Genomic DNA, 108,768 nt, shown 5'->3' with positions numbered 1-108,768 from the left:
ACCCGTTACCCTTTGGAAGTAGAAATTTGAAAAAAAGTAGCTTAAATGCTTGAACTCGGTCTTTAACTATGAAGAGTATTGATTGCAATTGTATGGATGACGTTAGTAAGGACCAGTTTTAAAAAAAGTAACAAGTACAGTTTTAAAGGTGAAATAGCACAAATTAATCACACTGTAGTATACTAGTCAAAAATAACGGACCCTTAATCCCAAAAATATGAAATATTAATCGTGTGCGAATGTAACAGCCCATATTTACCACAGTCTGGTTGATAAGACTACAGCAGAAATCCCAGTAGACGACAGTATGCGGTGCTGTGAAGGTAATCATGGCATGTCCACACTGCGCGCCGCGCGGTCGGCTCTCGACAAAAGTGAGATATATGTTAAATACGACATTTTTTATTTTTCAGTGCTGGAGTATGAATTTATGGTATTTTGTCGACTGTTGTCTGTGGCTCGGGCCGCCGGGGACACTTTATGGTGCTTTACCCAGAGCTACTAACGCGGCCTCGCTGGTTTGAAACGTAGCAAGAGAACCAACACATGGCTGGTTAGGGTGTTGCTGATGTAGAAAAAAATGTGACAAAAAAATTACTTCCTCGTCCATCTGTATCCGCTAATACCACATCCTTAAAATAAGTATTATAAGCTCCTGGGTGTCAGTCGTCACCAAAAACTTCTAACTCCAGTACATACTTCAAAATTTGTTGCAAATTAGCAAACATCCAATATATTTTAAGCTCCTGGGTGTCAGGTCACCTAAGACATTACTAGCTCCTTGTTCAGAATTATAATATTTTTTAATTGAAGTTAAAAAATATTATAATTCTTTATTTGAAGAATTATTGTAGCAGCCGTAGTTACAACATCCATAGTAATAACTGCTCCTGGTTGCGAGCAGTTATTACTATGGATCGGAGATTACAACATTACCCCCCACATACAAACTCACAAACGCTTCCTCTTTATAATACTAGTGTAGGATTTTCACAATCTAACATTTTCTTGAAACAAGTAGATTACTACTTGTTTCAAGAAAATGTTAGATTGTGAAGAAACATCATAGAGCACTTAAAATGCGATAGCCAGCCCTAAAATATTAGTTAATGTAACGTCCATGTGACATCAGCTCCTGGGTCCACCTCTAGACGTCGCCAGCTCGCGCTCGGCGCCGGTGGTCGCGCGCCGCTGCCCCAGCAACTAGTTGCAGGCAGCCCTCGCCGCGTCGGTAGCGCTTGTAATGTGCGCATTTGCTCCGCACCCAACGGTTATGCTCCCGTTGAAATTTCTGGGTAAAAGCAGCTTATCACGGGCTCCCTTCATTATATTTGCGTGATTGATTTACAACATCATCTATTGAATTACACACATTCAAATTTTCGCATTATTAGTACAATAGGATACCTACCTATTATGAGAATAAAGGAGGAGGGGGGGGGGGGGAATTAGTTTCTGTATAGTAATCCAAACGCAAGTGGCATCGAAATGTAGTTTATAAGATTGTGAAAAATAATTTAAAAGGTGCCTGTGAAGGTCTAATTTCTGAGTGACGCTTTAATCGAACCCAGGACGTCCAGACAGCGCGGCGCTCGAGCGCGTCGGCCACCACACCACGGCGGGCGGTCTATAAAATGCCAATATAATCAAAATGCCAGATAGTAAATTTTCCGTCTTAAAAAGATTTTTTTCTGTACTTAGGTATTTATTACAATAAATATATAATTGAAATGTCCATGTTCTCCATCAGCTCATCAGCTTTTTAAATATACCTATGCATTTCTAAAAAATCAATATTGCATTACAAATTGGAAATGCTGCCAGCCTTTTAGGCACGTTGCAGCAGGGCGCCGCTCTTTTTAGGCTGTAAGTACCTACAGTTAAGGATTTTTTAATTTACTTTATTTTTAAGAGCAATTTAAATGACAATAATGTGAAGCAATCAGACCACCTGCGTATCATCGAGAAGGAAGGGGCGCGCGGCGCGGGGGGCTCCTCTTTACACCGGAAAGGACGTAGGCTTCACTCTGACGTCATATTTTTAATTAACCTGTTCTGCTGGCCTACCATCAACTTTTACAGGACGATTCCAATGCAACTCAGTTCAATTTAGGCACCTAAAATGAATCGCATTCATACTAAACATTAAGTCGACGGTACGAATTTGCGATGCAGTTCAGTTTAGGTCGTAAAGTGGATCGCGTTACGAGATGATGGTAAGCCCCCTGGAGTTATGAGTTATTCCTTTTAGTTGAGATTTTACTTCTTAAAAGAATCAAAATCAAATCATTATTTACAATGAATGGAAGTAGTTATAATGGTGGAAACAAAGAATAAACTGGATCTGAACCTTTGTTTATCTGTAAGTAGTTGTAACAAAGCTGCAGGGTTTGTATTTACAAGCTATTATTTAACTTGCAATGTACTCGTATATCCCTGTCTGTATGTCTCGGGTGGAATCTTGCAACTCAATTTTGAAACAGAGAAGCAGACATGTCCATTTGATTGAGCCGAAATTTTGTACACACGTTTAGTTTGGATAACAATGTATTATTATGATAAGCATGACCTGATGGCGCACCCAGACACGGCTCCAGATTCAACAGAACTTCTCTTTTTTGTATACATTAAAGGCAATAAGATCTCTGACAACAATAAAAGCTTGTGTCAAAAATGACATTTTTGTAAAAAAACTTATTTAGTGTGTAACGCCACGCATCATGACCTCTTTAGTCATATCGCGTGCGCGCCGGCATGATTTTTATTTCTTTCATTCTAAATTCAAAATTTGAAATTATTGTTCCACTTGATGTTTTGAAATCACATTTTGACTCATTCATTACCATAACGATATCGGCACGTACTACACGTACGCTGTAATAATAATAAAATATACCTATATAATAAATTATAGCCCTTGAAGGGTCTGTATTTTACTTATCAATGATACTATTATACAACTGTCTGCCTTTGCCTATTTCTACTCCAACCTACCCTGAGAGTACACTGCCACCTAACAAGTTGAACGCGCAAATCTCTGAAACCGCAATAATTACAAAATTACCATATTATTAGGGGTAGGTATTGCGGGGTCATGTCATCTGGACACGTGAAATAAACTTGATAAATATCCTGTCTTTATAATATGCCTGTTTGAATGTTTTTACACGTTCACGCAAAATCTACGACATCAGTGTGCCAGGTACGAAATACATTTGAATTACGTCACCCTAACTCGGTTAGACCCAAGATGACCCATTTGTGGGTCAAGGACCTCATCAACGTGTCCAAAACTCACAATTATAAATTCCAATATTATTATGAGGCGTAAAATCCAACCGTACCAACTAGGTTTACAATCGGGACGAATAAAGGCCGCCCGGCTAAGGTCACCTCAAAAACATTATATTCCCTCAATCTTTTCTATAATACACCTTCCAACGGTCGTCTATAATGAAAATAGTTTTATAATTACATCAACAACCAGCAATGTATCCTAACAATTTTAAAAGTGTTGGGAACGAATTAGTTCCAATAATGGAATCCCGTCGCCCGGAAACGAATAAAAAACGCGGCAAAACTTTTCAAACTTGGAACTCAATGGAACGTCATTTTTTACGTCCGTTCGGCTTGTCGCAGTGAAAAATGATATAATTTATATCGGTACCGGCTGGTAGCAGGCCGCTACCCGTTTTGTGTGCGCGTGATAAAATATAAATAAAAAATAAATTTTATAATATTTTTTCTCTTCTACTAATTTAAAATGTTTCCTTATCAACGCGCGGCGCGCTTCGACAAAAGGCGTAGTGATGTGGTGCTTGTTACATTTTTATCGATATTGATTTTTCAAGTTTAGATGTTTATGGCAAGTAATCATAAAAAAGTCGATCATACCCAAGTATCCCTGCTTCCATACTCCATGCTAGTATTATAAAGAAAATATTTGTATTTTTTGTTTATAAGTAATAAACTCAAAAACTACTGGACCAATTTTGATGAAATTTGACACAAAGACAGGCGAAGCTTTCAAGAGTAACATAGGTTTCTTTTTATTACGGTTTTACCCGAACAAAGCTGGGATGAATATCTAATTAGTTTATTAAATGTAATAAGTAATTACTTTTTACATTTTAAAAAGTAAACTACTTTTAGTAATAATTACAATTACTTAGCACGTTTTAGTAGAATTGAAATGAAATAAAAACTTATCTGAACTAAATAATGTTAACAATGCGGTAAATTACTGTATTGCATTTACGCGCATTCATTACAATAAATACTTACATCAGACAACACAGAGTTGGGACAACATACGGTTGAAGAGTTTATAATATTAATCTAACGCACTTATCGCTCAAATTAAATCATTAACCACTTTTTATGAACAACCGCTCAATTTTTTGCACATTAATTAATACTATAACCACGTGAAGATGTTATCTATCGATAATTTAAACTACACTACCGCACACATACAGCGACATTCTCACGCACAAGTAAATCAAAGCGTGCGTTCATACAACCACGAATAAAATATTCAAATTTGGGAGCTGATTCCGTTTATGGCTACTTAATTTGGGTGATTCGATTTAAATATTTAAAAAAGGAACATCAGAAAAAACGAACGACCATAGACATTCCACCGCTTTGAACACGCGGTGGACTCGGTTAAGTTTTTTTCTTGTTTATGTGTAAGTGTAGCAGATTTCTGTAATTTATGGTTTATGGCCATGCCAACTTTACTTCGATCAATTGATTGTTATAGATAGCTTTATTTATATACGGATTTATGACTGTTGGCAAGTTATGGTTTTTAATTTATTTAAATTACGCCTTTAGCAGATATTTGCATTTTATACACGTTATTAAACTTAAATTCATTGTTATTGTTATTTGTCATAAAATTTACATAAATGCATCTTGAACCAAGAGGAATATTATTATTGCAAACTGGTTTGGAGCCGCGGATCCGTATTCGCATAATTTCTATGAACGTCCATTAATGTAAATGATGAAACTATCAAAAATGGTTTTTGGTATTTTCATTGTTTCCCTTTCACCTGGAATCTCTAATGTGTACTATGCATAAAGCTGATTCTGATTATAGACTGGTTCCGTTTTCCCCTTATAAGTAGCGGAAATACACATGCCAATAGTTTATACACTTGCATGCCAGCTACTTGCACGGTTTACTAGCGTGCGTTAAGTACACACCTCCGCCCTTACCGTATATCCCACTTATGTAATCCAAGTTCAATTTAAACTGCAGCGAAAATATTATAGGTATTCATCACTAAAACATAAAACTTTATTTGAAATATTTTCTCTACATTAACTGCGCTACTGTCTGAAAATAATCGAGCGCACTCGAGAAAACATTGCGAATTGGTACGCAGCTGAAAACGATCGTGTATCAATATAATCCCTCGGAATGAGCTCGGAGTTTACGAGCGCGCGGTCGTAAAACATCGGGACGGTGCGCGCCGGACAAATCTATGAGACGTATCAATTGCACGCGCTTAAGGTGAAGCTGTGGTGGAAAATAGCAGACAATAAGATAAACTTATCAGAGCTTTAAATTAAATGGTTATAAAAATATAGTTATTTAGGTTTTCCTACAGGGATCCAGAGAATGAAAAGATGAAGGATTCACGAGAATTTCATAACGCAGCAATGAGTAGGTGAGAAGTTCTCGTTGCGTCTTAGCGCTTAGATAGTGTCGAACTAAATTTGATAATAAATTGGGATGTTGAACTGTTTGTGGCTAACAGTGTATAGTATGACCTGGCTAATGATCCTAGCTCACTACATCACTGTAGACATTCAACTTTGTCACACAAATCAATAAAAGAGTCAATTTTACTAATTGAGACAATAACATCAGTAAAAATTAATGAAGTAATAAAGGCAAACAAGACAAAGTTCTTGGCCAATCTCATAACTGGTAGTGCGAGTAAGCGTTCCAATTAAAATATCTATTAAGGAACGTAACTGCAATATTAAAGTGTCATAATAAGTTAAGTCATTATTGTAAAGAAACAATAACTACGTCAATAAATGTATGCACCTTAAGATGACTGCCCGCGCACGACGACGCTGAGCGAATGAACAAAAAAGCGCACGGCACGAGACATTCATCTGACATTCAACGCTGGGAGGGGCTTACCGCACCCCGCCTCTCAAAACGAGCCTTCCCATTGGCTCATTTAAAAATCGATTCCATTTTATAAATATGTAACCACTTCCATGGTACCAATTTCAAAAAGTTCTATTCCAGTTTCTCCCATCACTAAACTCGCCCGTGTCTCGACGTCATTAGATTCGAAATTCGATCGTTTGACGTTTAGTGTTGCGACGTTCTTTATCGATGGACACTCAATTGTTTTACCGACATGTCTTTGTAGTCTCTTTTGTTTTATTTAAAGGAGAATAGGTCCAAGAGCTGTATTTTTTGTCTCCGCATGGAACAATTCTTGACAACGAATATTTTTTTCTTACGTCGCGCCTGTCGGAATAAACAATGAAACGCGTAGGTGGGTGAAATTGAATCGGTAATAAATAATGGTGTACTTATGATTTATGAAACAGGGGAGAAGCAAGGATCGGAACGCAGATTATGATCGGGCTTATTTCATAGTTAGGTACCTATAAGTAGTTGTTGTGTTTTATTCATGTACCTAGTTGTACCTAGATATAAAGTCATTTAATGTTATAAATTAACTTTTGCCAGTAAACCGAGGTTGCCATAATAGAAAAAAAATTATAAATACACAAAAAAAAATCTTTTGCCTAACGATATTAGATTTAATTAACTGATTCGGTATTGGAATAGTAACTTATGCATTACGTGTTAAGTGAAATATTATTCATTATAATCAGTATTTAAAATACCTAGTATGTTCCTGAGTATGTTTGAATTGAAAACGAAGAAATAATATATTGTCCTGTCCTGACACATGAATTATTTAAGTTGTATAGCGAGAAAAGTCACGGAAAATTAGTGTACTTGTGTAATGAAAAAGCAAAATAATTCAAGACTACTTCTGCTGGCGAGCTATATAATAAGGAAAAATGATAAAATTCATCAGATTCGGATCCGAATGGAGCGGGGAAATTGTTTTCAATTACCGCTTTCACTAGGGTTTTCACCGGTTAGTTTTCATATTTATTATTGTTTTTTCATAATTACAACTTTAACTGCATTGTTACGATGTTCCCTTGTCGTTTATCGTTTATATGTATTTGTTTGTGCGATCGGAAATTATGCAAACTGAGAATCACTTCCGCTGTACCTTTATAGTCGATTTTGGTGAAAATTATAAAATCTTAATTTCATAATTTTCACCAAAATCGGTTCAATGATAACAAACACCCATAAGTTAGGTACACTGACGCAGTAGCTCTCCTAACCATTGCGATTTCATTGTCATACCTCCATCCTAATAAAATAAGTACGTGGGTATTCAGTAGTACATAGTAATTATGAGCGATCAAAATGAAATAAATAAATAATCCGGACAAATCACACAGATTGAGCAAAGTAGTCCCAAAGTAAGTTCGAGACTTTTGTTTGACAATAGTATATTCCATAACAAATACATATATAGATAAACATCCAAGACCCGTCCCAATAAGAAAAATATCATTTTCCATCATGACCCGACCGGGGATCGAACCCGGGACCTCTCAGAGGCAAGCACTTTACCACTGCGCCACCGAGGTCGTCAGCAATAACTACTTAAAAGTCATAAATTTATGAAGAGAAAAACTGAAAATGCCATGAATTGTTCTATGTCGATATAACTTCCTTATTTAAGCAAAAATGCGATGCATCTTGGTGGAGCCATTCGATTTATATAAGTATATCTAAACTAGCGGCTCGCTCCGGCTTCGGGTAAAACCATACATAATCTCTATCTAATGCGTATTATTTCGCTGTAAGTTGGCGACCCTAGCCTCAACATAAATCCTGTGTTCTCTCCACCATTTAGTTAAATGTCCGCTCGCGGCGTTCCATTTTCATAATGGCCGCCGTTGACCAGGCTTTCAGATGTCCTCGCGAAATTAAACGAGGCTTCTTTTGTAATTGCAATTTTATCAAAATGGCTGTTACAATTATTACTATTGTCGTCAGAAATTCTGTCTTTATTACAAGAAATAGTACCTACATTATATTCTGTTGTCAATATTGAATAAATTATTTTAATGTTGAAATTGACAAAATGTAAGTGCACAAGCTTCATATTCAATCAAGTAATGTTGTGACCCCAAGCAATATGTTATATGAGAAGTAGCAGTACGTTGTTGTTTAAGATATTGGGTATTTAGGAGTCGGTGTACTTGCTTAAGTACTTTTTGTTGGTTTTAATTTAATAATTCAACTCAATCCCACTGTCCCACAACATTCTAAAAGCGAAAGCTTAGATATGAGTGAAGTCGGTTTCTCAAGTACGCTAAACCTACTGAACTTCGATTTCGACGAAATTAGGTTATATAAAAGTAGGTATTCTATGTATTCTGTATACTCTTATATATATCTATACTTTTTATTCCCGAATTCTCAGAGCCCTGGGGCGCAGCTAGATCCATACATACTTACAAATAAATAAAATTGAAGTGTCTGTGTGTAATTTCAAAATAACAGCATTTTTTTAATTGCATGGTATTAATAACCCGTTTGTATAAAACTTCGCCATTTAAAGTGAGATACATAGAATTTAATGTTTGGATTTGTGGATAGAAAAAAAATAATAATTCATAAAATGGATTTTGAATATACTTATTCTTATTCTCAAAATTAAGCTAGGCACGCGTACCTACTTAATATGACAGATGTTTATTAATTAAATACTACTTAAATCTTTTCTATAAGCGAAATAAGGGCAAGTCAAACAGATTTCAAGATTCACCGCAGTATACCGCGGGGAGTTCCAAATTGCGCTATTAGTGCCGTAGCTGTGATGTTGATGATGGGGTGGATCTCTTGCATCTAATGAAATAACACCCGCTGTCCGCAACGAGGGTAAAATGAACCACGAAATGGCAAACAAACGCGAATGTTATGAATATTAAGTTTCACCCCTCGCGAGGGGCAGTGATGTGATTGGCAATCGATATCGGCGGAACTTCACTTAGATCGTGACTAGGAAATTCTTGTAGGAAATATTTGTTTGTCAACAGCTTGTATATAGAATTGACACGTTCCACGTTACTTCACGGAGTTTAACACTCTCGGAGTTTAGTAACTGCGTACCTACCTACTCAATTTATTTTTTAATGATTACTTGTTTTTGTTGTCAACAGCTTGTATATAGAATTGACACGTTCCACGTTACTTCACGGAGTTTAACACTCTTGGAGTTTAGTAACTGCGTACCTACCTACTCAATTTATTTTTTAATGATTACTTGTTTTTGTTGTCAACAGCTTGTATATAGAATTGACACGTTACTTCACGGAGTTTAACACTCTTGGAGTTTAGTAACTGCGTACCTACCTACTCAATTTATTTTTTAATGATTACTTGTTTTTGTTGTCAACAGCTTGTATATAGAATTGACACGTTCCACGTTACTTCACGGAGTTTAACACTCTTGGAGTTTAGTAACTGCGTACCTACCTACTCAATTTATTTTTTAATGATTACTTGTTTTTGTTGTCAACAGCTTGTATATAGAATTGACACGTTCCACGTTACTTCACGGAGTTTAACACTCTTGGAGTTTAGTAACTGCGTACCTACCTACTCAATTTATTTTTTAATGATTACTTGTTTTTGTTGTCAACAGCTTGTATATAGAATTGACACGTTCCACGTTACTTCACGGAGTTTAACACTCTTGGAGTTTAGTAACTGCGTACCTACCTACTCAATTTATTTTTTAATGATTACGAATATCAGATATACAATTCCTAATCTGATAACATTTACCCTAATTCTAATAAGAATTGGTAAGATGTTGTAATGTTTTAATTTATTTATTTCTTAACTGCAATTAGAATGATGGACGCTACGAAGCAGAATTGACAACATGGACAAGAAGTATGACTGTAAGAGATCCCTACATGGGATAAGTTAAATCTGTCGATGTACCTACATGGATCTTGTAATCTTTTTAATTTAAGTATGTAAGTAGGTCCTTATTTTTCGTGCTTCTAACAAACAAACATTATGACCAACTCCACTGCCAAGTTGGCCAGAAACTTCTGGAGACATCGATATCGATACACGTCCCCTCCCTACGGCTGCCGCGCTCGACACTGGCAATTTTCACCGCGGGTCGCGTCCGCGCGCCATGTGTCGAGATTGCGATTGAATCGAGTACTCGATTACACGCTCGCGTGGCAGGGGCACTAATCGAGAGTTGCTTCTGTCTATGTTTGTTTCTTACTCTAATGCGAACATTAAATTTATCCCTTAATGGTGACCGCGGCTCCACTCACTAAAAGTTACTACCTATTTAATGTTACCTACACGTCTATGCATGTCATGAAATGAAATAATCAGCGGGAATCAAACCCACTTCCCTATTTAATCTAATAATAATTTGCCCATACTGGCCGATTAGACAGGGTCGTGGGTTCCAATCCCGCTTGAGTCCTAATTTTTTTTCATCCCATTATTTAACAATATATATAAGCTGGCACTACAACTAGAACCCCTCTCAAAAATATCGAGTTTCTAAGTTCATTGGTTTTGCAACGTCCAATTTACTACAGCAATTAATTAAATATCTAGGTACAATACTACGAGTACCTAAGCAAATGCCTCCGATCCTATTTTATCAATTTGTGGCGAAAATTAAAAAAAATGTCGTGAAATAATTATCTGTTAGTTAGAATTTTAAGCTTGTCCATATCTTCCTCCTAATGTACTGGGAATTTCCTATACATTTATCATTTATATTATTTAGATGTTATTGTATGATATTTAATTTTATATCGCACATAAATCACAAAACCGGCAAAGGCCCGAAGGTCGCTCGCATTAAGGCAGGCAATAAAAAAGTTAACAAACAAAAATCATAACCAGAATGCCAAATCACGTGTAACAACGTTCCAGAACTGAATAAATCCTAATTTGGAACGTGCTTCCGTCGCCCGAACTCTCCACCAGTCATCTTGAACTCTAGAACTACCATCCTAAAAGCAATCTTACTAAGAAAGTCAAAGAGAAAGAGGTCTTAGAATGTAGTTAAACTGGTCGATGTCACAAAGCGTTTCCGTTTCATTGTGCGCGCGATCGAGAGTTGGATAAATTCAAATAAAGAATGTTTGATTCACACTCGGTTAATGAACAGGGGTAAGCAACATTTCTGTTGATTTTTTTTTTATTTTCAATATTTTTGGATGGTTACTTTATAAGTGTTTATATATGTATCGTATAATGCTCTAAATTTGGATGCATGCCTTACATTCTGAAAATAAATAGGTATCATTGGTAATTTTTTTTTTAGAATAAAAGGATGAAGTTTCAACCATGATACTTAATGTGCCAATCAGATTGATTTTGTCAGACACAATCAATTATATGATCATAGAAACTCTGAATCTAGGCCTAGGTAGCAAATCTTTCTGGTTCTAAATGTTTATTTATTCCTTTAAAAAATATTTATTTTTAAATTTATATCGAAATGCACCGAAACAGTTAACAACCCCAAAGTCGTACCTAGTATTTTTTTCGCCGGCTACCGTGCGCGGCGGCCAGCCTTTAATATCAAAAAGATTTATTGCTGGCCGGTAAAAAATTGTAGCGTTTAAATTATATTTAGTAAAAAAATATAAAAAAGCAGCTAAAATATTACCTTCAATTTGTACAATTAAATGACATAGGACCTCGTTGGTAGATTTTAAAAAAGGATTCTAACACGATTGAAATATAGCTTAAAGTATTTTAATTATGGTGTTATGGTGTTTGATTAAAAGATGTGCGCTCACTAAAATTAGTTTATTTTTGTGCTACGATTACATTAATATTTTAGAAAAATTAATGTGTGTTCTCGTTGGTCTGTGGCGGCGGCACTCCGATTTTTGTCAAAAAGTTCCTGAAAAAAAGTAGAACAAAAGTTAACTATATGGCATTGAGCAGTCCCAACATGAGACTACAAGACGTGAGATACCTGACGACCATTACTAAGACTCCGCTGTTCGTCGGTCTGTCACCACGCTGTATTTCCTGAACCGTGATAGTTAGACAATACAATTTTCACAAATTGTGAATTTCTGTTGCTGTCTGTGTTTTTACTGTCGAAATCGAAATCGAAATCGAGATCGAGATCGAGATCGAAATCGAAATCGAAATCGAAATCGTAATCGAAATCATATTTATTCATAAATTAGGCCTTCACACTTTTTCACGTCATATTCTAAATTAAATGATATTTACCAAAGCTACAAACTACTAGCATTTCGGAACGACCACTGCAGAGAAGAAACGCCGAAAGAAACTCAAACAGTGTTGGTCCCTATTGCGCCAGAAGGGCTTACCATTTTTTTCAATATAAATTTATGTATAATTTTTTTATCAGTAATATAACAATGTAAGTACATCATAAAGTACATGGTCAAAAGGTATACTGAAACATATTACGATTGTGATCAAAAGGAAAAAAAATAAAAATTAAAAATAATTAATCGGTAAGTCCGACTTTAAAATAATTAATCGATACTGTGATATTGTAAATTTTATGAATGACTCATTTCGGAAATGATTCCTTCCTCGTTGATCGTAACGACAGCGCGGCCGCAGCTCGCAGCGGTCAATACGTTCTGAGAACCACCAGCTACGAGAGTGAGTACCTGACGATGTTGTCGAGCGCGGGCGCGGCGCACAGGTTGTTGTGTCCGAGCCCGCAGCCGCGCTCGAACGACTGCAGCACGAGCGGCGCCGCGCGCGGATGCTGCGCGCGTGACTTCTCCAGCGTTTCGTGCAGCTGCCAGAATACGCACGCAGGTGAAGAACAGAGCAGTGAATCGTGAAATTCAATTAGTAAATATGTCAAATAACTGCCCCTATGTTTGCTGTGCCCTCGCAGGACGTCACTTGTGCTTATCTTCTGTCTATGTACCTAACATTTCAAACTTGTGTTTTGCAATAAATGAATCTGAACGTATTTCTGAATAGACACTTTAACACTACAAAGTTTCCCTAAAATTTCTAGATGTTTAATAAAATCGTGAATAGGCTATTCCCCCAACGTCATTGCAACAAAAAACGCAACAAAATTTACTAATATAGCTAATTACCCTAATTTATCAGTTTGATTTATCATTTTTCAGAACATTGTGAAAACTTTATTGTGATAAAACCGTGTCAATCAAAAAAGCACCTTAACAGAGAGCTCGTAGGGCACAACTTTGTCCCCCTTGGCGTGCAGGATGAGGATGGGCAGCGCAGGCACGGCCGTCAGGTACTGGTCCGTCGTGAACGAGTACTCCGACGAGTCGTTGAATGGCTTCACGAAGGTCTCCTTGTAGTACGGCAGCCAGGACACCAACTGGAACAATCAACATCTGTTTAAGGTCCAAAGGCCTCACCTAGCAGCACACTAACGCCGTCAACACATTTTTATCAATCTCTTTTATTTCCCAGCAAATAATAAAAACATTATCTTGACAATTGTGCCATGGCCTTAAATTAGTTTCTTTCGGCATTTCTTCTCAGCAGTGGTGGTTCCGAAATGCTCGAGTTTGTAGCTTTTTGAGATAATAAAAGTATTATATCCTACTAAAGTATGTTAATGTTTGTGTACGTGTATGTTTGTTACTCTTTCATGCGAAATCTATGCATATCATAGTCTAATCTACTGAATGGATTATTAAATTTGGTACACGGGTAGAATATAACCTGGAATAACATACAGGGTACTTTTTATCCCGAAAGTCAAGGGTTAATCGGCCCCAAAGCGCTGTCAATGAGAACAATATAGATCACCTTAGAGAACGGATGCTTCTCAATCTCCTCCATGAGGTTGTTGAAGGGCGCCTCCAGCACCAGCGCCGCCGGCTGCGGCAGCACCGGCACGCCCTGCTCCTCGCACAGTCTCGCCATGTTGGCCACTAAGTTTGATGCTATCGCTGTTCCTGATAACAAAGTAGCTGTTTAAAAAATATCAAAATCTATATTATCCTATTTCCTCTGACTTATAATGTATGAATCGAAGTAATTGCATTACTTCAATTCATACATAATCTGACAGCAAATTAGTATGACTACGAATCGGGAAGAAAATTAAGGTTCACATTCAAAATTCATTATTCAACTTGTGACGTCAAAAATGTATTTCAATCGAAGTCTGAGGTTCACTCTTAGGTATAGATATTGATTTATAATATGAAGGGTACATACCAAGCGAGTGTCCCCATATGATGACAGGGGGCCTATTCTCCGGGTCCAGGGAGTCGATGAGCCACGCGTACACGCACAGCGCGTCCTCCACCACACCGCGCTCCGTCGGCCGCACCGGCGTCGAGTCGCCGTAACCTTATGACATCAATAATTTTGTCAATTATTCATAGGCGTAGCTAGGTACGGCCAGAGACTTGCCCCCAAAGAGTTCGCTGGTAAACTGAAATTCTTTAAGAATTTTTGTTATGTATCTGTTAAGATTTACACCACCACTTTGCGTCCGAATAAATATTCAGTCTTCATTTAGCCGTTGTTTCATTGACACTTCCCTATCAAATATGTAAGAATTAAATGGATCACATAGAGCTGCGGAGAGTAGCAAACCTCTGTAGTCGAAGGTGATGACGTGGAAGTTAAGCCTCTGGAACACCTTGTACATCTGCAGGCGATGGGGCGACGCGCGGTGGTTGGAGTTACCTGCAATACGATGTTATCAATGTTACACTATTGAAGCAAATGCTGATTGAGAGGTCAAGACTTCCGACTGAGATCGAAAGGACCCTAGCTGGAAGTCTAGTCATGCCATATAAGTTTAAGTTTATACAGGAACGCTCGGAAGAGAAAGAGTTATCAAACATTGGCCTCAAAAGTGGGTGCCAGCAAAAGTGGATGGGTCTTAGAATAGGATCACTCTCACAGTAGATGACTTACGAGGCGACTAAGCGAGCATACCAATAACTTTGGTTGACGCCTGACGCCAACCCTCCCATAGCCAGACGGCCGGTTGTAAAATCTGATCTTCAAAATTGTGAGGTTTATATCTGGTTCCAGGCTTCTCACCGTCACAGTCCTGAATGCAAGCTGAACATGTGGAGATGAGAAAGAGAGAGAGAGAGAGTTACCAACCGTGGCAGTACAGCACTATAGGATTCCTGGTCCGCTGCAGCTGGATCTGGAGGGTGGGGTCGATGGTGGTGTAGTCTCTGATAACGAACATGTCGCGGAACAGGCAGCACGGCACGATGTGCCACACTCCTGGGAAAGGTTATGATTAATTACAAGCTTAGGTGGAATATTGCAGCTTAATTTTGAAGCAAATATCTTCGATCGATTAAGCACACATTTAGTGTGGATGACAATGTGTTGTTATAATAACCATGATCTGAACTCCTCAACGTCTAATAGCACTGACATGAAATTTTACACTTGTCTTTAGTTGTAATGGTGATGCATTTTTGTGATGCGGAAGACCTGATGGACCTGATGATGAATAAGGATCCGCTCCGCTTTTTTGCCACGCGTTGCGTGTAATAAGATGTCCTTGACAAAAATAAAAGCTTATCAATTACATCAAAAATGACAGGTTTATATAAGTTTTTTACAAGTCGGTTTAAATAAGTTTTTTTACAATCAGACCTGATCGCCAGTATCGAGGTTTGGCCGAAGCCATCATCCAAATCGCAATACAACGAGCTCACCGATTTTGATGGGGCATTGGTCCGCCTTGGAAGTGAACTGGATGCTGAAGTTGCGGCCGCCAATCACGTTGCAGCTGGCCGGATTCTCGTAGTCCAAATTACGGGGATAATTTACTGGACAAACAACCATTTAGTTCAACTTCACTTCTGAAACTACTATGAGTCAATACTCCCAAGAACATTTTGATGTAAGGTACTTCTATATCTACTTGTGGTATATCTCTTTCTTAGGTACGTACCTATACGTATAGACCAGGGCCTGATAAACTCTTAGGCTAATTAGCTACAGCCTAGGGCGCGAGGATCAGCTGGTGCTGAATCTGTACACATGCACTTTGATCTTGCATCATTGTACCCTAAATATGTCAACTAGACAGACCAAACAATAAAATAAAATGCAAATAGAACCGGCCGGAACCGGCATTTGAGATGGCGCATCATCATAATTAGCCTAGGGCGGTCAGAACTCTTGATGAGTCACTGATTTAGACTATGTCAACGTTGAAAGAGATAACAATACTTTGTACTGGCTCCAGTGCAAAATTAACTATCAATCGACATACACGTACTGCAGTTGGAGAAAACCATCTTCCTCTGCACACACTTGCTGTATTTGAACACGAGCGGCAGCACAGCCACCTGTACCACGAACAGGCTAGCGGTCACCGACGCACCGGTCATCAAAATAGTCCTGCCGATAACAGTCCCCTTCAATAATTTTATTAGCTAATGTCGGGTAGTATATTTTGCTATTTGAAAATATCAGGCGAAATTGTTTACAGAGTTTAGAAATCACCGCCCTACAAACCAGCCATCTACATCATGAATAGTATAATTATAGATTGCGTTATTTCAAACTAATCCCGTTATTACTTATATTTACCTCACATTATTAAACAGTGGAAGAAATAACATCCCAACTATGTAGTAATTCCCTTACAGCACTGACTCGTAAGGCATTGAGTACTTACCCAATCATTTTCTACTACTATTTTTGGCTCCTTATACTTAAATGTAGCGTTTTTATGCATTATTATTTTGTTTAGCAATTTTTTTGAACATTTTCAATTTTTATACAAAATAGGCATTTCGTAGACTATGGGGAGATTTTTCTAAATGACATTTTACGTCACGACAAGCACAGATTGATGTAAAGGGAACAAAATATAGTGCAGTATGATTGTACTACCACAGAGGAATAATTCTCGTGGTTTTGTCTATGACATAGCATAAGATACTTTTTACTTGCAAATACCAATGGAATAAAAACCGCGCGGTGGACCTCACCGTAAAACCCACCCCGGCAGAGGCCAACCACCACATATATAAGAACATTAATGTTCTTATATCTGTGTCTTCTAACACAAATATTATTTTTAATATTTCTAGAAAACCTGACAAAGTTGGGAATGAAATAAAAACAAATTCTAATAAAAATAATGGAATTTATTCAACTTAAAACAATAAATTACAGAGAGTATAAAAGCAGCATAAATTAATTATTAAATAATATAATATTATCACAATCTAACTGGGGCCTTTGGACGAATTAGACTTGATTACAATAAAACACAGAAAAACCAGTAAAAAGCGTTTCAAATTCATGGTTACATGGGCGTGTGGTTCCGTCCTAGAATAGCACCACATTATATCCTCCCGTGGATGTCGTACGAGGCGACTGAGGGACACATCGCGTAGGCAACTGATAGGGAAAAATAGCAACAGAGAGTATTGGTCAGGTGTTATATGATAGCCCTGAACGCAATTGGACATGCGAGAGATGAAAGAGATTTAATAAAGATATCAAGTGAAAAAGTAACATTATTACGAAATTAGAGGAATTTATAAATCGACGTAACGTTGAAAGAATAGTCGAAGTCATATACGGCAAAGAAATTACTATTGAAGGTTAGAAGCCATTTTGATATCACAATAACATCACAAACACAACGCCACGCGGTATGTATGAGACCCTATCATCAAGATATATATTACATTAAAACGACCTTGTACTCTTAAATATTTGCCAAATTTGGCAAATATTTAAGAGTACAAGGTCGTTTTGCGATAAAATAAGGCACATTTGATTTCTATGAAATCGCTACCTTTAACTATACAACCGAATGCAGAAAGTGTACAAAGAAAGTGTGAAATCATTTATGATAATAATCATTTCTCTACATTTACATCGAAACGATTAAATATTTTACAAGTAAATGTAGAATTTTCCGTAGCGGTTGTCAAAGCTCTGAAATTTTAATCTGCATTATTGTCTATAATGGAACGGATACTAGTGGAACGACCCCTAAAATTGGACAACTATATCGACGTAAGCTCGACACGAGTTTGTGACGAAGCGAAGCTCATTGCGCAGCTCATCTGTGGCTGTTCACAAAATCTCTGAAATAAAGACAATAAATCAATTAACTTTATGCTTCTTAACTGCATGGTTAATTTTGCAGTACGGAAATGCGCCTGATCATTTCATATATCGATTACGCATAAACTAGGTAACGTAGGCTTTGCTATTTAACTTTATTTTTGGCGTTTGTTACGCCATTATTACCAATACTTAGGTTTATTCAATAACTATAAACAAACGATCAATTACACATGTAAATTACATATAACTAGTTGCACCCCGGGGCTTCGCACCCGTGGCAAAATCGAGATAAAAAGTACCCCGTTGTTGTAATAGGTTATATTCTATCAGTGTATGTACTAAATTTCACAATTCCTCCAGAAGATTTTGCGTGAAAGAGTGACAAAAATACACACATAAATCCTCACAAACTTTCGCATTTACACTGTTAGTAGTATTAGTAGAAATGTAAAATCCTAATGTAAATGTTTCAATCGATTTTAAAATTGTTCTCATGAAAGATATAGTGCTGAAAAAACGACTGTTCTACGGTGTATTAAAATTCTGATGCAAACTGACTCACCCTACGACTTGCGGCAGATCTTGAGCGTTACAGATGTACTTGTGCCCCAGGTTCTGGTCGCGGGAGTACGAGTGCAGAGTGACGGCGGCGCCGGCGCCGGCGCGCGACGCCACCAGCGTGCGGTACAGCTGGGGATTATAAACTTGTAAGACAATCGTGTTACCATACCAATATTTATTATAAATTGTTTGTAATAAACAGAAATTTGGCACAGATACAGACGAACCTTCCGGAGTTATAACGGAACCCTTACAGGATCACCTTGTTGTCCGTTTGTCCGCCTGTCAAGGACCTTTTTCTCGGGAATGCGTACACGTATATAGATGAAATTTACATGAAATATCGAGGTCGATGGACCCAAGAAGCTGTGAAAAAAATGAAATATATAACCATTGTTGAAAATTTTGCAATTTCAGAGGAAACTCAAAAACCTAGAATGATGAAATTTAGCATGAACAATGTAGATAAATATCAATAACTTATATACAAAAATTTGCTATTTAAAACTATCAGGCGTCGTATCTTCTTTCGTAAGAGGGAACGCTATGAAACGTATAACCTAAAACTATCGCAGGCTATGCTCACCCGTTCTCCAACGACATAAGGCACAACTTGGTCATCCTTAGCGTGCAGGATGAGTATGGGAAGACTGTTCACTCTGGACAGGTGGCAGTCGGAGCGGAACGAGAAGCGCTCCGATTGGCGGAACGGAGCTATGAACGCGTAGTCGTAGTACGGCAGCCATTTTGCTAACTGGGGATAAATTAATACATACATTTCAACTATGAATTAAGTTTTTGGAAGTGTCACTTTTGACACAAGCTTTTATTGTTGTCAGAGAAATCTTACTGCATTCAATGTGTGACAAAAAACATGTCGGTGCAGTAAACCGTGGATAGTAGTTTAGTAGTGATCATAATCATTCATTGTCATCCAAACTAAACGTGTGTACAACATTTCTGAAGACAAAGATTCATTCAAATAGTCTGATAAGAACAGTAACTGAATACCGTGCGAAGTGGCGGAGAAAAGTAGGAAAGCGGATCCTGGGCTCCAACGCTCAATGGCTGCGGAAAACACAGGGAAACGCTCAGATGAGAGAGAAATACTAACCATGGTGAGAGGGTAGTTGGCGACCTCATCGGCCATGTTGTTGAAAGGCGCCTCCAGTATGAGTCCGCGAGGCTGCGGCAGCGGGGCGCGGCGGTCCTGAAGCTCGGCGGACAGGGAGTCCAGGTTGCCGAGTAGATTTGATGATATGCCCGTGCCTGTACCATTTGTAATATAGAAATAGAAATATGTTTCTTCGTAGCATCAAATAAGTACACAGAATAATAGGAAATTAACATATTCTATTTACAAGCTTTTATTTAACTTGTATAACTGTACATCGGGAAATATTCGTAGTTAGATAAGTACAACAATAGGACATCAAGCCACCCAAATTCATTGCAAATTGCAACCGTGTCACAAAGATCATATCAGTATGAATGAACAATGCGTAGTTTGTGTACGAGTGCTTTTATTTGCCGCAATCAAAAACCAGCAATATATTCCGAATCAGCCAAAGTTGGGCAAACTGTTTCGCGTTAATGTATAGCCGGCATTGGTACATAAAGTTTGCTACGAATAACAAGTGGATCTGACAACTAGCGGTGTCGACGCAAACGTAGGCAAGCGGATCTTGGGCTCCGATGCTCAACGGCTAAGGAAGAAATCGGGAATACGCCCAAATCAGAGAGAGAAAGAGATAAACTACAAAGACAGTGACCATATAATATATAATTTTTACCCTCCGAAGTTCTGTACTTAGAAAGGTTTGAAAGCTAAAATTGAAAACAAAGCAATCAAGTACATTACCCAGCGAGTGTCCCCAGACGAACAACGGCGGCGCCACATCATCACCGTCCCTGTAGCTGTCGAGAGTGTCGTGCAGCCAGCCGTACACCGCCAGCGAGTCCTCCACCACGCCTTGTTCGCTCGGAGTCAGGTTGGTGGAGTCTCCGTAACCTTTATACACATTTTACGCCTTTTCAAGGCATATGACATGACTTTTACAACTAAGTACCGCCATCTGTGGCGGTTGACACTTATCACTATCGAGTCGATTCGCAGTTAACCAATTACAATTAACAACAAATTCGCAACGACAACCACATCGCAATGTGATTGGCTCGATGCGTCTCACTTCGAAACGACTCGAGAGAGAATAGTATCGTCGTATTTCATGGTAGAAGGTAAATGATTGAAGTTTTTGACGTCTATCATTTAAAAACTTCCAAAATTTTTTTGGGTTAGTTTGTAATGCGTTCTCCGTTTTTTTTAATATAATTTGAATAACATTCCTGTGAAAGACCAAGACGGTTACAACAATCTCGAAGTAATTTAAACTCTAACTCGTCTCGAGGGTTTTTGAATTTTCGATATTTACGCCTTAATTTGTCTTTTTCAGCAAATCGTCTAATAAGGGCGGTATTATACCAAGGGGGATATTTAGATGATCTAAGTTGATATTTAGAAACAAGTTTTTCAATTACATTATTTATCTCAGTATAAAATATATTAGTCATTTCATCCACATGAACGGTATTTGAGAATTTTAGGGGCCAATCAATCCTTCTTAGCTCCTCCCTAACCGTAGGATAATTAGCACGGTAAAAGTTGAAATTGATTTGCGATTTCCTTGACAATAACTATATAGTAAAGTCAAGTGAAATATCGAGAGCAGGATGATGAGGACCTATATTAATTAAAGGACATAATGGCTTTTGCAGTGAAGAACTTTCAACGTTAGTTAATACTAAATCTAGCGTTCTATTCAAATCATTGCGAGTGTAATTTAACTGGTTTAGTTGATTCAAGCCAATAAAGTCAACAAGAGTATATCCAAGCGAATTATCATATTTTTTTGGTACCGTTGAACTAGTGTTATCGCCTGATGACCAAGAAATGTCTTTCAGATTAAAGTCGCCTGCTATTAGTACACAGTCCAATACAGAAGATACATTATCACGGAAACATTCAAAAATATTTTGCTTGGGATAAGGCATGTAAAAACAACAGATACCCAGTCTTTTAATATTTTGATTTTGTTCTTTAACATCTAACACTACCCATATGTCTTCGTTTAGTTTCCCAAGTATGAATACGAGATGACGTGTATTTCTTCATGACAGCAATGAGCACACCACCGCCACCCCCACTAGGTGATCTGTCCCTTCTAAAAACATTATAAAGCTGATCGATAAACTCCATGTCGTGTATTTCTGGTAACAGCCAAGTTTCAGTGAATATTATTACGTCGTTTAATTGTGATTAAAAATTTCTTGTCTTATTTTGTCTGTTTTAGTGCGCATTCCTCCATGATTTTGGTAGCAGATGTTGAATTTTGACGCTTGTATCCGCTAAGGCATTTCGAACTTATATTGAAAGTTAGCACATCCTGTTCAACTCGTCCACTGTCCGGATGTGCACAGCTGGGCTCGTTTCATCTTTCCGAACATATATTCGCCCATCACGCACCCATACAAACTTGTAATGCAACTCTTTTTCCTTGAGTCGCGCAGCTGCATGAAGCTGCTCATTTGACGGGCTCAGACGCTCGGAAACATAAACCCGAGGTCCTCCGCAACCTAAGTGGTGTGATTCCAGTTTTTCCTTAGTATTAGCCTTGTTGAACTTCGGTCGAACTTTAAAGTTTAAACTGTCGAAAATTAAAGTTTATTTTTCAAGAGGACCCTGGGCTTTGAGGCATCACAACCGCGAATGTAACTATGAACACGCATAGATGTACGACGTAACTATTCTTTAAATTGTTCCAATTTGAATTAATTAATTCTCCGTAAGAAAGTCATAACACTTCATAAACATTACAATAACTCAATATAAAAAGAGAAAACAAATTTTATGAACAGAACAATGAAACAAGGAAGCATCTCACCTCGATAGTCGAACGCTATTGTATGGTAATCCATTTTTTGGAAAAGTCTGTACAATAATATTCTGTGCGAGGCGGCGCGCGAGTTGGAGTTGCCTGGAACAAGGGGTGCAGATCAGCTTTCACGTAAGTAGGTACTAAAGTTGTCGAAAATTCGACAGTTTCACTATCAATTGTCCTGGAAAATAATTCATTCATCATCATTTTATTATTGCTCATCTAGCCTATAGTGCATTGCATATCGTTTCGGTCGATATGGCCTATCGAACCCACATCGAGGCAATATTATCGAATGAGTGCTAAGTTACAAAAAATATATTTCAGAAATTAGAGTTTCGATAGTATTTTGAATATCGATAATCTAATGCATTTCATTTAAAGTGATACATAATTGCACATTAGCGCCACCAACACATATTTACCAATTCCTTTTGTTCATTAGCGATAACCAAAAAATCCTCTTTCCAAATTATTCTACACTAGATAAAGAAATGTATTGCAAAGTATTATAGTTTTGCATTACATAATGTAGTCAAACTTTTACAAGCAGTAGCAGCCAATTTTTTATAACATAAACATTTAGACTATTTATAGCTGGATTATGAATGAACCTCACCATGACAGTATAATATCACAGGCGTCTTGGAGTTGGCGAGTTCCTTGTCCAGAATCTTGTTGAGTTCCTCCTTGTCCACTAGTTTGAACTTGTCTTGTAATCTCTCGTATACCGTTTTTGGTAAGATGTGCCATATTCCTGCGGATTAGATAATAAACTCTTCTATTAATGTGGAATGTAACACAATGATCTCCTGGGCGACGTTAATGGAGTGATTTGCCAATGTCTCGTGAAATGAAGACACTAGCTGATAAATAATCAATTTCATTTCCTCACGATGTTATTCTTCACCGGAAGCAAATGGTGATTGATGAAAACTACATCTAAATCAGATTGGTGTACAAACTCATGTCTGTTGAATACGGTTGCTTGGTGGCGCCACAAGAAAAGATAAAACACACAATTCCCCAGAATGTATTTACTTTGTAAGCAACAACTGTGACATATTCGAAATTTATATATGTATTACGGTGAAAACCAAACTATGGCGCGTTTGACTTTCTAATATCGCCATCTATGATTTGAACGAAGAATTACAACAAAATAAACAAAATCATATTTTCGCAAAATAACAATAAAGATTTTCAACATGTCTCACAAGTAAGATATGAACAAATGTTTCATTTATTTTCAAATATCGACAATATGTACTGTGAAGCATATTTACATGTAAAAGAAAATACAGACTTAACATACATTGCAAGTTACAACAGAAGCTAATAAACAGTTGGCTGGAAGAAATTGAATTTGCGATAAGTCCGCATTTGTTCTCATTTTTGTTGGAATACCTAGTTTGTAAGTTATGATTCCTCTATAATGGTGCTATGCAGAGTTCATCTATCTATCAACGTAATTAGACACTGACCAATCCTGACCGGACAGCCGTCGACCCGGGAGCTGTACTGGATGCGGATGTTGCGCGCGCCCTCCACGCCGCAGCTCGCCGGCTCCTCGTAGTCTATTTTCAGCGGCCATTGCACTGCATTACATTACTGTTTCATTATTTGCTTATTACGGGTATTATACGCGCTCGTACCTTTTATTAGTGCGCGTTTAATACTTGTATGAAGCAATGAATAATGAAATGCGAAAGTTTAAGATTAGTTATTACTGTACAGGCGCAATCTAGCCGCACACTAGCCCCACCATCACTTTTCACCAATTTATTTACTTAAAAAGTAAAAAGTCTTTTTTATTTGGAAAATAATTTATCAAGACCATTTTTTTATGTTTAGGTAAGAAATAAAAGAAATTAATAAAATATGTGACTTTGGCGGTAAAATACATTTCTCATAATAAAGAAGAGGGCAAACGTTGTGACGGACAAGGAGGTCAAAAGGATGGCAAGATGTCCATGTCTATCTAGACATGGAAGGATAACTCAAACAACAAGAATAAATTACAATGAAATGCATCTCTCATCCTGGCCTGTTGTCGGGTTTAGTATAACAATAAAGATATGTCACAAGATATATTTTACAAAACTTTTTTTTATTCTCTTAAATTAAACTTAACCCAAGAGCAAATTACCTTAGCCCTAACAGACGACCACTTTGAGAGCCGCTGGTCTAAAACTAACTTACAAACCAGCTAGTGTGAAGGTGGCCTTACCAAAGTTAAGAAAGACGATGGTCCGCCGGAAGGTCTCGCAGTACTTGAAGATGAGAGGCACCACCGCCACGTGGATCACAAACAGCCCCGCGGATATCGACGCGCCCAGCAGCAGCACCCTGCGATGATCAAATTTATTTCATTACTAGCGACCTGTCTCGGCTTTGTTCGGGTAAATTACTAGCATTTGTCCGCGTGAATTTTCTACGGCAACAGTTAGGTACCCTATGTTCTTCTTCGTACTTCAAACTACATCTATGCAAAATTTCAAAAAGATTGGTTGAATAGGTAAAGTGTAACGGTGAAAGTGTAACAAACTCACTTTCTTGATTTTACCTTGGAGACTCGTAAGGTATAATACAAAAGTTGGCATTTTATTAATTTCATAGTTCAACATGACAAATGTTTAGTGTCGATAAATGTTATAATTCACTATTGCTACTTTTTCATTGACGGCAAGGGCATAGTTTTGAAATATTTATATGCTTTTTTATAAGTTTACTAGCCTGTCCTGGCGGTTTTCATAACTTACTACCAAAAGGTAGCATTGTCACAAAGCCAAATTTCATCAAAATCCATAGTTGTAGAGTTTATTTTATCTTTACCAAAATATAAGTATTCTCTTGACATTACTATGAATAAATCTTACATGGATTTGGAAAAAAATAAATCTTTCAAGCTTATTGAGACTGTGGCAAGTTATCAACACCTTGGAATGTTGAATTTTTATTGTTTCATTGTTATGGGCTGCAAATGTTAACTAGGTATGTATTTTGTTTTTCATTGTGAAATTGTGACTGGGACGAAAATAATCATTTATTTTCATTATGCTACAAGCTTTTATTTAACTTGCAATGTATTATGTAACTATGTTCAGCTAGAATTTTGCAAATCAATTTGGAAGTATTTTGATTTCTTTATCTGATTGAGATGAAATTTTGTATACACAATTAGTTTGATTATTGATTGTATTTTTATGACATTTATTAATCAACTTAATCTGCACAGCAGTTAACTTGTATATGGAGCGACTAATGGGAGAAAGTATTTCTTAAACAGAAATATTTTTATTATTTTTCTTTCAATTCTAATTGGTCTCGTTATATGTATACTATTTAAGGGAATAGACTCTTCACAGAGTTACCAATATCCTTATTAACCAAAGCATGTTCAGACCTTATTAGAGAAAATAAACGCTTAAATAAAATTACTTAATATTAATAAAAATACTTACGCAGTAACGTGTAAGATCACAGATAATATAATTCCTGTTTTGTCTACCATTATTTCAAATGCTGCGATATAATGAGAAAACAACAACGCAAAATAAGGCTATTTCTATAAAACAGATGCTTTAAATATCGTAAAAACTAATAATGCATAAATCAATGGAATATTTATACAGGAAAACACACAACGAATGTAATTAAATACGGGCAAAAAAATACTACACAAAACAGTGACGCAGTGAGATCAGAACCAAACTAACATAATTTATTTTTTTACGTAACACATCCAATAGATGTATAATCAAGGTGAAATAATATTTTATGAATAAAAATATTAGGTACGTTAATGATGATTAAATTCAAAATGAGCAAGCAAAAAATTAAACCTTCGAACTTTTGACATTTAACGAGGAAGGTGCAAGTTGATGTCAAGATGACATACCACTGACAAATCGTATCTTTCTTTTTTCTTTTTTTCTTTGTGGCAATCAAACTTCTTCAATAGAGCTTATTTATGCCAGTGTCGATTTACATTGTTATTGGAATCTTAAATATCTTTCTCTGCCATTCTTGCTTAGAACTTACCGTACTGATATATGGTACTACCAGATGGCGCGTATTGATGAAAGACTGTGAGACGTTGGTGGTGTCTTTTTAGCCAGGTGTTTTAGCTAATGGTGCAGTAATGTAAACTTACTTAATAACCACAGAACCACAGTTACTAACTATAAACTCGAATATGTATGACTGGTTGTGCTTTGAAAATGTTCAAGTCGTATCGTTCTATCCTTGAATTGTCGCCACAGTACTCTTGATAATTTTTATTTTATGAACTTCAAACATAAAAGGGGATGAATACGAATGTGGTTGGATGGAGAGGAAGACGAAGACCAGATAACCAGAAAAGATGGAAGGAGATCCTGCGGAAAGATAATGAAAGTATTCAATGTAAATGAAAGTGTGACAGGAAACAGTTGTGGAAGGAAAATAAAATATGCGCCAACTCTATTTAAAATGCGATTTGGTAAGGTGCAAAAAGAAGTACTGACTGCGTCTGACAACTGTCAGTGCTGTAGTGTACTCAATAAATTAAGACATAGGCTAGCAAGTCTGGTAATAATTATTTAATTTAGGTACATTTTAGCCCATACGAGTGTTCTATCTAGTCGTATCATTTGAAAATCCATGATGATTGATTTGACATTTCATATGACGTATACCTGTATTTGACGTATGTAGGTACTTATATATTTTTATATTATCTATGTATGGCACTGATCGCAGTACTATTATTTCTGGTTACCTACGAATAAAATTAGCTTAAACGTACTTAGCTGTCTACAAAAGCTATGGAATTAGTAGGTACTCCGTACAACGGAATACCTACTATTTCCATGACAAAAACTAAAAGTTTTATTGGAACTTTATTTAATCCATATAAAAGTAATTGATTATACAATAACAGGTATTATATAAACTAACTTAACAGCTTAGCTAACAATATACTGTAATATTATTTTATTTTTATGTCCTGTTAATTTTACACGACTAAATATTCGTATTTCCTCTCCTGTTTCCTTATCGTGCATAAACATCCTCGGGTCTGTGTACCCTCTGATCTCTATTCTCTCAGTGGTGACGATTTCATTAGGTATTGAACCAGCTTTCATTATATCAGCCACGGCTGGGGCATAAAAATGATATTTTCCATACAGATTCTCATAATCTGTGATGATGCTCCCGATAAGCTTAGCTGAATATTCGATTTCGACAAATATCGCAGTTTTATTTGCTATCAATTTACTAACAATTGTCTGACCAGGTTTTATTTTGACTGTACCTTTGACATTCTTCACGCCAAGAGGCTCCTTGATGCTTTGGATGGTGCTGTCTCTCCATTTGTTTATGAAACAATGCCTGTTCGTTGGAAAATCTATGCAGGGTCTGTAGAAAATGTCTTCGTTTGGAAATCCTTTTTCAGACCAAAACGTGAATACAGTGAATTCCACGTCTTCTGTTAGAGATTTATTATATTTTACGACGTCTGTACTATTGTTGATATACTCAGCAGTCTTCAGAACAGTCTCTTCATGTACTACGTCTAAAACTGTAGCTCTCTTTATATACATATGCCTCTGGACTTGAGGCCAATGGTATTTTTCGTAAAGATTATAATACGGTGTTGGATCTTTAAAAAAAATATCGTTTGGTGCCTTCCCGAGTTCTACTTTCACGCCGAAGTTAAGATTGTCTTTCGTTATATTGAACAGTGTTATATCCCTGTCTGTTATCAACCTGTTATGAAATCCGGTATAATTCACCAACACGTATTGTTTATTCGATGCCATAGTTATGTTAATTTTTATCTGCGTTTTGCAAGGCAGAATTAAAAATAACAGTGATATTTTTAGCAACAAAACAATGACTTCGGCCATTGTATTAAGTTGTTCTTTTATCCTTAGTAAAACATTTTTATTTTCAATGAAAAGAAATAACAAAATCGTTACCTTAAATAGGTTTCAATTCAAACGATAATTTTATCAATTGTTTTAACAAAATACACGATAAATAAAACTAACACGTAAAACTGTTTAAGCCATCAATTAAATCTGTAAGACCATATCGATATCTCGACCTAATACGCGCTAAGGTCAAGAGTCAAGATTAAATATTATTGATTCATAATAACTTGTTGTTTATGAATTAATGTTAACATGCAAAGGTTGGACTAAGACAGAATCTCATACCTACTGTTCAATAGCAACCAAGCTTTCACGCAAAATAAATTATTGGGTTCTAAGATCATAAAATTCACATAGCAGGCATCTGCTTCCAAATCTTTAAAATTAGACCTTGCCAGCTCAACATGTTCTGAAATTATAAAACCTTTGCATTTCTTAAGATGATAGGGCCCGGCCGTTTGAGCGTGAAGTAAAGCGTGAAATACTAAAAAAAAAATCGTTTTTATTATATTAGGGGATAGTCGACGCCTGACAATTGATGAAAAACGTTTTTGCTCATATAAAAATTTAAGTGTCAGTTTTCTGCGTTTTATTCTGAACTCAAGCACGTTTTTTGCCCAACGATCCATAATGACTAATTCCATGTGTGTAGGTATAATTTTTGAAATGGTATTTAAGAAAAATCTATGGATAAAATAAAAGCCACTACTTAATTGAAAAAGAAATAAGTACATGGCGGTACATTCATAAAATAATTACATTAGGTATGAGCATAACAAACCAGTTGGCTAACTTCAACAAATGTCCAAAATCATTTATCCCGACAGGAATCTAATCAACGACCTAACACTCTTCTTCTCAAAGTAGGTGAAGGAGATGCTTTATAAAGTATTGAACCAGTTTCACTTGAGCTCTTACTTCATGCAGAGTTTGATTAACGAAAGGTCTCGTAATGGTGGCGGATCATTAAATAAAATAGTATCGTTTAGGACAATTGACAGTCGTATATGTCGGCGGCCTTTGGTAATGAAGGCCGATGGCACAACCATTGATTTAGCTTAGGATAATCTCAGATTAGTTCGTCAATTGACTCTGTCTTTTCTTTTCGAGTGTGTTATTGTAACACTGGCGTCGGACAGTGGCAAGTAGTAACATACACACTAGTGCTTGTCATCCATGTGAAGGTTTCCTCACGATGTTTTCCTTCACCGGCAGCAAGTGGTCTATGAAAATTACTAATACACGAGTCAGACCAGATACAATCTATTACCTACTTGAAATCTGCATATTTAAGGGATGTTTGTTTAATTATGATGAATACGGTACCGTCAGTTCATCATACTAAACTATTTTGTGCTACCTATTTTTGCAATTAATTAAATTAAGTATTCAAGAAATGTAGTACGATGTTTAACCAAACCAAATAGTTACCAGAATCGTAAGGTAATCAAATCATCTAAACTACTAAAGAACCTTTGTGTTTTTATTTATAAGTTATTTATAAGTATTTATAAGTATTCTATACACAATCCGAATAAAAAAAATAATTAGGTTGCCTGCTTTCGATGGATGCAGTCTTATCGGACTATCAGACTAACTATAGTGGTTTAGTATAGACTAAACTTAACAAAGACAATTAAGATCACCCAAAACTTTATGGTGACACTGGTCTTGTTCTCCTTTATGCTGTGACATTGTCACCGTCGCCGGTGCATTGAATCTTCATATGTTTCAAGCACGAAACTAAACAATAGCCTTCATTGGTGGACGGCCGCTAAACCAATACAACATTAGGTACCTGTAGCTAGGGAGACCTTGGGTCACGGCACTAAGCATGATCCTCCATCTACAAGCTTACAATTCAGTTGATAAGAATTTTTGAACACGCTGGTTTACGACGAATTAAACCATGCAGCCCGAACTACAATGCGTTTGCGAAAACCTATAAACTTCTATAAACCTAGTCTTTTAAGGCGTCAATAAAAATATTTTAAAACAGAAAAAAGGTTTCTCTTTTTGTATGGGCGAGTGCAAGATGTAAGCCATTTACTGAATCAGGATCAAGGAGGAAAGTATTTACAGTCGTTGTCAAAGGAGTAATTTTAGGAAATATTGAAGTCTAGAACCTAATAAGTCCACAAAACTATACATTCTAGTCCTAAGTCGTGATTGAGCACTAAGTCTGCCCTTGGCGGTCCCGGCTCTTCTCAAAACCAATCATCGCAACAATGATCTCGATCGCAGGTGTCGTCACAATCATCAACACACAATACCACAACCTGACAACACTAACAGCTCTTCATAGCCCATATACTTATAGAAGTAAAGACCGTTTTGGCATAGCAGAATCAGGTGAAGATGAAAGCTGAAGGTGGTCTGTGGAAGGTATTGTTACTTTAGTATAAATAGTTGAAGAGCTTTGGACAGTATCATTCAATGTTTTCATCTCATTCGGATTAGTAAAAGCTCTTGCTTTTAGTGTAGGATATTTTGTTTTCTTTAATTACTTTTTCTAATTAAAAAGTAATTAACATTTATAACAAGATTAGGTAAACTAATAAAAGAAGAAAGTTGATTTCCCAAACGAACAGAAAATTTTTATAATCATGAAGGTAATTTAAATATGAAACCTTTAAATAATTTAATTTTGTTCTAAAATTTTTAAGAAAAAATAAATTAAAAAATCGCAACATGATAAATCAATAAAGGAAACAATGAAAAACTGGACAAAATCCATTTCAAAGAGATGTAGAAATGTGAATCGGAGATTTTTTAAATTTAAAATCATTTATTCACTAGGCACAATTTTGTTTCAGTGTTTTTTGCCGTTGGCGCTTTGCCTGTCGTTGGCCTTAGCCGAACCACCACTCGGGTAAGTTTACTGTTTGCTGCTTACCTATCCCAAATGAGGTACATCTAATAAATACAACTCTTTAAACACAGAAAAAACAATCTAAAACTAGAGCAATCTGAAACCAAACAATTATAATAGAACTAGACATATAAATTCAACTTATTTACAGCGACGGTTACCCTGCCGCTCGATCAGGCCATCACCACCACGACCACAGCAACCACGGCTTCGAAATCCAAAGATCTCTCTCTCAAGAATACGGCCCTCCCTCTACCAAGAGTTTTGGATCAGCTCGCAACTCTCTATCGCAGGAGTATGGTCCTCCAAATGCCAGAAGCGGACTAGGCTCACGAAATGCTCTCTCAACGTCGTACGGACCGCCCAGCGCTCGCAGCATCTCCCAAGAATACGGACCACCCAATGCAAGATCTGCTAACGCACGCAATAGCCTGTCCCAAGAGTACGGAGTACCTAATGCACGTTCCATTTCTCAAGATTACTCTGCTCCATCAGCACAAGGTCCTTCCCAAGAATACGGCGTCCCAAATGCTCATTCAGCGAACACCCGAAGCGGCCTATCTCAAGAATACGGCCCTCCTGGTCTACGCAACGTCGACTCCTACTCCCAAACTCCATCTACTCAGTACGGTGCCCCAGATTTCCGTTCTAATCCATCACGAGGATATATCCCTTCGCAGCGGAGTTTCGGTTCGCCTTCCCAGAAATATGGCGCTCCCAGTCAGTTTCGCTCCTCTCCTTCTCAACAATACGGCGCCCCTTCAGCCAGAACCAATGATATCTCAAGTTATTCCCCGAGTTCATTCAAATCATTCGGGGCCCGTAGTTCCGCGCGACCGTCCCAGTCTTATGGCGCTCCGTCCTCTCGCTCTCTCTCCACGCAATACGGTGTGCCTGCTGCAAGGGGTTCTGACTCTTATTCCCAGGGCTTTGGGTCGCCTTCCCAATCGTATGGTGCACCGTCTGCTCGCGGTCTGTCTGACACTTACGGTGCTCCCGGCGCGAGAGGTCTATCTCAGGAGTATGGCGCGCCATCTAGAGCAGCTGACTTAACTACCGATGCTTTCGCATCTTCATTCGGATCTACAAGGTGAGAAGATATGTAATTAGACTGATCATTGAAATTAAACGTAATATAAAATTTAAAGTTTAAAAAATCTGGACTTAATTTTTACTATAAGCCGACTTAACCAACAAAATCTATTATTTTACTTTACAATATTTTATTCTACCCAATCTAAATCTCACTTGAATCCCACGAATCCTTGGGAAAAAATAACTTACATAGTAAAATTATCACCACCTCCGTTATCAGATCATCTCCCTCTGACAAGTACGGCGCCCCTTCAGTCCGAGACTCCATGCCGTCCGAGGAGTATGGAGTCCCGAACCAATACAGCTCTCTCTCCAGCCAGGGCTACGGATACGCCAGGAATGCTTTGGATGAGCTGCTAAACCAGGTCTGTCAGGATTTTGTAGATAAAAATAGATTCCTTTCAATTTATATAAGTAAACGCAGGAGAACAAATTGGCAAAGTAAATTCTAACAGACCCATGAAAATATCTATTGGTAGTGCTATGAAATTTCTATTAATTACCAATACATTCTAGAAGACTAAATAGACTATATTCTTACCAGTTTCCTGCACAACCACTACAGAACATTATTTGACATGCGAAAACAATCAAGCCTAAAAGCTGGCATTGCGTTTAAAAATGAACTTATCTATATATTTTTTACTAAAGTCTCTGTTAATATTTGGTCTACTGTCATTCCAGGAGCCAGCGAACTACGACTTCGGCTACAAAGTGAACGACTACATATCTGGATCTGACTTCGGCCACACGGAGACCAGACAGGACAACCGCGCGGAAGGGTCCTACTTTGTGGTCCTACCCGACGGGACCAAGCAGGTGGGTTTTTATTTATAGAGCTTTTATGGAACATTAGATACCATATTTGCAAATGCAGCAGCGTCTTAGATTGAAGTGTAGTAAGTAGTAAATAAATAATATGGACAAATGACACATATTGAGTTAGCCCCAAAGTACCTAAGTTCAATACAGTGTTATGGGATACTAACTCATATTTTATTAATATATACATACGAAGATACATATCCACAACCCAGGTCATTGGCCAGGTTTGATGATGCACCTAGGATCAGTTCCCAACGAGGGAACTCCTCAACTGCAAGTACATTATTTTTGTCACGACCTCTCTGAAGACAACAAAAGCTCGTGACAATTGTTTTAGTTCATCTATCTATCTACTTTTTAAATAAGATGCCTTCATTCTCATCTCCAGGTGGTGGAATACGAAGCAGACGAGCGCGGCTTCAAGCCCAGGATCTCAGTGGAGCCAGTCCGTGCCAGGGGGTATGACGACAACGCAGCTGACACAGCCAGGAGCGCCGAGGGTCCTTATTAGTGTCTCTCCCATCAGTGGGACGCAGCGAACCAATCACATTACTGTGTGGTTGTCGCAGTGTCACAATACTATATTGTGATTGGTTCACTGCGTCTCGTTTCAAAAACTCACGACGATTCTGAATGGCAAAGTCGCACTACGAACAGGCTGTGACGCGAAGACCGAGGGTGAAAATTAGCTTCGATGGTTCGGTTGTGATTTTACAATCGGTCGACTGCACGACGCCAACCTTTGGAATGCTATTGCCTATCAGTTGCCTAGGCTTTACGTCCCTTAGTCGCCTCATACTATAACCGCGGTTGGATTTGGTGTCTCAACGTTCAGGTGTGCCGCATGAAAATTCCGCGGCGGTACGTGTAACTATTAGTTTGGCCACGTTGTTGTTGTCAGCGTCTGTGGGGCCGCTTTCAGGGACCTCTTGTTCGAAATATGTTCCTTCCCATAGTTGGCTTGCATTTCTTATATATAAAAGTATACTTTTATCATAGTTTCCTGTGATAAAGATTCTAAGATGTTGTAAAGTCAAAAAGTCAGTTATCAAATTATTTAGTTCTTTTATTGAATTTTCTTACGCTTAGTTATTGTTCTATTGTATGTATATATGTAATTTATATAATTTGTGTTTCTATATTATAGAATTTATTTATTTGTACTTTCATAGTTTACTCTAAATACGACCTGGCAACGGTTAAGGACGCACCGAGGTGATGTCTACAAAATTAAGATTGATGTAATTTTGAAAATCGAATGAACAATTTACAATGAAAATGGACTCGAATTGAAAATTCTCAATTATTTATTGTTTTCTAGCAAATGAAAAATACAAAAAAATGTACTTAGATTAAGTGAGTGTAGCGTTTAAGTAAAGCAATGTATATTTTTAATTGCAAATAAATATTTGTTGAAATTATTTACCTTATTATTTACTAGCGCTCCGTCCCGACTTCGCTCGGGTAAAACCATAATAAAATAATAAAAAAACATACTTACACTTAAACCTCCTCAGGAATCAGGCTATAATCAGGCCGCATCATCATCATCATCATATCGAACTTGTTATTGCTAACACTGGTGTCAGATTTTATTTAAGTCGCCTAAAGGCATCTGACATGACTTTTTACGACTACTTACCGCCATTCAGTGGCAGGTAGTCGCATACACACTAATTAACTAAACTGTCCACCAATGTGCAGGTTGCCTCACGATGTTTTCCTTCACCAGAAGTATGTATTTGGGTAGTGATTATGACAACTGCTTTACGTATGAGTCATATTGGTATACAAAGTGATGAGACATGACACGAATAGGATTTGAACATGGGACCTTTCGAATATGACGTTGTGCTAACCTGCTAGCTGCTGCGAAAATTGCGTCAGTTTGTATGTACTATATGCTCTTCTACCCAGATTGTTTGTGCCCCTCTTCAAATCTCACTAATATTATAAAGGCGAAAGTTTGTATGTCTGTTGCTTTTTACACTCGTGTGTCTGTCTACTGTCCATCCGTCTGTCTGTCACAGCCTTTCACAATAATAAAATGAAATCAATACATGTAATAAAATTTAAGAAAGGCCAAATTTGTACATTGGATATATTTTTTTAATTCTTCATGGAATATACTTAGTTACTGATATAGATGACGAAAATATAGTTTTGGAATTTTTTGTTTGTTTGTTTGTCGGTCTGTCTGTCTGTCGGTCTGTCTGTCTGTCTGAAATCTACTGGACCGATTTGCTTGAAATTTGGTATGTAGATACCTTATATACCGGGTTAACATGTTAGATACGTTTCATCCCGGTAAATGGTCAGATTCCCGTGGGACACCTAATTGAAAAACTAATTATGAATCAAAAATGCCTCAGAATCCCGGGTTAACATCTTATAGACATTTCATCCCGGAAAATGAGGAGGATCCTGTAGGAAAATTAGATACATTTCATCCCGGTAAATGGTCAGGTTCCCGTAGGATAATTGAAAAACTAATTATGAATCAAAAATTCCTCGGAATCCCGGGCTAACATCTTATAGATATTTCATCCCGGAAAATGAGGGGGTCCTGTAGGAAAATTAAAATAACAATCCACGGAGCCGATTTACTTTAAAATTTGTAGAAAGGTGTAAACAGAATATAAACAAATTGTTTTTATCGATCAAAGTCTGATATACCTAGATATAATGGACGCAGTATGTATCAATATATCAGTATAAAACTCTTCCGTTACTGAGTGACTGACTGACTGACAGATAACGTACACCCGAAACTGCTGGGGGGGAAGCTGAAATTTGGCATGTAGGTGAGTGTAGGTGAGCACTGAGAGAGGATTTTTGGAAATTCTACTCCGAAGGGGGTGAAAGGGGTGAAATCTGTAAATATGAAAATTCTACACCGTTGAAGTTAACGACTTGAAAATTTGGATTTTGGTTGTTTACAACAAAGTAATGAATACGTGTTTCAGATTTTTCTGACAATTAACCCTCAACCCCTTCGTAAGGGGGGTGAAAATTGTATGGGACTTAATACAATTTTCAAAATAAAAAGCTGAAAATTGGCACACTTACTTTTTGTAGTAAATAACAGTAATAGTAAATACAAAAAATGTTTAATTTACGTTTGTGGTTAATAAAAAACCGGGACGTAAAACGTCATGGACAATGGGACGGCACGCGTTGCAGAAAGCGGGAGTGGGAGTCGGAGCGGGAAATGGGAAGGAGACACGTAGTGGGAAACAGGACGGGACACATTGCAAAAAAACATGATAGAAATATGTAGGAAACGGTACGGGATATCTAAGTATTATGTTAAGTACATAGCAGGAAGCGGGATTGGACAAGTTTGCGGGACGAGACACGCAGCGGGAAACAGAAAATTGAACTAAAGATGAGAAAAAATGCGAATTTGAATCATATATGTTTACCAGTCTTACAGAGTACGCGATAAAAAAATTACTGAGATTGCTATGAAATTCACGCGGGCGAAGCCGCGGGCAAAATCTAGTACATAAATACAACTCAAGAACTAGTTTCTATAGTGTATAGTGCTAAACTTGTCGACCGACACCCCATGTTTCAGTCAAGGTTTGGACATAGAAACCCTGGCGCTTACGGAAGTCGGGCCAGATACAAGGTAAAGTCGTGATGCAGAACTAGTGGTAGGAAGCCGGTTGTGACTCATGTCGCTTCATAAGTAAAGCATCCTTGTATAAGATCAGAGAAAACTGTAGAGCTAACTAGTCGAGTAAATGTTAAATATTGTTAAATATAACGATTAATATAGATGAGTAAAAATACGCACAATGAAATCCTAACGAATAGGTACCTATTATAAATGCAAAGCTTGTTATGTGTTCACGCTTTATCTACTCAACCAATCTTCTTTAAATTAAGCATATATAGTTTGGGGCATACATATAAGTAGGGGAAAGGGTGTCATAGGTTACCTTTCATGCCAGAAAAATTAATGCGCCCGTGGGGAATAGGTACACGAGGGCGGAGCCGCAGGTGAAATCTAGTCAATGAACAATAAGCAATATCTAATTTACGTATAGGTATGTTTTCAGCAGGACTGCGATGAAGAATTTAAAGCTTATTACCAAATGTAATAATTTTATGTTATTAAAACCCTGTAGGTTTTATATAAATCATTATTCAAATAAATTTTTATTATATGTTGTAGGTATCCGCTTTGCAATTTTCATTAGTGGATTTCGTGGGAAGCGTCTCCATTCCTTTCTCAGTGCGCTGCTCGCGCGAGTACCTTGAAAGCTCATCTTTTATGTGTCTAATGAGCTTCAATATTTCAACCCCCTACTTGAGCTGCTCGTGTTTTGTCACCAGGTATAAAAGCTAACAGAATTAGGACAGTTGTGTCACTCACAAGTTGTGCTTCTACTCAGCAATTTATTTCTACACCATGAAGGTAACTGTTTTGTATAATGTTTCAGCATTCAGTGCTAAGTATTCTATCTTTTATATCATTCCTCTATTTAAAATACGCTTTCAGAGATTAAGTTTAGTAGAGACAGCATCTCTCTTAATCCTTTATGTATACATTTTTTAAATATGAAGGCTATGAGAACACGACAAAAAGAGTTTCTTGTGAATAATAAAGATCTTGTAGTGATTAAAAAATAATGGCCGTGTAATAATCCGAATTCTCTCCCTCATCATACATATCATAATAATACATTGTCATACAAACGAAACGTACGTACGTACATACAAACAGCTCGGTCGGTTGAAGATGTCTGCTTCAAAATTAGTTGCAAGAAACCACACGAACAAACGTAGGTAGTACCTATATTGCAACAAAGTATAGCAAGTTAAGCGCTTTCAAGTAACTAATAAACAGTTATTTATTTTTAATGTTCATCCATTTGTAATAGACAATCAATTATTCCTTTGATCTTAGCTATTTACATAAGAATCTCTTACACACAAAGTCATAGCTTGAATGTTGTTCACAGGTCATCATAGCCACAACCTTGTTAGTGGTTCTGGCTCTGGCAGAGCCTCCACCGGCGCCGTCTCACAGGTAACACATTTTAACAACATTTTCCTTCTTAATAGCATTCCTCATTTTATGTTTTCAATTCTTCAAATTAGTCCCGTGATCTACCTAATCATAATCTCTTTGATTTCCATTAATGTTCGGGATCGTCATGATAAAGACGGGACTGTATACATGTAAACATATGTAACGTATTTCTAGCTACCTGCCGCCCTCGTCCCGCAGCCAGCAGGGCTACTCGCAAGGCCCTCCCTCGGGCTACGCAGCGACCGCCGGCCCCCAGATTGTGGCAGCCAGGACCTTGGGCCAGGGCCGCGGTGCTCACGACCATGGGCCGCATGGCGCGGCTGCTCAGGGCAATGATTTTGCGAGGTTTGTTTTGAATTTCAAATTTGACGCTTTTGGTACAACTTAAAGAATGTAAAGTAAAATATTTTGCACAGTCAGCTGCAAAAGTCCACACATACTTTTGAACCTTATTCCCTAGCTCTAGCCGACCCTACATTGAGTTTAAAAAGTAGACTTAATGGTGGAACCAGATAGTGAGTTTATAATGGAGAAAGAAGTGAGTAGATTTTATGGTCTGATAAGGATCTGGACGTCCGACTTCTAAATTAACCAGTTGGAATATGGAGCGACTTAAAAAACTGGGCTGTGAATCGAAGTACTTCTGATCCGCTTAGCTATCCAAGTATATGACATCGTAGGTAAACCTAACTCAATTTAATAATCATAGGAGTGGTCTCCACGCTCACGGAAGTCTTGGAGCCCGTGGCCGCAACTCTCAGAGCGGGTACCCCAGCGGAGACCAGGGGTATGATCAGAACGCCTCTCCCTTCGGCAGGAATGCTCTAGATGACGCCAATCCTGTAAGTGCATTAAAGTCTTCTATCCCTATTACATCTGGGGCATCGAAATCTTTCTGCTTTGCCTCTGGACTAAATGGTCACTGACATCATTTAATCTGGCTAATTCCTTCCACCATCTTCAGTTCTCTGTATTGAAATCGCCTAATTTAAAATGTCACATACATAAATAATATATGTCAGATTTATTAGCAGCTTGTAACTAGTTACTTAAAATTGACTTCATTCATATGTCACCATCCGAACTTTCTTTTACCTAACCAATTATTTTTCTTCGTATACCAATCTATAACATTGAACCAAAACACTAAGTAATGTTCTCTATTACATAACTAACATACCTAATATATAAATACAGAATAAGTATAAGTACTATATTATATTTCCCAGAATACAAACATTAATATCTATAACACGTAAATTTGAAATACATTAGTACTTATACTCGATTCTGTATGACAGGAACCTGCAAATTACAACTTTGGATACATGGTGAATGATTATCAAGAAGGCACAGATTTCGGTCATCATGAAGAGAGACAGGAAGAGAAAGCTTTGGGAGAATACCATGTAGTACTCCCTGATGGCAGAAAACAGGTTGGTGAAATGAGAGGACTAAGGTGTGACCCTTGCGGTACACCCGTGCGACATTCCCTGATGAAATTCTCAGCTTCATTTTCTATGCTCTCAGGCATCTTCAACTATTTTAACTTTATTTGCGTGTCAAAGGCATTGACAATGAAAATAGGAATATATCTTTTTCCAAAAACATGCTGGCTTTATATGTGGTTAATAAATCACATCATATTTTTAACAAGATTAATCATAGTTTTAACAAGATGATCATTAACATGGAAATAATGTAAACTGAAAAAAAAAACCAATCACCTTTCTAATATTTTATCAGTTTTAGGTATCTCACATGAGGAGAGCTCCTTTCAAACACAAACACTCTGTCTTCGATGGAATTCTAAAATGTACCTATTGTTTGTTTCCAGACTGTGAGCTACGAAGCCGACGAGCGAGGCTTCAAGCCTCACATCTCCTACGAAGATGCAGATTCCGACAGCTTCGGCCGCTCAGGGTACGATTCCAACGCCAACAACTTGCGACAAAATGGAGGTAGTCACCATGGCAACAGCTTCGGTAACCATGGCAACGCGCGTAATGGCGGGTACTGACTCGTCGTGAGCCCTATGTACATTGTTATAAGCATCATTTTGCAATGTATTTAAAGTAGTTTATTTATTTTTTCTTTGGCAATCGGCACTGGCAAGTACAAATTAATGTAAGTTGCATTGGTGAAATATGCAAAAATGTTACAAAAACTTGGTACCTACGGATTTAAGTAATAAAGATTTCTTAATTAAAGTATATTTTATTTATTGACCAAATAATGCGGCGCAAGTACCTACTTAATTTCCTAACCTATTTTACAAAAAAATTGTTAACTACGTCACAAAAAATTATTAGGTATATAATTTTAACGCCTAGGTGTCTATCATGTGTTAGCTTAGTCGTGAGTATTATCTATGGTCATGTTAGTATAATACCAGACATAATACCACCTCTTCGTGCGTGGATAGATAAGTCGATGTGCAAATAGTATAGTTTGGGCTCTAATTGATGGCAAATATACCAATGCGTACGATAAGGTACCTATTTTTTCTAAAAATAAATAAGTATCTGACAGAAACCTAATTTTACTTTTCGTAAGTAGGTACTAATACTTTCTCTTCTTCGGGTTATGGAGTAAAAGAACTAAAAGTTCGCATAATGATATAAGTTAAGAGTTACGAGAGACAGACAAGAAAAAGCTTAACGGGCTCCGACGCTCAACGGCGAGAGGGACAGATACACCTGAGTTGTAATCAACTTGGTGTAAGTAGGTATATTTTGGATGCCTCGTTACAACGAGACGTCATCAAATAACAAATATTGACATTATTTGAACCGTAAAATCGTCAAATATTAGCTGAGATTCGAGACCTTGATTCGGTTTTGATAGTTATTAATTATATTGTTAAAATGTGTTCTGACGCTTGTAAATTCGAATGTTGTCGGTCCAAATACCATAGAAAGGATTCTCTTAAAGTAGCTTTCTAGTCTGTTTTCCTACTTTCTATTTCACTCGTAATGGTCGCCGGCATCTTTTTACATGTCATATAACGGATATCATGTCTTCTTTGACAACATTCAATCATTAGTTTGGTTTGCCCCGTCTGCCGAGAGAGGAGATAGACAGAAAGATACTCTTTATTGCACTTACAGAATAATTCGAACATAAATTAACGCAAATGCAATTTCCAGTCAATCTATGCTTCCATAGAAGCGATTTGAACCCTTTTCGGATAACCCAACACTTTGAGCTAGAAGGAAGACATCTACTCCACATAGTGGTCTACGTCACAGAGCCTTCAATCAACGTAATTCCACTATTCGCTTTACGCATTGCCCAATTAAATTATCAATCAGATCGTCCAATATTGACTGAGACATATCCTTGCTTTGTTTGAATTTTTTATGATCTTCTGGACATATAAAAGCAAAATCGGTCCAAAGTTGATCATCATTCGAGTGTGGGTTCATAGATCTCAAGCCGTCAAACATGAAGGTAATTACAATATCCTTCCTTACATATTATAAAACAAAGTCATCTGCCGCATGTGTCTGTTCGCGATAAACTCAAAAGCACGGATTTTCATGCAGTTTTCACCAACAGATAATGTGATTCTTGAGGAAAGTTTAGGTGTATTATGATTTTATCCGAACAAAGCCGGAGCGGGCCGCTAGGGTGATTATCTATAACAATTTTTAAATTCGGACACAATACCACTAACAATTGACTATGAGACACGAGTTAGGGGAAATGTGGAAGTCGTGATTAAATATTTACTATTCATCACACTACTATATATTACTATTCATCACACAAAGAAAATCATCCAGAATTATCTCAAATGAAAATGTGCCCGGTTGCTTTCTATGTTGCAAAATTTTGAAGATTCGACTATGATTTTACGACGGGCAGCCACCTGCCCGACGCTAACCCTCGATATATATTGGTCCTATCGATCCAGAACACATTTTCACCTATGTATTTGTATTCCAGGTTCTCGCTATTCTAATCCTAGCCGTGAGCTCAGCGTCGGCCCGGGGCTCCGGACCTTACCTCCCCAGCGGCTGGCGGCCAGACGGGCCCGCCTTCTTTCTGCCTGGTGAAGGAACAACGGTAAGAAGCTGTTCTAATGCTGTGAGAGGGCGCCACTATACGTAGTATATGTATGTCGGTCGTCATTGTGACGTTAGTCCACGATTTGGCCACGGTATATTGTCCTGTTTACTTTAAATCACAAATGACCAACTTTAGCAATACATTATCTATTTTCTAGAAAAGGCAACTGTGATGATACTGCTAACTGGGATTCAGGGATAAGCCATCAGGTCAAGTGAAAAATTATTTCATCACTTCTACTTATGATGCAATGAATGAAGCAAACAACACAGCATTATCATTTTGGCGATAGTCATTAGAACTAATAAAATGAAATTAGGTCAGCCATATCGCCATTACATAGTTAATTAATCCCAAAATGAAATACATCTTTGCAGAAAACATCTGACAATCCTCTGAAAGAAACTCTCTTCCAAGAAACAGAGGCTTCCGGCTCAGATTTCCTCCGAGAGTACGGACCCCCGAAGGTCCAAGAGGTGTCGCAAGATATAACTCAGCAGGGTTTACCTGATGTGGCTACGGAACAGTCCTTCGTTGTTATTGGAGCTAAGATCACTCAAGAAGTCGAAGATGAAGTCAAAACTGGAGAAGTGACAGAAACAGAGGCGGTCGTTGTTGCTGAAGGTAAGATGATGATACATAGTCCTCTTTTAAGTAGGTCCTTTTAAAAATTATGTCAAAATCAAGGAAATAAGTGTTACCTACAAGGGTGTATTATGTAACTTGTAGAACGAATAGTTGACATCTGTGACATATGACTTATTTACAAATGGTCAATGGTCAATTTAAATTATTTTTTCTGCCATTGCAGAACAAACTAAAAATGAAGAAGTGACAACCGAAGCACAAATTAACGTTGAAGAGGGAACTACAGAACAGTCCAACGAAGAATTAATTCAAGGAAGAGCCATTAAACTGGAGATAGAAGCTTCCGTTGCCGACACCACCGAAGATTTCGTTGAAGCTGCTGTTGTGACAGAAAGTGGTTTAATAAAACAAGAAATCAGTGAGGCAGAGGCGAAAGTAGAAAAAAATATCGTAAGCAATGTTGTGAAAGATGTAGCGGAAGCGCTAACTGACGTCGAACAGAATGTGAACATTCTTGAGGAAGTTAAGAATGTTGCGCAAGGAATAGTCAAGATCGAAAGCGAGATTGCTCAGGTAATCTTGGACTTTAGTTCAACTAATTACTTCTAATAAAGTTGAAATAAATTAAAATGTTATTTCGTTTTTTTCAGGAACAAGCTGTCGAAGGTTCTGGAGTTAGAAGCGTACAGATAACCGAGTAAGATTTAAATGTACCTGTTACTACCCAAAGGATCTTGTTGATAGTGATGATACTAGGCGTGAATTTAACTATCCAATACCTATGTCCCTTGTAGCGTCACTCACTATCACTACATAGTGTAAAACAAAGTCGCTTCCCGTCCCCAACGCAACAGATTTTGATGCGGTTTTTTTAAATAGATGTTAGGTAATTTATTATGGTTTTTCCCGAGGGAAGCCGGGACGGGCCGCTAGTAAACTATATATCGCTACTTCAGAATACGATCTCTGGTTCCTGCATGCATAAGCTCTAGTAGAACTTACTCATTGTTTCAGTTCCATAGAGCATGCACCGGAAGGTTTCTTGGAGTACGGGCCCCCAGGCTTCAGGGAATATGGACCACCTAAAGGAGATGAGGTTTTAAGATCATCTGCTGTACAAGTAAGTTCTTAGATCTAGTTACATACGTAACCATAATATATTTTTTTTATCAAGTGGGCTATATATATTTTTCTTTTGTTTTTTTTTTTCTTGATCTATGACATGACTTTGTATGTACTAACACTGCTGGCTGCTATCAAGCTACTGCGACTAAAAAATCATTTATTTGCAGGAAGAATCCGAATCTCAAAAGGTAGAAAGCAACGAGACAAGAAGAAGACGATTCTCCCCAAAATTTAAGTAAGTTCTTACTTCTTCTTTTCGAGTTTGATAATTGCTAATACCTGTGTCAGATTTTGTTAAAGTTGCATAAATGTATCTGACATGTCTTATATAACTACCTACTGCGTCTAGTAACAAGTAATCGCATACACACTAGTGAACTTTAACCGTCAACCAGGGCAGGTTTCCTCGCGATATTTTACTTCACCGGAAGCACGTGGCGGTCTATGAAAACTACAGCACATGATTACAAACTCATGTAGAACGAGTACTAGGTACTCGAATCTAGGACCTTTAGATCTCAGGCGGACGGTCTTAATCACTTGACCACTTTCCCTTCAAATCCAAGTTCTTACTACAAAAATATTAGGTTTCGCTCTTTAATTACATCGCGGCAGACGATGATTTGACAGCTCTACACATTGGTGCAGTATATATATATATATGGTTTCAACCCTCTTTTTAGGTCTACCAAGAAACATTAGCAAAATGATGACGTTGGAATGAAAAGAAGGACTACTGAAAACTACGTATGGCAAACTTTGAGTATTGTGATGCGTATGGTATCAAGGAAATGTCCAAAAGACATTTTAGGCATGAACTGTAGTAACATAAGATATTCTATGTAAACTTGGTTGGAGCAAATGTTAAACTATTTAAAATTAATAAACTATAGATCAGTATATAAAAGTCTTTTGCCCTTAATCCTCCACTCACATAATTTCCTGTTTATAAGAGAAAAAAAACTAAAGAGTGTGCGCCTGAACAAAGTACAACAGCAATAAGCATTTGATGGGTGTTTTCGTACCTTTCCAAGGCATTTCGTAAAATTAAATATAAATTGTACTAGTCTTAGAATACGCGATAAAAGAATAACTGAAATTTTTCATCGATTCCTTTTAAGAACTGAAATACACGCGTGCGAAGCCGCGGGCAAAAGCTAGTTAAATATAAAACCGCCTCTAACCGGTTCTAGTGTGCCGGTGTAGGAAAGCAAAATTTTCAGATACATAAACGGGTGGATTCTTGCAACACTTTTTGAAGCAGTTCAACCTATTGAGTTGAAATTTAGTACCTACACACGTTTATTTTGGATTATTATGAGAAGCATGACCACCTCAACGGTTAACTGTATGGACATGATTTTATGAACACAAATACAAGCTTGTGTCAAAAATAAAATCTTTGTATATCTTATTTTTATCACAGCATTGCAAGCATATAGTAGGTACTCTGTGATCGCAAGTTCCCAAAGTTATACAAAGTAAATTAGTAAAGGCTCAGTTTATAAAAAAAAGTATCAAAACAGATTGACACTGACAGCGTCAATCTGTTATTTTTGACTTTCAGTTTATGGTGTTACCAGTAAAAAAAAGTGAGTCAATATAATTTCATAGAAGTTTTATGATTGACTTATAAGCTTTTTCCCACGGCTTTGCATTGAATGAAAGGTATGTCCTGAAAACGTAAGAAAATGAGCAAATATATTTATTTTCGCATTTGTAATTAATTATATAAGTTTGTCCAATCCCTGGAATAAAATTAATTACATATCTACCGCTTTTAAATTTATTTTTATTAAAAGTGGTTTGTAAGTAAGTAACATAAAAAGCTGATTATTTTACAAGCTTTAACACGCATAATTTCTCACTTCACAAAGTGTCTAATATTGCTTTCACTAAACCTAATATCTTGTAGAAAAATAAAATAAATATTAAAAAAGCATAATAAGTAATTGAATAAACTGCAACTATAACTTTAAGCTATTAATAGCCTTATAATAATTTATTAAACTACAAAGACAGGAATCTGTTTGCAATTGAGTTTTTTAATACAAACAATAAAATAATTTTAGAACAGAATTTATTTTGTATGTGTGGCCAAATTTATGTAATGGTAGTAGTTGAATCACCATGACATAATAGTAGAACTGTTACCTCCTATGTTGGCAACACTCATATAAGCAAAAGTCAGTTCTCGGCGTGATCAACTCGGTGTGTCTTGTTTCTGTTTCTTTTGTTTACGTTTTATTATTTATTTTATCGTTTTTTTACGTGACTTTTGAAAATCGTAGTTGCTTGACACAGATATTGAGTGCAGTGCAGTGATTAACGTAAAGAGTTAAATTATTCAGCATTATCATTTGATTAAGTCATCGATTTGGTTTTGTTATTTTGTGAATAATTTGTTTTCGTTTTGGATTGTGTGTACCTATGGACTTTATCTGAAAGACTATTAATTTGTGTATTTATATTCAGGTCAGTATCAGAATATATTTATTGTGTGTATTTATAAAGTTACTGTTGTAAAAAAAGTATACAAAGTACACGCTGTCTTGCCTTTTTGGACGATGTTGCGAAATTTTTTTTGCGTCGTCTGGAGATTGGCCTCGATGCAAGTTTTAAAATCTTGATGCAACTTGCGGTATATGGCCGCACCGTTGAAATAGCGATGACTGAATTATTCATTATTTTGTAATTTCATTGCTGCTGTGAACAGATGTTCCAATTAGAAGGATTTGAGGAAGAAATCGTTTCCAAATGCATGCAATCATTCATATAAATTATACTAGTTGTTCGCCGCGAACTTAGACCTCGCGAACACAATAATTTTTTTGATGAGTTTTTACAAAATTTTGAATATTTTAGAAACAAGTTAACCAATTTTGTTGCCCCTAAAATAAAAAAAATCTATTTACAGATCCAACATACTTTTTAAATTTCATCAAAATCAGCAGTTCTAAAGTTATAGCATTTCAAATAAACATACATACATACACACATAAATGTGTATTTTTGCCCTAAGTTGATTTGTAGATCTAGCTCGCTTCACTCGCTGAGTCAATTACTCCAGTACAAATTAATAATGGTCATGTAGTAAAATTTTTCTTGGTTTTGCTAAAATTTCATAAATTGTAATGAAAAGCTAAGAAGAAAAGTTAAGAATGATGAAAAGTAAAATTCTAAAGTAACAAATCGTAAAAATAGTATCAGTAAAACACACATTCATTTGAATTGTGAATGAAGTTTTTCTGTTCAATTAACAATCCTTATCTTAAACACTGTTTATCTAACACTTACTCAATGGGAAGTTGTTTTGCTAGAAATAATTAGCACTTAACATGCGAGTAGCCATGCTTTCTATTTCCTGTACTGTTACATTTTCCTTGTTACAATTCCTTTACAAATAACAATATATTGGTAACTAAATTTAGGAGTTGCTTGTAAATTCTGTATAAACTTCTTGAAAGGTGTGCAATGCTCCTGTGATGCCTCTGGTATTGGAGTTGTTTCTGGGCAGCAGTGATCCAATGCTATCTGGTGACATAATTGTTTGTTTACCATTTCAGATTTTTTCCAAGTCTCTCTGCATTGATGACTTCCAACAAAAAAGCCTAGGGTCTGCTTAAAAATAAAATTTAAATGGCTATGATTTTATGACCAGCCTTGTGACGAAAATCATGACAGGAATGCTGTTGTTGGGTGTAAATTTTTTCCAAGTTGCCTAATGTCATCTGATATAAAAGCTAATAAGTTCTCTAAATATGTGCCATTACCATGTTGGTTTAACAAACACAGTTCAAGATAAAACCCGCAAGGTGATGTAACTTGAGATCAAAGAACTGTAAAAGTGGGATTTTATGCTCAAATTGATGCAGGGTAAAAAGTAAAGACACTTTTTATTATAGTTTCTTGGTAGTCTTTCAAATAAAAAAAAATAGATCAAAATCTAAATGCCAGGAAAGACATAAGATACAAAGACACCTTAAACTTATAATCCCCCCTCCATCTGTCGCCGGGGATTATTATTATTACTTTTTTAAAGGACGCTTGTGCGAGCACAAGATAGGTGATTAGTCTTCCCATACTGGGATCATTTCACCCAGGTCGTCGGGGGTTAAAAAGGAGAGAATGTGTGGACGCAATGATGTGCTACATGTTTTATGTTTCATGGCAGCCCAGACAGCATGACAGACCTGTTTGGGGCTTGTCTTGGTGTTCGGACCCAGACGGCTGGCAGGGACGGACCAACCAGAAAATAAAAACTAGCTAGTTTAATTTTGCTCGCGGTTTCGCCCGCGTAAATTTACCACGCGTACAATTATTTTTTTGAATGAGATGCGGAATGACACTATGTCCTTTACCATTCCTCAAAATACATGTATGCAAAATTTCAAGAAGATTGCGTGCGAGAAGAGGGAACAAATAAACAAACTACCATCGCATTTATAATAAAGGTAACAAAAAAACGAACTTATTTCGCATTTATAATATTAGAGGATAAAAAAATATCTAAGTCGCGGCGTCTTTACGTTTCCGCCATGTGTGGATGCGGCACGCCAGGATGCGATTTGTTTAATTATAAACCTGGAAACGGTTTTCGGAACGAAACGAAATGGGAAGCGTTAAAATAACATTCGGGTAAATGTTGGTTTATTTCTGGAGTTGGTTTTTGCAAGAATTGGGTGTCGGATAATACCGTACCTTAGGCCTTAACCTACCCAAAATCATTCATATCAAATTAGCCACTATTACCTTTGCTTAGAGTTCCACGCCCGGCAACTTAACATATATATAAGCAAGAAGCAAGCCATGGGTTTTGTCCATCGACAATCAAGAACAGACAAGTACAGTACAAACTTCGGTGGAGTTTCAGATCTTCAGATAATTACAAATCGATATTGTGAGTAGTAACTACTCTTTATTACTATAGTAATTTAGGATATCTTTAGGATAGTATCGACAACGTGTGGTTCCGCCCTAGAATAGGACCACTTCTCTATATGCTCTGGTCAGCAAATAAGTCCGAATGTTACCTCATTCCAATTATTTTTTACGCTGACTGCGGGCTTCGAGGCACATTCACAGCCCCGAATAAAGTTAGGAACACGGAAAGACGAAAGAATCCTAGGCTTATATCTAATCCTTACATATTATAAAACAAAGTCCTTAGCCGCGTCTGTCTGTCTGTTTATTCGCGATAAAGTAAAAAACTACGGCACGGATTTTCATGCAGTTTTCTTCAATAGATAGTGTGATTCCTGAGGAAGGTATATAATTTATTACCTGAGCGAAATCGGAACTGCAGTCTAGTATGTGTTAAATGTAATTTACCCACCTAAACTAAGATAATTTACGATTCTAAAACTATTGTCATTTCGACAATGAAATCACGAGTCTCCCACAGTCTAGTGACACAGTCCAGTGAAGCAATGTGTTATAATGCGCGTTGCCCAAATGTGTCGGCTTATATTATTGCTTCAACTATTTTAGAGATTCCCAGACTGCCTCCAGGCCTTTCTTGTCAAACATATTTATTCTAATTCTATTGAAATGAAAGCTGAAGCATGCATACTCATCCAGTTCTTAATTTGAATTGTATTGGGCTCTCCCTCCCTTGTCATAAACTATGTTTTGTCCTTTATGTCAATGTCAAATCGTGTAATTGTAAAGTGCGATTCGGATAACATACTTTAAACTATAGTCTGATTGAACTTATTTATGAATAAGAGGATTGGTATGATATTAACATGTATCTTTTAATGACGTCTGGAATAGACGTCATTAAAAGATACATGTTAATATATATATATACAAAACATTTTATCAGTCATTTTAATTCAGTTGAAGTAATCTTACTATTGCAAGCTTAATTACTCTATCACTAACAGCACTGATCTACTGATCTATCCCCAAAACGTGCCCTCAATTGGGCGCTGACTTTACTGATATGCTGGCTTTACTCTATAGCTGAACTCAGACAGCCGCCGATGTGAATGAACGTACATTGCATGGTTTGTATACGTGAGCTATTTTTAAACACAAGGAAAAACCAGCAATGTACGTGGAAGTCTCCAAAGTATGGCGAACTTTTTGCCGATAGTGCACAGCCGGCACTAGACATGATGTCACCTACTGATATAGCAGCTCCAGTGTCCAAGTGCTCAGACTATGTTATTCATGTACTAACATAGCAATGCTCTGTTCATTATTCAAGAAATGTTATCGTGCTATCATGAGTAACTTGACTTATAAAGGTATATTTATTGGTAGGTATATTTCAAGCTTTTATTTAACCTGCAATATATTTAGTGTGTATGTTCACACACACACATACACACTAAATACATTGCAGGTTAAATAAAAGCTTGAGATATACCTATTCAACCGATAGAAAACGGCCCCAGACGAGGGAACTCCTCAACTGCACGGACATGTTTTTTTTGTCACGCATTGAATGCAATAAGATCTCTCTGGCGACAAATAAACGCATGTGTCAAAAATGACATTTTTTGACACAAGCTTTTATAGTTACATATAGAAAATTTGTAACGCATTTTACTATTTGGGCTCTTGCAATTTATTTGAATTCCCACTTGGCAATTTTGTATGTAGTCTAAATTATTTGAATCAGTGGAAAAGTAATTATTATCCGTACAAATGCCATAATAAATGTGCGCTTGTATATGATACCTATACAGATGCATGTAAATAAATAAATCATTCACGAAAATAATTTAAATGGTGCCAGAATATGCTTTGAAATAGAATCTTGGACCAAATCCACGAGCTCATTAGAAAGTGACGCCCAATCACACAATGGCGGGTAATTTAGACAATTTATACATTACACACGCTGTGTCGATATTCTATCTTCACAATGAAATTATGATGGAAAGCAATACCCAAAGACTCCATAATAAATGACACTCTTCACAAATTGTATAGCACGACCACATTAACTCTCTAGACCTGGTTGGATTTTGAAATCCTCTCCACTCCATCTCCAGCCATGAGGAATACGACTATGAAAAAGAAGAAGATAAATGACGTTTGACGACCTCGGTGGCGCAGTGGTAAAGTGCTCGCCTCTGAACCGAGAGGTCCCGGATTCGATCCCCGGTCGGGTCAAGATGGAAAATGTTCTGCTTCTGATTGACCCGGATCTTGGATGTTTATCTATATGTGTATTTGTTATAAAACATAGTATCGTTGAGTTAGTATCCCATAACACAAGTCTCGAACTTACTTTAGGGCTAGCTCAATCTGTGTGATTTGTCTTAATATATTTATTCTCAGCGAGGTGATCGCACCAAAAGAAACCTTATCAGTGTCTGATAACAGCTGATAACAGATGCTGTATCTAGGGCCAGGTAAACAATATGATAACTGTGTGTTTTACCTATTTTGCGTTCTAGATGTTACGACAGAATACAAAAAATGAAGTCTGGCATCTTTTCCATTATCGGTTTCTATGTGTGGCATCGGTGCTGTGAGCTTAAGCTTTTTATTGTCCTCTCAATAGAAACATTCCTTTCCTTCTACTCATGAGATCCATCCTATCCCATATCGTCCCTTACACATTCCATTCCTTTTTTGCTTCGTTTATATATGTTTTATCACTCACATAACGAGTACTTAAACTTGAACTGCCATCTTATTCATAAACAACTATTCCATTTTAGGTTTCTTTATTTCTCATTCATAACATTTACGGTTTTTCTTACGTCGATTTAGAGACTCATCTAATTCATAATATTACTTTTTCGCTCCATATCCTTCTTCAGTCTCATCTCTGCTCTCGGTTACGTTCGGGGGCTGTGGCTGTGACGCCCCAAAGCCCGGGTGCGGCGTAAATAATAACCTTATAATTTTGAAGATGCGTCCATGATTTCACAATCGGCTGCCTACTTGACGTGAACCCTCTTAGCGAATGTTATGAAAAAATATCCTGAAGTCAATTCACTCCTTAGCTCACGCTTTACATTTATGAAAGCATATTTCCTATCCTTCTTCGTCGGGAATTACGAAAAATGTAGCATTCCGGGGGCTTGTCTCGAGTCCACAGAACAGGTCCGTCCACATTATTCACCTTAAAAACCAAATGCATAAATTAACAATTTAATCTCATTCAGCCTTATGCTGATAGCAATTAAGCATACATTTCAAAATCCCGTTCAGCCGGTTCTGTCGACAAAATATTATCTAACTTGTACACTATGCGCGAAATCCAATATTTATGAATTAGAACTCAATGGTTTAGAAAATAAAGTGTGGTTTAGGTTAGCTCATCGACATTGAGTGGACTCTAAGAATGAAAGTGAAGTACCAACTCAGTAGGTACAAGAATAATGAAAGTCATTGAAAGTATCTAATTTGCTTGGTAATAGAAGACAATGGCTGTCCTACGGGCAGATTTGAATATTCGTCATTGCATATTTTCACTGCGCGCTATTGGATACGTTGTTACGTTGTAAATATATCAGTTTATTAGCTTTTGCCTGCGACTTCGCTCGCGTTAATTTTCCAGGATGAACGGTACCCTATGTCCATCTCCATACTTCTTCAAAATGATATTGAGGTTTCTAATATATATTTTGTTAAACTAAATAGTTTGCGCGAGAGACACTTCCAAATTGGTAAAATGTGTCCTCCCCTGTAATTATACGTCATAAATCGTAAACCGCAATTTACCTTTCATTTAATCAACGCAAATATAAAAATATACAAAAATCGATCAACTAGAACTTTTATGTTATGTTACTTGCTGCTACGGAACCCTTCATGGGCGAGTCCGACTCGCACTTGGCCGCTTTATATTTATATGTATAGTGAGTGTTAAATTCCCAGATTATTGGGTAAGTGTTTCGTGTGTCTGTATATAGCTGTATATTTTGTTTTATTTGAATTTTGGCAATTAACAATGTAACAACGTACCGAAGACAGTCTTAAGTGTACTCGGTCCTACAAAGCGCGACAAAAAATCGCGAAACTTTTGCATTGAAACTAGTGTCTTCACCCGCGGTATACAAAAGTTGCCTTTATTATTTCTGATAGTCCTAATCAAAGATATCCAAATATTCAAAGATACAGCAATAATAAGAGTATAGATTGAAATCAATACTCGTCTTGTTGCTATCGTCGCTTTATTCCATAAGTGGATAACGTAATAATTAAGCCAACGAAGTGAATCCCATCCCAAGCAAGGCAAAAATAGTATCTGTAAGTTGACGCAAACAGAAAGAAAGGATAACAAATTCAAAACTTATTTTTTCTTATTTTTATTAACGGTTTAATATTTGTATTCTTCTTCCACTTAGTTACCATTGCAATAAATTTCTAAACGAACGAGAAAACTACTGGCAAGAAACAGATCCTTATGATGTTTGTAAACCTACGGACAGGATGGTAGGACTAGTGACCTCAAATTTGTTTTGAGACCCAAATTACACCAGATATAACCCAGTTTATCCGATTCACGGAGAGGAAGCGGTCCATTTTCCTACATTTGATACAAGAACAGTTAAGATAGGAGTGATTGGGGTTTAGAGCCCGTTTATAGTAATTTTATAGCTGGATTAATGGTTTTAGAGAAAAGTAATTTCGTGTCCTTCCGTGTCATAAGCAAATGTAATTACTTCTTTTATGGCTCCCGGTAACATTCTTGACATTGATTCTGATGTAAATGTTGAAAAATTAAAGAATTCAACTATCCCAATTTAGAATGCAGATATGTATTTCTTACAGGGAAAATAAAACTTTATATTATAATGTTTAAAAGTGGAATCAAATACGGGAGGCTTTTTCCAACAGTGGGACATAAATAGCTAGCCCTACGTTCTAGCCTAGGACTAGAAATCAATAGAACAGGTTATCCCAGCTATTCATCATCGAGTGTAGTAATTATTGCCAATTGCATAACTCCATTGACTGCATCCTATTCCCTGATTGGAGATAAATGGATAATCGACAATCTGTGACTCAGAGTACTGATTATCCACGGTAATAAAATTTTAATTGTATTCTCCCAAGTTTTAGCTGTGGTTATGGAACCTGCTCCTAAAATGGTTTTGTTGAATTGAACAGTTTCCTCATGGTCCATGCAGTGTTTGTTAACGGTGTTTCCATTTACAAACACCACATACTCGAGGAAACTCTATTCAAATTTAGTTAGATTAATTCCCTAAGGTCAAGTAAAGGCTTTTACTATTATAATTATTATCTACCATCCAAATTCGACAAGAGTCATACAATTTGTAATTTAATGTTGTGTAATGTGGCTCTGTTAATGGTTTCTGGTAGAATATTGAATTTAAGGTACTTAATTTACATACAGATAATGAAACTCTTACCATTAATTAACCCGGTGAACGCGAAGTAAGTAGTCAAAAACAACAGAGGAGAGACACGTAAGTAGCAATGTTATCCTTACATATAAAAAGAAGGCCCTCTGTCACGTCTGTCTGTATGAACTTGATAAACTCAAAACGACCGGACCGAATTTTTGTACAGGTACACCAATAGATACCTACACCTGAAACTTCCTGAGGAATCTGCACGATTCCTGAGGAAGTTTCAGATGTATAATTTATTATGGTTATGATTAGTTAATTTAAGTAAAGTTTATAGTAATACATGCAAGGAACCTGTTCCCCAAATAAGGCTTGGTCCTGCGCGATCGAGTTAAACCTTTAATTTTGAATACAAAACTTCTTTTGGGTTCGGTGCTCCCCTAATTTAGTTACTGACAAACGGAGTCACCATTGCCTTTAATGTATTTTAATGCGCGGTTGATTCATATACTCCGAGAAAAGCGTGCAAATATATTTTTTCGAGAGCGATCCAATGTCTTATTTTTCCATCGACTTGGAATAGATGTGATGATAGTTCAGGAGAAAAACAAAACGTCTCCAGTTTATTTAAAGATTTAGTATTTAGTATTATAGATGTTCCACGTAGATTTAGTGATAAAATACTAATGTCTGCGGTTCTGGGTGTGTTTTCCGTTTCTGTGTTTGATTTCGCAGTGGTAAAGTTCTTGCCACTGAACCCAGAGGTCCCGGGTTCGATCCCCGGTAGGGTCATGATGGAAAATGATATTTTTCTGATTGACCCGGGTCTTGGATGTTTATCTATATATGTATTTGTTATAAAATATAGTATCGTTGAGTTAGTATCCCATAACACAAGTCTCGAACTTACTTTGGGGCTACCTCAATCTGTGTGATTTGTCCTAATATTTATTTGTGTTTATGTGCATCCATCGGAGGCGCAAAATAAGCTTATTGTTTAGTATGGGCCGTTAAGTGTTGGTCAATTGTACATAATAAAACGTGCTTGAGCTAAATCGATTTCATCTGTCATCAAACATGAAATGACCGTTCCATGTGACATAATCTATGATTGTTGATCTCTTTTGATCAAGCCTATTGAATTTCCACCCATGCTGACCATGGGACCTACGTCCTCCCACATCGGGTTCCATAAAGAACCTCATTACGACACCTGCATTCGTTTGCGCAAACATTCTATGCTAATCGCCTCCCTCAAGAAACCATAATTTCCTCATACCATTGCAGAAACACTATTATTTTGTAGTCATTGCTTCCCGTTTTGTTGAACATCTCATAAAGATGATTTCCCGGAATTATCACACGAGCGGGAAATACCTAATTTTAATGCGCGTATGAAGTTGCGATTAGATAAATCATATGATTAGACCAAAGAATAGTTTTTAGCATCTGCCGGGTCAATCAGTCCAATTTGTTTGGTTCGCACATACTCGGTTTAAATTGCTCCTACGCTGATTTCACTGTTCTAATTCCATTTATGTCGGCAGCTGTCTGTTAGTCTCGAAGAAAATGGTTTTAAAATTTTAAATGCTCCTAAGAACATCTCTTTAACAGTTAAGATGTATTGCTTCTTAAATGATTAATCTAATAGTAATAATTTTATATCACTCCATGACTAAAATTGCATGTTTATTGCCCAATAAACTTCATTTGTAAACGTATATTTGACATCGACATGCAAAGAAGAGGAAGAATAGACGTCGAATATACAACGACATGTAATAAAAGCTATTTAACCACTTTCAGTTAATAAGCTCAGCCCACATAATACGCAACCAATTAAAGGCAATTCGCCTAACCATACGAATAACACACTTCTAAAGTTACGGAATCATTTGCTCAACATTGACCCACAAAACCCACGTGTGAGCTCATACCTTACGTCCTACGATCAACTGATTAATTTCATGCATCGGGACAATGCATGCCTCTGTTCGAATTATCATTGTTATATTTGAAATATCTTGATAGCACGGCATTGGCAAAATTTAAGCAAAGACTTATGCTGTTTCGCCAAAAAAAAAATTCATTTGTATTGTAAGAGACATTGCATTACATTTGAATTCTTCGATATAATGTTTTTTAAGGATAACATTGGTTTGTAATTCAGAATTCATAATAGCTAAGCGATAGGTGTAATCGACAGAAATAGATCCGTGTATTATCTGCTCTTATTAAGAGGCAAGAAAAGATTCTAGGTATTCAAATCCAATATTTATGCTAATGTACTGTTGTTTACTATCAGTTATAGGCCGATCTATAGATGCAATATACCATTTACATTTGCAGCCAAGATTGCCGTTTCGACATTTTATTTGTTAACGACCTTGGTGTAAATTTTGTGGTTTTGTTCGAATGTGTATGTGGGTATTTAAGTTTACCTTGTTTCACATCAGTAGCCTCTCATATGATAAGAATCACAATCTTATGAATAAAAAGCGATATGGGAAATTTCAGGAACCCTTCGAAATCACTAAGATCGGTGCAAAGAAGCAACACAGAAAATCCAAAGACACTGTTATTTAAAACTGACACTAAAATAAAGATGTGTTATCTAAAAATTTTCCGGATCTAATAAAGCCGGTAAATAATGTAGTATTACTATTATTATACCTAAGTATTGCTAAATATCTTGTTCCATACAGAGAAACATTTTAGTTTTCCAAATACTGAAATGGAAAACTACAGAAATACCAAGAAGTTGACGAGGTGACTATATTTGAACAAAATGCCCATTTGGGTTGTCAACAGCGTCCGCATACAAACCGCTAAGGTTTTTTCAATGCCGCGCGACTAACGCAGAAATTGTAATGCCGGTCACGTATTGGAGGGTCCAGTCATGAAAGAGAAGCGTTTATTATCCTATTTACTTCTATGGTTTATCTCCTCAATAACATACTGGTCATCACACCACGCAAATGCGTCATCTGGGTTTGACTCCCAGCGTATACTAATATTTGTACCTTCACATTATTTGTCCCACGATACAAACTTAGTGATTGGTTTTCGCTTTGAGTGCCATCCATTTATTGTTTGTATTATAAGCCTTACTAAATTTACTGTTGATTCCTTACATCAGGTGTAGTGTATCTTTATACTCTTCTGAATATGATAGCTTACGACAAGATCAACTAAAAGAAATATTGTACACAATTGGTAAAGCAGTCTAATCTAGGAAAGTTACTGATAACAATATCTGATTTCCAGAAAACTTGAACATATCGGAGAGAATATGAGACATCATGTATCCTCTAGTGAATCGTAATGGTAGCGGTTAGACATTTTAAGGTTTCGTAGGAATTTTTTGTAGATAATGCTTTTCTTATTTGCTATTGAAAATTGAGACAGTCTCAGGCCATTTAAAAGAACTTTTAAAATATGTAATCAGATCTGGCATCGTATATTAAATAAATGTTATATAGAGATGAAGACAACGTGATTTTGCCAATAAACGCTGCAACTCATGACTTAAACAATTTGGTACGAAAATTTTACTGAGTCTGCAAACTGTCTCGAGGACAATAGAAAATGTTTACATTTAAAACACCATTTAAATTGCTAATAACAAACGGTATTATGCTGGTCGAACAACTGAACTGACAAGTTTCAGTTGTGGCTCCTATTGAAACGTTGACAATATTATGTTTCAAAGACTTTCTAATGGTGCTTTGTATTTTGGTGACAAATGTTAGCTACGCCGGAGAATATAATGGCCATAATGATTTTGGTCGAAGAATTTTGTAAAATATGAGATGTTGTCCTAACTGCATGTATCCAGTAAAATGTATGATGATTTTTAGTCTGAGATGTGTCAAAATCGATGTCAGATATTGATCAAATTAATCATACATAGTGTAAAATAGATAATTTATTTATGTCTAACAACGGAGCTTTCTTTATGATTTTTCAACAAAACAGAATTGATAATATATGCCGATAACTGGTGCAAATTTATGCTGTTTTGTGTTATGTTCAATGATTGAGCCTTTTTGTAGTTACACACGTGCAAGCACCATTATTACACAAGTCATGTTAACATGACGAAGTTTCACACTTTCGTTATGTAGTGAACTATTTCATTTGAATTGCATGCTTCATTTGAATAAATAATATTAGCCTGTTTTGAATATCACAGGTCGTAGAGAAAGGGGGGTCACTATGGCTACGCGTGTCGTCTTTTGACTTCTTTCTTCCTTTTTGACGAAACACTGGTTCTTACATCCACTATTCATTAGGCATTAAATTAGTATAGCCAACATTATAATGATGTCTTAGGCAGGTTTCGTTGCAGTGCTGTCGTACTGCGAAGCTGTGGTAAAGATGGCACTTGTTTCATTAAATGGGTTGAATAATTAAATCAAATAAGGAAATAGTTGCTATTCCAAATTATAATTTTGTATGGTTAATCTGGTAAATCTGAACACATTGAATGTGCTGTTTCAACGTCCATGGATGGAATATCATCTTGTAATACTATATCACAATCTTTATTTGAAGTGATACCAGTCACAAGCTGATCGTGTATTCCCACGTCAAGGCTAAACACTATGTCATTATTTCCAACATCATTAGCTGCCAGTGATTACGACCGCTAATTATCGCTCGCTTGTGGTGGTCACACGACTTTGTAGCACGAATCTGATTCTTTGGAACCGGTGAGCTGATTCTTTGGATTCTAATTTGCTGGCAGCTCCCACAGCTTTATGGAGGAATAATGGAGTATGGCAACTAGCGATTTGTTCTGCTGCAATAAAATTCAATATGAGATATATCTTGATGGCGTTCATTTTCATGAACTCGTATAGGAATTATCTTAGGCTTACTGCTACGCTTCACTGTCTTGTGATTTCCGGAAGCCTGAAGGATTCATTTAAATTTAATATCTTTCCTGAAATAAACTTTTCTTAGAATACAATTTTTACAAAATACAAATGTTGTTTTTCCTGCAGAGAATCCTTGTCGTTACTGTCTGTACGCGATAAAATCAAACCGGACGGATTTTTGCACGCTTTAAATTTAATTTTAAATTGAAGGTTTAAATGAATAAAGTTATTATAATCTTACACAAGCGAAGCCGGGACGGATAGCTAGTTCTTTTGAAAATTGGGTCTCCCAATAACCTCAAAAGGCGTTTTATTTTAGAATTCGGGGCAAGCGATAGACATTCGACGCGCAATGAATTTATTCGCCATAAACATCTGACGCGTGTCGTGTGATTGTCCTAATGGACGCAGATGTTATCGTGGCCAAGAAGGACTTTGGTACTAGCAATTTATGCAGATATTCATTACTACAATTGAGCTTTGAGCAAGGAGCCTCTGCTCCTGCTTCCAGGTATTAAGAAAAATTGTAGATTACTATGGAGAAAAGTTTTAATAAAACCATGTTGAAACCCATTCACGTTTAAGTCAGAATGTCAGGTCTTCTATAAAGGCATCATCTGGCGTCAGTAGCTATGTTTCACTTTAATCACGTTCTTTGTGCACATTCACTAGTAATAATGACCCAAGTTTTCTTACATATGTAAGTTGGTTTCCCATTTCAACACACCAACTTGCCTAAATTGATTGGAAATTTCTCTTTATCACCGAGCAAAAAACGTTGGTAAGAAACGTTGACTGTACCACTAACACATTATTGTAACCAAAACTAGCACTTCCTGCGATGAAATCCTATGATAATTCTGACTGTCAACTGTTAGTGCCACTGGGTCATACTTACCGTTAATATACTACACATGGTTTGATGCCACTGTCTTCCTGTATGAATACTTGATAATCCTGCCCAACTGTACTTTATACATCTCTTTTTCTGAAAAAGCAAAACTTATGTATATATGACAAAGACTCAAATGGTCCATACAAATTTAGCCGATACGACACGTTAATATGAAGAAGTATTTAATGGCGACACAGAAATCAAGTTATTACGTATTTGTATCTCGATATCGTATGAAATAAAGTAGTTTTCATTTGCGGTCTTTGTAACGTTTGACTCCTTCAATAGCGTCCACTCCAATTAATTAATCTGAATTTCACTGATATTGCATAGATATAAACGACACACTCGTGTGACGCCTTTGTTATTTCATAAATATCAAATCTTTTGATGGATCATCACAACACAACATTTTACGTCTTTCTAAAAGCAGCGGCTCGCGTGGCCTGTTTATGTCAATTTGTGAACGATTTCATGTCGAAACACTTGTAACAACGGCCCATAGTAAATCATGCAAGTAAATTTCTACACGGATAGGAGTATAATAATGATATGGTAGATGCAGATAAACTTGATTTCGTGTATGTTGTCAATGGTAATGATGAATTGCCTGCCGAAAGCGATGACGAGTTGATTGATGTAATAACAATAAATGATCGTGGAACACACGATGACCTGCGGGTCAGAGAGTGGTGGCTTTTTGCATATAAGCAGATAATTTTTCCCGATGACGCAATGTCCCGTGACTGGAAACAAATTTCGGTTTGTCTCTATTTGTTAAATCCAATCCATCCAATCTTTATAGATTTTTATGAAAAATCTCTTTCATTGGTATTTTAAAATACGGATTTAATTATGCATTTTATTGTTAGTAGTAATTGAAAAGAAAATAACGATCATTAATCGCCGCGTGGAGAACGTAATTAATTATGAAGTGTTTGAGTTTTAAGATTTTGAATAAGATAATTGAATCGCGCGCAGAAATCTACAAGATGACTAATGAATTGTCGTTGAAGACAAGCATTAATTTAATTTTAATTGACAAGTAGAGTAATAAAAATCTCAGAAGACGATAATATTCACTCAAAAAACTTAATAGCGTTCCTTTCACTTCCTTAATGACTATAAGCAGAGAGGAGTTTGTGCGACCTTCTGATATCAAGAGATTGCTATGAAATATTGCCCAGGAAATCTCTGATCTGAGATTTTTAAACATAAACATATATGAGAAAACATGCCAATACAGGTGTAATCCAAATCAAAACAGATGTCGGAGTGGAAAGTGACTAGTTTGTGTTTAAGCAACCCTAAAGAACATGTTAAATTAGCAGACAAGTTACCTCGACATTGACCATAGCTTTAAAATAAATGGCGAGGTCATTAAACTAAACTATTATCTGAAACCACACATGTTTTGAATAGATGATTCAACATTTTCTTTCATTAACACTCTGACCTTCATCTTTCAAGAAACAAGTGTAAATATTGTATTTTTTAAACATCCCGAATTTAACACTCCGCAATTAGAATCTATTTTGGGAGCAGTTAATTCTGTTTGCGTGTTGTGATGAAACGTAGAAGCTTGGCATCTCGCCTCTGACATAATTTGATTGCTATTATTACATCTATATTTTAATCAGCTTCAATGAGCATTTCTAAACCATTTAACTTCCCAAGTCCTTCATAATGAGTGTCTACCTCTACTTACTGCTTGTGAGAAACTTGCATCTGAAAGTAAGTACAAACTAAAACATTACTTTGACCGAGACTCAGAATATAAATAGCTGATCCATTTGCAGATTAATTATTACTGGTAAATGTTCATTTAGTTTCTATGTAACTAAAACTACAATGAACTAAGAGCCAATTTCAATTTCTTTACATAAACTCTGTTGAAGCACTAAAGAACAATAGCATTTACATACAATACAAACAAATTAAAACATTGTCACGCACACCTCGACATGTTAATCCTCCTACATCCGTAACCGAACCCCAATTCTCCTGTATTTCACCACCGGCTGACACAGTAACGTCACGGAAATCCATTAGAAAACATTAAGCTCCGTGTTCACTTTTAGTTTAGAAATCATAGTTTATCTTATCCTTGTCATCTTGCCGACCTTAACTATTGTTTTCAATATTTTAATCTCTAACATTTTTCATTAAAAACTTTGGACTTGTCTTGACGACATGGCTGTGAAATTAATTTATGTCGTACTTATTACTTTTTATTAAAATTTATGTTGGGCTACAAAAGCCTCCGTACGTAATTCAAATAGTAAAGCACTATGGTATCTTTCTAATTTTGTTTTACAATGGGTATGTCCACAATAGAAATAATTCCAAAGAACAGTTACATAACAGCTACTGGCTTATATCACGATTACTTCCTTTCGTTTCGCCTTGTTCGTTAAGCCGCGTCCGCATTGTGAATTTGAATTTGAAATTTTGTTGCAGTATGATGATCCTTGAAGGAGCGACGCGATTGGCTGATCAAACGCAACGATGACGTAACCACTGCTCTTATTGGCGCAGAGACGTCAACTTTGCCGGGATTGGTCGAAAATGTCCGGTCTGCAGGCTAGAAACGAAGAATCCATCAATGGAGTTGACGTCAGGGAGCAGGGAAGTGCTTTGAGGTCAGTTTTCAATGAATTCTTACCTTATGAGGTAGTGGCGTTTGAATTGTGGTGTGACACTTACAGTTATATACAAAAATGCATTGAATTTATAAAAGTAGCTTTAAAAATTGTATGTTTTTAAATATCTTTACGAAAGAGTAAAGGTTAAATAGACAAAAAACCCAGTTTGTAAAGGTGAACGAACTACACACCACGTTAATAACTAATGATGACAAACATTGGTAAAGATCGTGTAGTGAATGAAATTCTGTCTGAATAATAAGGTCACAGACCCGGAGGTCATCAACAAATTTTCTCAAGAAACTTCCATTTTGTCAATGTTTCTAATGAAGAAGCTACAGGTTTCATCCCCTCAAAATACGGATCCATTGACCCAGTTTCGAGTACCACATAATATTCCTGTTTTCTGTTACTATAACAGTCCTTAATTGAAGCTAGTTGAGAGTTCATCCAACCTCCCATACTGGCTGTCACTGGCTAAAACGCTGGAATTAGATCAAAGTACTTCGCTTTATTTATTGGATTTTAACGACAATGACTGTTATGATTTGTTTATTTCGCTACTTTATGATTATGATGCCGTTAAGAAGATCGATGGAGTCGTTAATAATGGGAAAGTGGAAAGGATAAAATATAGAAGATATAAGTTCATAGCTATTAGCTGAATTGATAACAAGTTAAATTGAAAAAGACGATAAAATCGAAAACATCTTTACTTGAACTGATTGACCTGATGATTTACTTCAACTGATTATAAACATAATAGCGATTTTTCTAGTTAACCAGATGTTGCCCGGGGCTTCGCTCCCGTGGGAATTTTGACATAAAATATATAAAGCCTACAGCTATCTTGGATAATGTACGTTAGAGTTTTTGAAATCGGTTCGGTAGTTTCGGAGATTACCCGCCTCAAACTCACAAACGCTTACCTCTTTATAATAATAGTATAGATAGACATCTACAAGTTATCAACTTTGAAAGTGGACAGTCTTTCTTGGCCTTGTGTTCCTTAAAAGAAGAATGACGACAATTTTCTAAAATCGCAGAACTATAAATTCAAAAATTCAATTTTGACTTTATAATGTACGTGTATAAATAATGGCTCGTGGTGCAGTGGACTGTAAATTATTAATGCTTTTCGAATCTGGTTAAATAAATATACTGGTTAAATAGAGATTACTTCGGAGCACTTTTTATTGGCACGAAAGACAAAGAGAAAGAGAGAAGAGGAACATTTTTAAATGTGAGCGCTAATGTTGCTATAGTAAAAAAATATAATTTAGTGTCGGGATTTCCAACAGTACCTGAAATAGTAGCTGATGTTTTCGCTAAAATGGAAACTTTCAACGGGACTTTTGACCCACAAGAAAATAATTTCGATGGCAAGTTTAGTTAAATAATCGAATTTGCACCATAAAATTGAAGGCGTAAGGTGCGTTTACATTAATTGCAACATTCAGAGGGTGAGCATTAGAGCGAAAAATTGATCGTTGTCTACAAGATGTTACAAGAATCCGATGACTGCACAATTTTCGGAATTTTCGATCTGGCAATAAATGTGTTGTTTATTGTCATCGTAAAATCGTACATTTGACATTAAGAAAATGCGTAAGAAAGGACTTCATGGTCTCGCAAATATTTATGTTTTATAATGCACAAAAAATACTTATAATAAACCTGATAATTATCAATGTTATAAACGAGAATTGATCACAAGCGAGAATTGATAAATCAAAGAGTGGCTATACAAATAGCCACTCTTCCATTTATCAATTCTTATTATTATTTATATTACCCGTCGTACATACAAGTATATACAAGTTAGAACTGAAGTGAGAGTGGTAATGAATGAGTGGTGCCTATGCGTTGTTTAAAGTATGTGTTTAAAGATTAAAGATTTTATTTTAAAAAAAGATAGGAAGTGTCCAGTCAATTAGGACTTCTAATTAAATATTTTCCGATCCCTTCTAACTTAGGAGGGATGTGTGATGATGTCACGAAAACGAAGCTTAGAATTAGAATGCCCCAAAATAAAAAATCAAAACTTACAACCAGGAGGGCCTACACGAGCGGGTCACAGTAGTCTAATGATGGTGTCGAATCCACAGTAGAAAATGTAATAGATATACAGACGCTATAAAATTTTGTTCTCGTTGTGTAAGTAAAAAATAATACTTGAAAATTACATCTCGGGTCGACGACATCACGATACTATCGAGGATTATCAACCAATTAACCGGTGATAACACTTGTAATGTGTCCCACTTTATGTTCAAAAGTGATAGTAATTACAGCATTATCATGTAATAAATTTTGTTAACAGCTCATCTATCGATTTTCTTATCATCTGAGAGAGCAAACGGATATTTTGCTCTTAATTTAGTAGTGTTAGCCGCGTACATAGCCTCAACTTTTTGCCCATACTGTAGTGTATTGCACAATATAATTTGCAGTAGACCTTGTAAGCGGCCGCCTACTATTTTCCTCATTATTGCTACAAAAACTAATGACATGTGAACCATAGACGAGTGGCACTGAACCAAGAACAGTGACATAACGACACGTAGTGTTACGTTAAACTTTAATATGACTTGTGTGAATTGCACTGTGTTTAACTCCATAAATCGACATCATTTTCTTATTTTTTCATGACTATTTTCTGATTACTTTCACTTTCAATATTGTTGTATTTTGTCTAGCTTTCTAAAGGAATTCTGCAGAGGATATCAGATATTTATTACTGTGATAGATATTTAGAAATAAATAATGTTCTTTCAAAAATGTAAATGTATCTGACCAAAATTAATGACAATTAATCTCGTTTCAAGTCATATAAGGTTGTCTAAAAGTAAAGACAAAACATACTTCGGTATTTTATAATGATAGTTATTCAATCAATGTATCGACATTTATAAAAACCAACCAGTCAATTAAATGGCAGTCCTCAGGCGATGCCTATGAAGGAGAAAACAATAAGAATAGATTTCCCAAACGATTTGTAGACGCATCAATATTTTAGAAAATTATACTTTCACGAAAATTGCTTCGATTGTCTGTCACCGTCACTTATCTTTCTATTGATTGAGAAATGATCGATCTATGGTCAAGCATAGTTTTACTACTAGGAAGCAAGACGAGAAATAGCGTTGTGGACTTACTTCGGGAAAAAATCTAGGAGGAAAAGTTTATAGCTATCTATTCTAAAGTGATTAATCATAATAAAACGTTGGAAATCTCACATTACTAATATATACACATCCATACACTCTTTGGTTGAAAAAGGCCATTTTGATGAAGGATCCTAATGTGCAAGATGTGGCACATATTTTTTTCAGGTTTCCGATACATCAAACTACGATCGTTGATAAAAATATCAATAACAAAGACAACAAATCATCGACATAATCTCTGAAGATTTACGCGTCTCAGATCGAGGGTGAGTCATTTCTGAGTCTGCTCTATAAAATTAGATACTAGGACTACATAAAATAAGCATAAAACACACAGATCTCGGTCCTTCGGCGGGTGTCACGGTTGTTGCGTCTTGTCAAAGATCTAAAATATGAGATACACACTATTTATTGTGATTCAGATTACTATGCTACTTACTTATTTCATATTTAACTTTGCCTTAAAATCTTTTTTGATTCAGAAGTCACAAAGATCATTCATCTTCATTTCGTATATCAGTTTGATCGACTAATAAATACTAATAATACTAATATTATTAACTTAAGTTAGAGTAATTAATCTTTTAAATGTTTTCGAGAGGAATTCATCATCAAATGTTAGTCCCGTAGTGCAAAATGTTTAAAGATTAGTGCTTTGTTAGTGATTAATTTCGTAAACACAACTTCGTTGAACACTTACACCAGACCGTTTAACCAAACGAATTCACGAGTCAGAAAATAGAATCCATCTCTCACCTCAAAACTATCAACAGCACCAATCAGAACGACGCGTCGTGCCATCTAATCTTTGATCAAAACCAGGAACACGCAGTGGTCAGTTCGATGACCCCGTGGCTGCGGTTTTAATTGTTACTGCACGCGACAGAAATGTTTATTTGATGATCCAGTTTCCTAATTCTGTGTCGTCTCTGTTTCTAGTCTATTTTCTTTCACTTTGACTCCTTCGACGTTTACGTTTTGTTTTTATTGTTTGGCTATTTTATTATGTAGTTTGTCGTGAACTAGCTGGACGGTTTGTGAATATTTATAGGAATTCTTTTATACATTACTTTGGCTCTCTGTCCGAATTATATTCTCAGTTAAATTCGTTTCGAAAGACACAGGCTAAAATAATACTTGCTTTATGGAAGTAACTAGCTGCGCCCCGAGGCTTCGCTCCCGTGGGAATTTCGGGATAAAAAGTGCCATACGTGTTTTCCACGTTATTTTCTGCCCGTGTACTAAATTTCATAACAATCGGTCCAGTAGATAATGCGTGAAGAGGTAACAAACAAACTTACTTTCGGATTTATAATATTAGTTAGGATATACATAAATTATGACGTATATAAATCAGGCTCATAGTGATAATAGAGCGATGAACTCTGAAGTGAGATCGCCAAATGTAAGAATTAATCTAACGATGACATTAAACATAATAGTTATAATCCTACAGCGTGTGAGTCTGTCACTACCCGCTCGGCAGCGATCACATGTGAAACACATGACTGTTCTGTCTGTTACAATAATATCATTGATATTTATAATAAACTGCGCTCGGGGCTTCGCTCTCGTAGGTATTTTGGGATAAAAAGTACCCTATGTGTTATTCCGGGTTATATTCTACCCGTGTGCCAAATATCATAATAATCGGTCTAGTGGATTTAGCGTGAAAAAGTAACGAACATACATACAGATACATCGTCACAAACTTTCGCATTTCTAGTATTAGTAGAATATTTTACTACATCCCAAACTACGGTTGCAAACAAAGCTGTTAAAACATTTCGATTTTATAACTGTCATTTCGTAACATTTGTTTACAAAATAGCAACCAGGCTGTCGTCCTTCATGACATCATGAACCCAGCTCAGTTTGAGTTTTGCCCCTTCTGCCTTAATAAGACAAAATCGATTGCTTGTTGGCTGCATATAAACTGATAACTCTACTCATAGATCAATTGTCAACCCTACAAATTGGGAAACGAAACTAGATGCGGGTAAATTAACGGTGTCGATTACCAAAGCGGCATGAACTGAATATAGATTATTTAACATTGCGATTTGTGGTCGTAAACGAAGCTAACTAAAAACCTAATGTGATTAGGCTAAGTATGAATCTATGAACTATGAATACGCACATGCAGTTGACTATAAATAAATCCAATAAGCATCATAAGCTGATGGAAGGCTAAGAAGCCAGAGGAGTGGATGTGTATGAAATCACGTAGGCCAGGTTAATGTCTTGGAAAATAACAGATGAATATTGATTTTGTACACAATAACTGAAATCGGTGTAACTAAACGACCTGTATGAAGAAGTTTTCTATTATACGATGTGAAAAAAGTAAGAAGTGTGCTCTTTATTGCAAAAACTTCAATCAAATTAGTTTCACTAAAATGTCGATGAGGCTTTCAATGTTGACTTGACAGTCTGGTGCAAGTAACATTGTCGTCTATTCACCCAAGAAATTACATGAAAATATTTTTACGAAATTGTTTGAATCCCTATAATCACCACTAGAGTAAATACTACAAAATTATATATCAATCATGTTGTTCCCTGTTAGTGTGGTGGTTGAGATATATACAACTAAGTTAAGTTAATTAATTACTGCAGAGACGGTTCCAGCTCGCTGTTTGTCTGTTTGTTTCGTTTTATTTCATCCATTTCCGTTCCAAGTAGTTGTTGTGTAGTCTTTGATAGATATAGTGCTATGATGTTCCCTCTCAAAAACTTTACGAACGTTGTGTGGCAAATGAAATGTATCATTCCTAGTATAATGCAAGAATGCGTTTTTAATGAATTACATCATCTGTGTCGCTCAAGGAAACGTTTTTAAATAAACCCATGCAAAGTCGGTGTGGCCACTGGTGTCCAAAAGGTTGATTCAAAAATGTTTATTACGTTCCATAAATAGGCTGAAACAAATGTTTACCAGAACAGAAATCGGCATGATGTTAACAATTTCCGAATCACGGCGAAAGTGAAGTCTAGCGTGAAGTGTTTGTTTTGCGTCTAGATTTGTTTGCTTCGGATGTGAATCGTGATATGGTGAGCACAGAAATTAAACTATGTAAGTCAGTACAGTAAGTCTTCGTCACTTCATCTCATCGGTGATCTTCGCTCGCGACCGTTGAGCGTTTGTAGCCATCAAGTTGGTAACCGAAAGAAAGGAAGACTACCGTTGAGATGAAGAAGAAGGTAATTCTAATAAGGCTGATTTACACCAAGCTGGCAAATTCTTATATTATTGACAGCCAGAGTGGGGACTGTGTAGGGGACCTCTTAAATCAATCAATCAGCCATTTGATCTAAAGAAATTATTTCAATTAAATGAGATCAATTTAACTTCAGATTAATTCTAAATAATAGATTTGAAACGAATAAATCAGTTCTTAGACATAGAAAATGTATACGGTAGAAAGTTTCGATTATAATCGATTCGATTTATGTAGATTTCTGAGTTCTTGATTGGAAGTCACAACATATACGATGTTCATGGAATAAAATCCGCCATACTTGCATGTTGCGACATCTTTCCGCACTCCCGTCAACTTGCCACACTGATCGGCAGATCACTTTACATCACAATCATCATTCGTTCCAGTCATTCAACATGCTTGGTTTTGTTGTATTTGCCTAAATGTTACAAAATCTGATATTTACGAAATAGTTTGATTTCTATCTAGTTTTCAGTAGTTCAGGTGAACTGGCCTTTAGTGCTGGTGAAAATGAAGATGTCATCTTAATATTACTTACTTTGATGGCCAGACCAGGCCATATTCAGAGACCCAAAGAGGATCATGGCCTTCCGATTAAATTTCTTCACTCTGTTTGGCGCCACTTCTTGCCAGTCGGCTATTTGGTAGGCTTCCAGGTCTCTCACTATTTCATTTAATAAATGTGCTTTACATAGGTTGCAAATGGAACGATCGAATCGACGAAGATGAGGAAGATCTAAAATTAGTCTTATTTAAAACCAAGTAGTTGGTTATACTACTTGTTATAGTTGTCAGCCCTGAGCTTCTCTGGATGCAGTACTTACTTATAGTCATTGTAGAATTCTATTTCTGTGCTATTTATTCGTTCTTTAGTACAATCAATCGCTTAATAATAACAAGAGCTTAACCTCAAAATGGTAAATATCAGATATCGATTTAATTTTTATAAGTTCTTTAAAAAACCTAGGTATTTATTTGCAGTACATATAATAAATATATTCGGAGCGGTGTAGACACCTAATATTTATCTCTCGAATTAGACAATTTCACACGCTTACAGGAACCGCAAGCGAAATCACGCACGTTATTAGATTTGTAACCACAAAGCTAATTTCTAAATGATACATATCCATACTATTATATAAAGAGGTAAGCGTTTGTGAGTTGTATGTTTGAGGCGGATAATCTTCGTAACTACTGAATCGATTTCAGAAATTCTTTCACTATTAGAAAGGTACATTATCCAAGATTGACCGCATCGGGCAACATCGGGGCCGCATACCATCACATCTAGTCTCATATACATTTGATTTTAGTATTGTTTAACAAAATTTATAAAATTTGGTTTGTCTTGCTTATTCTTCCCATCTTGCCAAAGTGTCATTTCTGGACAAGCCACGTTTGCCTCGCTTCTTTATTATTAGGGTTGTCATATGATTTTTTTGTTTTTAGGTGTCTGCATAACTAAAAATTTGTTACGGTAGGCGCATCGTGCAGTACGTGCAGCTCAAAAATTAGATCCGAAATCTTCACTTCGACCCAGAACCTGTGATGCTGACTCATGATTGCCAGAATTACTTTCGTCAATAGCACACACGACACTATCCCGCCTACATGTCCTTTCGAAACTTTTCACCTAAATCCATTAGCACCAAGGAGAGAAGTTCGCGCGACCTACACACCTAGTTTGCATTAGATGAGTCAATTTCGTGCTATCTTATCATCGGGGCCGCATACCATCACCGCTGGATAAGGAATAGATCTTGCGATTGTCATACTACAGACGTTTTTGTTCTCGATGAAAACTGTAAATGTAATAATAAATTGTCATTTGTAATATTTATATGTACAACTAGTTGAATTGTAAATTGTCAGGTCAGTGTCATAATGATGTGTCATTACCAGGACGTGAAAATTTCATTAAGATACCTAATATTTATTTCTTGGATAATATTACTATATTAAAGTAATACTAGTTCTGTAATTGCTGAGTGGAAAACATGTATCAACCATAAATCTTATTTCAGAACGATGACATGAAGTACGTCAGCTCTTTCGTCCTTGATCAAAAAACCTATATAAAAAATTTCTCATCCATATTAAAAATCGTCTTCAATTTCGTTAATTTTGCGAAACGCCAGCCATTGTTTGGTAACAAGTTTCCAAATCTAGACATCTGTGGCTCGTAACGGTGCTCGCCGAAATCCGGACCGTTACAGAATATGCCCGTGTGTAGTAGCAAGGATCACGTACGATCCTCGCTACTACGGTTGAAGATAATGATCTAGTGCTGCTGTTTGTTCCCCTTTTGAATTGCAAATGAAAAGTTGAGTAAAGTAATATTATATCCTCTACCGTATATTCGGTTGTTAAAATTTCTTTAACAGCAGAAGCGTTATGGATTTGGCAATATACATATTGCAGTGAGCAATGCAGGCGGGGTTGACGAACTTCATTAGAGCACCGGTCATCGCGTGGGAACATGAATATAAATGAGTCATTAGTTAGCGGGATAAATGTTTGGTGCAGCATCTGTGGCGATGTCTAGAAAGGGCGTTCCAAATTTCTAAACTCATCGACATATTTTAGAACAAATTCAATGAATTTTCAGGTCTCATAGAACACACACACGTATTAAAAGCCCTGAAAAATCAATGCTACTGTTACAAATGTTAGTAAATATTTCCTGTGATCATTAGATAAATTTCGTAATAGATAACTGTACATATCATATCAGAATCCAGCCAGCTTGAATTTGCGACGAAGATACATGGCTACAAATGTCTTACTATAAGATTTGTTTATTTAAAAAAGTAGCGACTTTTTATATGTGTTTATGAATGAAATATCCAATCTATGTCAAACATACAATCTGTGTAAATCAATATCATTAAATGCTTTGACCGCGAGCCCAGCGGAGCTTAAATGCTGAAACCTCTTATTACTGTAACGCACACGGATCGGGTTACGCAGGGAGATATCTTGAGGCCGGCTAGGATTTCGCTGAGAAGGGACTGTGCAATATTCTGCTTGCATTCTCGTTTTAAAAATGAGCATCAATTAGTTTGTAGATTTCCAAATTAACAATTAAATTGATTGTAGACTTCAAAGTTAACAATTATATTGATTTTAAAATTAACAATTATAATTTGATCAAAAACATCGAAGAAACTTGTCAAAAGTCAGATTTCTTGAGAAACTGAACTTAAATGCAAACTTAAAATTGTGAATAGTTTAAGCAATATTGGCTTAAAACATTGTAGGACGTCTATTTTGAAAATTATTAAAAAAATAACTAGTTTGTATTATCTTTTCATTCAGTTAGACAGTTAAGAGGTATGTAGATGCTAATGCACTAATGTACTCGCATCGGGTCACGCAGGGAGATATCTTAGGGCCGACTACATCTTCGCTGATATTTGTGTAATATCTATTGCGTTCTAGGTAATCCTTTCCACATTTATTATATCGTAAAATAAGCTTCATATAGTGCGTCGGTTAACTGCTTTACTTCGCTCGGTCGAGCAATTTACAAATAAATATCAAGAATAATTCCGTAATCATTCATAAATTCATCGTGTTCTCGCCTCATGTATACAAAAGTAATTATATCAATTTAAAAGATCGATAAATCACCAGAAACCTAATCAGGTTTTTAGTATCTGTTAAATATTCTATTTTCAACGCTCAATGAGATATCCAATCAATTCAACACTAACATCTCAAGTACAATCAATGAACACCAGTGGCGACATTACGTCCGATGCGCCATTGTCTCTTACAAAGAATCCGTAAAGTTACCAAAGGAATTTAACACTGTCACGTATTTTTCATAGCTAGTGAGTACATCTGCGATCGTTGCAATTAATGTGTTAATTGTGTGTGCACACTTTCCAAGAATCATAATCGTTAACACGCATTTACGGAAGTCGATGCGCTGTATTGTCCGTTTAAGTGGCATCTATTTGTTCAGATATTGCCGACATTGCTTGCAAAATCTTGATTGTCCGTAAGAGTAACGCAAAGATATGCCTATGCTCAGCAGTAGGCGGAAAAGGCCTGAAATGATGATGATGAAGAGAAATTATTCGCAGTAAGTATTTGTATTTTACCTATCGCCATTTAGTGGTGTTTCTACAGAAGGACATAAGTCAATGCAGGCCGAATATATCGTGTCAAAACTGACACTACTAGCTGATGTGAATAATTACTTAAAACTAAATTTATACCTCCTCCAAATCGTAAGTGAAGAAGCGGCGCTACAAACTCGAGTGCACCGTTTTCTCCAAAGGCAACCACTATAATCAAACTAATGATCTCTTTGCCATAAAAACAACATTGTACACTGGTCTTGGCTGTATTACTTTCAAATAATATTATTGTTCGTACAATTAAGTTACTACAAACAAACTTAGACGCACTGCCCCGGATCTTTAAATCCTCTTATGCTAATGAGCCCGAATCACCAATTCTAGAGGTCACTCCCTGGCCTCCTTCACTTGATGTTGCTAATGGAGTGGTGTTATGTAACTCATTAAGTTATAGATGATTCACGGCATGAATGGTGGCTTACGCAATCGTTGATCGAGATAAGTGCGAGTTAATTCTTTTAATGTGGGTTTGGATTGTAAAATATATGATTTCTATTGATGTAGATTTAGTTTAGTGTCGTTTCATGTTTCTTGTGGAGCTGTGATTTCATGCGGGTCTTAAATCTTGTTGATTAGATATGTACATTCAAGACCAAGCTTCTGTTGAATATTATTAAGTTCTTTTGGTAGTGAATACTTTTAATATCTCTCTATTACTCGCTTACTAGTTAATAGTCCAGTAAGAAACATTCTGATTGATCTGCTCACCATACTTACGTGATTTCCTAAATAGAGGATAGTTACTCACGTATGGTGCCATACCGATTCAATACATAACAATAACTGTCAAGAAATATAGTTTTGTAATATGAATGATGCTCTGTCGCTATTGCAACAGATAAAGAAGCGTGATCTAAATTCTGCATCGCGCAGACTTGGATACTGCAGTTGGAGACAAACTCTGAAATTCTCATATTTATAAAACGACTAACACGTGCGTTTCTATTTCGAATACCCAACAAAAATAAGCAGAAACACATCGGAATAGTCCTTATGCGTACGGGGATAAGGCATAAGCAATTAATATTTATTCCGTCTGTCAGTAACCGTAATTTGAAGCTGGTGATTTGTAAAAGTTGAACTGTGTTTAGTCAAAGTCCAAATTACGGCGCACAGTCTAGAAATAGATGATATTTATTCATGACTGACGGGGACGCAAAATAAACCAAACACGATGGTTATAAATGCTGTTACCTAGATCCACCCTCTATTCATTCGAAAAATATCTTAAATGTAGTTCTCCTAGTGTGATTGAAACTCCTCACGATGTTTTTCTTCACCGGAAGCAAGTGGCGTTCACCGATTTGTATTCTTGTTTGCAATAAATAAACTCAAAAACTACTGGACTGATTTAACCATTGGAGTATCACCAAATCCTCGCAGAATTGCTTACACTGTAAGCTGCAAACAATAAATCTTGCTGAAACGCTACAACTGTGATGGTCGTCAGGTGACGTCACAGGAAATGCAGCTATTTGCGTTGGCGCCAGTTTGTTTTGTTGACTCGCTACCCGGCCCTTTGCTCTTGGTGAACCCTAAGTTATGAAAGTTATTGTTCTTTACACTCGGGTGATTTCGAGTTTTGTATTTTAATGTTCGAGCTTCAAGTCAGTGATGTTCTTGTCGGTGGAGTGTGTGAATATTCTTACTGAAGAATCCAATTTCAACCTCTATTAACTAGAAATTCATTTAAAATTTAAATTGTAACTCACCGCCAAGAGAGAGCCTCAATCTGAAATAATGCTTCAATTCAAGAAGACGCAGCAGAAGTCTGTAGCAGAAGGGGCATACCCAAAAAGAGAGACTTTTATCCTAAAATTCCTACGATAGAAAGATATAGAGAGCTCTGGAACAAATGTTTCATCAAACTTTATTTCTTCTTTCCAGGGTGGCGACCAACACTCCTCACCTGGTGAGCCTGGGGACCGGCCGCCTTAGCACTGCCGTCACGTTACACCCCATCAAACAGGGTAAGTCCTAAACTTTCGTCGTTGTCTAGAATTTGAGATACAATTACATAATGTTTCGGCGAAGAATTGAATGGTCGCTTAGAACTGACAACTTTATCCAGCAGCAGAAAACAAGGGTCTGTTTAAAGAAAATATCTTTGAAAGTACAGAAATATATACTTATTGTAAACCTTTTAGCCAACCAAGCTTCATATACATGAGTTCTGTCGATATCGGTGAAGCTACTACCCATTCAAAGTAATTTAGCCATGTCTGTGTTATATTTAAGATAACATTTTGTATAAAACGTTTGGTCAATTACTCATTATTATACTGTGGTTATATAAATAATAATTTTTCCAACTATATTGGTATGTGTTCCAGGCCGCGTGACGATAGGCTCGGATCCGACATGCGACATGTACGTGGTCGGCACGGGCGTGGCGAGCGTCCACTGCCGCGTGGAGAACTCGCACGGCGTGGTCACCCTGTACCCGGTGAGCGGCTGCACGCTGCTGGACGGGCTGCCGGTCGACAAGCCCACCAGACTCTCGCAGGGTTAGTATTGTATCAGCTCAGGGCTAATGTGTGCTCATCCTATACTCCTTGATCTCTCTCTCTCTCTCTCTCATCTCCGCAAGTTCTCGTTCGGAGCTGAGATGCCCGGAAGCTCGAAAATTGCCATTCAATTTCCTGGCCTGTCATTAGCCTGTCTGACTTCAACCCTTTTTCAGAATGCTATTGTTGCCTTTCAATTTCCTAGGCTATGTCCCCTAGCCACCTGGTACGACATAAATTCTATCCTTCTATTCTAGTGGTCCTATTCGAGGACGGAACCGCACGCCATAGAATATGACCTAGAATTCTGAAAATTATTGTTGATGACATGTACCATAGTACCTTTGAGTTAATAAATCCATTGGATTCCTGTATGGTCTTTATTCCGGTGATGAAACTTGAAGGAAGACATCGTGAGTAATTTTGTAGAATGCTCTATTCACAAGTATAGGCCATAAGTAATGTCAAATACCTACTTAGGCTACTTTATATACCAGCCATCAGTATAAATTGAAACTCTAGTGAATCATCTACATGTATCTAACGATTTAACTAAATTTTTCCACGATTAAGATACTACTTTACAGAACTGAAAAATCCATCCTATCGTCATAATAATTTTCCATCACCAGGCAGCATGCTGACCATCGGGCGCTCCAACTACCTCCGCTTCAACCACCCGGCCGAGGCCAAGCTGATGAAGTCAGTGCTGCCCTCCGCGCACGTCTCCATGGCGCCTGTACAGTTCACACCCAACGACCAGTGCTCGCAACCTGGTGAGTTTTTCCCCTCTCCTCGTCCAAAGAAACCATCTGGAGTGACATAGGCAATTTCATTTTAGATTTACCCGAGCGAAGCCGGGACAGACCTCTAGTGTATTATAAAAATACTTGTATTTTTTGCAAAAAGCTACAACCTACTAGAATTTCGGAACGAACACTGACGAGAAGAAATGCCGAAGGAAAGTCATATAAATTGTATTAGTTTTAACGCTAGTTAATAATAATAAATGTTGTAAGATTGTAAATTTTTCTTCACAGTTTACATGAACCATCACTCCGAGCCAACCAGCCAGTGTTACCAAACGAACTTCCAGAAAATGTACAAAGACCACACTCTCTCACAGCTCGACCAGGAATTAGACATGACGCTCAAAGACCTCTCCAAAAAGAAACCACCAGTCGCCCCCAGGAAACCCTACCTCGACTCGAGAGAATCAGACTCCAATTCCGACCAGGAAACCAAGCCCAAAATGTCCAGTATTATGGCCAAAGTCTCAAAGTTCGAATACTACGCTAAGCAACAGAAAGTTGGTCGAAGCCAATTCTACACCTCGAATGAAAACGAAATATCTCCCAAAGTATTTAGCTCGAATTCCCTAACAGTCAACACCCCAGCCAAAGATGTGTTAGGTGGGAAAAACGTACCCAATTATATTAACAAAACGCAAAAAGTTGTTGTGAACGAAAATAATTTGGATCCTAAAAACTGCTCGTATGCAAACGTGGCTATACGCAATAAGAAAATCGATGACATAGTGCGAAATTTCGACGACTCTAAAAGCGATTTTCGTTTGCCAAAAAAAGTGAATAACGACCAACAGAATGACAATATTTACGGCAGAATCAACAGATGCGATCAAAACGATAAGAACAATGTGGAAAATGCCAAAAACAATGCAGAATCGGCGAAAAATAACACGGACGCTAAGAATTTGGACATCGTTCTAGAACAATCTATAAACGACGCGTATGGGAAGATATGTGAGCGCGGGGTGGGCAAATGCATCAGGCTGCCTTCGCCGGCGTTTGATAGGAACCCTCAATATTCGCCGGTGTACGCCGCGCCGTATGACAGGAGCTTGGACGCCGAAAGCAAGCGAGTGAAAGTAAGTTATTATAAATATAAATAAATAATATAAATATAAATATATTAGGACAAATCACACAGATTGAGCTAGCCCCAAAGTAAGTTCGAGACTTGTGTTATGGGATACTAACTCAACGATACTATATTTTATAATAAATACATATATAGATAAACTTCCAAGACCCGGGCCAATCAGAAAAAGATCATTTTCCATCATGACCCGACCGGGGATCGAACCCGGGACCTCTCGGTTCAGTGGCAAGAATCTTACCACTGCGCCACCGAGGTCGTCTACTCTGTTCTATTTCTCTTTCTCGGGTTTTTTGATAGGGTCGTGGTCATTACTTATTTACTTACCCATTAAAAATGTCAAGCTTGCTAAGTTTAACGCTGACCTTGAAAGCTCTAACGTTATGAAGCTGTGGACTGTTGATTTGAGAAATCCTGAATTCTATTATAGGTAATAAAATAAGCTTTGCTATTAAAACGTTAAATGTTTTTATAGCAAAGCTTGTGCGCTGTGTATTTTAAATGCGCTATGGATATTTTATTTCAACTATCCCATACCCACACGTAAAACTTTACTTATCTTCTGTGGTCGGGGGTTAAAAATTATTATATGCTACCAAATTTGAGAATTATGGAAATCCCCACACGTCGGAATCGAGACGTCTCGACGTACAAATGCTACTTTATTATGTTATCTGTTTAACTTATTCTTGTCTTCCGCTGAATTGTCCTACACGTGATCCTACATTTTATCTAATTACGCACATGTCTTATCAATAACAAATATAATTATTTTTTCTAAGCTTGGGTTACATTTATTTGTTTTGTTATATAAGTATACTTACGTGAATATTTTGGTTCAAATCAAATCAATAGTGATCGATATTTTTTCTTAACGCATTCAATGACAAAGCAGGTTCAATTATAATATATATTAGACAATATATATGTTAGATGGGGTGTGGTCTCAGTGATAGCGATGTAGTGTTTTTGCTTGCGCTTTAATTGATAATCTGACAGAGGGAAACAATGAACTAATGGAAAATTAATACAATTCATCGTGTCATTCCAAGTCAAAAATTGCGATAAGTCCTCCGTTGTACATGTATTTTACTTGTATAATTTCCTAGCACCCCGTCCCGACATCGCTTGGGTAAAAACATAACAAATTATACACCTAAACCTTCCTCAGAAACCACACTATCAATTGGTGGAAACCGCAAGAAAATCCGTCCGGTAGTCTTTTATCGCGAACAAACAGACAGATAGACAGACGCGGCAGAGGACTTTGTTTTATAATATGTAAGGCTGTAAGGATGTTCTTGTTTTCATTCATTAAAGTTATTACAAGCAAACAAAAAATATAGTTCACCAATAATTCGCTTTCTATTCTTTATAGACAGATGGTAGTTGTGGGCGTAGCATTAAGGGAATAACCGCTTTACGCTGACACGTAAACCTCAACTTTTCCCTAGCCTTCGCAACGCCTGAAAGCGCACGATATCTAAGATGTGGTTACGTCTGAATTAATGAACGATAGCGATAACACGATATCGCTTCAGTCTGCGACAACTACTGTTTGTTTCACACTATACGAACGTCTTTTGCATGTCATTATAAAAAAAATAAGATACTGGCTATATACAAAAGTGTATACTGTAAATTGAATTAAAACGTGTATATATTGAAACTGGCTGCAAAGTGCCGCTAATTAAAATGTTGTGTCAAGTATTTTTTGAAATATGTTCCAATTATTTTAATGATACTGGCAGTTTAATTGTGGTCCTATAGTTTTTTTACCGTTATTTGATATGTATAGTCAGTGTCGAAAGTATCGACTTACAACTTTCGATTCGTTCGAAAACGAATGTGGTTTAGAGTACTTTGTGGTGTGACAGTCTGTGGTAACTGACGATTAGCGAACAAATCGTGTTGCAAGTGCAAATTTATTTAAATGTTTCAACAAATAGTAATGTTGTCAAGCGTACCATTCATTATAATCGTGTGTTACGTGCTTAATTCGATAGCAAACATGACGTCAAAACCAGGAAAGAGACAGAAGAAAACGTCGCAAAAGAATTTGTTAAAAACATTCGCGACTAATCTAAAGAAAAACACATTAGCATTGAAAGCTTTGAAATCGACAATCGATAAGAAACACAAACGAGACACAGATGCAGGCTACGAAATAATCGATTTAACGAAATCCATAAACGACAAACTCGAAATAGTTCATAAGTTACGAAACGATATAAAGATTTACAAAACTATAAATACTATATTGACAAACTATTACATCAAGGAGACTAAGAATCACGAAAATAGCATAGATAGCAAAATAATAAAATTGGAAAAACAGATAAAACATTCCTATGACAGTTTGAAAGATGACATATCCAAGATGGCGGACAACATGGGTGTTGCCAGTGAAAAGAATTTCGTTAAAAATTCTTCGTCAATCGAAAATAGTAACGTTTTCGTTGTGGGCAACGATGTAAAATGCAGTCAATATAATCAGATTTATATGCGAAATGAAATTTACAACCATATTATTAAGAAAATTGATAAAATATTTTGCGGCATGGTAAGTTTTGGTAACAAAAAATTCGTAATCTCTAAAATCTCGTAAAAAAAACATTGCAGGGCAATTAACTAATCTACTGATATCGTGGAAATCCGTATATTATCATATTTATGTTTATCCGCATATATTTTAACAGTTTTAGTTTATGATTCACATCTTACATTAATTTGTTTTCCTTTTCGCGCTTTTCCGTTTATAGGAACCTCTTCTTTGTGTGATTTTTATGTGAGTAAAGTAAAATTGAGCATTATCGTACATGTAAGTAATAAGTTTTTCACAAAAATTTCATTGTTGACCCTAAATACAGAAGGATAGTTATAAGTTTAACGTGTCTGTGTATCTGTATGTCTGTCCGTGGCATCCTAGCAGACAAACGGCTGAACCGATGTCACCTATTCTTTTTAATTTGAAGAAGAAATTAATCTAGAGTGCCCTTAGCTATGTTTTCAAAATGTGCGTTCAGCCATTTGGAAACTTAAGAGATACGACTAAGCGACTAAGGAACTGATAGGCAACATTATAGGCAGTTCCAAAGAGGGATGACGTCAGACAGGTTGGTTGTGAAATCGTAACCTAATCTATAGTGGTTTGGAATAACCTCTGGGCTTTGGGACGTCACAGCTCCGAATGTAGGCGAGAACACGCGAAGATGACAGAGATTTATGAAAGTGTATTATTGCAGGCGTACCAGGAGAGGATAAAGGAGGAAGAGCAGAAGGAGGCGGAGACGGCGCGACTCGAGGAGATCCTCAACATGTGCGCGGAGTACGAACGGCAGATCGCGTCTGGTCAGTTCTCAATGTAGACAGATATAACTATTCTCCTATATTGGAATGGAATCTTTGGCTGAGAGTCGTCGCCATAATGTGAAATATGTTGACGGCCACTGTGGAATGTACTGACACACACGGCGACCACTACGTCACATACGTAGTGGTCACCACGCCCGTCCACTATTTATAGGTGAAGGTCCTGGGTTCGATTCCCATCGCCGGCAAATATTTATAACTGTTATATATACCCGCATACAAGCTTGGTGCTTAGTATGGGCCGTTGAGTATTGTCCATTTATTTTTATCTTTTTTCACAAAACATAAAGACTTGACACTAGCTGATAAACCATCAACTAAATCATATATTTCGTCACAATGTTTTCCTTAATAACGGTGATCCTATAGGGTTCCGTTTTTATCTTATCGACGTACGGAGCCCTAAAATCGTGCAGAAGCTATCATAAGAGGTTACGTTTCCTGTATTATGTGTGTGCGCCTCGCAGGCCATCCGATGTCGCCGACGGAGAAGCGTCCCCACAACAAGATCATCACCAACGGCTCGCTGCCGCGCAGCGTCGCGCTCAACAACCCCAACTTTGTGCAAACCAGCGAGGGATACTACAAGTGAGTACATCAAATTCAAATCTTCATTTACATCCTCAATGTATGTAACAGGTCTTTCAAGTATATTAGTGAAACAAAATAGGCATCTCACTTACGCCGGCTGCACATTATCGCCTCGGACAGATGCCGCGACGCGAATGCGCGAACATTGCGTAGTTTGTATGAAAGCTTTTATTTAACGAAATGAAAAACCAGCAATGTCAATCCGCCAAAGTTTGGCGAACTGTATCGCGGCAATGTATAGCCGGCATCATACCTACGTGTCGCATTATCGGCTGTGACGACCGATTCCAAACTCGACCGCAGCCGACGCATCACTAGCACTCTAGACACTCTCTGGTCAGGTGATGCTTGTGTGTGTCGTATTCAATGCTTTAAATAAATACGTATGGATAAATCACATAGATCAAGTTAGCCCTAAGCAAAATTCAAAACTAGTGTTATTAGATACTAACTCAACGACACTATATTTTACAAAAATTACATATACAAATATAGATAAATATCCAAAACCCAGGTCAATCTGAAAAATATAATTTTCCCTCTTAACCTGACCGGGGATCGAACCTGGGACCTTCAGTGTAGCAGTCCGGCATGACGACTATTACGACACAGAAGTCGTGTGGTTCTAAAGTTAAGAAAAACAAACCATTGTTAAGTAAAACGTAACGTATATTTATTTATTCTTTCCAGATTCGATACTAGTCACAACCGTAACAACTCCCTCAGCCAGTCTCTGCCCATACAGAGAAACCTATCTAGCTACGAGAATTTCGAGCCCCATTCGCCTCACGAACCAACTACCCCCGAAGTGACCACACGACACCAAAGCAACTACGAAAACATCGGCCGAATGGACGAAATAGGCATTCCCGTCTTCGAATCACCCATGAAAGAGTTATCTAGTCCTATTATGATAAGAAAAATACATAACCAAAGTAATGATCGAAATAAAACGTCCCCTGTAGGTAGCCCTTACGAAAACATGTACTATAATAGAAATAATTACACGCTTAAACCGAAATCTCCTAACACACAAAGCCCTAGGACTAGAATTAAAACTACGTTTGCTCATAAGAATCTACCATCGCCTCAGTATTTCATATTCCCCACGCCCCCGCCTAAAGATAATGATAACAAACCTGATTTTACTAAAGAAAATAATAAAGATAGTCCTAAAGAGAATAATAATGACGATTCGAAGACTAAATTCGGTGGTATTGAGAAACAATTGAGTTTAGAAGAAGAAATACCAATGATAGATGACACTGATGTAACTAATGACATAGAATTTAGATATAGTAAAGTAATAGACAAACAAGATGATTCACCGAAACTAGAACCAAATCCGGTCGCAGAAGAAAAAGAATACAGTCTGACAAAAAATCAGAGTTTCGATGACGTGAAAAAAGAATTGATGGCAGACATACCAGAGTTGGAGGAATTCGAGAATGATTTGAAGGAAAAAAAGGAAGAGAAATTAATTAAACACATCACAGAAGAAGTAAGAAAGATCGATGTCGAAGCTGATTCTATTGAAAGCACGGTTTTGGATGACAACGTCGACGAGCTGAAGAGTAAATACGATGGTTTGAAGGAAGAACGGAAGAAACTGGTGACTGAAATCCACGATATCAAATGTAAGATGTCCGAAATCAGAACTCAAGAGGACGATATACTCAGAGAGGTAAGAATCCGTATTTTATTAATTGTAAGAGTTAAATCTACGTGACATTTATAAATGACTATATACAAATAGTATCGTCAATTGTATTATACGAAAAATATACAAGATTTGTATACTTGCAACCCTATGACAACTGTTTAGGGACTGGAATTTTTTTCGTTCCCTCATGATGTTTGTCTTCACCCGAAGCAAATGGACCAGTATTAAAACTACTTTTTCTTGTCGAATCGAAATGGCTATTATATTATTTTCGACCAATTGTGGTTACGCTTATGGCTATTAGTCAGATTAATATACAATCTCATGTTACACGAGCAAGATTCGAACCTGAGACCTTTCGATCTGTGTTGTCGAGTGTCTTAACCATTGGACCACCATAACCTATAATCATATCAAACTAATTCAACAGCTTGAAATGGAAAAAGCTTTGATCAAAGGCGAGTACGATTCAGAAATAGCGATACTGAACATCGAACAGAAGAAGAGGATGGAGTTGACGGAGAAAGCGAGGAAGATAGAGGAAGAGATCAAGCTGATGAAAGAGAAGCAGGAGGCGCGGCAGAGCGAGATGCGAGATAGAGTTGAAATTGCTACCACTAAGGTTGAGAGGTGGGTACAGTCTTGGTATTATTGAAACTACTATAAAATACATGAAACAAACTCACGTGGCTCGAGTATAATTGGGAGAGTCGGTCTGTTTCGCTTTCACGAAATGACTATAATGAGGTGTGAAAGTTTATATGAAGATCATGTAAAAGACGACTATTGGTCCTAGAAATTAGTAATATGGCATGGGTAAATAGAAGTTAGAAGTAACTATTCTACGCTATGGAAGTAAATAAATAAATAAACATATTAGGACAAACCACACAGATTGAACTAGCCCCAAAGTAAGTTCGAAACTTGTGTTATGGAATGCTAACTCAACGGTACTATATTTTATAACAAATACATACGAGTATATAGATAAACATCCAAGACCCGGGTCAATCTGAAAAAGATCGTTTTCCATCATGACCCGACCGGGTATCGAACCCGGGACCTCTCGGTTCAGTGGCAAGAAAGAAGGAAGTCGCGTTAAAACAGTGTTTACGAAAACTGCAATGAAAATATATAAGTCAATTATGTTAATGTATTCAGGTTGGAAAAAGATCTGAAAGACAACGCGGCGACGTTAGAAGAGCTGCAAAACGCGCAGGACATACTCGACAACGAGACCAAGATATTTGAGGATCTGGAGTTTCAGCATTTGGAGGAGGAGTCTGAACTGTGAGTCTTTATAAAAAAATCTTTATTTAACTCCACCACTTGTACAGTTGTATAAGGATCACACTAGCTGACAAGTATTGTTCACCATTATTCAAAGGCCTAATGTTATTAATTTCATATCAGGGCATATCAAAATAATGTAAAAATATTTAAACTACATTGATCTAATTAAATAATTCGACGGGAATTTATGAGCCGCTCGAAAAGATGAAATATTGTGCCTCTATTGGTATAATTTACTAGTGTATATGCTAGTTATAACACGCTAAAATAGAAGTAAAGAAGTAAAAGAAATATTGAAGATAGATTCTTATCGGATATTTTCTAAAAGATCTAACATACATACAAATCAAATTTAATTTTTCGTAACCCATCTTGAACGTTGAACAAAATTATTAACATCAGCATTACATATACATTCCTTTTACAGGTTGGCAAACCGCGAAGATCTCCAAAACGAAATAATGGTATTATCTAAGAAAATCGAGGCTCAGAAATCAAGAATCCTCATATTGAAATCTGAAGCTAACAGTAATCTCACATCAGCCTTAGACGAAACTAAAATATTACGCGCAGAATACACTAGACTTTTAAACCGAGTCGAAGAGCTTACGGGCAAAGTCCAAACGATAGAGAAAGAGCTAAAACCAATAGTTGCAAAGTTAAACTTCATAGAAAGAACGCAATCGCCAGATAGTGCATTCTTTACTGATATGACGAGAGCAAAGTCAGGCGAATTCGGTTACTCCCCGCAAACGTCTGACAGTGACGATTTAGATCTAAATAAAATATCCGAAGATCACACGAAACAGATCAAAGACAAGTTCAACTCTATAGATCGAATGTCGCAGTCTATGATTGTCGATATCGAGAGGAGAGTCGGAGATGTTGTCGATGACAGAACCAGCGAAAGTCCGTCTAAGTCTTCAACTTCTTCAAAGGAGAAGAAAGGATTTTGGGAGAGGAACTTCGATTCGCTAAAAAGGAAGAAGAAGCAGAAATCGCCAGAGAAAGTAGATATCATGTCGCAGAGTCTAAACGAAAATATGTTTTACAATAACGAAAATATAGAAAATGATCTGGATAGGTTTAGCAGTTTGCGAAATTCTAAAAAGAAGAAAGATAATAATGTTGGCCCAGTCAAAAGTAATTCCTCATCCAAAATTCCAACTTTCGCTGCTTTAGGTAAAATAATAAAAAAAGATTCATTCGGTAAAAGATCTAGAGATAACACTATTAAGAATGACGAAGTAAATGAAAATAACATTAAAAACCGTTACGTTAAAAATCCTAAACCTGTGTCAGCTGAAAATAAATACGTCAAAGCAAAATCGTTATCTCCAGACAAAATAAATAAAGATGAAGAGACGATAACAGAAGAAACCGCAGACGAAATTAACGCTCACAAATTGAACGTGACATTCGATGTTATACGACAAAATTCGATAGACGAAAAACCTGGTAAAATTATGCACAGAAAAAGTTGTGGAGACGAACCCAATGTGAAAAGTTTAGAGTTTAAAAAGATTGCGGATTCTGGTAAGATTCCTTCGCAAGACGATATCGATAGGATATCCAAAGTGACGATCGACGCGCCGATATTGTCGAGTGATACGGACATGAATTCTTTGGGGAAACGGACTCTGGACAGTCTGATGGAGATCGAAAGGAAGAGAATGGAGATGTTGGAAGAGCAAGGTGAGACAGATCTAGTTAAATAAAACATTGTAAAACTGAAATCAGTTGCATCAACTTAGAAATATGTTTACATAGTAATTTATCTCTCACTCACCTCTCTAATGTGAGCCTTTTGCCGTTTGCTTCCTCATTTCGTCTCCACTTCGGCATCCCTACTTTTTAAACGATTGGTACGCATAGCGTCCATATTAACCAAGTTGTAACTTCCAGGTTGCCAAGTAATAGAGAACGAACGCGAAAAGATCTCCGAACTGAAGAGGCGTGTCCAAGACGAAACCAAAAAGTTATGGGATCAGAAGTATCGCGCCGAACAATCTAGGTCCGTGGACAGCGACAGCCTGCCCTACGACGGGATGGGTGACCGCAGCATCGTGGAGGACAGCTTCGATGACTCTTTCATGATGAACTCAACCATTTTTGAAGAGAAGTAAGTTTTCTTACAAGCTTTTATTTAATTTGCAATGTACAAAAGTATATGTATAAGGTGGCCTCAAATTAATGCAAGTTTTTAATTTAATAGAAAACCGAAACATTTACTGAGATCAAAAACTGTTGTAGATTTGACGAATTTGTGTAAATTATTATTATTTTAGTTATTATTTATTTTATTTTTTTTACATATCCCATAATCAATAAAACATGTAGACTAAGCGTTTTCTTTCAACACCAATATTTTTTCTCACTACTCATGTTTTTTTGCAAAGAATAGTTTGCTTTCTTATTTTCGTTATTTTTGATTGTTTTTATTTTATTCAAAATTCTTTGTTCAACTTAGGATTATATAAGTACATCACATATTGACGTCAAAAAATATACTTAAACTATGTCTACTGCAGACTTCCAAAGCGCAGGTGAAGAAGAAGCGGCGCAACAAACTTCACACATTGAATCATACTTAAGTACATTTGTGTCGTGTCTCGGGTTAAAACAAATTTCACAGAACAACACACTATTACTTCGGAGGCTGACCCGCTGTGATTCAGTAATCAATTTGATAAGATAACCAGCCAGTTGTGTCGCGAATTTCATGGACGACGCGCGCTAGTCTGGCTTACTTTATGTATTTATTTAATAAGGTGTGCAAAACTGACTAACGATGTGTGTGTGTTTATATGTAGTAGTGATACTGGTGGTGTGTGGACTGTAAATTGTTGACATTTTCCGTTGAGAAATATTTTCATAACTTCTGGATTTGCTTTTGTGTTTTGATAAATAAATATAGCTATAAGTGTGAAAGAGAAAGAAATATCAATATGTGGTCTATATTTTATTAAATTACTAATATTTAATATAGCTTGCAATTCTTCATATGAGCCCAACGTACTTGGCGACTAAAGGTTAAGAAGTCTGGACAGCCAATAGGCAACAACAGAATTCGCAAAGAGGGGTGACGTTAGACAAACGGATGGTCGTAAAGTCACAGATCATAAACATTTAAATATTTATCATTTTATGTGGATTTCGGCGTAGTAGTGTCACAATCGAGACTGAAACCGGGAGCACGCTAGAATGAAAAGGAGAGAACTAATAGGTAATATCTGGTTGGTTCCTGATATTAGCCACATAAATCAATAGCTTTGTACGATAAATGTTTCTCCAAAAATTAGACATTACTGGGTAGGTTACGAAAATTTACATGTATCGCAATTTTCGCTGCATCTAAAGTGAATCATTTTATGACGTGTATTTGAACAGGTGGCATCCCAAATAATGTTTTCCCACGTCATCTTTTGTACAATATTTTATTGATATTAAATCCATAAAGAAAGCAGCTTGAGCATTGCATACGAAATAACATCGGCGTATCCAATATACGATCTAAATTCATAGGCTGACATCAAACCGAAACATGTGTGTCATTTAAACAAATCAAAGTAATCGGACTTAATTGAGATATCGTGTTCTCGTTCCTGCGTCCGACCGAGATACGTGAAATATACCTACGTGCTGGAGATAGATACTGTTCAATATGTCGTTTACTTTTTTTCTTAGCCGCATTGAAAATGTATATTAAAATAACAATGTATAACTGACGTAATATCCGTTTTATGTCGTAAAATTGGTATGAGCGACAGACACTATATTGTCCAGTTTCTAACGTGGCTCAGAAACATACTATGTTAGGGTAGATATACAAGTCATCTGCTCAGTGACCCAGTTGGATTCTGAAGCAAGGAACTTTGTCCATATACTCGTACGTAGTAAATTGTAGTACATGCATGTACACATTATTTTGTAGTTTAATCATCTGATTACATGGGATTACCTATAGATAAGATAGAACTATTGATTCATCACAAATCTGATATGTAATGTAGGTACTTGTACATGGCGGATTTTTCCATTAATCGTAAAAAAAATACTAGATTAGTGTTGTCGGAATACCAATTTGATCATCGTAACCTAAAATTCCACTGCTTGCAGAAGGATGTCACGGAAAAGTGTTGCCTTTTGTGTGACAGAATTGCCATATACCTACTACATGGCTCATCAACAGTGGTGCCCCGTCGTTTTTTTATATTGAGGACCTGATTAAAACAATGAGTGATTTACGTGGTTACTTACTGGTCAAATTGATGTCTTTACAATAAGTAAACGACATGCTATTATACCTTTTCGAATCCTAAAATCATTACACTCCTTTTCCCATGCAGTCATATAAATCCACATAAGGCGAACACGAGCATTCCTCGAAAGCTAGCCACAACAATAGGAGACGTGCCGTATCGAGCGCAGGAATCGGGTCGCGATTCAATATGCAAGTATGCTGTTACTGCCAGGGATTAGCCCAGCCTTGTGGGGTAATGACTTAAAAACAGGTTGAAGAAAATTTTGAGCCAGTTTTGAGTGAGTATTAGAATTTCAGACTGGTCGTACTTGACTCGTACTTGATCTGGGAATACTGTCGCTGCCTCTCAGCTGTTTCTGAGTTTTTTCCACGAGTCGATTTCCAAAACAAACTCAATTTCTAACAAGGAGAACGAATAGAATTCTGGTTGGGGTTTAGCCTGAACAATGTTTTTGAATAACTTAGAACAAGAACAATTTACGTTATAATTTGTCAGAATTTATTGAACTTAAACAGCTGGAACACGGAAATACGCGGCCAGCTTGAAAATATAAGTTGTTGTACAAAAGTTTACCGACAAATTGTTTCATGTAAGTTAATCAGGTATCAAATTCTATGATTTAACGTCACTTTTGACAATAGAAATTCCGTGCTCCACAAGATGCATCCTGTACGTGATTGGCTCAATGCTTACTATAAACTTCCTCCGTAGTAATACAGTCCACACATGTATATTACGACTAATAAAGCAATCGTATACGCCTGTTACAGCGATCATTTATTTAAGTGTTCTACCGTTCAGCATACATGCTGGTTGCATCGATTGTAAACTGATAAATTAAGCCCTCTTTCACCACTTACTGATAAAGTATCTGACAGCCAATATGTAACTTATCGAACAGAGAGCGTTAAAAATGGTGTTTCACAGATATTGGAAAGAGCTAACTGGCAAATAACTTCAGAAGATTTATCTAGCAGCTAGTATATCTGTCAGATTACAATATCATATTGTATCAGAGCCCCATGTGTTGAGCAATCGTCTCTTGTGTTGAAACGGCAATGGAAATGCTATAAGTAAATTTGATCATTCGATTATTGTGTTAGATTACACTAAAACGGTTTATCAGCGTGATGTGACATAGACCCTCACTAATATAAAACAAAAAAGTTCTTGTATTTGTATACTTACTCGAGTATAGTCGCCTGGATCTAAAGATCTTTAACTAAAATATAAGTTACGACGTTTCGTCTGCAGCATTAGGTCTCAATGATGTTGTGTTGTGAAGCGATTTAACAATGTGTGCCATTTAATGGAAGTGACATTGTGATAGTGTACAATAATGACAACAAAACGAACCAAAAAGCATAACCTGCTGTGTTGGTAAGTTCCCTACACACTAATGTAAGTGAAAATTAATTATTTGGAGTTATAAGAGATGCTATTTTGCAAAGTTTTATTTAACTTTAAATGTAACATATAAGTATGAATGTCACTTTGTTCAGGTGGAATGCAACTCCATTTTGAAGCAAAATATCTTCAACCGATACATTGTTGCGATATGCGTGGCTCGATGGTCCACCCAGTGTCGGATCTCGGCGTGGGAACTCCTCAACAGTTTACAGCACAATCATGATTTTTTGTCAATGACGACAGTAAAAGCTTGTGTCAAAAATGACATTTTTGTAAAAATCTCATTTTGTTCGTGATTAATTGTCGGGGTATTTTGATGTAAATTTTTCTTATCTGATTTTCCTGGTTTTCTTTTAATGACTTCGAACGAATGAGTCACAAATCTGTCGCAGGTTTTATGACATGGAAATTTCACGAAATGGTGGAAACTAGATATCTCTCAACCAGAAGATGACCTCTTATTACGACATCGTAAAATTTGCTGCTTCCAAGGAGTTGTGTACCAAATGGAGAAATACCTTTTATATATATTGTTGTGTTGGGCTGACTATTGCCCAAATCTTATTTGCCTACAACAAGTGTCTTTTTAAATTGTCATTTTGCAAACTTGATGACGATCAAGTTTATAATTAGATATCCGAAATTAATAATAGAAAATATATATTTTATGTATATATTTATTATAGAAACAAAGAAATAATAAATAAATAAATATATTAAGACAAATCACACAGATTGAGCTAGACCCAAAGTAAATTCGAGACTTGTGTTATGGGATACTATCAACGATACTATATTTTATAACAAATACATATATAGATAAACATCCAAGACCCGGGCCAGTCAGAAAAAGATCATTTTCCATCATGACCCGACCGGGGACCGAACCCGGGACTTCTCAGTTCAGAGGCAAGCAAGTTGGAATAAAATGTTTTAAACTTCTAAAAACGAAACTGCGGGTGCATATCCTGTAGGTAACTCTCCGTATTATTCCCTCTCCTGTCGTTTCAAACTATAATAGACATAAATAAATACGCAAATGTTAATATTACTTAGCACCTATGTATTCCCTCAAAATTTATTTCGTACTAGCTAGTTTTATTATATGTATTCATAAACGACTATAATATATAACGAAAATTATAATTTGTTTATGTAACAATTCACAAACTCCATTCGTTTCCCGCTCTTTGGTCCAAAACGCCCACCCTACAGTGTTAAACTGTGGAATTTGTGATGCATGAATGAACTATATTTAGCTCGCTTTACGCGCGTTATTAAAATAATTGTTGGCAATTTATTTGATTGACGCCGGAATGTTATTTTTCTACTTTGTTATTGGGCGAAAATATTTTTGTTCGCGTGTGATTAGTGTGTTGTTTAGTTGGCGATGAATCATAATCGAAATTCACAGAGATGAACTATGTCCAGAATCATAGGGTAAGGGAATAATGTAGGGTAGGATGTAGGATGTGAATTAATGTAGGGTTAATATTTAGCTAGATGTATGCACTGCACATAATATACAAAATGGTATTCCACTACAATGTGCCTATTTGTTTGTTGCAGTTCCGCTCTCGCGTCGTCTTCCATCGAAGAGGTGAGTAATAACAACAAAAAACTTTGTTTTTAATGAAACTGAAACCGAAATGGAAGGTGTCCAGCGCTCAGCGGATGTTTTGTTTCTGTATAATATCTCCGTTACATATTTTCGCGTGGTCCTGTGTTCTTCCGCGGATATGACGCTCCGAAACCCAGACGCTACGTAAAAGTAAACCTTTAAAATGTTGACGGCAACCTTTGGGAAAGTTGTGGCCTATTAGCTCTAAAGGATTTGTATCTCTTAATCGCCTTGTACGACATCCACGAGAGGATACATCCAAATGCGGTAAAAAATATTTACTATAAAAAATAACGATACCCATACGCAATACGATACATATATACTCATTTTATAGAAATTATATGCAAGCCGTACCGCACCGCATTTTCACTTTGAGTTCCTATCGTCGCAAACGTAAATACAGAACAAAGGAAACACTGAATCACAACTTAAACAAAGTTTTTTAACATACACATTCATTACGTGCGTTTAACTGATTTTACCAGAACCGCAGATATAGTATATCTGTAAAAACAAGTAATGTAGGTTGAAATATTTACTTTCTCTGGAAACCAAGCCTCCTCAAATCGGACCTCCGAGTGATTACACATTATGGACCACTTTTTGTAAACAGACCAAGAAAATTTAGAATTTTTATTATCATTTGCTACGAGAAGGGAAGATGAACAACCTTGTATGTTACTTTTATATAAATAAATCCTTCTGTCTCGTCTGTCTGTCGTTATGAACGCAATAAAACTACCAAACGGATTTTTGTACGGTTTTCACCAATAGATATTGTGATTCCTGAGGAAGGTTTAGTTGTATCATTTATTATGGGTTTTCCCGAGCGAAGACGGGACGGGTCGCTAGTCATACATATTTTGTAATATAAAAGTAAACGATATGGACATTTGACATACTGAAACTGTTATTTGTTGATCTCACTCAAATGTACATCGAAAATATATAATGTCTAAAATGCAGCGATGAAAATGTGCTCAGAGTTGATATTATCTATAGAGCGCGCGTATGATTCGTAGTAAACAGAATCAGATAAACAAATGGTCAGTGCATAGGAATTTTGATTTTCAATAAACAAGTCTTGAGAAAATTGTGAAAAGCATTAAAATAGCGAATGTTTATCCAGGACCCTAGACTGTTTAATGTAATCTAGTTTAGACGATATGGATTTCGAAATTACGAGACATTTTACATTATGGGACACTAGATATTTTGAAACTCTGTAATATTTACAGGCTTTTATTAAGTTTCATCTGTCCCGTTCCTGTGTTTTCTTCTTTTGCAATGCAATTGTAATCTTTTGCAAGTAAAATTTTACATACTTCCGCTTACAGAGTTTAAATTTTCCATATCGTTTTCCGTCACAATTTCCAGGTTCGGCACCTAATTTGTTCACAATATAGTAGATTTTTTGTCACGCGTTAAATGCTACAAGATCTCTTTGATGAAAATAAAAGCTTGTGCCAAGAATGACTTTTGTAAAAAAGTTTTAGTTAGTCTTTTTAGTGCAGTGTGTTGTTTTGTCTATACAATAGAACAATGGCTATCAAGGTACAGGCAGAACGCTCTATTGACGAAACAAAAGCAACACTAACTCTGGGCCATGGCGCCTGTCCCTTGCCGTGCCGGTGTATCCTATTATTGTACCAGAAATATCACAGTTCCATCTAATTTCGAGGTAAGGGACATTTCTCGCCAGGAAAATATTCTCCGGAAAATATTTCGCATTTATGCATGTTTTGGGATGACGCGTTTTGTACATTTTAGCAGATATTTGAGGATGGTCTGAACTTTGAAGGTTATTGGTGCCAGGTCGGCTCGTAAACTTAAACGAATCCACGACTTCCCCACAAGAAATAAAATTTTCAACGTGTGAAAGTTGAAAGTCGGTCATATCATAACCCACGTTTGTTATATTAAACCTTTCCCAAAATATTCTTCTACTTTTCGAATTAAAGCAGTAACTGCTTTAGAAATATCGTGTAGAATAATAAATAATATTCGGATTTTTAAATGTGACATATGGTGTCAGATTTTTTAAACTAAAACATGGGAAACCATTCAAAAATCAACTTGTCGCCAACTGCCCAACTGACATCAACGCTCCATCAACTGCCAGCTGTTTGATCGCCACTATCATTTAATAGCCGCTTAAAATGTTTGCTTTAGATTTGCATGACCATGATAAATATTGGATGAATTATTCCAGCGATATTTCTTCCAAGAATGTCAGTAATGCCACACGATTGATATAAATGTCGTACTAACACTAAAATGACGTTAATTCTATAAAAAGTCCTTAATGATTTTATAAACGCACTTTATATCGAAGTTTATATATTTATTTCGCGCAAACACTGTAGTATTTTCCATGATAAAGATTAAATTCTAAAAAGCTCATATTTCTAAAGATTAATTTCAAAATATTTCGATATAGTGTATTTTTTGCGACTAACAAATACCTTAGTATTCGTTATGAAATGAAGTATGTAAAGCCTGTGAAACTATTGGATATTTTACCCTAGCTTAGCTAGTGTATTATTTATCTGGGATCGGCCAGTTTAATATAAATAACATAACGTGTGATTTACGTTGAATATTCAGAAGCAGTTTACTTATAGTGACACATAATTCATTCATGAATACTCCTGAAACTACTATGATATTAATATTTCAACGATAAAACAATATACCAAGACAGGATGTCTCAATTTAGAAGACCGCTGTGTGCAGCACCCCTTTATCGAGACTGCATCGGTAAGCCCCATCCTGTCACGCTAAAATAGGAAGGAAAAATGCTTTTAGGATGGCGTTCAAATAAATCATCCTAAAAGCATCCTTTTAGAGTTCCGTATCTGGAGTGTTAGGATCGCTTCGTTGTCCGTCGAAAAAAGGAGTGTTTATTATAATCGATTGGAGTATCAAAATTAAGGGTTTAACATGTTTACAAAAATATATACAATTCCATTATTTGAAACGGAATTAAGATTTGAAACGGATTGAGAATGCTAAACCAAAATAACAATATAGTACAAAACTGACTTAATGCTAATAAATCAGTTTTGTACCATATTGTTATTTTGGTAAATATAGTTCTAAATAAATAGATACTATAACATAAACTACTAGACTAATTTTATCTAAACTTTATTAAAACATTCACATTCAGTATTCCCGGAACACATTCTTGTAATTTAAAAAATCATTAATATTCATTAAGTGTGTGACTTCAAAAGAATTGTGTTCCGTAGCTACTGCGACTGGACGCATCTTGAACACATTCAATATTTCCTTTTCAGATGGCGCTATATTTGTAAACAGTAAACTGAATCAGTATGGTTTTGGATGTTCTAGTCACAGAGAAATTTATAATATTTCCGTCTTTACTAATTTAGTTGTATTATTCTTAAAATTTTTATTAAAATTGTATTTCAGTATTGCATGCCGAAAGGTAAAATGTAGCGGTACTATACTCTATCTATATAAAATCACTGTGTTACCTACATTTGCAATAAATAATTTGATTTGATTTGATTTTATTGAAAGTTATAAATAGGGAAGTAAAATCTATGGCTGGGAACAGAGTAAAATGTAAGATATATATAAAAAAAATATTGCATATAATGTTGATGTACGTTGTATTAATATTCTTATTAGCAATTATGTTTATATAGTCATAGGAAAATCCGAAATGTACATATCTGGACGATCCTCAGGTAGATTTATATCGGGAAAGGTGTGTGAGTAGCCGAGCATGTATGTTCGTCTGCTGCCTACCCTCTTCTTAACTGAATATTCCCACCATCGCCGCATGTGATGCTGTGACAGAAGATTCCAGTCTGTCCGTGACACTTAACACACGCGCACGTATGGTTGTCCGTGATACCCACCACGTGGCCACGCATGTCTGTTCCGTGAGCAGCAACTGCGTGTCGTTCCTTGATTCCTAAATCTGGATCCGTGATCTGGTCATATCAGTCCGCGACTGGGAACTATACCTAAGTGAATTGCCAGGACGTGAGGACTCCAAAGGCTGAACCATCACCTGCAGCACTCAGTCCTTGCGTCAAGGTAAGGCTCTCATAATTCCCGTATCTGAGGATCTGAGGCTTCGCCACCATTTTGAATCCTATTGAAATTTTACAGTCCACTAATTGTTACATGTTTAGTTGGCACCAAGCCTAAAATACCCTCTAATACCTAAGCATATATCTTTCTAAGGTATGTAAAATTTTTTATCCCAAAATATACACAGGGGCGGAGACCTGGAGCGCCGCTAGCAGATACTTATATCTAAATTTCTAAATCTTGCATAAAAATACCAATAAACCATTTAGTATCTTATCATTCGTATCTTTTCTCTGGAATCCGTTTAATACTACATAAACTGATATGAATGTTTGTTCTGTGATTATTGCAGAGGCAATGTACGTTAAAATAACATTAACTCGCGGATATAAACACCCCTGGCGATGGCGGCACATGCCCTATGCGCCGTGAGCCCACGAATAAATCCCAAAAACAAAGACATTTTTTCATACGAGCTTTTATTGTTTTAATCTAAAACCATATTTCTTGTCAAGACAGATCAAATCAAGTTGAATTTGATGGGTTGCGTTGTTTTATAAAAGGTCAGGATAATATTCTCGCTTCATTGTCAGATCAGTATGGCCATGAAAAATCTATCTCTAGATTACTCCATAATATTTGCGACATTTCATCTAAATTTTACATTTTTCAGAAGTCTTACTGAAGTGGTATGTTAACATTAAGATTTTATTGAGTACATACAGACACAAATGTGCAATGAAATAATCATTTTGGTTTAAAAAAAAACGCTAATTGTTAGGTGCGACCGGTATTGCCAGTTCTTTATTTTCGCTCAGGAAAGCAGCAGCCGTACAAAAATCACTTACTGCGTCCTTGGGCCATAAACAACTAAAACAAAGAAATATAAAATTCATAAACAAAGTAAACATTTAAAGATGTGTTGTTAACATTATGCGGACACCTACGTTTCTCTTGAACAGAAATAGACCATTCGGAATTAGTCCCGTGTATTGTAGTGGAGAAAATTTGTCAGTATATTTTGTGTTCGGAAACGCAACGCTCATCTCAAGGGCGGCTCGTTCGTAATTCGAATTTGACGTGTTCATTTTTCTTTTTTTTAACGAATTTTATTCGGCCTATTTATTTTTTTTATGAAAACTTCAAATAAGATTATGTTTATTAACTGTACTTGACAAGTGATTTTTTCATCGAGAGGTTGCTTGGTGTGGTACCTATAGACAGGCCTATTATACCTGGTATTAAGAACTTATTAAACTGTATAAAAACTTTTATATATCGCTTCTAACATATTTTAATAACTATTTATCTAAATTTCTCATAATAAAATTTTAATAATTAAAGCTTTACCCTTACCTACGTCAGCTCTGGATTAACATTTTAAAGATTTAGCAAAATGGTACTTCTCTACTCGAATTGATATCACACTTTCGCATTTACAATACTACAGAAATATCTAAATTAAAATTAAAGTACTTATTAAAAAGCCCACCCATTTGTATTCTCCTTGCCGCCAGCACAACTGTTGCGATCCGTCAAAACATTAATGTTGCCAAATGAACAGTTTTCATATTTTATTACAACATTATTAGTATTAAATTACGACGTGAAGAGTAACATCTATACATTTTGTGAACATTAATAAGTGTAATCCCTAGAATTGAATAATATATTATCTCTTACTTTGTATGTGTCGTACAATCTTAGTTGCACCTGGGCTGGGCATTTGGGACAAATCTGTATTTTACTGAATTTGAAATTATGGCCAGCGGTGCGATAAATCTGTTTAATAGTTCATCATTTTGTTTTTTGTCAGAAAATGTGAAAAACTGGCCGTATTTCTAACAGATATGTGGTAATAACGCGATGGGAAGAAAAATCCATACTGATATTATATATGCAAAAATAAAGTATTTTATCACGCTTTCACGGCTTAGACATCTGAGCATATTTTAGATAAATTTGGGATAAGCCATATATGACCATAAATAATATAATATACGTATATTACACATATAATATTAGATATACATAAGCTGCCGCGGATGAAGCCGCGAGCAACATCTAGTGCGTAATATTTTAAAAACACCCTCTAACAAAAAAAACATTGTAAACACTTATGCGTAGTACACGCGTTCGCGGGTATTTGCGCAACGCGTTAAGATTTCTCTGTAAATCCATATCATATGACACAAACTGCTGTCATAAATACATCATCGGACTCTCCTTGTCTTATAATAAGACGATAGATATACGACCAATTTGCCGGTCACAAGAAAAGCGAGGTTGCTCCAAATTATGTATCCATGTACACGACATAAACAGTGACGCGTCAGATATAGCTGCAGTCAAAACCAGTTGTCGCAAGGTCCCAAAGTGTGAAATCAATAAATATACAACACATTATATTTTGTCTGCGTTTGTAAATCGTATACAATATGATTGTGATAAGATAAAAACGTGATTCAATGATAAAGTTGGTATCTTCCTAATCATTCCTTATCCTTCACACATAAAACAAAGTTCTCTACCGCAGTATTTCTGTCTGTTCGCGATAATCTCGAAAACTACTGCACGGATTTTCATGAGGTTTTCACCGATAGATAGATGATTCCTGAGGAAGGTTTACGTGTATAATTTAATATGTTTTACTCGAGCGAAGTGATAAAGATAGGGCCATAGGATCTTTGTGCAATAAAACAACACAACCCAATCAAGTCATCCTACAAAAACTCGCGAATATAAACACAATTAGCTTGATGCTTTTGCTTAGTCTCTGATTTTATAAGAAGGGAAGTCCCTACGCTCATTAGTAGTATAAAGAGGTACCTACGCACATCTTGCCAATACCTACACACGAATCAGGATTGAACGTGATTGAAATTAACAGCAGAAAGTTTTATTTCTGTATCCCTTTGTAGTCATACTATAGATTCCAGGCTACTCATTCATGCATCAAACATCACGTGCAGTGTAGCCTATATTCTAGTTTAGGATACATCCCACGTTTAAGATCTACGCGTAATACCCCATCTGTCTTGTTCCTGTACAAACCACCGCAAAGCTACAAAAATACACATCATAAAGTCTAAAATTTATCGCTGCCATATTAACACTAACATGATCGGTGATCAATATTAAATATATATACACATACATTGCGGTTTGAGAATTCTGTTAAACGCCGCAGTGTAAACATTAAACAGAATCTAGAAGCGTAGCGGAAGAATTTACATCTTCAAGTATCCGTAAATCATGTATTCTGTCGCACTGTCAAACTGGTTTTATTGTCTACTTTGGACAAGAGGAGAGGCCAAACAAACTAAATATGGACTTAAAATGCAGTGAAATATCTGACTGTTATTATAATAGTCCACAAGAAGATATGCAGCGTTTGTTTTAGTATAGTTAGTATTTAATTTTTTTTAATCATCATCGGCAGCCTTTATATCCGTCTGCTGGTAGGGTATGTATAATATATAACATTATACTTAGTATCACTATTTTAGTCATTATTACATAATATCATTATTACATTATTGACTGAAAAGTCATAACACCAATATATACATAACCAATATGGACATAGGACAAAACTGGTTATTGTGAAGAAGGAGTTCTTCACAATAACCAGTTTTGTCCTCCATTTCAGCATTTCCAGATTTTCCAGGTACCGAATAAGCCTTCGATAGTCAAAGTAATAGAAACTAAAATAATTAAGAAAATTCTTACGAACCGTTGAACGGTTCGTATGAGAAAAGGCCCTAAATTGTGAAATCGCGAAATAAATTACCCTAAAGTGATTTGCATTATAAATATTTTATGTCCGATGTTTTGCGATTATTGCAAAATATTCGCGTGGGTGGCTCTCGAATAGATCGCCGACTGAGCGTCTGCCGTGGGGAAGATCAAGGGCGCATGAGTTATCGCCTAAAAATATGTAATTTTCGCGTTTTCAAACGATTTTTATAGCGTTATCGGTGACGGAACGCATTTTGTCTTCAGAAATTTTACGATATAATGTTTGTAAAAGTGATTTGTGTACAATTTTCTCGAGATTACGTTACATAGAAAGTCACATAAAAACCTGGAATGCAAAGACACAGTCTCACACGAAACTAAAACTCACAGACTTCAAATGTCTTACATTCTGACAAAACCATCATAAAATATATCCCAGGTTAAACCAATGCTAACGCTAACCAAACAACCTCTCAGTCAAAAGTGCATCGAACAGAGAATGATCCAGTGTAGAGTGACGATACAATTTCAATAGAACGTCTGCGAACTATGTCCATGTGGCTGACGCTGATCAAGAGTTCACATTGGGGTCTCAATTGCGCGCCGAAGAAAGTTTTAGTGAGTGGAGTATTTTACTAAACGTGGCGTGTAACTTTGTATAAGGCTCAACTTCTGTATAAGGCTGCCCTCACGCTGTGCAGCGAAAATCACAACGTTGCTGTTTCACCTAGAATTAAACCACTCCATATCCTCTTGGGGATGTCTTATGGGACTAAGGGCTGCTGATACGCATAAACCTTTCCGAAGGTTGACATCATGCAGACGACGGGTTGTGAAATTACACACGAATCTTGAAAACTTTTAAGGTATATTTATCGCGCTAAATCCGGATTTTACGGTGTCGATGCGAATGAACTACATAATATTATCAGTGGAGATCCACTTAATTTACGATCTCATTTAATGTTAGGCGATTATTGTCTGCTTAGTGCATTGGAGAACATGGTATTCGGTAGATATTTGATAGACGATCTACTGCTATCATCTTTTCGACATGACTTCCACTACCGACGTAATCGTGGCAAGTAGTCGCATATGCACGTGAACAATATTATCAACCAGTGAGCAGGTTTCCTCACTATGTTTTCCTTCACCGGAAGCAGATGGTGGCGCGAGTAGGATTTGAATCTGGGACCTTTCGATAACCATCTTGACTGTTCGGACGCGTTATCTATTGCAATAAAAGCTTGTACTTATAAAAACGCTTGATTGTTCGCCCTCAGCTGCAGGTGGGTCCCCGCGCAGAGTCCACGGAGGATGACAAGCGCAGCGACGACAGCCGGCCGCTCAGCCGCGGCTCTGACTTTAGCCGCGATAATATTCGTAAGCACACTTTTTCTTATTGGGTTAGGACATGTCGCCGCCTTACTAGAAACGGGACCCTATTACTAGACTACACCTATGCTGTCCGTCCGTCTGTCACCAGCCTGTACCTCGTACCTCACTTTTGCCATTATAACAGCAAATACAAATAAAAAACTAATTTTGTTCTTTCCTATACAACAAACATGATGTTTTTGCCGATAGATAATGGTACGGACGGAACCGTAGGGTTCCGTGCGCGAGGCTAGCTAGTAGATTGCCGATTTTATTTTCCTACTAATATTATAAATGCGAAAGTTTGTGAGCATGTATTCTTAATAAACATACATGCTCACAAACTTTCGCACCGTCTCTTTCACGCAAAATCCTCTAGACGGATTGTGTGGAATAATACATAGGGTACTTTTTATCCCGAAATTCCCACGGGAGCAAAGCCCCAGGACGCAGCTAGGTTTACACTAGTTGTGTCTTCCAGTGTCGCTCAGCCACGCGCCGCGCCGCAGCCGCCGCGGCATCGCGCCCTACAGCGAGCTCCAGCGGCCGCTCACGCGGTACTTGCCCGTTGATAGAGATGACTTCGACCTGCGACGCCACGTCGAGTCTGCTGGTAACACTCCTCTTTGTTTGTAGCATCTTCTTTACATCCTTACATATAAATAAATAATAATAATAAATAAATGAGGACAAACCACACAAATTGAGCTAGCCCCAAAGTAAGTTCGAGACTTGTGTTATGGGATACTAACTCAACGATACTATATTTTATAACAAATACATATATAGATAAACATCCAAGACCCGGGCCAATCAGAAAAATTATTTAATGAAGTATATATCCTTACATATTATTTAATATGTATACATAATATGTCCCCGCATTGGTAGTGAGTAGTAATGATAACAATCACGGCAGGCCACCAGCTGGAGGTGTGCCCCTACGTGAGCGTGAGCGCGACGTCGTGTCGCGGGTACCTGCACAAGCTGGGCGCCACCTTCCACACTTGGTCCAAGCGGTCAGTACTGTTTTTGTTTTTTGCCCACGTAATAATTTTACCTAATGCCGGCTACACTGTAGCCGAAATCCGCCAAAGTTTGCCAAACTTTGCATGGCATTACATTGCTGGTTTTGCACTGCGGTAAATAAAAGCACTCATACTAACTACGCAATTAATTCGCGTCGGCATGTCTCTTGAGTTCGGCGACAGTGTGGAGCTGGCACAATACTCGCCACGATAATGCACACCCATCGGGGTGATAAACTCTAGCTCAAGCGGAAGAGAAAAAGTGATTCATACTAACGATATTGATTTCCCTCCCTGGTAACCACTCGGCTTGGGCCCGTGCTATCAGTATACCCTTCAACCGAGAAAAGAAAAGTAATACATTTTTATTTTTATTTCATAAAATTGCTAGACGAAATATTAACTTATTTTAATTTGTTAATAAGGCCGGCATCAACTATACTGGGGATATCCTCATAAGTACAGTACGGTAACATCAAAATAATTTCGTTGAATTTGTCTGCAAAAATGTATGCATATTCATCATACATTGATTTACATCATCATATCCATCCTCGGATATCCTCAGTAACAGTTAATGGAAATCTACATAGATTAACCCTGTTATTTATAAAAAAGTTAAAACATACTTTATGTTTTGTCTCTCACTGTCAATGGCAAATATTTTATATAAGTGTGGTTGAATATTCTAACTTTTGTCGTATTCAGTTTTGTACAATAATGTACTATTGTATTTATTGAGTTTTATTATATAAACACTTAGAATAAAACCTCGTTAGCAGGTGACGTCGTATAAAGCACTTCCATACAGTATCACTGGAAAGAAAGTACGATTCAGAACTCATCTGTCCCGCCCTCGATTCCGTCTCGGGCATCAACATACACCCCCGAAATAAGAAAGTAACAAATGTTACGTTACGTTCCTGTCTTGTGATTTTCGTAATAATTGGAATCCATGTCGTGTGCAGGTGGTTCGTTTTCGACAGAGAAACGAAGACGTTCATTTACTACTGGGACAAGAGTGAGAAGAAGCCGCGCGGCGGAGCCTACTTCCAGGTTAGTGTCAGTGACAGTAATAACTGTATACAGAAAATTTGGAAAGACTTCATCATATTAAAAAAAATATATAATATTATAAGAAAGTAAAGTTAATATTTCAAGTTAGCTATATAAATACAAATTCAAAATATTACATCCTTATATATTCGAAAAATAAGTCGCGTCGCATCTGCCTGTACACCTGTCTGAACGAATACTACTGGACGGGTTTTAATACGGTTTTCACCAACATATAGTGTAATTCCTGAGAAAGCGAAGCTGAGTCGGATCGCTTTTTTCAACTTTTAAAAATTAGCATATTGATGTGTCCCACTGCTGGGATAATTTACAAATTACGTTAAACAAATAAATATGAGTATTTACGAAACTACTTTTAATCTCCAGGTGATCGAAGAAGTGTACCTAGACCACGGCAACACTTCCCGATCGCCGAGTCCGCAAACCACCTTCATCGTGAAGACGAGACAGCGGCGCTACTACCTCATGGCGCCGTCGGGCGAGGCGGCGCGCATCTGGATCGACGTCATATTCACCGGGGCACAGGGCTACACGGAATACTTGGAGTGAAGTGTCACTGTCATTTTATTTCGAAATGTCACTGTTACTTTATTGTGATTGAAAAGTCAATCGATATTTACATCGTATCTAGATTTTTTCATTTGCTTGTATTTAGATCGATGTTATATTGGTTGGGGCACGCGAAAAACGTAGATTGAAAAAAGAAGTCATTTTTCTAAAAAAAAGTTTATGACAATATGTATGGTTGAGTCATGTCTCCACCCTCTTCCCAATCGGAAAATTATGCGCGAACTTCCTAAAGCGCAGGAAGTTCGCCGTAATACGAGGGCTGCTATTTATGTATCCGGAATAACAAAATTAAACAAACATATATTATTACATATGGTTTTATTGTTTCTCGAAGTATTCTCCGCGATGATCTATGCACTTCTGCATACGATGAAACCAATTTTCAAAGCACTTTTTCCATTCTGATTGAGGTATGTCCAAAACGTGTGTTTTGAACGCATCAACGGCCTTTCGCGGCTCGAAAAACGTTGACCACGTAATTTATTTTTAATGTTTGGAAATAAATAAAAATCATTGGGTGCCAGGTCGGGGCTGTACGGCGGATGACCCGTCAATTCAATCTTTTGACCCTCCAAAAAACTATTTGTTTCAGCCGACTTGTGGCAGCTAGCATTGTCGTGATGAAGTATGATTCTGCGTTGTGGGTTGTTCTTTCGTATTTTTTCAAAGACTTCTGGCAAACAAATGGTGGTGTACCATTCAGAATTAACCGTCCTACTATTCTCTAGTGGCACTGTAGCTACATGTCCGTTGATACCAAAAAAACAAGCGACCATTTGCTTTAAAGTGCTTCTCGCACGAACAACTTTTGTTGGATTCGGTTCATCTTGAAAGACCCACACCGTTGACTGCTGTTTAGTTTCAGGGTCATAAGCATAGATCCAGGTTTCGTCACCTGTGTAGATATTATAAACAGCTTTTGACGTGCCACGGTTGTATTTTTTTATCATTTTCTTACACCAGTCGACACGAGCCTGTTTTTGATCTACGCTCAAGTTGTGCGGAATCCAACGCGAACAAATTTTTTTAACAATTAAATGTTCGTGTAATATCGCGTGTATACTCGTCATACTAATGCCCAGAGACGCCTCTATCTCGCGGTATGTAACATGACGATCTTGCATTACTAATTGTCGCACAGCATCAATATTTTGTTGTACCACTACCGATTTAGGACGACCCTCCTTAATTTCATCCGTGAGCATAGACCGTCCACGTTGAAATTCCTTAAACCAATAATACACAGTGGTTTTCGATGGTGCTTCATCTCCAAAAGTTAAAATCAGTTGTTCGATGCACTGTTTTTGAGTTAATCCACGCCGAAAATCATAATAAATCATCGCGCGAAAATGTTCACGAGTTAAATCCATGGCAATGAAGACAAGCTATTTTCAAAATTGGCGCCAATTGAAAAAAACAAATGACAGGGACATGAAAAATATTTATTCTCTAGCCGAAGAGTTCTATTTTCAAATGTTGTAATTAGTTTTTAAATATTCTAGAATTATTGGCCAGTTCCGGATACATAAATAGCAGCCCTCGTACATCGGGCCCACTTCGAGCGGTACGACATTGTCTAAAAGTTCCCTATGCTCATCCCCGTACAGGAGGCACTCCCACAATGCATGATGCATATCCTCAGTAATTACTTCCTCGCAGAAGCAGTGGATTGAAAAAGGCCCTTTTTTTGTTTACGCAGAGGGGATTTACGCACTGAGTGTGGGACTCCCGGGCCGAGTGCCCGGACTACCCACTAAACCCCCCTGCGGCGTTTCCGCTCCGGCCGTTAGTGGGGGCGCCATGGGATCGTGAACATTCTACCACGACGCCCCCCGGCGTTGCCTCGCGGCATCGACCAGTGAGCCGCACGCCATCCAGTCCGGAAGCAGACCGGAGGCAGCGTTTCTCCGTCTTATTCGGCCGCAGAGGATAGGGACAGCGGCGCACCGTAATACCGGCAGTCCTCCTCCTCTGCGGCCCCACCGACCACTATGTTTGCGCCATGGCCGCGCCTGGTCGCGGAGGATGGGGAGAGCGGCGCACCGTAATACCAACACTCCTCCTCCCCCGCGACCCCTACCACGGCTGTGAGAGTAGAGGGCTTAGACCCCTTCTCTCATAATCACTGAGCCAATAGGCTCTCCGACCTGGGTTACCCGATATGGGTACCAACCAACCAGGTTGCCAGGACATTTGCCAACGGCTAGAAGCAGTGGTCCTTTTCAGACAGCTTCACGCGGTGAAGTCTCCCCCTGAAACAACCGTGGCCGGTTACAATTTCATAATCCAGCTCCACCCAAGTTGCCTTGAGACCAGCCGCCACATCCGGGAAAAACCGCTGTCTGTCTCCCGTCATTCGATGCGTCCCAACGCGACTGCACTGCAGAGTTACATACATTGAGTTTAGCACTCTGGAGCCCCTACCTCTTGGGTGAAGTCGATGTTAGACTTGCCGTTCGCAGTTTGGAATGTCCATTCCTCTCCTTCCTTTTTGGTGATGGTTAGATTAGACCGACCAACCTGAACACTGTCCAGTGCGCGTTCAACAGGTGGGCCAGGAAGACTCACGCGATGTCCTCCCGACGAATGTAAATATACGCTCCAGCATCCGGGCCGCCGCTCTGCAGGACCGGTGTACTCCAGCTGAGTCGTGGGATAATGTCCAATTCCTGCGACTCCTGGGGTAGCTCCAAGGTGGCAAGCTCCCCCCTTGCCAAGTTCACCTGGCCTATCTACAATATGGCCGTACTATCCATGTTGGGACGCCAGTTCCGCCATCCGGCGCTCGTAGCTCACCCGAGCTGGGCACTCTCTGGCGCCTGTCTCGTGGCTATTTCAGTCTCTCCTGCCGAAAACCTTGCACGTGGCGCAAATCCTATCGCCCTTCTCCTGGGGGCAGGCGGTATCTTCGTGCCCCAATACGCCACATTTAGTGCACGTGGGGCTCTCTTGTCGGCATTTCTTTGTTGGGTGCCCGTATAGCTGGCACCTGGCGCATCGGATCGCCACGGTGAAATCGTCGACGCTGCAGACGTCCCAGACCCTCCTCGGCTATGAGTGCCAGATGACTAATTATCTCCATGATGGCACTTAGGTGCCTGTCGATGGCATTCTCGTCATTCTTGTTTAGCTTCGAGTGGTTGTCACCCGCCACCGCAGCTACCCTCGAGCCTCAGCTTGTGGCCGCACTGGCCGGGTCGGGCGCCAGCTCCGCCACAGCTCGCGGCCCACACAGCCCGGACGTGGCAGCTATTTTACGATTTCTAGAATAGAAATGGTATATTAATGTGCAGAGTGATAAGTTATTTTGTTGTGTGCAATGCAATATGGTATTATAATGTACATCACTATTAAACTTATAGTTGTGGTGTGTGTGAGTTGGTCGAAGGAGCTGGCATGTATATTATTTCTCTGTCACAAATATATAAGCGCGAAAGAGACAGTATGATGTAACAGCTCTTTTAAGCTAACATATAAAATGGATCGCGTGATGTCAAGTACAATTTTGTACATTATTTTTAAGCATAACATTATATTATCTAATATGTAGCTATCGCTATGAAATATTTATAAAACGACAATAAAATCCGTGCCAATCAATGAGTCCGTATCGTGTAAAAACGTACGGGTAGCTATTTTTATACATTTTAAACATAATTTGAATTTATCGGTGCCTTGACTAAGACTGATAAAACATGCAATTTTGCATACAACTTACATCATATATTCCAAAAGATTAGATGTACGAGAAATCTTGTATTTTTATAGTAGGTAATAAAACTTACAATTTTTATAGGATACACACTTTGAAAACTTAATTTTGCACGCTTACTATGGAAATATAATATGTTACCAATATGTATTTTGATTATGTAATTAATTAATATAATATTTGAGTTTGTGGTGTATTTGGCTCATTTCTCGTCACATATTTACGTGAATGCGTCTTTAAACTAAGTATCGTATCAACGATATATTTTACTAAAACGGTGACTATAATTCTCAGAAGTGCTCAGTTACCATTAAAAGAAATTGTCCAAAATGTAGCAAATTTGTTTAAAAGTTGTCAATTATAAGTATAATATAACTGTAAGTACAAAATCGTAATATTTTCATTACGGGCGATATACCAGTGTAAAATGCTTACAACTCGTTATATAAGTTGTATGGTTTGTATAGGTTAACTGCTGAATACCATTATTTTTAAGGTCACATTAACCAACCGAATAAAATTATTGTATGACGAATACTGTATTTTATTTCTATTGCAATTTTTTTTTCTTATCTTGAACAAAGGTGAGTAGGTACATTGTTATGATATAAGTGATGTAAGCTGAAAATTACTGGCGAGACGATATTGCTACAAGCTATAAGCTACAAGAAAGCAGAGGCTGTAATTTTCAAACACACGCGCACGTATGTCATACGACGTTTTACAACATATTTGGGAGGAATTAAATAAAACTCGGAAAACTAATAAATCTTCACTCGATCGAAGCCGGGACGGACCTCTAGCACAATATAAAGAAAATAAAAGGATTTTTGCATGGAATTAATAGACACAAAAATGATAGTGTTGAAATTTGGTACAGAGATGTACTAGAAGTTCAAGAGTAACATAGTCTAACTAGACGCGAGAAACGCGATGTCGGGGGTGGCCGCTACAATAAGTAATCGCTCACAAACACACCTATATTCTACACAAAACATGATTTGTGGTTGATCTGTGGTACCAATGTAATACATTGGTACCACAGATAATTAAAAAAACATTA

The 108,768-nt window shown here is 37.0% G+C and overlaps 7 protein-coding genes across 13 annotated transcripts; 4 read left to right on the top strand and 3 right to left on the bottom strand.

Moving 5' to 3' along the window:
* Nucleotides 1-11,932: 11,932 nt before the first annotated feature.
* LOC128681094 (lysophosphatidylserine lipase ABHD12-like) lies at nt 11,933-16,962 on the bottom strand. 3 transcript variants are annotated; one of them, XM_053764697.1, is made up of 10 exons: nt 16,797-16,961; nt 16,389-16,516; nt 15,826-15,939; nt 15,254-15,382; nt 14,732-14,824; nt 14,348-14,482; nt 13,934-14,082; nt 13,329-13,496; nt 12,799-12,932; nt 11,933-12,044 (listed from the first exon to the last, which is right to left on the bottom strand). In XM_053764697.1, exons 1-10 carry the CDS (start codon nt 16,802-16,804, stop codon nt 11,987-11,989), a joined length of 1,116 nt encoding a protein of 371 aa, XP_053620672.1. In that variant the 5' UTR covers nt 16,805-16,961; the 3' UTR covers nt 11,933-11,986. The 3 variants fall into 3 exon arrangements, with proteins under 3 accessions (XP_053620672.1, XP_053620673.1, XP_064292915.1); XM_053764698.2 differs by having other exon boundaries at nt 16,395-16,516; XM_064436845.1 differs by lacking the exon at nt 11,933-12,044 and having other exon boundaries at nt 12,794-12,932; nt 13,329-13,536; nt 16,797-16,962.
* Nucleotides 16,963-17,889: 927 nt separating this feature from the next.
* LOC128681162 (lysophosphatidylserine lipase ABHD12-like) lies at nt 17,890-26,575 on the bottom strand. The gene is made up of 10 exons (XM_053764822.2): nt 26,169-26,575; nt 24,935-25,053; nt 24,189-24,302; nt 23,324-23,461; nt 22,711-22,803; nt 20,631-20,780; nt 19,884-20,038; nt 19,356-19,523; nt 18,771-18,898; nt 17,890-18,225 (listed from the first exon to the last, which is right to left on the bottom strand). Exons 1-10 carry the CDS (start codon nt 26,216-26,218, stop codon nt 18,201-18,203), a joined length of 1,140 nt encoding a protein of 379 aa, XP_053620797.1. The 5' UTR covers nt 26,219-26,575; the 3' UTR covers nt 17,890-18,200.
* A 920-nt stretch (nt 26,576-27,495) lies between these two features.
* Nucleotides 27,496-28,754, bottom strand: LOC128681100 (uncharacterized). The gene has a single exon (XM_053764705.1). The coding sequence runs from the start codon at nt 28,596-28,598 to the stop codon at nt 27,654-27,656; it is 945 nt and encodes a 314-aa protein (XP_053620680.1). The 5' UTR covers nt 28,599-28,754; the 3' UTR covers nt 27,496-27,653.
* A 2,336-nt stretch (nt 28,755-31,090) lies between these two features.
* LOC128681095 (pro-resilin-like) lies at nt 31,091-34,519 on the top strand. 2 transcript variants are annotated; one of them, XM_053764700.2, is made up of 6 exons: nt 31,091-31,237; nt 31,442-31,497; nt 31,649-32,587; nt 32,813-32,957; nt 33,277-33,411; nt 33,806-34,519. In XM_053764700.2, exons 1-6 carry the CDS (start codon nt 31,232-31,234, stop codon nt 33,926-33,928), a joined length of 1,404 nt encoding a protein of 467 aa, XP_053620675.1. In that variant the 5' UTR covers nt 31,091-31,231; the 3' UTR covers nt 33,929-34,519. The 2 variants fall into 2 exon arrangements, with proteins under 2 accessions (XP_053620675.1, XP_053620674.1); XM_053764699.2 differs by lacking the exon at nt 31,091-31,237 and having other exon boundaries at nt 31,333-31,497.
* A 3,255-nt stretch (nt 34,520-37,774) lies between these two features.
* On the top strand, nt 37,775-40,649 carry LOC128681101 (pro-resilin-like). 2 transcript variants are annotated; one of them, XM_053764706.1, is made up of 6 exons: nt 37,775-37,843; nt 38,391-38,458; nt 38,636-38,806; nt 39,171-39,303; nt 39,763-39,897; nt 40,299-40,649. In XM_053764706.1, the coding sequence occupies exons 1-6, from the start codon at nt 37,838-37,840 to the stop codon at nt 40,479-40,481; spliced, it is 696 nt and encodes a 231-aa protein (XP_053620681.1). In that variant the 5' UTR covers nt 37,775-37,837; the 3' UTR covers nt 40,482-40,649. The 2 variants fall into 2 exon arrangements, with proteins under 2 accessions (XP_053620681.1, XP_053620682.1); XM_053764707.1 differs by lacking the exon at nt 39,763-39,897.
* A 1,168-nt stretch (nt 40,650-41,817) lies between these two features.
* LOC128681088 (uncharacterized) lies at nt 41,818-45,155 on the top strand. The gene is made up of 8 exons (XM_053764687.1): nt 41,818-41,914; nt 42,413-42,532; nt 42,913-43,159; nt 43,347-43,696; nt 43,774-43,820; nt 44,138-44,243; nt 44,416-44,483; nt 44,932-45,155. The coding sequence occupies exons 1-8, from the start codon at nt 41,909-41,911 to the stop codon at nt 44,948-44,950; spliced, it is 963 nt and encodes a 320-aa protein (XP_053620662.1). The 5' UTR covers nt 41,818-41,908; the 3' UTR covers nt 44,951-45,155.
* Nucleotides 45,156-46,412: 1,257 nt separating this feature from the next.
* LOC128681249 (uncharacterized protein) lies at nt 46,413-108,240 on the top strand. Of its 3 annotated transcripts, XM_053765020.2 has the most exons (19): nt 46,413-46,723; nt 62,776-62,957; nt 75,393-75,475; nt 75,839-76,012; nt 76,645-76,788; nt 77,053-77,900; nt 81,157-81,262; nt 81,751-81,871; nt 82,565-83,558; nt 83,968-84,167; nt 84,699-84,827; nt 85,258-86,525; nt 86,736-86,952; nt 92,075-92,105; nt 101,225-101,324; nt 101,800-101,931; nt 102,238-102,337; nt 103,315-103,402; nt 103,790-108,240. In XM_053765020.2, exons 2-19 carry the CDS (start codon nt 62,884-62,886, stop codon nt 103,970-103,972), a joined length of 4,992 nt encoding a protein of 1,663 aa, XP_053620995.1. In that variant the 5' UTR covers nt 46,413-46,723; nt 62,776-62,883; the 3' UTR covers nt 103,973-108,240. The 3 variants fall into 3 exon arrangements, with proteins under 3 accessions (XP_053620995.1, XP_064292926.1, XP_053620996.1); XM_064436856.1 differs by lacking the exons at nt 46,413-46,723; nt 62,776-62,957 and adding an exon at nt 66,373-66,396; XM_053765021.2 differs by lacking the exons at nt 46,413-46,723; nt 62,776-62,957; nt 75,393-75,475; ... (1 more) ...; nt 76,645-76,788; nt 77,053-77,900 and adding an exon at nt 79,485-80,474.
* The last annotated feature ends 528 nt before the right edge of the window (nt 108,241-108,768 follow it).

This window comes from Plodia interpunctella, chromosome 26 (genome assembly GCF_027563975.2).
Source record: "Plodia interpunctella isolate USDA-ARS_2022_Savannah chromosome 26, ilPloInte3.2, whole genome shotgun sequence".
NCBI lineage: Eukaryota > Metazoa > Arthropoda > Insecta > Lepidoptera > Pyralidae > Plodia > Plodia interpunctella.
Note: the sequence above shows the minus strand (reverse complement) of the source record. Positions and strands in the feature narration are given on the sequence as shown.

Bases quoted from the DNA above. Each gene is read 5' to 3' on its own strand.
- LOC128681094 (XM_053764697.1), bottom strand. The intron at 15,383-15,825 runs GTGAGCTCGTTG...AACCTTTCCCAG, and splicing joins CCAATGCCCCATCAAAATCG to GAGTGTGGCACATCGTGCCG. The intron at 14,825-15,253 runs GTTGGTAACTCT...ATCGTATTGCAG, and splicing joins TATAGTGCTGTACTGCCACG to GTAACTCCAACCACCGCGCG.
- LOC128681162 (XM_053764822.2), bottom strand. From the start codon at position 26,218: ATGGTAGACAAAACAGGAATTATATTATCTGTGATCTTACACGTTACT. The intron at 25,054-26,168 runs GTAAGTATTTTT...TGATCATCGCAG, and splicing joins GTGATCTTACACGTTACTGC to GGTGCTGCTGCTGGGCGCGT. The intron at 24,303-24,934 runs GTAAGGCCACCT...AATGTAATGCAG, and splicing joins CATCGTCTTTCTTAACTTTG to TGCAATGGCCGCTGAAAATA.
- LOC128681100 (XM_053764705.1), bottom strand. From the start codon at position 28,598: ATGGCCGAAGTCATTGTTTTGTTGCTAAAAATATCACTGTTATTTTTA.
- LOC128681095 (XM_053764699.2), top strand. From the start codon at position 31,340: ATGAAAAACTGGACAAAATCCATTTCAAAGAGATGTAGAAATGTGAAT. The intron at 31,498-31,648 runs GTAAGTTTACTG...ACTTATTTACAG, and splicing joins TTAGCCGAACCACCACTCGG to CGACGGTTACCCTGCCGCTC. The intron at 33,412-33,805 runs GTGGGTTTTTAT...TCTCATCTCCAG, and splicing joins TACCCGACGGGACCAAGCAG to GTGGTGGAATACGAAGCAGA.
- LOC128681101 (XM_053764706.1), top strand. The intron at 38,807-39,170 runs GTTTGTTTTGAA...TAATAATCATAG, and splicing joins CAGGGCAATGATTTTGCGAG to GAGTGGTCTCCACGCTCACG. The intron at 39,304-39,762 runs GTAAGTGCATTA...TCTGTATGACAG, and splicing joins CTCTAGATGACGCCAATCCT to GAACCTGCAAATTACAACTT.
- LOC128681088 (XM_053764687.1), top strand. The intron at 43,697-43,773 runs GTAATCTTGGAC...CGTTTTTTTCAG, and splicing joins TCGAAAGCGAGATTGCTCAG to GAACAAGCTGTCGAAGGTTC. The intron at 44,244-44,415 runs GTAAGTTCTTAG...ATTTATTTGCAG, and splicing joins TAAGATCATCTGCTGTACAA to GAAGAATCCGAATCTCAAAA.
- LOC128681249 (XM_053765020.2), top strand. From the start codon at position 62,884: ATGTCCGGTCTGCAGGCTAGAAACGAAGAATCCATCAATGGAGTTGAC. The intron at 76,789-77,052 runs GTGAGTTTTTCC...TTTTCTTCACAG, and splicing joins CGACCAGTGCTCGCAACCTG to TTTACATGAACCATCACTCC. The intron at 103,403-103,789 runs GTTAGTGTCAGT...TTTAATCTCCAG, and splicing joins GCGGCGGAGCCTACTTCCAG to GTGATCGAAGAAGTGTACCT.